The 144179-nt window shown below is 38.3% G+C and overlaps 1 protein-coding gene across 7 annotated transcripts; it reads right to left on the reverse strand.

Moving 5' to 3' along the window:
- Positions 1-33863: 33863 nt before the first annotated feature.
- Positions 33864-92206, reverse strand: LOC104605498 (protein GIGANTEA-like). 7 transcript variants are annotated; one of them, XM_088888858.1, is made up of 15 exons: positions 92067-92206; positions 91338-91900; positions 81093-81164; positions 80860-80914; positions 80614-80756; positions 80177-80451; positions 78492-78550; positions 62082-62322; positions 61850-62003; positions 51194-51409; positions 49495-51048; positions 35588-35656; positions 35249-35467; positions 34361-34453; positions 33864-34263 (listed from the first exon to the last, which is right to left on the reverse strand). In XM_088888858.1, the coding sequence occupies exons 2-15, from the start codon at positions 91422-91424 to the stop codon at positions 33964-33966; spliced, it is 3537 nt and encodes a 1178-aa protein (XP_088744984.1). In that variant the 5' UTR covers positions 91425-91900; positions 92067-92206; the 3' UTR covers positions 33864-33963. The 7 variants fall into 7 exon arrangements, with proteins under 7 accessions (XP_088744984.1, XP_088744985.1, XP_088744988.1 ...); XM_088888859.1 differs by having other exon boundaries at positions 91338-91569; positions 92067-92205; XM_088888862.1 differs by having other exon boundaries at positions 81093-81158; positions 92067-92205.
- Positions 92207-144179: the final 51973 nt, after the last annotated feature.

The raw sequence follows: 144179 nt of genomic DNA on the forward strand, positions 1-144179 counted from the left end.
CAATGCTGTACTCTCTACTTACATGGATCCTGGGAATTAAAACCGTTTTGCAAACATTTTGAAACCATAATATATATATGTATATCCGTATATAACTATATTTTGCAAAACAAATTTTAACGATTGAAATCGGTTGTCGGCAGTCTTAGTTTCCATCAGAGAGAGTGCATCCCCGATCATTACCTTTGTCCAACAAAGGGGCTGATCCTGTCACTATGATCACTCACTTAGATGAATTCTTAGACTATCCCAACATACCCAGGTTTTGACCCCCTCTAAGGATCTCACTGATTGGCATATCAAAGATAGCCCAATCCGACGCGTAGTGCAGTATCATAATCGAGTCTAGGGGTCAGATGTAACTTTCTAGTTTTGCCCATCAATTTCCAAGGTCCAGGGCAATACTGGAAATCTGGTTCGGTTCAGGGTTTCAAGTAAACCTACACTGCATGTGCCTCAGGTCTCACCCTGGCGATTGAGACAAGCCACCCTGGCGACTGGATGGAACTACTCCCAATTCATGAATGAATTTCTTCATCCATATGGTTTCTTTGGCAGCTTCACTTGCGGCAATGTATTCAGCTTCACTTGCAGCAATGTATTCAGCTTCTTTGGCAGCTTCATTGCCATTTTAGGTTAAACCTTTCTGTCCAGTGAGTGCTCACCCATCATATTCGTGAATGCCAAGGTACCGTGAGAGATTCTTCCATTTTCTGGTAAGGCCCCTCCCAGTCTGAGAAATCATCTGAGTTGGTGATCATAATGATAGGATTAGCCCCTTTGTCGGACAAAGTTAATGATCAGGGATTTACTCTCTCTGATGGAAACCTAAACTGCCGGAAGTTGATTTCATCTGTTGAAATTTGTTTTGCAAAATATATTTATATAGAGATATACATATATATTATGGTTTCAAAATATTTGCAAAAATGTTTTAATTCCTAGGATCCATGTGAGTAGAGAGTGCAACACTGTTCCTTGCAGCCAAGGGAGAGGTCCTCTCTTATCGGGCAGTGTTTGATCATTATGGGCTGAGAGGTTAAGTGTAAGACCATTAAGGGTAATACCTGATGGGTTAATCTTGCATTTGCCCATAGTCCTTGGGTTTTCATAAGGTGGCTGGACCCGATGACCATTTAGTGTAAATGTTGGGCCCATTAAAGCCCATAGTGATGGACTCAAGCGTTCACTGTCTCCTATAGTGAATTCGGCCAAGCCTTGTAACAAAGGCTAGGCTGAACCCATGTGGCTGATGTGTTGATCAATTTTTGGGTTCCATGCCGTACAAAGAAAGCCGTTTCGGTAGCAGGTTAAGAGGTTAATTGAGCACATAAACTTAATGGGCCTAAAGCCCAATTCGAACTGAGCTTAAGTTAGTTAATTAAAAGGAGGCAAGATATGATTCATAATCTGATTAGGATTAGCTGAAGGATAAGATAAGTCTTATCCATTCAAGAGTCCAGATCCAAATATTAGATTTGGATTAAGGAACTCTCTCCTAATTGGATTAGGAGGCTGATCCTAAGAAGGAAATAAATAAAGGTGGGTGAATTCCTCAATTATACACAACATAAGAATCTGCAGAGTTCTTCCCTGTTCTTGTCGTCTCTACCTAGTTCGATCTCCACTAGTGGGAGTGATCAAGAATTGTTCTTGATATTGCTTCTTGGCAGAAGAAACAATCTAAAGTCGTGCTCACCAGCCCTCTACTTCATTCTTGCTGAATAATTCGGTTCTTGCTGAAGAGCCATCTTGTTGATCCTGCTTCACTACACACTATGTCATCTTCAGTGGAAGTGGGTCTTGGTTTTCTCCTTGGTCGTGAACACCTTCATTGTGAGTTGCTACTACTTTGTATCAGGTATATCCCTCTCCTCCCTTTTTGTTTCAGATCTGGTCCAGTTTTGGTTCAAGATTAAACCTTGAAAATGCAGTTTTCTAAAATCGTGAATGCAATTCGCAGATGGGAGAGAGAGAAATTTTTGAAATTTTGCCCAACCTTCCATGCAAGGTTCGGCCATCCATATGATGGATCTCTCATCCCTTCAAGAGGAGGAACCTCCTAAGGAAGAGATTCCTCAAAATATCCTCGTTCAGATTGAACGACAAGAGGAAAGATGACCAGAAGCCTACTGAAAAGAAGTTAATCTTGGAACTATTGATGATCCAAAGTTGGTAAAAATTGGGAGCCATTTAATCCCAAAACAGAGACTTGACTTGATAAAATTATTGAAAGAATTTAGGTATGTGTTTGCATAGTCCTACAAAGACATTCCAGGATTGGACACAGATTTGGTGGTACATATGATTCCCATATATCCCAATGCAAAGCCAGTAAAGCAAAAACTCAGGAAGCTCCATCCAAAGTGGTCTTTGAAAATTCAAGAAGAGGTTAAGAAGCAATTTGAAGTGGGATATTTAGAAGTGGTAACCTATCCTGAGTGGTTAGCCAACATTGTACCAGTACATAAAAAGGATGAGAAGGTCAGGATGTGCATGGATTTTCGGGATTTAAATAGAGCTAGCCCCAAGGATGATTTTCCTTTACCAAACATTAACATTCTTGTTGATGACACAATAGGACATGAAATGTTCTCTTTCATGGATGGGTTTTCAGGATATAACTAGATCAAAATGGTAGAGGTGGACAAAGAAAAGACAATTTTCATAACACCATGGGGAACCTTTTGCTACAAGGTCATGCTGTTTGAGCTTAAGAATGATGGGGCAATTTATTAGAGAGAAATGACAACGCTTTTTCATGACATGATACATAAAGAATTGGAGGTATATGTGGATGACATGATTGCTAAGTCCAAAAAGGTAGGGAATCATTTAATGGACCTTAGGAAGCTCTTTAAAAGACTTAGGAATTGCCTCAGGTTAAATCCCAAAAAATGCATATTTGGAGCATCATCAGGTAAGCTATTGGGATTTATCATTAGTCAAAAGGGGATTGAGATTGACCCAGCTAAGGTTAAAAAAATTGCTAAGATGCCTCCTCCTTAAATAGAAAAGGAAGTCAAAAGTTTTTTGAGAAGATTGCAATAGATCCATAGATTCATAGCATAATTTACACCAATATGTGAGCCAATTTTCAAGTTGCTAAGGAAGAATATCTCGGTGAAATGGAATGAAGACTTTCAAGAAGCATTTGACAAAATTAAGGAGTACTTGACCAATCCACTAGTATTAGCTCCCCTAGGCCTGGGGAACCCTTTCTTATGTATTTGTCAATATAGGAAGATTCCCATGGTTGCATAGTGGGGCAACATTGATGAGACAGGTAAAAAGGAAAGAGCCATTTATTACTTAAGTCGGAAATTTTGTGACTATGAGACAAGGTACACTATGCTAGAAAAAACATGTCTAGCACTCATTTGAGTCTGTCAGAAGCTATGCTATTACATGTGAGCTCATTTCTATAATAGACCCCATCAAGTATTTGTTCAAGATACCTACAGTTACTACTTGAGTCTCTTGTTGGATCATGCTCATTTCTGAATATGACATCAAGGCAGTCAAAGCGCAGGACATTATAGATCATTTTGTTAGATAGTTTTTGTATGCCCTTAGCTTCAATCCGATTTGATGTACTTTTGTTATTTAGTGGAAATAAATAAAGTACATGTTTGATTCATGTTGTTTGGTTTAATTCTGTGTAAGACCCTAAAACTGGACACTTATAGAGACTCGTGTTAGTTTTAAACATTCACAGCCGTTGGATAAATCTGGGGAGATTTATCCTGCCAAGGCTGACACTGGTGTGCCACCAAGTGTTCGGATGGCCTGTCTCAGCCACCAGGGTAGGACCCGAGGCACATGTAGTGTGGGATTGCTTAAATCCTTGAACCAGACCAGATTTCCAGTGTTGCCCTGGACCTTGGAGACAGATGGGCAAAACTGGAAAGTTACACCTGACCCCTAGACTTGATTATGACATTTCACTAGGTGTCGGATCGGGCTGTCTTTGATATGCCAATCAGTGAGATCCTTAGATGGGGATCAAAACCAGGGTATGTTGGGACAGTCTGAGAATTCATCTGAGTGGGTGATCATAGTGACAGGATCAGCCCCTTTGTCGGACAAAGGGTAATGATCGGGAATGCACTCTCCCTGATGGAAACCAAACTGCCGGCAGTTGATTTCAATCGTTGGAATTTTGTTTTGCAAAATTAATATATTTATATATATGTACGATTTCAAATTGTTTGCAAATGGTTTTAATTCCCGGGATCCATGTGAGTGGAGAGTGTGGCACTGTTCCTTGCAGCCGAGGGAGAGGTCCTCTCTTGTCGGGCAGTGCTTGATCATTAAGGGCTGAGAGGTTAAGTGTAAGACCATTTGGGGTAGTACCTGATGGGCTAATCTTGCACCTGCCCACAGTCCCTAGGTTTTTATAAGATGGCTTGGCCCAGGGACCACTTAATGTAAGTGTTGGGCCCATAGGGTCCATATGATGGGCTCAGGGGTTTGCTGAGTCTTTCAGTGAATTCGGCTGGGCCTTGTATTAAAGGCTGGGCCGAACCCATGTGGCTGGTGTGTAGATCAATGCTTGGGTCCCACGCCATACAAAGAAGCCCAACTGGGCAGCAGGTTGGAAACTAGTTAGACACTGAACATCTAATGGGCCAAAAGCCCATTTCGAGCTGGGCTGATATGATCACCCATCTATGGGGCGAATCTGAGATTAATGTTAGTAAAATGATTGGGCCTTTAACCTTATCCACTCCAAGAGACCAAATTCAAATTAGATTTGAATCTGGTAACCTCCTGATAAGATCAGGAGTAAACTAACTTAATCTGCAGATAGGATTAAGATAATCCCCTATCCAAATACAGATTTGGATTGGGATAACTCATAATTAGGAGGTTTCTTAATCAAGAGGAAAAGAGGAGAAAAACAAGGGAATTACATCAGAATTCGAACTTGTTTTTTGGTGAAAGAACTCTCCCTGTGAATTGAGATTAGATCTCATTCATACTCTAGAGAAAAAGAAAAAGCAGTTCAGCCTTTTCGCCCTTGGAGTTCTCCTCCTGACGCCACCGCCTACCTTTGCAAGATTCGATCTTTGCAGAAATAGGAAGTCAAGAAACCTGTTCTTGACATCAATTTTGCAAGAAAGACTGAAAAAGACTCAGTGTTTATTGTTTCCAGAGGGTACTTGCGAAGGATCCTGTGTGTAGGACGCACCCTGCTGGTTCTGTTCCATCCACAGCTGTGTCATCTTCAGCAGGAACGGATCTTGGTGCATTCTTTGGGCGTGAACACCAACTTTGGGAGATACTGCTTCTCCGGATCAGGTATAATCCTCCCTTTTATCTTTTGGTACAGATCTGGTTTCATTATGGTTCAAGTAGGATCCTTGAATATTGTATTCTAAATCTAGGGAATATGATTCCCAATTGGGAGAAGGTAGGAAATTTTTGAAATTCGCCCCACCCATTCCGCAACCTTTATGGCGTCCATTAGATGGATCCTACCATTCTTTCACATTTAGCTGATATCCCCATGTTGGAGTATGAGGCAATCCCAATAAATTACCCAGGTGAAACTATTTTGGAAATACAAGTGGGGAAAAGGTGGAAGGCATATTTTGACGGAGCATCAAACCAAAGTGGATGGGGAGTAGGGATAATCCTTGTGGACCCCCAAGGCACTCACTTTCCTTTATCAATCTGTTTGGACTTTTCCAACACCAATAACACATGTGAATGGGAAGCATGCCTAAGAGCAGTTAGAATGGCACTAGACTGGGGCATCGATGAATTGCAAAATTATGGGGACTCTTTTGTTAGACAGTATATGCCCTTAGCTCCAATTAGAATGATGTACACTATGACATTTAACGTAAATGAATAAAGTACATATTTAATTCATGTTATTATGGTGTGTTTCTATGTAATACCCTTAAACTGGATACTTATGAGACTCGTGTTAGTTTAGAATCTTCACAACCATTGGATAGATCTGGGGAGATTTATCCTGCCAAGGCTGACACTGATGTGCCGCCAAGTTGGTTGGGGTGGCTTGTCTCAACTGCTAGGGTGAGACCTGAGGTACATGCAGTGTGGGTTTTCTTGAAATCCTGAACCGGACCAGAATTCCAGTATTGCCTTGGACCTTGGACATAGATAGACAAAACTGGAATGTTACACCTGACCCCTAGTCTCGATTATGATATTGCACTAGGTGTCAGATTGGGATGTCTTTGATATGCCAATCAGTGAGATCCTTAGAGGGGGTCAAAACTTGTGTATATTGGGACAGTCCAAGAATTCATCTGAGTGGGAGATCATAGTGATAGGATCAACCCCTTTGTCAAACAAAGTGAATGATCGGGGATGCACTCTCTCTGATGGAATCCAAAACAGCCGGCAGTCGATTTCAACCGTTGAAAATTGTTTTGCAAAATATATTTATATAGAGATACACACACACACACACACACACACACACACACACACATATATATATATATATATATATATATATGATGGTTTGAAAATGTTTGCAAAATGTTTTAATTCCCGGGATCCATGTGAGTAGAGAGTGCAACACTGTACCTTGCAGCCGAGGGAGAGGTCCTCTCTTGTCGGGCAGTGTTTGATCATTATGGTCTGAGAGGTTAAGTGTAAGACCATTCAAGGTAATAACTAATGGGCTAATCTTACATCTGCCCACAGTCCTTGGGTTTTTATAAGGTGTCTTGACCCAATGACCATTTAGTGTAAATGTTAGGCCTATTAAGAGCCCATGGTGATGGATTCAAGGGTTCATTGTCTTCTACAGTGAATTCGGCCAGGCCTTGTAATAGAGGTTGGGATGAACCCATGTGGCTGATGTATAGATCAGTGTTTAGGTCCCATGCCACACAAGGATAACCAAATAGGTAGCAGTTTGGAGGATAAGTGAGCACATGGACTTAATGGGCCTAAAGTCCAATTCAAATTGGCTTAATGAGATTAATTAAAGAGGGGCGGTTCTGGGATTTAGATCAGTAGATAGGATAAGGGATTATCCCTATCCACCTAGAGAGTCCAGATCCAAATAGAGATTTGGATCAGGAAACTCCTAATTAGATTAGGAGGGTTGATCTTTATCTGCAGATAAGATAAGGGATTATCCTTATCTTTTAAAGAGATTCCAGATCCAAATACAAGATTTGGATTAGGAAACTCCTAATGGGATTAGGAGATGCTCTCTTTAAGGCAATAAATAGAGGAGTCGGGTGAACCTCCAGTTCATCCTTCAGTCTATTGATTCAAGAGAGAAGATAGCATACAATTAGACTACCTCTATCTTCTGCTCTTACCCTCTCCTGCTATTGCTGCCATAACCAGTTCGATTTCCACATGTAGGAGCGATCAAGAAGAGTTCTTGATATTATCTTTTGGGGGAAAAGATAATCAGAAGTCGTGCTCACCTGCCCTCCATCGAGTTCTTGCTGAAGAATTCAGTTCTTGCGGAAGAACCATCCTGCCGATTCTGCTCCACCCTACGTTGTGTCATCTTTAGTGGGAGTAGTCTTTGGTATTCTCCTTGGGCGTGAACACCTTCATTGGGGGTTACAACTACTCCGTATCAGGTATATCCCTTTCCTACCTTTTGGTTTCAGATCTGGTTCGGTTTGGGTTCAAGATTGATCCTTGAAAATGCAGTTTTCTAAAACAGGGAATGTGATTCCTACATGGGAGAGAGAGAAATTTTTGAAATTTCGCCAAACCTACCTACAGGGTTTGGCCATCCATACGATGGATCTCTTATCCCTTCAGTGGTATCAGAGCCAGGTTCAAATCTTGAACCGAAATTGGTCAGATATGAAACTGCGCAAATGGGCAGAAGGCGTTCTACCCGATTTGCGCAGATTATTGATTTTCTGGGAAATCGGTTCCTAGATTAAGGGTGATTGATCTGAAATTAAATCTTTTTAAATCTGATTTATATTTAGAATTGTTCTTTATTTTTATCTTGATTTATGGGTTGTTCATACGGTGGAGATAGAAGTCTTGATTGGCGCAAGAAAATTGTTCACCTGCTGTTCTATTCATTCTTGTCTGTAATTATTTTTTTTTTATTTTTAGACAGAATGTATAGGAATTCTTTTTGATTTAAAATTAATAGAAAGTTAGGGTTTTTTATTTTATTTCATTCAAATCCGAAGCAGATCACGCAAAAGGAGGGAGTTTCACAGATTAGGGTTTGTTTATCTGCGATTTGCAGTTTGAGAAATTGCAAACTGCGAACTAACCTCTGCTTTGCAGGGTAGCAGATCTACGAATAACCCTTCTTCTGATTCTTGAATGTCTTGCATCAGTAATTTAATTTCAGATGAAAATCTTGAATTAAACTGGTTGGACCAAACTAGTTGGACCGAATCTGTGGTTCGATGGGGGCTGTTCTCAGCCCTAATTTTTCACTCTTGGGTCCAGGAGTTGATGGTTAATTGCAAGATGCAATTCATCCCACACCTGTAAAACCCAATTTTAATGTGTAAAAACTGTTTTAGCCCATTAACTGCATAAAAGCTTTTGGGCCAAACTGCTCTTTGCAATTCAGCCCATATACCTAGATAATATTAATCAGTAATATTATGGATAATTATGGGTTTTACAGATATTAATTGATTGGATCAACATGTGATGTATGGATGTGTGATGTGCAATGTTCGTGGGCCATGAGTACTTAGCCCATGCTGATACGATAGTGGCTCTTGCACACACCATGGCTGATTGCACATCATTGCCATGGTGTCCTTAAGATCATTGGATGATCTCCCTATGTGGTGGGCCCCAAACCAGCTTCCTCCCCAAGAGGAACCTTGTGGATCCTTAGCCGTTTAGGGCCCATCTAAATCTAGCTTTATGAAAGTCAGTGGGAGTCACTTTGGTTTGACCTAAATTAAACTAGGGCGTATTTTTCGTTCCCTCCTCTAAAATATGAGTGCATGTAATAGGGAGATTCATATGATGAACTTTCTAAAGGCCTTCCATTATTAGCATGAAGATGGGTCCTTCAGTAATGAGGAAACACACCATAAAATTGGGCTATCCATTTGCTGCTGAATCTGTTGGATTGTTTCATAAGATGATAGGGGCGTCATAGACTGATGTGGGAGGGGCCTATCCTAAAATGGAAGACTCACGGTACCTTGGCGTTCACGAATATGATGGGTGAGCACTCACTGGACAGAAAGGTTTAGCCTAAAATGGCAATGAACCTTGTCTGACAGAGGTCAAAGGGAAAGCTCATAAGATGAGTGGATACGATCCTTCACAGAAAGGTGGTGGGGTTATGTAGCTGAAACAATTGGCTCCATGCACCTTATGTGATATCCCACATTTTCAGAGACATAATTCGTAGTCTCCATCACTGAGATAGGAGGGAAGTCTCAGAGATGAACAAATGGGAATTGAACATAGATTAAAAGCCATATCTATGTAGATAACATGAATCAAACAAGGTTGTGGACTAATATTTGCCATTTATCAGAAATGGCAAACGGACAATTCGCAAAGTTGTTAGATGACAACAAACTCAAAGGCCTAAACTACGTTGACTGGTACTGAAACCTTATGCTAGTCCTGACATCTGAAAAGTTGGACAAAGTAGCTAAAAACCTACTCCAGAACGTCCGGGTGGTAGGGCTTTTGAGGCTCGTTGGAGGGACTACCAAGAATGGGAAGAGAAGAATTCCCTTTCCCGTTGCTACATCATTGCATCCTTAGACAATCTGATATAGCGATAGTTCGATCAGATCGAATTGTCTATGGATATCCTGGACAGTCTGAGGACGATGTACGAAGAGCAAAATCGTTCTACTCGAGAGAAGGTCTTGAAACAGTTCATGACCGCGGAGATGTCCAAGAACCAACAAGTTCATGACCATTGTCTTAAGATGATGGGATACATCAATGAACTTGAGGCTCTTGGATCCGGGCTTGACCATGTCACCAAGGTGGACGCCATCTTAAATTCTTTGCCTCCTTCCTTCAATTAGTTCATCATGAACTATAATATGAATAAGCTAAATGTTGGCATCCAGAAACTTAGCAATTTGTTGCAGAGGGCCGAGGAACTAATCAAGAAGGATGAGCCCATTGCCATGCTTGTTGAAACTGGTAAATTAGGCAAGAAGAATAGGAAAGCAAAGAAAAAGCCTCAGAAGAAAGCTACTAAGTCCAAAAGGCAGAGGAAAGACAAAGCATCAGATGCTTGTCACTTCTGCAAGCAGGCTGACCACTGGAAGAAGAACTGTCCTCAGTACCTGGACTCCAAGAAACTTGGTAATTTCGAATCCTTTGTCATAGAAACCAATTTGTTGGTAACTTCTGCTTCTTGGTGTATTGACTCCGGGGCTTCGACTCATGCATGTAACTCACTGTAGGGGTTCGGGATAAGCAGAAGACTGAGTGACGGAGAAGTGACTCTTTACTTGGGGACTTTTGCAAGTGTTGCAACTACAACTATAGGGATTGTAGAATTAATTTTCAGAGAAGGAATTATTGTACTGAAAGATTGTCTTTATGTACAGAATTTGAGAAGAATTTTGATTATTGTATCAAAATTGTGTGTGGATGGATATTCTGTTCTCTTTAGTAATACAATTACTATCAAAAGAAATAACAAATTCCTCGCATACGAAGAACTTGAGAATGGTCTCTATGTTCTCCATCCTTCTTTGGAAACTAATATAACCGAAACAACGTCGGATGATATCCCCAAGAAAGGAACCCGTGATATAGTTAATCCCACGTGTCTGTGGCTTTACCGACTTGGCCATATTAACATAGATCGTATCACAAGGTTGGTAAAGGATGGCCCTTTGGATTTTCTATCTGTAGAAGATCTTCCAACATGTGAACCTTGCCTTTAGGGTATGATGATGAAATGACCATTTAACAGTAAGCCTGAAAGATGTACAGACACGCTTGACCTTATACATACTGATGTATGTGGTCCCATGAGTGTTAGGACACGTAACCAACACGTTTATTTTATAACATTTACCGATGATTACTCACAGTATGGTTACGTGTACCTAATGAGACACAAGTCTGAATCCTTTGAAAAGTTCAAAGAGTTCAGACAAGAGGTTGAGAAACAGTTAGGGAGAGAAATTAAAACCCTTCGATCAGATTGAGGTGGCGAGTATCTCTCTGACGAATTCAGGGACTACTTAAAGGTCAATGGGATATTATCACAACTAGCTCCTCCTGCTACACCACAGCTAAACGGTGTATCAGAGAGGAGGAACGGAACTTTATTGGATATGGTCCGGTCACTTCTCGTACACTCAGAGTTACCCACATCCTTTGGGTTTACACATTAGAGACTGCGATATACGTGCTGAACCGGGTTCCAACCAAATCAGTTACGAAGACTCCCTATGAGCTTTGGACCGGTAAGAAACCAAGTGTAAGACACTTGAAGATTTGGGGTTGTTTGGCATAAGTTAAAAGAATGAGTGCAGACAAATTGGAATCCAAGACCAGTCGTTTCCTATTCATAGGCTACCCCAAAGGCTCTGTGAGTTACTTATTCTATGACTCAAGAGAATAGAAGGTGTTCTGTAGTTGAAATGCCCATTTCTTGGAAGATGATTGCATTCTAAACAATCATCGTCAAGAAGTTGTTTTTGATGAGGAGTGCTCAGGGGTAGTGGGAGATGTCTCACAAGCTCCAGGTAATGACCAACCTAGAAGATCTACCCTGGTTTTCAGGCCTCCAATTCATTTTGGCTATGACCAGGATAGTTACTTGGTGGAAACCACGACCAGTGAGGAGGATCCCGTAACTTATATGGAAGCTATGTTGGACATAGATTCCTTGAAGTGGGTATATGCCATGAGAGCTGAGATGGACGCAATGGAGACCAATGGAGTCTGAACTCTGGTAGATCCACCCCTTGGGGTAAAAGCAATTGGTTGCAAATGGATCTATAAGAGAAAGAAGGGCCCCGATGGTAAGGTTGAGACCTACAAGGCTCGTCATGTGGCGAAAGGGTACACTCAGAAAGAAGGAATCGATTATGAGGAAACCTTTTCACCGGTGGCCATGCTTAAATCCATTAGGATCCTGCTAGCGCAGCATACCATGATTACGAGATTTGGCAGATGGATGTCAAAATTGTGTTCCTGAATGAAAATCTTAGTGAAGATATCTATATGCAGCAACCACAAGGTTTCATAGCTGCGGGTCAGGAACACATGGTATGTAAATTAAATTGATCCATATATGAACTTAAGCAAGCTTCTAGGAGTTGGAACATCCGGTTTGACTCTATCGTCAAAAGGTTTGACTTTGAGCAAAATTCGGATGAGCCTTGTGTTTATAGGAAATCCAATGGGGATAAACTTACGTTCCTGGTTCTGTATGTAGATGACATTCTACTCATTGGGAATGATGTAGGAATGTTGACTACGGTGAAAGTATGGCTTTCACAGCAATTCTCCATTAAAGATCTTGGAGAAGCCTCCTACATACTGGGTCTTCGGCTTTATAGAGATAGATAGAAGAGGATAATAGGATTATCCCAATCTGCTTACATTGACAAGATAGTCAAGAGATACAACATGGAGAACTCCGAGAAAGGAAATGTTCCTTTCAGGCATAGAGTCACTCTCTCCAAGGGAATGTCTCCCTCAAGACTCCCGAGGAGACTGAGGGCAAGAAGGACGTTCCATATGCCTCAGCCGTAGGGAGCATCATGTATGCCATGCTGTGCACTCGTGACATCTCTCAGGCAGTGAGTGTGATAAGCAGATTCTAGTCAAACCCAGGGTAGGAGCATTGGACCGCTGTGAAAAACATACTAAAGCACCTTCGAAGGACAAAAGAGTTTTGTCTGGTATTCGATGGTAGTTCACTACAGATCCAGGGGTATACTGATGCCGACCATTTTAATTCCCGGGATCCTTGTGAGTAAAGAGTGCAGCACTGTACCTTGCAGCCGAGGAAGAGGTCCTCTCTTGTTGGGTAGTGTTTGATCATTATGGGCTGAGAGGTTAAGTGTAAGACCATTTTGGGTAACACCTGATGGGCTAATCTTGCATCTGTCCACAGTCCTTGGGTTTTTATAAGGTGGCTTGACCCAATGACCATTTTGTGTAAATGTTAGAAGCATTAAGAGTCCATGATGATAGACTCAGAGGTTCACTATCTCCTACAATGAATTCGGCCAGGCCTTGTAACATAGGTTGAGATGAATGCATGTGGCTGATGTGTAGATCAATGTTTGGGTCCCATGCCACACAAGGATATCCAATTGGGTACCAGTTTGGAGGATAAGTGAGCACATGGACTTAATGGGCCTAAAGCCCAATTCGAATTGGCTTAATGAGATTAATTAAAGAGGGGTGGTTCTGGGATTTAGATCAACAGAGAGGATAAGGGATTATCCCTATCCACTCAGAGAGTCTAGATCCAAATAGAGATTTGGATCTATAAACTCCTAATTAGATTAGGGGGGCAGATCTTTATTTGTAGATAAGATAATGGATTATCCTTAACTCTTAAAGAGAGTCCAGATCCAAATACAAGATTTGGATTAGGAAACTTCTATTGGGATTAGGAGATTCTCTCTTTAACGCTATAAATAGAGGAGAAGGGTGAACCTCCAGTTCATCCTTCAATCTACTGATTCAAGAGAGAAGATAGCTTACAGTCGGATTGCCTCTATCTTCTGCTCTTACCCTCTCCTACTATTGCCGCGATAACCAGTTCGATCTCCACCTATAGGAGGGATCAAAAAGAGTTCTTGATATTGTCTTTTGGGAGAAAAGATAATCAGAAGTCATGCTCACCTACCCTCCATTGAGTTCTTGTTGAAGAATTCGGTTCTTGTTGAAGAACGATCCTGCTGATTCTGCTCCATATGTGTGTCATCTTCAGTGGGAGCAGTCTTTGGTATTCTCCTTGGGCGTGAACACCATCGTTGGGGGTTAGTACTACTCCGTATCAAGTATATCCCTCTCCACCTTTTGGTTTCAGATCTGGTTCGGTTTGGGCTCAAGATTGATCCTTGAAAATGCAGTTTTCTAAAATAGGGAATGTGATTCCCACATGGGAGAGAGAGAAATTTTTGAAATTTCACCCAACCTACCTGCAGGGTTCGGCCATCCATATGATGGATCTCTTATCCCTTCATTTTCTTAGTCATTAGTCAAGCCAAGGATGATTGGGAAGTACGAGATAAGCAACTAGCCTTGTATCATAACTGTCTCAAGGAGTTGATAAAAACGTTTAAGTGCATATCCTTCAATTACCTGCCTAGAGAAGACAACCGCTTTGCGGCCTCCCTTGGATCAGCCATGCACTTACCTCCCAACAGGGCGGTAAAACCAATTGATTTAAGTTGGGATAGTGAACCTGCCTACATAAGCAGCATACTAGCAAGCACAATAGAAGATGAAGAGTCAGATGGTAAACTATGGTTTCATGACATCAAAAATTTCTTAAAGCACCAAGCATTTCTAGAAGGGGCAGATCCCAAGGTAAGGAGTACTATAATCAGACTAGTAGGGAATTTCATCATAACAAGAGGGATATTGTACAAAAAGTCCCCAAGATTACCTTGGTTGAGATGTCTAGATGAAGTAGAAGAACAAGCAAAGATGGAGGTACATGGTGGCATATGTGGCCCTCACATGAATGTGGGCATATGTTGGCCAAAAAGTTGCTCCGAATGAAACTTTATTGGATGACAATGGATGAGGATTGTTGTTGACATGTGTAGAAATGTCATGCTTGTCAAGTCTTTGACCGAAAGATAAATGCACCTCCCTTAGAGTGATATTGTTTCACAACACCTTGGCTTTTCTCAATATGGGGAATTGATATGGACGTGAAGGAATGAGAAATCCATCATATGGATGGCCGAACCTTGCAAGAAGGTTGGGCGAAATTTCAAAAATTTCTCTCTATCCTGTGTGAGAATCACATTCCCTATTTTAGAAAAGTACATTTTCAAAATATCAATCTTGAAACCAAACCAGACCATATCTGAAACCAAAAGGGAGGAGAGGGATATACTGATACAGAGTAACAATAACTCCTAACGAAGGTGTACACACCCAAGGAGAGATCCAAAGATTGCTTCCACCGAAGATGACACGATGTGTAGTGAAGCAGAATCAACAGGACAATTCTTCAGCAAGAATCGAATTCTTCAGCAAGAATGTGATGAAAGGCAGGTGAGCACGACTTTAGATTGCCTTTTCAACCAAAAGGCAATATCAAGAACTATTCTTATCACTCCCATGGGTGGAGATCGAACTGGTAAGGCGGCAAGAGCAGGAGAGAAGAAGACAGTGCAGTCAAACTGTGTTGTCTCTCTCTGTAATTCAGCAGTCTATTAGATGATTTGGAGGTTTGCCCTGCTCTTCTATTTATAGGCGTAAAGAGAGGTTCTCCTAACTGGACACATATGAGACTCATGTTAGTTTAGAATCTTCATAGCCGTTGGATAGATCTAGGGAGATTTATCCTACCAAGGCTGACATTGATGTGCCACCAAGTTGGTTGGGGTGGCTTGTCTCAACTGCCAGGGTGAGACCTGAGGTACATGAAGTGTGGGTTTTCATAAAACCCTAAACTGGACCAAAATTCCAGTATTGCCCTGGACCTTGGAGATAGATGGAAAAAATTGGAATGTTACACCTGACCCCTAGACTCGATAATGATACTACACTAGGTGTCGGATTGGGCTGTCTTTGATATAACAATCAGTGAAATCCTTAGAGGGGGTCAAAACCTGGGTATGTTGAGACAGTCCGAGAATTCATCTGAGTGGGTGATCATAGTGACCGGATCAGCCTCTTTGTCGGACAAAGTGAATGATCAGAGATGCACTCTCTCTAATGGAAACCTAAACTGTCGGCAGTCGATTTCAACTATTGAAATTTGTTTTGAAAAATATATTTACATAAAGATATACATATATATATATATATTATGGTTTCAAAATGTTTGCAAAAGGTTTTAATTCCCATGATCCATGTGAGTAGAGTGTGCAACACTGTTTCTTGCAGCCGAGGGAGAGGTTCTCTCTTGTCGGGCAGTGTTTGATCATTATGGGCTGAGAGATTAAGTGTAAGACCATTGAGGGTAATACCTGATGGGCTAATCTTACATCTGCCCATTAAGAGCCCATGGTGATGGACTCAAAGAGTCCAGATCTAAATAATGATTTGGATCAAGAAACTCCTAATTAAATTAGGAAGGCTGATCTTTATCTGTAGATAAGATAAGGGATTATCCTTATCTCTTAAAGAGAGTCCAGATCCAAATAAAAGATTTGGATTAGTAAACTCCTAATGGGATTAAGAGATCCTCTCTTTAAGGCTATAAATAGAAGAGAAGGGCGAACCTCCAAAAACAACAGATAGTTTGTTAAATAGAGAGAGAGACTACACAGTTTGACTGCACTTGTCTTCTACTCCTGTTCTTTTCAACTCTTGCCGCCCTACCTAGTTCGATCTCCACTAGTGGGAGTGATCAAGAATGGTTTTTGATATTGCCTTTTGCTAGAAAAGGCAATCAGAAGTCGTGCTCACCAGCCCTCCATCATATTCTTGCTGAAGAATTCGGTTCTAGCTGAAGAATCGTCCTGCTGGTTCTGCTTCACCTTGCACTGTGTCATCTTCGGTGGAAGCAGTCTTTGGTCTTCTACTTGGGCATGAACACCTTCATTAGGGGTTTACTATTACTCCGTATCAGGTATATCCCTCTACTTGTTAGACAGTTTTTGTATGCCCTTAGCTTCAATCCGATTTGATGTACTTTTGTTATTTAGTGGAAATAAATAAAGTGCATGTTTGATTCATGTTGTTTGGTTTAATTCTGTGTAAGACCCTAAAAGTGGACACTTATAGAGACTCGTGTTAATTTTAAATATTCACAGCCGTTGGATAAATCTAGGGAGATTTATCCTGCCAAGGCTGACACTGGTGTGCCACCAAGTGTTGGGATGGCCTGTCTCAGCCACCAGGGTAGGACCCGAGGCACATGCAGTGTGGGATTGCTTGAATCCTTGAACCGGACCAGATTTCCAGTGTTGCCCTGGACCTTGGAGACAGATGGGCAAAACTGGAAAGTTACACCTGACCCCTAGACTCGATTATGACATTTCACTAGGTGTCGGATCGGGCTGTCTTTGATATACCAATCAGTGAGATCCTTAGATGGGGATCAAAATCTGGGTATGTTGGGACAGTCTGAGAATTCATCTGAGTGGGTGATCATAGTGACAGGATCAGCCCCTTTGTCGGACAAAGGGTAATGATCGGGAATGCACTCTCCCTGATGGAAGCCAAACTGCCGGCAGTTGATTTCAATCGTTGGAATTTTGTTTTGCAAAATTAATATATTTATATATATGTACGGTTTCAAATTGTTTGTAAATGGTTTTAATTCCTGGGATCCATGTGAGTGGAGAGTGCGGCACTGTTCCTTGCAGCCGAGGGAGAGGTCCTCTCTTGTCGGGCAGTGCTTGATCATTAAGGGCTGAGAGGTTAAGTGTAAGACCATTTAGGGTAGTACCTGATGGGCTAATCTTGTACCTGCCCACAGTCCCTGGGTTTTTATAAGATGGCTTGGCCCAGGGACCACTTAATGTAAGTGTTGGGCCCATAGGGTCCATATGATGGGCTCAGGGGTTTGCTGAGTCTTTCAGTGAATTCGGCTGGGCCTTGTATTAAAGGCTGGGCCGAACCCATGTGGCTGGTGTGTAGATCAATGCTTGGGTCCCACGCCATACAAAGAAGCCCAACTGGGCAGCAGATTGGAAACTAGTTAAACACTGAACATCTAATGGGCCAAAAGCCCATTTCGAGCTGGGCTGATATGATCACCCATCTATGGGGCAAATCTGAGATTAATGTTAGTAAAAGGATTGGGCCTTTAACCTTATCCACTCCAGGAGACCAAATTCAAAATAGATTTGAATCTGGTAACCTCCTGATAAGATCAAGAGTAAACTAACTTAATCTACAGATAGGATTAAGATAATCCCCTATCCAAATACAGATTTGGATTGGGATAACTCATAATTAGGAGGTTTCTTAATCAAGAAGAAAAGAGGAGAAAAACAAGGGAATTACATCAGAATTCGAACCAGTTTTTCAGTGAAAGAACTCTCCCTGCGAATTGAGATTAGATCTCATTCATACTCTAGAGAAAAAGAAAAAGCAGTTCAGCCTTTTCGCCCTTGGAGTTCTCCTCCTGACGCCGCCGCCTACCTTTGCAAGATTCGATCTTTGCAGAAATAGGAAGTCAAGAAACATGTTCTTGACATCAGTCTTGCTAGAAAGACTGAAAAAGACTCAGTGTTTATTGTTTCCAGAGGGTACTTGCGAAGGATCCTGTGTATAGGACGCACCCTGCTAGTTCTGTTCCATCCACAACTGTGTCATCTTCAGCAGGAACGGATCTTGGTGCATTCTTTGGGTGTGAACACCAACTTTGGGAGATACTGCTTCTCCGGATCAGGTATAATCCTCCCTTTTATCTTTTGGTACAGATCTGGTTTCATTATGGTTCAAGTAGGATCCTTGAATATTGTATTCTAAATCTAGGGAATATGATTCCCAGTTGGAAGAAGGTAGGAAATTTTTGAAATTCGCCCCACCCATTCCGCAACCATTATGGCATCCATTAGATGGATCCTACCATCCTTTCACTACTCCCTTTTGGTTTCAGATCTGGTCCGGTTTGGTTTCAAGATTGATCTTTGAAAAAGCAGTTTTCTAAAATAGGGAATGCGATTCCTACATGGGAGAGAGAGAAATTTTTGAAATTTCGCCCAACCTTCTTGTATGGTTCGGCCATCCATATGATGGATCTTTCATCCCTTTAGTGGTATCAGAGCCAGGTTCAAATCTTGAACCAAATTAACCCAGATCTGGATCTGCACAAATGGGTAGAAGGTGTTCTACCCAATTTGTGCAATTAACATTTTTTGGGAAATTGGTTCCTAGTTTTTGGGCAAATTGTTATTAATCTGATTAATATTTAGAATTGTTCTATATATTTTTCTTGATTTTTGGGTTGTTCGTATGGTGGAGATCGAATTCTTTAATGGCGCAAGAAAACTGCGCACCTGTTGTTCTATTCATTTTTGGTCTATAATTAATTTTTTTCTTAATTTTTAGACGAAATGTATAGGAATTCAATTTTGATGTAATATTAATAGAAAATTGGTTTTCTATTTTATTTCATTCGAAGATGAAGCTGATTTTGTAGAGGAGAATTTTTCGTAGATATGGGTTCAGCAATCTGCAATTTACAGTTTTGGAAACTGCATACTGCGATCTAATCTTTGTTTTGCAGGGTAGCAGTCCTACGAACAACCCTTCTACTGATTCTTGATTGTCTTGTATCAATTATTTAATTTCAGATCATCATTCTTGAGTTAAATCTTGTATTACAAATCAAACACTAGACCCATTCGAACCAGATTGGACCAAACTGGTTGGACCGAATCTGTGGTTTGAATGGGGCAATTCTTAGCCCAAAAATTTCACATATGGGTCCAAGAGTTGATAATTAATTACAAGGAGGAGGGGCTCTCTCCAACCCCTCTTAGGAGATTATCCTCAAAAAATAGAAAGTCCTAATCAGTTTTGATCTAATCCTATCCTATCTCTTATCTAGTAATCTCAATCTTCTTATCCTTCTAGAATTACATTTGAAATTTAAATCTGATGGGACTCTTTATTCTTGAATTCGACTTGGGCTTCTTCAATAAATTGGGCTGCTACAGGGCTCTTTTGCGAATTAGGCTTCAGCTGTGGGCTGGGCTTCTCTACAAATTTGCTCCGACTTAGGGCCCAATTTTGACCTTGATTTAGATTGAATCTGTCAAAACCCAGAACATGAAAGTTGTGAAGTTCTCCCTTATCTTTCCGGTGCATCTTAAATCATTTCAATCGGAGTCCGGATTTGAGAGTTATTCCCAGATTACTGAATGGTGCCAAAACTGTGCAAAATCGTCCGATTAGCCTTGTTTTCCTCCTGTCGCCTTCTTGCTTGCCCTGAATCGAAATACAAGAGTAATGAGTCCAATTAAGTGCTAATTTAATGTAAAAGAATGAATATTTGGGGATAAAAATATGATACTTTTTATTCTCATCAAATCCCCCCACACTTAAACCTTGCCCGTCCTCGGGCAAGACAAAACTCAAGCAAAAACAAAACAAACTAACTATCCTACCAATTTTTAAACTCAACTCTCCTTCATCTTTTTCCACAAATATTCTAGGTTAAATATTGTGAACTGTTAAATCAACACAAACAAGTCATACACAACTCATTCATCAGTCAATCCAATTTTTGCTACTGCAAACCAGGTAGTAAATCTGGGAAAACCTTTTTATCTTCTCTCTCTTTTTATTTTCTTTCTCTCATTTGAAGAAGTGAGTGCATTTTATGCTCCATCTCACTTTTGGATTACTTGGTCAGTAGGTGCATTTTATGCTCCATCCTACTGGTTGAATTTCTAGCTAGTAGGTGCATTTTATGCTCCATCCTACTATCAGATGACTTGGCTGGTGGGTGCATTTTATGCTCCATCCTACCAATTGTGGCAATGGTGAAGTATTTACTCTATTTACTTAAACCTGAATTTATGACTATCTTAACTGGAAATGGCTTCAGATAAGTCATGTACTCCTTGATCGTACCTCATTACTAGGTTCACAAGAACTTCCCTAGAACATTGTTTCAATTGATTTCAAAAGAGTTGAGGTTTCGTTTTTTTTTTTTTGAAGAGAAAATACAGAAAAACACGACCTAAATCAAATTTTAAAACGCAATCTAAATTCTAACCTAAATTCCCTCCCCCACACTTAAAACTTACATTGTCCCCAATGTGAGGTGAAATGCAGAGAAAGGGCAGAAAAACTAAACTAGAAATGCAAAACAAAAAGAAAAAGGGAAAAACAACTTCCCTATCATGGATCCTCTAACTCTCATGGTCGCAGCTTTCGGTGTGCTCCTCTTTCATTCATCATGGGCGGGTTCAAATTTGGAAGAGGGGCCTGCAAAATAGATGGAAGGAGTTTTGTGTGAGCTGGAGGTAAACTAAGAGTTATAGTTTTAAAAGATTCCAACTCAAAAGTCGAATTTTGCAATTCAGGATTCAACACAAACTCCTTTTCTGCTTGTTGTAATTGATCAGGCCCATTGTTAAGTGCAACTTTCAGTGTGTCTTCATCATCTAGTTCAAAAGTTTGCTGCACTAAAGAGTCAGTAATATCTATAGGAAAAATGGAATGTGCATAGGACGAATCTAACTCTTCATATCCAATTGTACACTCAATTCAAGCTCCTCATTCCTATCTTCTTCTTCAAAAATTTCCTTATTGGAACTCTCAGGTGGATCTTGTTCTTCCTCTTCTTTCTGCTCTTCATCCACTTTCCTTGGTGAAGCAAGCTGTGACTATAATTCCTTCCCACTTTTCAGCACCATTGCACTAGCATTCTCCTTGGGATTGACCGCCGTCTGTGATGGTAATTTTCTAGAGTTTTGTGCCTCCAACTTGCTAATAGAAGTAGCAAGTTGACTGATTTGGTTCCCTAAGTTCTGGATGTTGGCCCTTGTTTCCTGTTGGAATTGTTGAGTGTTAGTCGCTAGAGCCTTAACTATCTCATCTAAAGACATACCTGAACTTGAGAGTTGATTTTGGGCTTGGGTAAGTGCTGGAATTGGAGGTTGTCTGTTGAAAGCTTGAGGCTGGAATCTCTGTGGCCCTCCTTGATTTCCATAGCTCAGATTGGGATGATCCCTCCACCCAGGATTGTAATAGTTAGAATAGGGATCATATTTGCGTTGAGGTTGGCCAGGAAATCCTCCTACGGCATTGACTTATTGCATTGAATCATCTTGCAATGATGGGCACATGTCCATAGGATGCCCAGGAATTGAGTATATGTCACAAACAACAGTCGTTTTTAATTGCCCTGAAGCCAATTAACGAACCAAAGCAGTTAGATTAGAAATTTGACTTTCCATATTAGAATAGCTTACCTCATTAACACGTTTGATAGCTCCATCTGTTCTTGCTCCAAATTGTTGAGAGTTCTCAGCCATGTTGGAGATCAATTGCCAAGCCGCCTTAGGTGTTTTGTCTTCTCATTTTCAGGAATATATTCTAGTTCACCTTTTTGAGAAGAATGAGTCATAAAACAAAAGAGTTTAGCACAAATGGAAGGCACGGAGCTAAGAAATTAAAATAGCTCCCCGGCAACGACACCAAAATTCTAACGGGTTGTCGAAGCCCTCAAAATTAATTTTAGTCCCACCTTACAACAAAATTGTAGTAATAGTGGTACCAGGTCGAATCCCACAGGGAGCCAGTAATTAATTACTCAGCCGAATGTGCAATTTAAAGAGTGGGAAATTCGAATAATTAAATTTCTAAAATAACTATTAACTCAAAATAGCAAATGACAATTAACAAGGAATAATTCAATCTTACCAAACTCTGATCCAAGGGTTCGAATTGAGTTAATTAGTCATCGATCATAGGAAAAAAATCAGCAGTCTTGCAATTCAAGCATTTAACCTTCGGATTTATTAGGATAGCCATAATAAACCTCATGTTTTCCTAATTTAGTTGACCAAACCCAGCATTCGATCAACACTTATCATTGACCGACTGGGCACGATAGCATTCCGTATCAATTAATGATAGCAATAACCTCCGTGAAAACAGTTAAACCAAAATAAAAAAAATTGAGATAGCTACAATTATCAAATCTTGTTCCATTGATTCCCTTTAGGTTAAAACATGCCAATACATTGGTCAAAGGCTGTCACGAACAATTGACCCAAAAAGATATTAACCTAATTGCTACTTGTACCACTATTCGTGACAATTACGGATCATCGAATTATGAATAGCAGTAAGAAGATCAACATTAATTAATTTGTCAGACTAATCAACATTAACTTCCATAAGAACATGCACAAGAATCAACGAATACTTGAATTAAAAGCAAGAAATTAAATTAAACATATAACCTCACGATGACACAATCGAATCAACAATCCCCCTTGAATCAAAAAAGAAAAGCTCAGCCGCTCATAGTTGTCGTCTCCTTCTTGCTTTGCTTCCAAGATGGATGGACTGCTTGCTTACTTGATTGCTTGATTTTTTGATTGATTGATTGATGCCTAATGCTGGTCCCCCCCCCTTTATATAGCTTTAGGAGGAGGGGCTCTCTCCAACTCCTCTTAGGAGATTATCCTCAAAAAATAGAAAGTCCTAATCAGTTTTGATCTAATCCTATCCTATCTCTATCTAGTAATCTCTCTTATCTAGTAATCTCAATCATCTTATCCTTCTAAAATTACACTTAAAATTTAAATCTGATGGGACTCTTTATTCTTGAATTCAAGTTGGGCTTCTTCAATAAATTGGGCTGCTACAAGGCTCTTCTGCGAATTGGGCTTCAGCTATGAGTAGAGAATTCCCGAGATCCATGTGAGTAGAGAATTCAACACTATACCTTGCAGCCGAGGGAGAGGTCCTCTCTTGTCGGGTAGTGTTTAATCATTATGGGCTGAAAGGTTAAGTGTAAGACCATCGAGGGTAATACCTGATGGGATAATCTTGCATCTGCCCACAGTCCTTGGGTTTTTATAAGGTGGCTTGACCCAAAGACCATTTAGTGTAAATGTTAGGCCCATTAAGAGTCCATGGTGATGGACTCAGGGGTTCACTGTCTCCTATAGTGAATTCGGTCAGGCCTTGTGACAGAGGCTGGGCTGAACCCATGTGGTTGATGTGTAGATCAATGTTTGGGTCCCACGCCATACAAGGATAACCAACTGGGCAACAGATTGAGGGGCTAGTGAGCACATAGACTTAATGGGCCTAGAGCCCAATTCGAACTGGCTTAATAAGATTAATTAAAAGAGGGCGGTTCTGGGATTTAGATCCGTAGATTGGATAAGGAATTATCCCTATCCACTCAAATAGTCTAGAGCCAAATAAAGATTTGGATCAGGAAACTCCTAATTTGATTAGGAAGGCTGATCTTTATCTGCAGATAAGATAAGGGATTATCCTTATCTCTTAAAGAGAGTCCATATCCAAATATAAGATTTGGATTAGGAAACTCCTAATGGGATTAGGATAACCTCTCTTTAAGCCTATAAATAGAAGAGCAGGGCAAACCTCCAAATCATCTCACGCCATCTTTGCATGCGATATTAGTCAGAGATCCCAGAGATAGATTGGGTCCAAACACATTATGAGCAATTGGTGTTTTTAGATGAAGCACGACTGAGAGCTATGGCCCATACTAAAGCCTATCAAAGGCGAACAATGTTAGACAATGTATGCCCTTAGCTCCAATCAGAATGATGTACATTATGACATTTAATGTAAATGAATAAAGTACATATTTGATCCATGTTATTATGGTGTGTTTCTGTGTAATACTCTGAAATTGGACACATATGAGACTCGTGTTAGTTTAGAATCTTCACAGTCGTTGTATAGATATGGGGAGATTTATCCTACCAAGACTGATACTGATGTGCCGCCAAGTTGGTTGGGGTGGCTTGTCTCAGCTGCCAGGGTGAGACCTGAGGTATATGCAGTGTGAGTTTTCTTGAAACCCTGAACTAGACCAAAATTCTTGTATTGCCCTGGACCTTGGAGATAGATGGGCAAAATTGGAATGTTACACCTAAGCCCTAGACTCGATTATGATACTACATTAGGTGTCGGATTGGACTGTCTTTGATATGCCAATCAATGAGATCCTTAGAGGGGGTCAAAACCTGGGTATGTTGCAACAGTCCGAGAATTCATCTGAGTGGGTGATCATAGTGACAAAATCAGCCCCTTTGTCGGACAAAGTGAATGATCGGGGATGCACTCTCTCTAATGGAAACCTAAACTGCCGGCAGTCGATTTCAACCGTTAAAATTTATTTTGCAATATATATATATATATATATATATATATATATATATATATTATGGTTCCAAAATGTTTGCAAAAGGTTTTAATTCTCAGGATCCATGTGAGTAGAGAGTGCAACACTGTTCCTTGTAGCCGAGGGAGAGGTCATCTCTTGTCGGGCAGTGTTTGATGATTATGGGTTGAGAGGTTAAGTGTAAGACCATTGAGGGTAATACCTAATGGACTAATCTTGCATCTGCCCACAGTCATTGGGTTTTCATAAGGTGGTTGAACCAAATGACCACTTAGTGTAAATGTTGGGCCCATTAAGAGCCCATGGTGATGGACTCAGGGGTTCACTGTCTCCTAGAGTGAATTCAGCCAGGCCTTATAATAGAGGTTGGGCTGAACCCTTGTGGCTGATGTGTAGATCAATGTTTGGGTCCTATGCCATACAAGGAAAACCAACTAGGCAGTAGATTGAGAGGATAAGTGAGCATATAGACTTAATGGGCCTAAAGCCCATTCGAATTGGCTTAATAAGATTAATTAAATGAGGGCGGTTCTGGGATTTGGATTAGTAGATAGGATAAGGGATTATCCCTATCCACTCAAAGAGTCCAGATGCAAATAAAGATTTGGATTAGGAAACTCCTAATTAGATTAGGAAGGTTGATCTTTATTTGCATATAAGATAAGGGATTATCCTTGTCTCTTAAAGAGAATCCAGATTCAAATAAAAGATTTGGATTAGGAAACTCCTAATGGGATTAGGAGATCCTCTCTTTAAGGGTATAAATAGAAGAGAAGGGCGAACCTCCAAAAACAACAGATAGTCTGCTGAGTACAGAGAGAGAGACTACACAGTTTGACTACACTTGTCTTTTGCTCTTGTTCTTTCCTGCTCTTGCCGCCCTACCTAGTTCGATCTCCACCACTGGGAGTGATCAAGAACGGTTCTTGATATTGCCTTTTGCTAAAAGAAGCAATCTGAAGTCGTGCTCATCAGCCCTCCATCATATTCTTGCTGAAGAATTCAGTTCTTGCTGAAGAATCGCCCTGTTGATTCTGCTTCACCTTGCAACGTGTCATCTTCGGTGGAAGCAGTCTTTGGTCTTCTACTTGGGCGTGAACACCTTCATTGGGGGTTTACTATGACTCCGTATCAGGTATATCCCTCTACTCTCTTTTTGGTTTCAGATCTGGTCCAATTTGGTTTCAAGATTGATCATTGAAAAAGCAGTTTTCTAAAATAGGGAATGCGATTCCCACATGGGAGAGAGAAATTTTTAAAATTTTGCCCAACCTTCTTGCAGGATTCGGCCATTCATATGATGGATCTTTCATCCCTTCAAACGACACGTGCATTCAACAAGAGAGTACGACCCTGAGAGGTACAACTGAGTAAATTAGTGCTCAGAAGAATCAATCCGAATTTGCCAGAGACAAGGGGCAAGTTCACTCCCACCTATGAAGGCCCCTACATTATTAAAAAGAGGTTATATGGAAGAATACTAATACTCAACAAAATGGATGATGAAGATCTCCCAGAGCCAATCAACTTAGATCAAGTGAAAAAGTACTTTGCTTAAGTTGTAATACATTCCATATATCTATTTTTATCAATGAAATGAAGGGAGGCCATCTTTGGTCGTTTTCTGTTACCTTTCCTTTCGTCCAGTATAATAACTCCCTAGTTAGACAGTTGAGCTTTGTGACCTTTTCCTTGGATGTCCCAATATTCGAATACTAGCACTCTTTGAAGGTAATGCAAAATAAATGAAAAAGGGAAGGAGGAATTAAAGGAAGAAGCAAGAAGAGAAAAAAGAAAAGAAAAAGAGGAAGATGAAGAAAAGGAAAAATGATGATGAAGGAAAAGAAAAGAGAGAGAGAGAGAGAGAAAGGGGAAAATTTAAGAAGGTTTTAAGAATTTCGGCCTCCTGATAACCCACGAACCATGTTGTGATAGTAGCCCACCTACCCTTGAGCCTTAGTCGCATTTCGTCCTAGTAGTAAGACCTCCCTAATCAAATATACAAATAGGAACATGGAATCGGATGACAAAGAACGTGTCTCCCCATCCCCTTGTAGCAATGATGGGAGGAGTGTGGGTAGAGAAATAAAAAGTAACCGCACGGCCTAAAAGGGTAGAGTGAAAACCCGAAAGGGTGCTTTGAGTAAAAGCATCGGGTTGTGGCAAGATCAAATTTCGTTGGTCCGAATGAAAACCAGTATTAGCTCCGGTGCGCAACAATTAGGCAACACCTAGGCTCGGTGAAAACTCTGATTAGGGAATTGAGGGCAAAAAAGGGAAAAGAAAAAAAGAAGAAGAAAAAAAAAAAAAGTACAGAAGAAGGGGTCCACCTTATCAGTAGGCTGGGGAATCCTATTGTTAGTAGGTTCTCTCCTTTATTCGTATGAGTGGAAAGTCTTCTCCTTTAGTTCTCTAAAAGACATTACTTCAGTGTTAGATACACCTCTTAATTTCGAGAATTACAACGGGACTAAAGTTAGACCAAGGTTATGTAAGGGCTCATGACTAGACACAGTTAACCTTGACCTCGCTACTCTTCTAAGGTTATGCACCCGCAACATTCTTCCAAAAAAATGACAAATAAAATCCAAAAAATTAAATATCATCATCAAAGATAAAAAATATCAAATTCATAAAAAATTATCAAATAATCAAATAACAAAGTTTCAAAGAATCAAATATCAAATATCAAAATCAAATAATCAAATTCATCAAACATAAAATTTATCAAATCATCAAATAATCAAATATCAAAATCAAGTCATATAATATCAAGTCAAAATCAAATCATTAAATTCATCGAATATCAAAATTTCAAATCATCAAATATCAAAGTCATCAAATTCATCAAATGTCAAATCAAAATCAAATCATCGAATATCAAATATCAAAATCAAATAATCAAATTCATCAAATACAAAAATTACCAAATAATCAAATATCAAGTCAAAATCAAATCATCAAATTCATCAAATCATTAAATAATCAAATATCAAATTCATCAAATACCAAAATCAATTCATCAAGCATCAAAGTCATTAAATTCATCAAATATCAAATCAAAATCAAATCATCAAATATCAAATATCAAAATCAAATAATCAAATTCATCAAATATCAAAATTATTAAATCATCAAATAATCAAATATTAAATATCAAATATGCAAATCAACTCATCAAATTCATCAAATACCAAAATTTTCAAATATCAAATGTCAAATTCATCAAATACTAAATCAAAATCAAAGCATCAAATATCCAAGCCATCAAATTCAAAAGTCAAAATCAAATCATCAAATGCCAAACTTATCAAATATCAAACATAAAAAATCAAAATTATCAAAATTATCCAATTCATCAAGTATCAAAATCAAATATCAAATTTGTCAAATATCAAAATCAAATAATTAGATATCAAAGTTATCAAACTCACCTAAATTATCAAATATCAAAAATCAAAATATCTAATTCATCAAATCATCAAATATCCAAGTTATCAAGTTCGAAATTGTCAAATTTACCAAATATCAAAACTTGAGTTAAATCAAATCATCCAAGTTACCAAAAATCGAATACAAAAATTCATTAGATGACAAAATTCAAAATCAGGTTTTTGAAAGTCACAAGTGTTCAATTCGCCAAATTCAAAATAATCAAATCCAGTCAACCAAGATAAAAATTATCAATGGCTTCGTTTGGAATGTCACCACTTTATTGTTTGTGTGATTGTTGCATTTTCCCACTAAGGCTTGGGAGGTACTACGCCTTCTAAGCAAGGCTATTGCACTATATCAACTTCGACCTTGACCGAAATTCTAGCAACAAAATTTCCTCTTCTAACCTCTTGTCCCTAACAAAAACCTCTAGGTGATTCTTTTTTCTTTGTTGTTCAGTATCTCACTACCTCTAACAAAGAGGGGCAACTGTTAGCATTCGATTTTTGTTTGGTCCCTTCTTTGACCTACCTCTTACATTTTGAACGCCCGGCCGGACCACACCAGTCACATTGAAACATGCCAAAACCCTAAGAAACCAAAATTTAGCCTAAATGCCCATAAATCCATCGTTAAATCTACATGATTCCCTTTCAATGGTCTTGATTATGCCACATCACCCTACTTAATCCCTGATCAAACTCCATCACATGAAACAAAATCCTCAAACAACCAATCACACAAAATTTCAACAATAAACTCCGAGATTTAGCTAACCATCCATCAGAGATTTTGTTTCGACGCGTAACATTATGACACTCCTCGAACCTAAAACCCATGATCTACACATACCTAGCACGATCAAACCCTCACAATAGCCTTATAAGCTCAATCCATACCTACTCACCAAATTATATTCCAAAATTCCCTTGTTTGACTTAACGTCAAGCCTGGATTTTGTTTTGAAGAATCTCATTGATCAAAAGCTCACCTGTCACGGATCTCCATCATCTCAGTCCCATTTGTCCAATCAGAGATCACCACCATGTTTAATGACCTAGAAAGCCCTAGCACATCAAATCTCACGACCAAACACCTCCATTTGACTATTGAAAAAGCAAGTTCCATTCCAAGCCCTCTAAGACCATGGTCTGAACTAAAGACCTACCCACCAAATTTCATCCCAAAATTCCCTCGTTTGACCCTTCATCAAACAAAGATTCTATTTCAGCGAATCTTATTGATCTGAACCTATCAGCCATAGATCTCAATCATCTTAACCCAATTTGTCCGGTCAGACCTCACCACTGTATTCAGAGAACCAAAAAACCCTAGCATGCCGAATTTCATGACCAGATTCATCCGTTTGACTGTTGAACTAGAGAAATACCTTTTTTATGCACCAGATTGAACTGCCACATCAGCTGTCCAACCTAAGATTTTAAGTGAGTGGGGACTGAAATCCATAAGCTCCTTACTTAACCCCATTAAAACACTTGGACCAATGAATTTGAGCCTAATAGGCTTAAAGATCTCAAAATACCAAGCAGGTCCCCACTTAAAACTAAGAAAGGACAAAACCTCATTTAAAAGTTCATCGAATTTATATTTTTTGCCATTGTCAACCGGGGCTGCAACATCTAGCATGCCCCAATCCCTCATTGAATGCACAAAATCCATAAGAAGCCGCCCAAAATCGAAGAAATTTGTTGTACAAAGAAGGAATGATCAACTATAGGCCCTTCTCTCTCAAAATCCTTGCCTATTTCAGTGAAAAAACTCTACTGAATCATAGGCACTATAGCTGAACGAGTTTCAGACCCATCTCTCTCCATTTTCTCTATAAATAGAGTCCTAGCTCGAGCTTGAGATAAGGAAGGACAGTTTTCCAACTTCTATAACACACCCACTCTGCTTGAAATCCCGAAATCCCTGAAGCCAAGCTCAAGCCTCATCCCTTGTTTTCCAACTTAACACCAGAAACACTCGGCTCATCTCCTGCCTTGCTCAAGTTCCGTTTGAAGATTTTTAGTTGCTGGAAAGTTTGTTTCAAGGTTGTATACAAGAGGTAAGTCTCTCATTCCACCATCTCTCTACTTTAGTTTAGTTTTAGATTGCTTAAAGTCCTAAAATATTGGGAAACTTGCATTCCCGGTTTCCTCTAGATTGAAAAAAGAGGTAAAGAGACAAGGGTCTTAGGGAAACTAGTACCTAAAACCCGATAATATCACCTCAAATCAATTTTAGTCGAAGCTGGGAACATTTTTGCTAGATTTCAAGAGCCTTGAACAATCTTGTTAATTGGTGTTTCGCTAGAATTTGAACCTGAACTACTCCCGTCTTGAACTGCTACAACAGCTCGGAGAGAGGGGACGCGCACACACTGGCATCACCCCTTCTTGCAACAGAACGGTGTGGTCTAAGGTCCGAGGAGGGGGTAGACTTTTGGCTCCTCAAAGACCCCTTCAAAGTCCCGCAATACTAACTGGATGCGATAGTCCATGGTGGACTCCGTTGGGGCATGGGTGCCCTGTATCTACAGCAGAAAACAACACCTGACTTTTAACACTTGCTTCTCCATTCCATCCAGCTATCGCTCTCAACTCTGGAGGTCTGTGGCCTTGCAAACGGTGGGTGTTGGCTTAACCTTGGTACTATAGTGAAAGATTGTTGAAGTCCCATGTTATTGGCCCCAAGGTTCGAAGCCACTGGACCCCGAGTACAGCATTCAATCCGTGTAGGGACAACAAAAAGAAATCTGCGGTGATCTCTGCCCCCGCAGTCCGAATGTGGAGTCCATTGCAACGGCCCTGCTTGGCTACCTGGTCCCCATTGGCCCACTTTGAACTTGGTGTCTGATGTTAATGCCACTTTGGCCTTTGTCGCCACCCTCGAGTCCATAAAATTGTTAGAGGATCCGGAGTCCACCAGGATGGTTACTAGGAGAGTCCCTACCGTCCCATGTAGATGCATTAGTCTATGGTGTATCAGTTCCTGAGATAGCATGCAGGAGATTGCTGGGGTAGGGTCCAACTCTTCACCTCTGTCTAGGGTCTATTCTGAGTCGTCCTTTTCCTCCTCTTCCGCATCCCAATTAATCCACAGTAGCTTCTGCACCTTGCACCGATGGCCAGGGGTGTACTGTTCCTCACAATTGTAACATAATCCCCTTTCCTCCTCTTCATTTCTGTAAAGATGAGTCTACGAACCTCTGGGAGTTTCCTTGGTGACGTCCTGTTCGTCGAATGGTTGCCCGTTGGTGAGAAGCAGGGCTGAGGTAGCTCTAGTCTTACTGTTTGACATTGTGCTGCCCATTCTTCTCCAACAGTGCCAGGCGAAAGGCTCGAACCAAGGTTATAGGCTCGAACTTTTCCACCCCTGCCCAAACTTCAGCCTTGAGACCGAAGATGAAACATCCCACAAGGGACTCTTCACTCAATCCCTTTACTCGGCTGGAGATACTCTGAAACTCCATATATTCATGAACATTGGAGGACTGTGAGAGCTACGTAAGTCATCCAACATGGTTGCTACCAAGGGGCCTGTTAACTGGAGCGTCCAAGGCAGCTATGAACTGGTGCCAGGTGGGATCTGGCTGATATTCTTTATACCAACTATACCACTCCATTGCTCGCCCTTCAAACCCCAGGCTAGCCACTGCTACCTAGTTCTCCTCCGACACCTATTGCAAGCGGAAGTACTGCTAGATGAGGAGAAGCCAACCGTCCAGCCCCATGCCTCCAAACGTTGGTAACTCTACCCCACTTTCCAAAACTTCTGAGGAGATATGAAGCCACTTCCTACTTCGGCCGAGCTCTCTGCCCCCTTTCCGAACCCTCTCTGCTTGCGGACTACTAACTGTTAAATTCTTCCTACTGGTCCAATCGGAAGGCGATGTTTCGGAGAACTACAGATGCATCTCCTCATGGAACTTCTCCCGGCTTCCTATGCGATCCTCCATCGCTAGTACCTTGGTTACCCGGGAATTCAATTGCTCTGATACCAAGATGTTGATAACCTCTTCCCATTGCCGAGGAGAGAGTTTCAAGTTTCCCCGAGCTACAGTGAAACAACCATCGAGGGCATGGGCAGAAGCGTGACAGACGAGAATAAAACAATGAATAGCACAAATGATGATGATGCAAAATTCAATATCCCCCATCCCCACTATTCATTATTCAATCATTTATAATCATTGGTGGTCTGAGACCGTTACAATAATGATTAGGTCTATGTATGGTTCCAACGACTTGTACGGCAAATCAGGTGGTTACAGTGGAGTATTCGGTATAGGCTGACGTGGCTAAGGCAGGGAGGCAAATCATCTTTTAGTGATAGAACTAATGAACCTGACGGTAGAAAAAATTCAAGCTGGATGAAGGCTTTCATCGGTTCAACTGTGAAGGTTTTCATCGGTTCAACTGTGAAGGTTTTCATATGGATGAACTGCTGTCCGTAGAATTTAGAACAGAAGAAAAGAAACGTGTCTCATTACAATATTACATGCCATGTCTTCCATGAAAAGCATCTTTATCTGCCTCTTGCCATACTTTTACATTCTTTAGAAGAAGTGACTGAAGAAAAACTATTCAACAAAACCATATGCTTTAATCATTGCCAAGGATTTCCAGTGTCAACAGATGTTGCAAAAGCCAAAAGGTTTTACATATCTGGGTTGGTCTACTTGTTTTTGGAAGACAAATAGGAACTTTAATGCTGTTTAGGCTTGAGAATTGACTGCCTGTTGTTGTTCCTGCCATGATGGTTGAAATATATGTTTGAGACGAGTAAACTCAAGAACTATTACTGAATAATCAACTTCAAGCCAAGCTTACATTCTTAACATAAGCATGTCTTTATCTCTGTCTTCTGAAGATTAACATACCCATACATCAATAAACTGATTTAACACTTGAACCGCTGCTGAGACTAGAAAATAATTTACAAATGCTAGCTGAGAACTTCAACCTCTCTACATTTACATGGCCTAGATGTTAGATCTTCATTGGAACAAGGAGAGTTCTAAAACATACAGGACGATGAGGGATACAAAATTTAAATATAAACAATAGTAAGATAAAAGCCCCCTTCCCCACCGAGTATCAACTGTCACTCGGCATAAACGGTTAGACCAGTAAGAGAACCTTGACTACTTATTAACAAGAGATAAAAGACTATTGTTATTTCTTACGCCTAATCCTTCAAAGCAAGGTTCAAAGCATCGATTATGGTATCTTTGGGGTACTGAACCCCTTTTTTAAGTTTTTGTTTTAAAAAAATCTTTTTTAATAATGAAATAACATAAAAATAAGGCTTGCTGTGAAATTTTGAAAAAAATAAAACTTAAAAACAGATGTGCATGGTTCAAAGTATTGATACACCCCTTCCGGCGTATTGGGGTATATCATTGATACCTTGAACGATGCTTCAAAGTTGCTATATCTACTTCTGTTCCTAAAATTCACTTCAATGAATGTTTCATAAGAAACTACAAAATGGCTATATAATGCTAAAAGATTGACAATTATTTAATACATCTGCCAAGGACAAATTTTGAATGGTCCCTGAAAGTGATATCAAGGGGAAATGGTAAAACCTAATTCTTTGGCAGCAGCACCAAGAAATGTTATGTTCATCCCATTTGAACGCCGGCTCTGAGCTTCCCATTTTAAGCACTTCTCAATGTCATCATGCCAGTTAATTGTGTCTACACTTAGGCATGGATGGTGGGAACTGTGGATTGCTTGTACATCTTCTTGTTTAGAAGTAGAATGAGTTGAACCAATGTGCAATACATCCCAGAGAACTGATGTGCTAAGAGCCCGGACATGTGCACTTGGATGAGAAAGACACCGGATTGTAGCTGGTAGGCGGCACTGCATGCAAGTTTCACATTTATCATTTCAACAAAGGATTAAACCTTGACATGAAACCAAATTAAATTAAAATATTTTAGACTAGGCTTGTATTTACCTTCAACAGGTTTGAGAGGCCATCTGCAATGGCTGAGCCAGATTCCCCCCACCTGACTACAAGCTGAACTGCTCTAGCTGTTGCTTCCAATAGCTGTTCATTTTTATATAGAGGTAATCTCAGAAAACAATTGTGGACATGTAGTCAGTAAGCCATATAACTATAGTATTTTTAATATTTAACTACTGTTATCAAAGGTAATTTTTCCAATTACGCAGAAACTGTAAATACTTATAATGGAAACTCTTCTTCCAATTATATGCAGAAACTGTTGGGAAGAGTAAAGAGATTAGAAAGTTATCTTCATGATTAGAAATTATCAATCAAAATAATAGGTGCCCATAAAAAATGTCAAAATGACAAGACGAAAGAGAGTTTAATGAGCTTGTATGAACTTTGTCCAGCTTATATTGCGCTAATGAACTTAATAGTTGGGGTAAGGCTTGGCTCATTTAACCAAATTTTTAGAAATTTGGTTTATTAATGTCCCATAATAGATCCCAAACTTTGAGGTCCACAAAAGAAAAAAAAAAGAAATTATAATAACAAGCCCGGATCAGGCTCACTTTTCTACACAAGCTTATATAAATTGAGGCTCAGACTAAAATTGGCTCAGGTTTGGTTCATGCAGTCCAAAATCAGATAAGGCTGCCCAGCCCAGCACATTTACAGCTCCAGATATAAATCTAATATTTATGAGATGAGAGATGCCAAGAAATGCTAGTAAGCACTATCAAACAAGAAAAACTAGAGAAAATTTATTTTCCACGGTGAATCAAATCAACAAAAATAGAATATGCAATCATTTGCACCCAAAAGCCACCACATATGGAGTAATGCTTTGAATTCATAACAGAAACAATAGCATCTATTTTCTTGAGATATTACCTCTAGCTGAGGTAAAGTGCATGCTTCTCCATCAACGAGCATTCCGTCTGTGGCACGTAGAAGAAGATCTGAAGCACTTGCCAAAATTACCAGAGACTCTGGGTTATCATGATTCCTTATTAACTCCACAATTAATTTTACAATTCTCTGATTAATTCGCCACATCTTTTGACCTTGTTCATCATCTCTAGCGATCCAAGGCTGCAACTCCCTCTCCGCCTGACAAGAATGCACATCCACTAAAAGTGAATAAACAGATGAAATGGTTGAAAAAAGGGAAATTAATAGGACCAGATTTTGTGACAACTTCAAAATTCTTAAGCTGAACAAAATTTTGACCTGAAGAACAATTGCGGTTGATGCTTTTGCTGGTGAAGCTGATACTACATTGCATAGGGCATCAACTACCTACATACAACAAGAGTAGTGATCAATCATACATACCATGAAACAGCAAAAAACATATAATACATTGTACATTAGATTGAGGGGATTGCACATTGTGAAATGTAACATACTACCACTGGTAGTCTATTCATTGATTCTATTCTCATGAAAATTACAAGAAAATTTTCAACCTTCCTTAACAAATAATTATTTTTCATTATCATAATTTCCATGCTCGATAGTTGTTAAGGTGTCTAGGCAATTCTAGGCAATTCTAGGCAATAGTGGGGCACCTAGGCAATAAGAATTTCATAAAGTTTTATATAAAATTCAGCATGTATATTAATTGAAAATTTAACAAATTTCTTTCTCAAAACAGAGCAATCAACATATCTAGGATAATAGTACTTCAATACTTCCATAAATGATACTGATATAATAAGTATTTAATAGAGCAATTTCATATCAAATTATCAACTAGAGAAGGTTATATTTAATGTAACAGAGAGAGAGTAGAAAAATCCCCCCCCCAAAAAAAAGAAAGTAACTTCTTTATATTTCTACTTTTTTTCCTTTTCTCTTCTCAAAACCTTTGGATCTTTTAAATTTCAATAGTGAAACTTTAAAGAAAAGTATAAGCGATACATTTAATAAGATGGGCGCCTAGGCAGGTACCTAGTCACTAGATGGGTGGCTAATTGCTATAAAAAAGGCGTTTAGGTGAGACACCCGGCCAAGGGCACCTAGTCGCCTATTTGATGCGTAGGCATCTAGGTGATGCTTTGACAACTATACATTGCTCTTAGTTATTGTTGATCAACACTACAAGACTTGGTCATGTGATGTGACCTTTATATTACTCATGACAAAAAAAGATACACTAAAATGCAAACATGAGGTATGAAACAGATGCAAAGATTCTTTTTTTTGTATAAACAAATATAGTAAATTTAAAAAGTTCCATGAAATTTATTATAAACATAAAAGGATTTTATTAAAATGGTAAAAAGAGAATATACAATAAGAGAAAAGTTCCATGAGATTCTACTAGGGATGAGTTGCTAGCTGCTGTACAAGGAATTCAGATTGCAAATCAACTTGGTATGAATGGTCTGATTATAGAGGGATATTCTAAGGTGGTGGTGGGGAGGATGCTGGATCCGGATTTTGTTACTTGGCACCTTAGGGAGCTACTAAAGAAAGTCAAGTGGCTAACAAGGAATGCGACAACTAGAACACAATAGGTGAGCAGGTCGACTAATGCAATGGTAGATTCCTTAGCTAAATAAGGGGCTTCTAGGGAAATTCTTGATTGGGCTGTGTTGTAATTTCCAGTTTTGAGATGTAATTGCATAAGGGTGTGGCTGCACCTCGCGCTCCCATCAGGATGTTTGTATCAATTTCTATCTTTTGATAATAAAATATCTTCTTCAATTATCAAAACAAAAAGAATATACAATAAGAGAACAAGGTGTCATTGAACACCAGAAAAGACAAACACACACATGCACAAGTACAAAGAGCAAATAACCAGACACTTTTGCATACTGTTAGAATTGTTAGAATTAGTTGACAAAGGCATTTTTCTCTTTTACTTGTTATTTTCTCTCTTATATACTTATCTAAGGGCATTTTTGTTATTTGAGCTTTAGTAAAATGTTAATACAAGCTGGGTTGACAGCAAGGAAAGTTGGGTAAGATTTCTCCTTGCTCGTCTTCCCTCTTTTATTCTCCTTCTCTTCTCTTTCTCTCCCTACCTTCTTCCTTTTCTTCTTTTTCTCTCTTTCTTCCACTTTACCTTTCTAAGTTGGAACATGGTATCAGAGCATTGAGGTCAACTCTATTGTTCACGGCACTGTTCACGACTCAAATTTTTGTGCCCTAGGAACAGAGAATATTCTCTATTCTCTGTTGGAAAGGAAAAGGACTCAAGGGACTGATTGCTCCCTTGGAAAAGAGGCTTTAATGCCTCAAGTTGCAGTTTTGTGTGAGTTGGTGGTGCTTTTCTAAAGGCCCTCTATTTGGCAGTTCGATGAGGGCAGCCTTGTGATGTCTCAAGTTGTGAGGTAAGTGCTCCTCAATTTATGGTGATTTTGTGGTGGTTTGTTGTAACATCTTGTGGTAAGTGTGTGATCATTTCCTAGTGTTTCTAAAGTAGAAGGCTGGTGATTCTTGGTGTTCTTCCTAAAGAAAAAGTGTGCTACAGTAAGTGCATACCATCTATTTGACAGTTTGACTAGGTGATACACCAGTGATCTCATATTCATGGCTTCATCAAGTAGTAACACCAAGCCTACAGTAGTTGTGCAATATGATCTCATGACTTCTCAATAAACTATGGTGAAACTTATGGTACTAATTATATACCATGGGCCAAGTCGATTGAAGTATCTCTCATTGCAAGAGGCAAGTTGAAGTACATCAAGGAGGGTCCATTGAAAAGTGAATCAGAAGGGTGCAATGAACGAGTAAAAGAGAATGCTCAAATTATGACATCTCTTTGGAATAGTATGGAGAATCATATTAGTGTGAACCTTATGTTTTTGGACACGGCCAAGGAGATCTGGAGCCATGCCAAGCAATTGTATTCTGGACAAGACTGTCACAAGAATTTACCGGTTATACCAAGACTATTTTTCTCTTCAACAAGGGTATAAAAGTGTTGAAGAATACTATGCTTCTCCTTAAAAAGCTTAAGGAATGAACTTAATGTTTATCAACCCCTATCCACTAATTTGAAGACTCAACAAGAACAAAGAGAACATCTAGATGTGGCAAGGTTTTTATTTAGGTTGAGGTCTGAATTTAAACTAGTGCAGGTCCAAATCGTAGGTAGCTGTGATCTTCCATCCTTGTCCAAGGTTTTCTCCCCCATAAGGAGAGCCTCAAATCCACATAGTGGTCATCGCCCACCTTCAGAGAGATCATCCATAGTGGTTTCAAGAGGAGGTTTCCTTGGTAGAAATATGCATGGTAGAGGTGAAGGTAGTGTAGGGGGTTTTGACTATTCAAGAATGACCTGGATTTACTAACTGAAGGATCATTCAAAATTGTTCTCTATTTTTTTTATACTTTCGTGCTGAGATAAGGAATTGGCTTGGTGTATGCATTAAAGTGTTTCATTCTAGTAATGCCAAAGAATACTTTCATAATAATTTTCAGTCTTATTTTGATTCTCACAGTATTATCAATCCTCCTGTTCACACACTCCTCAGCAGAATGGTGTGTTCGAGAGGAAAAATCAGCATGTGATTGAAACTGCTTGGGCTTGTTGATTCAAATATCGGTCCCTAAAATCTATTGGAGTGACATAGTTCTCACCTCTTGTTTTCTCATAAACCATATGTCCTCTTCAGTCCTAGATGGTGAGTCAACTTTCTCTATCTTGTTTCCTTCTACTTCCCCTTTCTCCCTTCCTCCTCGTGTGTTTGGTTGTGTGTGTTTTGTTCACAAATGGGGTCCAAGCCATGATAAACTTAACTCCAGAGTTATTAAATGTGTTTTCCTTGGTTACTCTCGTACTCAAAAAGGTTCCAAGTGCTATGATCTTGTTCTATGGAAAGCTTTTATTGCTCCAAATGTTACCTTTTTTAGAGAGTTTACCCTATTTCTCTAGACGTGAGCTTGCTCCTTCTATTCCTCTTTCCTCTGACGCTCCTTCTATTCCTCTTTCCTCTTTCCTCTTCTATCATATATTCACATAGTGTACTCTAAACACGATCAACAACCAGAATCGTCACCAACAATTGATCTAGATTTAGCTTCTCACCTGCCACCAGAGTCTTTTCCATTAAAAAATTCACCACTCTAAGATCTTCATCTACCTATTGCTCTTTGTAAGGGTAAGTATGCTTGCACAGATCACCCCCTTTCTCACTTATCTCCTTCACATCAACGGTTCATTTCCCCTCTATCAATTTGTTTCCTACCTTGTTCTCTACAAGAAGCCCTCTCATCTCTTCAATCCAATAATACTTGGGACCTCACTTCCTTACCACTTGGGAAGCAGGTCGTTGGTTGTCGATGGATCTCACCAAGATGGCATTATTGAGTGGTTCAAAGCTTGACTTATTGCTAAGGGATGTACTCATACCTATGAGGTGGACTATTTAGAAATCTTCTCTCTTGTGGCTAAAATAGATTCTATATGAGTGCTCATCTCTTTAGCTGCCCACTTTGATTGGCCCCCATTCAACTTGATGTTAAAAATTAAAATTGCTTTCCTCTATGGTGATCTTCAAGAGGAGGTGTATATGGAGCAACCTCTTGGGGATGTTGTTCAGGGGGAGTTAGGGAAGGTGTGTCAATTGAAGAAGACTAGCTATGGGATGAAACAGTCACCACGAGCAAGGCTTAGTCGTTTTAGTAGTGTGGTGCAAGATTTTGGCTTGAAACAATGTAGTGTAAATCATCTTGTGTTTAGTAGGGACTCTTCATTTAAGAATATCATTTTAGCAGTGTATGTTGATGATATTGTTCTCATTGGCAATGATACACATGGAATTAATGAGTTGAAACAGTTCCTACAACACCACTTTCAATCTAAAGATCTAGGAACCTTGAAGTACTTTTTTGGAACTGAGGTATCTCAATCAAAGTGGGGAATCTCTTGTCCCAACGAAAGTATGTTTTGGATATGTTGGATGAAATTGGGTTGCTAGGATCCAAGCTAGTTGGAACTCCTATGGATCCCAATGTGAAGATGGTTGGTAGTTAGGGGGAGTGATTAGAAGACTTTGCAAGGTATCGAAGACTGGTAGGAAAGCTGATCTATCTTACCATCACTAGGCCTGACATCTCCTTTAATGTTGGAGTCCTTAGTCAATTCATGCAGAATCCAATAACTGCTCATTGGGATGGTGTTATAAGGGTGTTGAAGTATTAAAAGGGTGCTCTTGGTCGAGGGATTTTGAACAAGAAAGGGGGAGAGATGCTTCAACCAAACTACCTCACAGCATTACTCCTAACAACCACACTTTGTTTCTTGCTCTTCTAGGTAATGAAATTTCCACACAAGAAGGTACAATAACTTATAGTAGACTTCATGTCCAATGGAGACCTTGGCAGTGGCCCATTCTACCTGTGAGCTAGTTTGGTTGAAGCATCTTCTTTAGGAGATGAACATCACAATTTGTCAACCCATTAAATTATTTTGTGACAACCAAGCCACAACATATATTGGCTCCAATCCAATGTTTCATGAAAAGACTGAACACATTGAAGTTGATTGCCATTTTGTGAGAGAGAAAGTAATAATTGGAGATATTGTTACTCCCTATGTTAAATCTGAAGACCAATTAGCTGATATTTTTACTAAAAGTGTGGGTCGCTAAAGGATGAATTATATTTTAACAAGCTGGAACTTTATGATATATATGCTCCAACTTGCGGGGGAGTGTAAAATTGTTAGAATTAGTTGACAAGGGCATTCTTCTCTTTTCCTTGTTATTTTTTCTCTCTTATATCTGTTGTAACTTATCTAAGGGCATTGTTGTCATTTGATCTTTAGTAAACTGTTAATACTAGCTGGGTCGATAGTAAGGAGAGTTGGAGAGATTTCTCCTTGCTTGTCTTCCCTCTTTTCTTCCATTTCTTCTTTCTCTCTTTTTCTTCCACTTTACCTTTCTTTATTAAAGTTGGAACATATACAAAAGACACTTATACATCATGTTCTATAAAATCCAAGAGATACTCAAAATCCCTTCCAAAAGGGTTCTTCTCCACATGTTCAAAATCTTGAAAGATCAAAATCCAAACCAAGATGAGAGAGCCAATATTTGTATGGAATAGGTGGAGGGATAAATAAAATATAAGATAGAGAAGAATAATTAGGGAGACTTGTGGGTGGGTATGGACCTAGAGACACATTGGTAAGGCCTTTTTTTATTTTTTATTGATTGGAAATGGAAACTTCATTAATGATTTTTTTAAATAGAAATATCAACCCCTAGTATAGGGTGTTGAATTGCAAAGCTGCCCAAAAAATATTCTCCCTAACTGCCCCCTGTTTTGCTAAAATATCTGCTAGCCCAGTAGCTGATCTTCTTGTCCACTTAAAGTAAGCATCCACCTCCCTTGTTAAACTGTTTATTTCCCTTATCAACTGCCTATGTATCTAGGCTCCCAAACATCCCAATTACATCCATCCAATTACCAATTTAGAATCCCCTTCTATTTCAATTTGGTATAGCCCCAACTGTTTGGCAAATTTTACTCCTTGAAACAAAGCCATGACCTCCGCTCTCAGAGAACCTCCCATTCCTATCAGGCCTGAATATATAGCAATTGTTCTGCCTTCTCCATCTCTGAATACATCCCCTATACCCGAAGGACCTGGATTACCTATAAAGATTCCATCAAAGTTCAGCTTCACCCTTTGTTGTGTTTCCGGAGACCAAACTTCTTCCTCTACTGCCTTGAAAGAAGAAGTACCTGCCATAGCACCTCAATTCCTGTATATGTCTTCAGCTAAGACATCTTTAAACAGATCCAGTGTTTTCAACCAGTGAATAACCTTAACCGTTATACCCTTCTACAATTTCCTCCTTGGATCTATACTCATTCTTACAAATCTTATTGTTCCTTTCCTCCCAAACTGAGCAAAGTATAGCTGCTCTTGTAAGGCCTTTTTTATCAATAACTATAACTACCATTAAGTGTATTAAAACAGGTGAATTACAATTGCACAATTGCAAGGAAATAAAACATCTTTTCTCCAAAAACCCCTATTGACAAGGCCAAATTATGCTGTACCATTAATTCTATGGAATATTTTTTCACACAGAATTTATATTAATGTGTAAAATGGGGATGAGCTCCATGTGCAAAAGGTTACATGGCAGTTAAGTATGAGACTAATGTACGATTGACAGCTCTAATACCAATTGATTTAGGACTGGTATGACACAAAGATGAGTTTAGGAGGATAACTATGGGCTAAGAAGGATTAAAGGATGATTTTTGGACTACCGTCTGCCAAATGGACTATTTGCTGGCATTATCATGGCATCTAGATAATGCCAGCTCCATTAAAAATTTACCTTTGAGGAAGATGGATTCTCCTAGTTGATTTAAGACTTTATCTCAGAATGTTGAAGTGTATGACCGTAAAGGGTATTTTTGTCCTTCGAATATGGCATTATATTTCCCCTGTTAAAAATCACTAAACAGGGAAACTTCTGTAATTTTGTATATTCAAGAGAAAAGGTTAGCAGTCCAGGTCGACAAGGGAGAGGAGTTCATTTCGTATGTTCTTCCTTTAGACCCTTTTTCTTCGTATCTTTTCTTCTTGTTCTCTACTGTTCAAGACATCTTTCCACGCCTTTTTCCCTCTTTTTATTCCCTTTTTCTCTCTTTATTTTGTTATAATATGGTATCAGAGCAGTGAACTTGATTGTCACTGTTCATGCTCCTTTTTTGCACCCTAGGAGTTGAGAACCCCTTTTCAAAACAAACAGCTAAAGGGACTTAAATGGACTGGTCGTCCCTTATAAAAAAGGCTTTAGTACCATAAGTTGGTTGGTTTGAAGTGTTTGTGATGGTGTATAAGTGTATTAAGCTCTACCTTGCCATACCTCTAGATGTGGGTACAGGTATGTGTATTGAGTGCAGCTGGTTTTTGGCAGTTTTTGGTGTATTGTGGCGTGGGAACTTACTTTCCTTTGGTGTGTGGAGGGTTTTGGTACCCTACAAGTGCTTGTGTGATCTGTTTCTTGGGGGTTTAGGGCTGCAAACTACTGTAGTAAGGTACTGTAATAACCCTTCTGAGCTTAAAGTTGCTGTAGGGAGTGTTGGATCTCGTGGTTGGTGCTTGTAGCTATTTTCTTCATTGTTTGGTGTCTTTTCCTACCTTTGGTTGCTTCTAATATAGTAGCTCCAAGTCTGCTGTAGTTGTGCAATCAGACTTCATGAATACACAGTTAACTACGGTTAAACTCAATGATACTAATTGTGTACCATGGACTAAGTTTGTGGAAGTCTCCTTAATTACAAGAGGGAAGTTGATGTTAAGGAAGAGCAACCTGAGAGTGGACCTGAGGGGTATGGTGAATGGGTGCAAGAAAATGCTCAAATTATGACTGCCTTATGGAACGGTAGTGGAAAACGACATAAGTGCTAATCTCATGCTTTTAGACACTACCAATGAAATTTGGCAACATGCCTGGCATCTGTGTTCAGGGCAAGACAATGTGACAAGGATCTACCAACTATATCAGGATTATTTCTCTCTTCTATAGGGTAATAAGAGTGTAGAAGAGTATTATGCTACCTTGAAAAGTTTACGGGAATAGTTAAATGTTTACCAGGCATTCCCTCCTGATCTGAAGGTACAACATGCTCAAAGGGAGCACTTAGATGTTGCCAGGTTCCTTCCAGGATTGAGGTATGAGTTTGAGCCTGTGAGAGCTCAAATTTTGGAAAGCAGTGGTCTTGCTTCCCTTTCTGAGGTGTTTTCTCGCATTTGGAGGGCATGCCAACACCAAAATGATCATTTTACTACTTATAGAAGTCTGGCTTAGTGGCAACCAGAGGTAGTGGTGGTAAAGGTGTTAAGGGAAGAAGTGCAAAGTAGGGGTGTTGCCTGTGGTGTTAGAGGTGGTCGTTGTGGAAGTAGGGAAGGAAGAGGTGGCAGCAGAAATAGTGGTGGTTGTGGCATTGACAGAAAATGCAAACATTGTGACCATGAGGGGTACGCAATTGTTATGACTTGCATGGCCCACCATCTTCCTAGGCCAATCATGTAATAGTCAAGGATGACATTGATATTAATGATCCTACTAATGAGTTTCTTGCAATGGGAATTGGTAAGCATAATGAGTTGGTCTCCATCACTCGTGAGGAATATGAGAGACTTCTTCAGGCTTCTTCCTTGACTTCCAAGCCCACAACTACCCTTGCTAAGTCAGGTACAACTTGTTTAGTTTCCAATTCTAATCATTCACCATGGGTAATTGATTTTGGAGCTTCAAATCATATGATTGGATATTTAGATTTATTTGAGTCCTCTCCACCTTTCATTGCATAGACAATAACCTTAGTTGATGACACTTCTCCTATTAATTGTACTGGTAATGTTTCCCTTAGTTATGATATTAGTATCAACTCTATTTTTTACATTCCTAAGTTTCCCTTTAGTCTTTTGTCAGTAAGTAAACTCACTTGATGGAGATCACTTTGAGACTAAAGAGCCACATAAAATTCGTACTTATTTTAGGCATATTACTTTGATTAATGCAAAGATTAGGTTTAATTGTAAAATTTATTCTTTGTAGGGGGTTATTTGTAATTTTCATATTCAGTAGGGATTTAATTGTAATTTTTAATTTCTAGGTTTCTTATAAATTTACATATCTTAGGGTTCATTATGTTATGTTTTGAAGAATAAAATTTTTTGAACTCTCTTCTTTGATTTGTCTCTCCCTCTCTTCTTTTTGCCCCTGCTTCTTTCTTTTTTCCTCTAACATGTGTTGCATTAGTTTGGTATCAGAGTCTAATTCATGCCTCGACTAGTTGCTCCTTCATCTTCCCAACTCTTGGCTGAACCAGGTAGCATCTCTAAACTGAAATAAAACTAAGTTATTCAACAGTATCAAAGTAGGAGGAAAGGCTCTTCTCAAAATTTTCCTTAGCATTATCAGATCGGAATATTTTGATTCAAGTATTAAACTGGGTAAGAATAAGTTCATGAAATTTTTGTACAATATTTGAAACTTCATCCCAGGATCTCATATGGTAAATCCAAGTGTAATGAGAGAAATCATCAATGAAAATGATGAAATACTTGTAATCCCCCATAGCAGATAAATGATATGACCCCCACACATCAAAATGCACAATATGGAAAGGAGAAACTGATCTTTTATTACTCACTGGAAAAGATTGCCTACAATGTTTTGCAAGTTCACATGACTCACAATGAAGACTCAATAGGGATATTCCCTTAAACATTTCTAGAAAACAAATGACTCAAAGCAGAAAAAGACAAATGACCAAATCTTAAATGACATAACATGACTCTATCAACTGACTTTGATGAAAGACTCCAAAGCTACTCCACTAGGTGGTTCAGGACCTCGATCATAGGTATCCAACAAATATATTAGTAGAAAGGTTTGGACAACCTGTTTTTAATATAATAACTGTGAAAGAAAGAAGAAAAGATTTCAGCTAAGAAAGAGAGAGATAAGAGATAGAAGAGAATGGGAGAAGCTTAGAATTAGGTTTGGTCACCCCTTTCATTAGATTATACACTCATAAATAAAAGAGAGTACAAAGACAAGTATGCCCTTAGTAAGTCGGCTACTTGTGAGAACTTAAAAAACACTCTTAACTTAAAACATAAACTAATGGGCCTAAGGCCCAATAACTCCCTAACTATGCTATGTAAATGAAAACATGTTATATTAGCCCAAAACTCAACAATATTCCATTCGCCTCATGGCCACTCCAAATTGTCGTCTGAGTTTTTAGGACCTAAAAAACACAATGAGTAGGAAAGAAGGTTACGCTGCAATTCATTGATTTAGTTAAGCTACTAACAGATAAAAGGTTAGTATTAAGTTTGGGAACATGAAGGATAGAGGACAAACCAAGGGAGTTAGAGGCTCTAATATTCCCTTTGCTAGAGATGGAAGCAAGAGACCCATCACCAAGGGAAATCTTCTCTCTACCAGAGAGGAGCTGATATGAACATAAAAGGTTAGATATGTTGGTCATATGGTCTGATGCACCTGAATCAATAATCCAAGGAATTCTACAATTACATGAAGCCGTAGCATGGTTTGTAGAAGCATGAGTACCTGAGTGGTCAAATGCGGATGAAGAGGTGTTGCTTGAGGAAGCTACAACAGTAGTCTCCAAATGATTAATTAACCTCCTATATCTCTCAAATTCTGCCTTCACTGCTCCACAACAGATTTTTCTTTGCTTTCTCTATTTCCTCCTTCAGATGTTGTAACAACATTTGCATTCTTGGGCTTTTCAGGCTAACCACTTTTCTTAAAGTTGTTGTTGTTCCGAAACCTTTTTGGGAAAAGATCTGGAGGAATTTTTCAATAAGTATCCTTAGTATGCTTCGGTTTCTTGTAGTACTCACATATCACCTCTCTCTTCTCAGTTGGCCCCTTTGGTTTTATTCCAGCATGTGAGAAATGTTCTGAAGGTGGTCCTTGTACTTGTCGCCTGCTCTCTTCACTGCTCACCATAGAATATGCTTGAGCAAGTGTTACTTCATCCTTGGCCAGAATATTCTGTCTCGTAATATCAAACTCAGGGTTAAGTCTTGTAAGAAACTCAGACACCCTGTTTCTTTCCACCAATTTTCTGAATGTCTCTACATCCTTGGTGCTCTCCCATACGACTATTTCCATAACATCTCTTGCCATAATAACTTCAACACTGAGTAGTAGACAACTACACTCTTCTCCCTCTGTTTCAAATTTTTCACATCATTTTTCAACTTATAGGACCTTACAACATTCAATTTCTGAGAATACGTTTCTATTACACCATCCTAAATCTCCTTGGCTGAAGTCATCATGAGGTTGCATAGAATTGACTAGCCATCCAATCATTGTCCAATTATCCTACATCCATTTCTCATATGTAGGATCAGTCTCTGCCGGTTTCTCCTTACCGCCCATGAGAAACACCAGTTTACCTCTACTACAAACATAAATCTCTATAGATTGTGCCCAAGCCAAATAGTTTGTTCCATCCAATTTGATTGTAGTCACTCTTGTCAAAATGGAATCTACTAGACCAACCTTAGACACCGGGATCTGCTTCATCTCACTTCCAGATTGCAACATTGACCAAACGAAAATCAAAAAACAAGGTTTTCAATCTTTATACACCAAACTGAGGTCAGTTCAACACCTAAAAGTCCCAAAACTAGGCTTTTACTACACTTGACCTCCGGGGAGAAAGAGAGAAGAAGTAGCCACTCCAACCAGAGCTTCCCAAACCTCTTCCAACTGCAACCGCCCACTTCTAGAGATCAAAAGGAACCCTCCAAACCTTGAGCGCCACACCCAAATAGTCTCTTTAACCTACAATTGGAAACTCTCTAGTCGGCTAGGGTTTTGGGCAAAAAATCAGCAGCCCCACTTTCTTGGCAATTTACAACCAGATATTGACTCTCCAAACCCTCTACCAACTAGGCATAAAAGTTCTCTGAATAACTAGCAGCCTATCTCTCCATACACTCTTCTAATCGAAGGGTGTATGAGAAAAGAAAAGAAAAATACAAAAGAGGAGGAAGACCTACTTTGATACCAAGATGTGATTTAGTCCAATAAAAAATAGTAAAATATTTCAGACTATAGTAGAAGAGAAAGAAGAAGATTAGAAAAATTACAAGTCTACCCTTAAGTGGATTCCAACTCATCAACATACTTAATAAAAAGAATTAAAGGCCCATTATAAACAAAACAACAAGGAAGAACTAACAATAAGATGGTAATGGGCTTAGGGCCCATTTGACCCAGCCTCTCTATAGTTTCTTTGGATTGCCAAATCAGTTTGGGAGGTTGTTCCAAAGACATACTCCCAAGTCCCAACCATGGTTTGCAATTTCAATATTTTCCATGTAGAATGGGGAATTTTGGGAGATATGTTGCCAATTTCACTAAGATATTTGAAAAGTCTAAAAAATTAGAGAAGTTTTCTAGAAACATGGAATTAGTCAATAAACCTACAAGGAATCATCAAAAAAAGTATAATTGCACATTTAAGGCTCAAAAAACCATAGTAAATAGTTATATAAATCAAAAAGGACAAAATTAAGAGACTTTAATAGATACCTTTCTCTTTGTCTCCCTTTTAGCCTTTTATCCATCTTCTCTTCATTAAATATGTCATTTACTTGCCATTTTGATTTTTGTCTATTTTGTTACTATATATTTTGATTATATTGACAATCCTCTTTTGTAGCTGTATGCATTTTTCTCTTTCTTTTGAAATATAGTGTTTTAGTAAGTGAACCATATCAAAATAATATGCCAAATTATGCAATCACCAATTCCCCATTGGTTCTTTTAAGAAAATATTTTTAAAAAATTATGATGATTTTAATGAAATATCAGAAAACTTTTAATAACATTATAAAATTTCAAACCTTAAATATATAGTCTATCAATGAAATATGAAATAGTGCCGATATATCAGAAAAATATCTGAGAAATTAGGAAATAAAGATTCTCAGAAAATTTTGTATCTCCATCTAGCAAAATGGGGAGATTTTGGAGAAATTTTTCCAAATATCACCGGTATTATGAACCATGCTCCCAACAAATAAAAAAAAAGTGAAAAATCAAAATAATAGTTAATCCAAGCAAATGGGTATTACAACACATTGCGATGAAGCAAATAAAAATATCAGCAAATTGAATACAAGAAAGGAAATATGAGCATGCTAATTATATGATCTTAGGTGTCCTAGAGAAATAAAATTCAACATGGTACAGTATATGATTAGCTATGTGGCTTGATAATATTCCTTCCCTAACAGGACCTAACACGTATGAAAATAATGTCTGGTATAAAATGCCTTGTCACCAACGCATCATCTAGGTGTCCACCTAGGTGTCGCCCTTAATAAGCATGACTTATAAAAGTTAAAAAAAATAAGAAACCAAATCCAATGACTATCATGGACAAAATGAGCACATCAAAAACAAGAAGATTCTACATGGTTCATTTAGATTTATCCAGATATACAATTGTCAGGGAAAAAGTAATTCGATGTTTATCTTGTTTAACTTGAAATGTTCTAACTTCTCTATCTAGCATGCTAATGTGGAATAACTCGAATAACCTTACTAACTCCACAAGTGATGCTTGAAGATTTAGATCAGTACCTGCCTCCACCCTTGATGGGCAGAAGTGCTTTCAGCACTTGGTTGTGTTTCTGGGGTTGCGATTAATTTGTGCCATAACAGTGAAACAACAGAGAAGCACAACTCTTGTTTCTCTGCAAGTACAGATCTGAGAAGAACTTGTGCACTGCAATTAAATCCTATGTGCCTGTCCATTGTAAGGAAATTGGCCAAATCCAAAGCATCTTTTGAAAAACTTGCTATACTTTTCCCCATGGTATCAATCATACCATCATTTGAAAGTGATTCTTTCTCACATTTTAGGAAGTTATTTGAATGGATTGGATCTTTCTCACTTTCACACTGTTTGGTTGATGAAGATCCAGAGTCATGGTAGTTAGTGTTTCGGCAATTAACTTTTTTTCTACCATTTGTACATACTGAGGCATCTTTCCACACTGGTGCCTGTACTAAGTTTGCTTCTAGTGGCTCTGCCTTGATAACAATTGATGCAACAGCTTTTCCATGAATGTCAATGAGGTTATAAAGTGAGGATGCACGGTTGCAAATCTCATTATCCCACTTGCATCGCATCAGCAGGGAGAGAGCATGCGTGCAGGGCTTTGAACGCCTGAAGAGTTCAGACACATGAGCAGCAACCATGGCTGCAGCAACAATCTCATTTGAACTGTAACTCCAAGAGGTGCCAACAGAAGATGGCTTCAAGGAAAAAAGTGCCTCTAGAATTCGTAATATCCTACGAGTATGATTAATTGCAGCTCCCATGCCATTCCATAAATCATTAGAAGATCCATTCACTTTTTCAGGCTTTACTATGATTGGTGCATCTTTACAGTCTGAACATTTTCCAGTTTTTGAAAGCAAAGGGTACAGCTGAAGCTCACAGGCCAAAGCACAAACAGCAGCAAGAACATAAGAATCAAATGCTGCAACAGGCCCTTGTCTTTTAACTTTTCTAGTTCTCACCTCCCCATTTTTCTCATTTGTTACCTGAAAATCCTCAGTAACTTCATTTGAAGGATAAATATCATCACTTCTTGGTCTCTTGCTCCCACTGGGCTGAGCTTCATGATTGACACACACAGTTAACACAACAAATAGAAGGCGTGAAGCAAGATCAATTGAGGCACATGATTCTAAAAATAATGAATGGACCATTGTTCGGAGTTCAGCCACAGCAAGGTTCTTAGAGGCAGACCCATAATCAAACAAAAATCTTGATTTTCTTATTTGTTCTCTGGAGGATTCAGGAGGAAATGTTCTCCGCAGAATTGCTTCCACTGTAGCAACAAATATCCTCATGAGGCATGCTTCAGATGGACTACCACGAGGGAGATATTCTAGCACTTTAAGCAGTGGTAAATACAGGTTCCATGATAATACAGGAGGTTGCACTGGTGTTGCAACAATGATCTCAGGCAAGTCAACAGCTGAGGAACTTAATGGAATCAATCCATAAGCAGCTTCCCAGATGGTACAAATTCTCCATTCAACCTCAGGGCCATGAGCGCAAAACATAGATGCAATTCCTTGGGCTGTGGCCTCAATAGTGGCTTCTGCTGCAGGCACTTCTATCTGCTTAGGAGACATTTTTACAAGGGTAAAATGACAGTTCCAGCTAACTTACTAACAAAACTTGGCAAATTTGAGCAGACCAACTAGGTAGAAGACATTGAATCTTAAAGTAGTAATCTTACAGTAATAAAAGCAAAACATTTACCTGCTTTCCGTAGCATGAAATATAACTGCCCAGAGGCTCATGTTGAACTTCAACTCCTTCAGTTTGCCTTAGTGGATGTGGAGGAAAGAGCAATGCATGCTGTGAAAGTATGCGGAAGAGTAAAGCTGCTGCTGCATCTGCTGCAATACCTGCTCGCATGGACATTGCAGTCCCAATTGCACGTAAGAAATGCAAATGCATCCAGTTCCTTGGAAGCTGCATGATACACGAATTGATGAATGGATATATATGGAAGAAAAGAAATACAATATGCTAACTTAAAAGGCAAAAACAGTATTACAGAATTTACACAACTCCAGTACTAAAAAGTGTTGTCTGATGTGGGATTGTCTTGATCTAGCATGGAGATATGCGTTGTTACTGTAGAGAGACTGGGCCAAATGGGCCCTAGTACTTGTTTATGTTTTAAGTAGCATCATGTTTACTGTGTAAGTGTTGATGGGCCTTTTTCATTATGGGCCTGTTAACATGTTTTGTGTTTCTTTTAAGTTATTTTAAGTGCTGGCTGCTCACTTAAACCGTTCAATACTGCCATCTTGACGATGTTTAATTGTATAGACCCATCGACAACCAATGACTTGTTTCTTAGGTGTTAAGGAAGTAAGATCCCAAGTATTATTGGACTGAAGAGCATGAAATTCTTCATCCATCACCTTCTTCCAGTTAGAAGATGAGAGGGCTTCTTGTATAGAACACGGTAGGGAAACAAGAGATAGAAGGGAAATGAACCATTGATGTGAAGGAGATAAGTGAGCAAAGGAGACATATCGAGAAGGTGGGTGATTTGTGCAAGCACGTTTACCCTTATGAAGAGCAATAGGAAGATTAAGATCTGAGGGAGGTAGATCTGTTAACGGCAAAGACTCTGGTGGTAGGTCAGAAGCTGGAGTTGGATCAACTGCAAGTGACAATTTTGAAACCGATCACGTTTAGAGTACACTCTTTGAATAGATGGTCGAATAGGCTCCTTCATAATAGGCAAGGGAATAAAGATATCATCGGAATCAAAGGAAAGAGGAATAAAAGGAGAAGGTTCGCGTCCAGAGAAATAGTGCAAACCAAGGAAAGCACATCTGATAGCACTTGTAACCTTTTTGAATACGAGAGTAACCAAGGAAAACACATTTGGTAGCTCTTGAGTCAAGTTTATCATGGCATGGACCCAATTTGTGAACAAAACACACACAACTAAACACATGAGGAGGAAGAGAGAAAGAGGAAGTAGAAGGAAACGAGATAGAGAAAGGTGACTCACCATCTAGGATTGAAAGGGGCATACATTTTATGAGAAAACAAGAGGTGAGAATTGCATCACCCCAATAGATTTTAGGGACTGACATTTGAATCAACAAGGCCCGAGTAGTTTCAATCACATGACAAATCTTTCTCCCAGCCACACCATTCTGTTGAGGAGTGTGTGAATAGGAGAACTAATGTATAATACCATGAGAGTCAAAATAAGATTGAAAACTATTATGAAAATATTCTTGGGCATTATTAGAACGAAACACTTTAATGCATACACCAAACTAATTCCTTATCTCAGCATGAAAAGATAGAAAAAAAAGAAAACAATTCTGAACAACCCTTCATTAGAGATGACACCAACTAGGACCCCAAACATTTGAGTGGACTAAAGCAAAGGACTTAGGACTCTCTTATCATCTCTAGGAACAAAAGACAGTCTATGATGTTTACTTAGCTGAAATGACTCACAATCCAACTGAGCTACAGACGACAAAGTTGGGACTAACTTTTTTAAAACACGCAAAGAAGGATGACCGAGATGCCAATGGCACTGATGTGGTGTAAGAGAGGAATGAAGAGCCTTCTAAGGACCATGGTCATCCGAGTAGTACAAACCAATCGTCTTCCCTGTCTTAAGATCCTGAAAGACACAATATGAAGGACAAAAAGTTACTGAATGATGAAGGGTTTGAGTAAGCTTCCTTATAGACAAGAGACTAAAGGGAAATTTGGGAACATAAAAAACAGTATATAAACTAAGGTCAGAACCAAGAGACACATTACCGATACCAGTAATAGTAGAAGAAAAGCCATTAGCTAAAGCAACAGTCTAGAATGTAGAAGGTGGTGACAAAGATACAAACATATCTAAGGAGCCAGTCATGTGGTCTGAGGCTCCAGAACCAATTACCCAAGGTGAAGGTGTAGAACTAAAAACAAGGCAAGATGTACCTGATCTCACAAGTGTAGTAGTGGTAGAACTGGAAGAAGACTGACGAAACTTTTCATACTCCTCACGTGAGATAGACATTGTGCCTTTATCCTTACCAATATTAGAAGTAGGAGCATTTTCAATCACACTAAGACTCCCAAAATCACCTTCCACTATAAAGATCATAACAAAAGTAGATTGTGTGACCTTCTCGTCCACAATGTGAGCACTCACAAGCTGAACTACAACCTCCTCCATTACAACCACCACCTCTTGCACCACAAACCTCTCTACCACCTCAACGTCCACCCCTGGGCCCATAGTCAAAACCCCTCACACAACCTCCACCTCTACCCTACATATTTCTACCAGTAAAACCTCCCCTGGAAACCACCATGGCTGATCTCTCTGATGGTCGGGGATGATTACTATGTAGATTTGAGGCTCTCCTTATGTGGGAGAAAACCTTAAATAAGGATGGAAGATTACTACTACCTAAGATTTGGGCCCACACCAATTCAAATTCAGACCTCAACCCAGATAAAAACCTTCCACATCGAGATGTCATTTTTCTTTCATTTATAAAAAAAAATCAGTGGATAGGGGTTTATAAACATTAAGCTCATTCCTTAATCTTTTTAGAGATGCATAGTATTCTTTAACACTTTTATCCCTTATTGAAGAGAAAAATAGTCTTGGTATAATTGGTAAATTCTTATGACATTGTCTTGTCCAAAGTATAACTGCTTGGCATGGTCCCAAATCTCCTTGGTTGTATCTAGAAACATATGGTTCACACTAATTTCTCCATATTGTTCCAAAGAGAAGTCATAATTTGGGCTTTTTCTTGTACCCATTCATTGTACCCTTCCGATTCACTTTTCAATTGGCCTTCCTTGATGTGTTAGACAGTGTATGCCCTTAGCTCCAATCAGAATGATGTACATTATGACATTTAATGTAAATGAATAAAGTACATATTTGATTCATATTATCATGGTGTGTTTCTATGTAACACCCTTAAACTAGACACATATGAGACTCGTGTTAGTTTAGAATCTTCACAGCCGTTGGATAGATCTAGGGAGATTTATCTTGCTAAGGCTAACACTGATGTGCCGCCAAGTTGGTTGGGGTGGCTTGTCTCAGCTGCCAGGGTGAGACCTGAGGTACATGCAGCGTGGGTTTTCTTGAAACCCTGAACCGGACCAGAATTACAGTATTGCCCTGAACCTTGGAGATAGATGGGCAAAACTGGAATGTTACACCTGACCCCTAGACTCGATTGTGATACTGCACTAGGTGTCGGATTGGGCTGTCTTTGATATGCCAATCAGTGAGATCCTTAGAGGGGGTCAAAACCTAGGTATGTTGGGACAGTCCGAGAATTCATCTGAGTGGGTCATCATAGTGATAGGATCAGCCCCTTTGTCGGACAAAGTGAATTATTGGGGATGCATGTTAAACAGTTTTGTATGCCCTTGGCTTCAATCTGATTTGATGTACTTTTGACATTTAGTGTAAATAAATAAAGTGCATGTTTGATTCATGTTGTATGGTATGATTCTGTGTAAGACCCTAAAACTGGACATTTAATGAGGCTCGTGTTAGTTTTAAATGTTCACAGCCATTGGATAAGTCTGGGGAGATTTATCCAGCCAAGGCTGATACTGGTGTGCCGCCAAGTGTTGGGATGGCCTGTCTCGGCCACCAAGGTAAGACCCAAGGCACATGCAGTATGGGATTACTCGAATCCTTGAACCGGACCAGATTTCCAATATTGCCTTGAACCTTAGAGACAGATGGGCAAAACTGGAAAGTTACACCTAACCCCTAGACTCGATTGTGATACTTCACTAGGTGTCAGATTGGGTTGTCTTTGATATGCCAATCAGTGAGATCCTTAGTGGGGTCAAAACCTGGGTATGTTGAGACAGTTTGAGAATTCATCTGAGTGGGTGATCATAGTGACAGGATCAGCCCCTTTGTCGGACAGAGGTAATGATCGGGAATGCACTCTCTCTGATGGAAACCAAACTGCCGGCAGTTGATTTCAGTCGTTGGAATTTTGTTTTGCAAAATTTCTATATATATGATATATAGGTATTTTCGTTTTCAAGTTGTTTGCAAATGGTTTTAATTCCCGGGATCCATGTGAGAAAAGAGTGCAGCACTGTTCCTTGCAGCCGAGGGAGAGGTCCTCTCTTGTCGGGCAGTGCTTGATCATTATGGGCTGAGAGGTTAAGTGTAAGGCCATTTAGGATAATACCTGATAGGCTAATCTTGCACCTGCCCACAGTCCTTGGATTTTTATAAGATGGCTTGGCCCAGGGACCACTTAGTGTAAGCGTTGGGCCCATAGGGTCCATGTGATGGGCTCAGGGGTTCACTGGGCTTCTCAGTGAATTCGGATAGGCCTTGTAATAAAGGCTGGGCCGAACCCATGTGGCTGGTGTGTAGATCAATGCTTGGGTCCCACGCCATACAAAGAAGCCCAACTGGGGCAGTAGATTGGAAACCAATTGAGCACTGATTACTTAATGGGCCAAAAGCCCATTTCGAACTGGGCTGATATAATCACCCATTTATGGGGCGGATCTGAGATTAAGGTTAGCAAAAGGATTGGGCCTTTAACCTAATCCACTCCCGGAGATCAAATTCAAATCAGATTTGAATATGGTAATCTCTTGATAAGATCAGAAGTAAGCTAACCTAATCTGCAGATAGGATTAAGATCATCCCCTATCCAGATGCTGATTTGGATTGGGATAACTCCTAATAGGATTAGGAGATTTCTTAATCAAGAAGAGGAGAAATCCTAAGAGGATTAACAAAATTCGAACCTAGGGTTGTTGAGCAAGAAAATCTTCCTGCGAATTGAGATAGGATCTCATACAATCCAGAGAGAAGAGAAGCAGCATTCGCCATCTTCATCTCATGAGTACTCCTCCAGCTGCCGCCATTCTCTGAAAAGATTCGATCTTTGAGAAAAGAAATCAAGAAACTAGTTCTTGATATTAGTTTTGCAGAAGGAACTGAAAAGATTTGGTGCTCAGTGTTTCTAGAGGATTCTTGTGAAGGATTCAGTGTATGGGACGCACTCTGCTGGTACCGTTCTACAGATTGTTGTGTCATCTTCAGTAGGAGCGGTTCTTGGTGTCTTCTTTGGGCGCGAACACCAACTTTGGGAGGTACTGCTTCTCTGGATCAGGTATAATTCCTCCCTTGTCTTTTGGTTCAGATCTGGTTTGATTATGGTTCAAGTAGGATCCTTGAATACTGTATTCTAAATTTAGGGAATATGATTCCCAGTTGGAAGAAGGTAGGAAATTTTTTTTGAAATTCGCCCACCCATTCCGCAACCCTTTTGGCGTCCATACGATGGATCCTACCATTCTTTCAATGCACTCTCTCTGATGGAAACGAAAACTATCGGTAGTCGATTTCAACCGTTGAAATTTGTTTTGCAAAATATATTTATATAGACATATATATATATTATGATTTCAAAATGTTTACAAAAGGTTTTAATTCCCGGGATCCATGTGAGTAGAGAGTGCAGCACTGTACCTTGCAGCCGAGGGAGAGGTCCTCTCTTGTCGGGTAGTGTTTGATCATTATGGGTTGAGAGGTTAAGTGTAAGACCATTGAGGGTAATACCTGATGGGCTAATCTTGCATCTGCCCACAGTCCTTGGGTTTTTATAAGGTGGCTTGACCCAGGGACCATTTAGTGTAAATGTTGGGCCCATTAAGAGCCCATGGTGATGGACTCAGGGGTTCACTGTCTTCTACAGTGAATTCGGTCAGGCCTTGTAACAGAGGCTGGGCTGAACCCATGTGGCTGATGTGTAGATCAATGTTTGGGTCCCACGCCATACAAGGATATCCGACTGGGCAGCAATTTGGAGGGTAAGTGAGCAAATGGACTTAATGGGCCTAAAGCCCAATTCGAACTGGCTTAATGAGATTAATTAAAAGGGGGCAGTTCTGGGATTTAGATCAGTAGATAGGATAAGGGATTGTCCCTATCCACTCAAAGAGTCTAGATCCAAACAAAGATTTGGATCAGGAAACTCCTAATTCGATTAGGAGGGCTGATCTTTATTATCCTTATCTCTTAAAGAGAGTCCAGATCCAAAAAAAAAGATTTGGATTAGGAAACTCCTAATGGGATTAGGAGATGCTCTCTTTAAAGGCTATAAATAGAGGAGCAGGGAGAACCTCCAACATACAATTCTCAGTTCAGAGATTAAAAAGAGAGAATAACCTACAGTTCGACTACTCCTGTCTTCTGCTCTTCCTTGCTCTTGTCGCCATACCAGTTCGATCTCCACCTGTGGGAGCGATCAAGTAGTGTTCTTGATATTACCTTTTGGCAGAAAAGGTAATCAGAAGTCGTGCTCACTAGCCCTCCATCAAATTCTTGCTGAAGAATCAGGTTCTTGCTGAAGAGCCATCCTGCTGATTCTGCTTCATCCTGCACCGTGTCATCTTCGGTGGAAGCAATCTTTGGATCTTTCCTTGGGCGTGAACACCTTCATTGGAGGTTATTGTTACTTCGTGTCAGGTATAACTCTCCACTCCCTTTTGGTTTCAAATCTGGTATGGTTTAGGTTCAAGATTGATCCTTGAAAATGCAGTTTTCTAAAATAGGTAATGTGATTCCCACGTGGGAGAGAGAAATTTTTGAAATTTCGCCCAACCTTCTTCCTGCAAGGTTCGGCCATCCATATGATGGATCTCTCATCCCTTCATGATGTACTTCAACTTGCCTCTTGAACAAGAGATACCTTAACCGACTTGGCCCATGGGATATAATTAGTACCATTAAGTTTCATCGTAGTTAATTGAGAAGTCATGAGATCTGATTGCACAACTACCGTAGGTTTAGTTTACAACTTGTTGAAGCCATGAGTATGAGAAGAAATCACTAGTATGCACCTATGATAGCACAATTTTTCTTTGGGAAAAACACCAAGAATCACTACCCTTTTACTTTAAAAAAACTAGGGGAACAACACACACTTACCACAAGATGTTATCACACAACAAACCACCACAAAATCACCACACATTGAGGAGAACTTACCTCACAACTCGAGACATCACAAGGCACCCTCTTCAAACAGCCAAATAGAGGGTCTCTAGAAAAGCACTACCAACTCACACAACACTACAACTTGAGGCATTAAAACCTCTTTTCCAAGGGGGCGGTCAGTCCTCTTGAGTCCTTTTCCTTTCCAACGAAGAATAGGGAATATTCTCTATTCCTATAGCACAAAAAAATGGGACGAGAACAGTGCCGTGAACAGTACCAATCGCCCTCAAAGTTTTGATACCATGCCCAACTCTCTGTACTGTCAACTCAACTTGTATTAACATTTTACTGAGTGCTGAGATGATAACAATGCCCTGAGATAAGTTACAGCAGATATATGAGAGAAAAATAACAAGGAAAAGACATTAATTCCCATGTCAACTAATTCTAATAGTCTGATTTGCCCAATTCAGCGTAATGGACTGTATCGGTACTTTGAACCTTGCCTACACTAGGCATTAAGTGGAACTCCAAAATCAAGGTTCAAAGTACCAACACAATACACTCGTATTGAGTGTATCATGTCGCATCTTTGGGTAACTGAAATACTAAATAGAAGGAGTTAGGACATCTAGGCACTTATAGAGGTAATGCCCCTTCCGGAGATGTCCTGACTCAATTCTTGAGCTATAATTATTTTTCTAAGTATTTTGTCCATTTGAAATGTCCAATATGCAATTTTTGCATATCGAGTGTATTGATAGTTTAAACCATGCCAAAAATGTAATCCACTACCTTGCATAACCTCTTGATTCATTACAACTCCCACAATAGATCCGCACTTCTCAATTTGTAACTTGTACCCATTGAACAGATGTTGGGATACTGCCCAACACAGGCTTCCCTTTGAGGGTGAAGCTACCTCCTGAATTGGATTAGACAAGGGAAAGGGATGAGAGAGAGAACAAAGAATTTGGGGGAGGATATTTTATTATCTTCCCCAATTCAGAATACAGCCATCTCTTTTTATATTGCTCTTCTGCTTGTAATAATCATATGACCTTATTATAGCTAACTAGCGACTTGCTTCTTGATTGGTTACATGTAACTTTAGTTGCCAACAGCTTCTTGATTAGTTGTGCAGTAGCCAACTGTTTCTTGATTAGTTGTGCTTAGCTGTCTCAGTAGCTGAGCTGGCTTCTTCCTCTTCTTTTCTAGAATATACCTTCAGCCTGCATTCTGGGTCCCTAACAATGGATTTCCTCCTATTGCTCAAAATGTTCAAGGTTTCGTTTTCAGATATAAGTACAAAGAAAGATCCTATACCTTTGGAACATCAGATGACTTCAATCAAGCCAGCCTGCTGAAATTCATTTTTCTACATCACCAAGCTCAGGACAACCATCAGAAAACCTTCCTACCTAACATCTGCAGAGAAACAATTCCCACTCCAGCACTCCCACCAGAGAAACAATGACAAAGATAAAAGGTCCAACTACATGCACTAATGCTACACCCTGCTCGTTGACTCCCCATTCCAAAGCAACTCCGTTCATAAAACTATTAAACTCATACTATTGTTACTCTTCTAACATTGGAAAACCATTCATCATTTAAGCTAATGCATATTTGTAAGACTTAAATTCCATATCTTCTCAACTGCCAAAGGTCTAGTAATAATGCAATGCCATAGACAGTGCACAGCAACAAGTGAAGAATTTGAGGTTGGTGGTGAAGCTCTTTCAGAGGATGGATATCAAACCTTAGGATAAACTTTCCAAAAGTTGCATATAAAGGGTTAATGTGGGGGAGGATAAACTAAGCTCAAAGGTTGGTGGTGAAACTCTATTAGCCAATGGCCTATGAATGGGTCTTCCTTTAAGGGCAATCCAAGGGAGAGAAGCTTTTGGAATTCTGTTTTGAAGAAAGTGCGGAAGCAATTGACAACTTGGACAAGGGATGGTAAAATAACCCTAATAAAATCCACTGGTGTAAATCTTCCAATTTAGTGCCTTTCAATCTTAGAATCCCATGGAAGATAGCAAAGGAGATAGAACATAAAATGAGTGATTTCTTATGGGAACCGGGAGAAGGAAAAAAGAACCATTTGTTAAGATGGGAGGCAGTATGTAGGAGTAAAACCATGGTGGACTAGGGATTGAGGAATTGGGTATAAAGAACTCATCACTCTTGGGTAAGTGTCTGTTGGGGTTGCCTTTGGAAAATGAAAGATTGTGTAGCAAAGTGGTGTCAAGCATTCATGGGATGTTTGTAAATGGATGGGATGCAAGTTTATCACACTGGGTATCCTGACCTCTCCTTGGAAGGCTATACATGGTATTCTTCCAGAGTTTCTAAAACCTTATCAGGTAATAAAATTCACTTTTAGGAAGATATATGGGTAACTCTTCTCTCTCCCCTCTCTGTTTTCTATCTCCGCCTTCAAAAAAGAACCTATTTCAAAATTTGTGGCTTCTATTTCACCTTCCTCACTAGGGGTTTTGACTAGGATCTAGAGTTTCAAGGGGGGTTGAGGAATGGGGAAATTACCAATGCAGTTGACCTGTTCAAGATGAAGTTTTCTTTATTTTCATCTGTGAGATGATTTGTGGAGAAAATGGGGACAGGTGGCTGCATCCTCCAAGAAGAAACCAAAAGTCCATAAATAATGGACACTCCCAGAGGAGGGATTCATTAGGTTGAACTTTGATGGGAGCAGTGTAGGAAATCCAGGTCCCTTGAGTATGTGAGGTGTATTTAAAAACATGGAAGGACATATCATTGCTATGTTTACAGGACCCATTGGCTTTGGGAACTCCATAAAAGTTGAGCTTTATGCTGTACTTCGTGGACTGCAGTGGGCAAAGGAAATGAATCTCACTAATTTAGTGATAGAAGGTGATTCCAAGGTTGTAACAGGGTGGCTGAAAAATAGCGAGGGTACACAGAAATGAACTTAAACAGATTAAATGGCTGGAAAGGAGCATGAATATAAAGATATAATGGGTACAAAAATCTGATAATGGGATGGATGATAATCTAGCTAAGCAAGGGGTTAGCAGAAACCAATTATATTCGACCTGATTGTAAATTGTTTGCTTATGTAGTGATAGGGTAGTAATTGCTACCCTGTAATACCCTTGATAACTTTTAATAAAATGTTTCAGTTATTTATCCAAACAAGTGCAATGCCTTAAATGGAAATAAAACAGTCCAATCTAGAAGAAAAATATCACCACAATAAGAGTTGTGGTCATTAAATATCAACACTTGCATTCCCATCACAGGCATGAAATAACGGAATGAGGAATTGGAAAGAGGAAAAAACACAAAAGATTGCAAATTCCATATGGAACACATGATTAGCATTGCATTTCGGAAAATTAGATGATTGTGAGCTTTCAAGTCCAACTTACCCTCATTCCACCAGATGCATAATCTTCAGCTGCCCTAAGAAGCTCAACAAGTTGTACAGAAGCATCCAGTGCATCTGGAGCCCATGATGGAGGTGCTTCCAGAAGTCCAACCAGAAGTCTTTGAGTGGCACTTGGAGTAGCAATTGCATAATATCTAACAACCAAAACAGCAGCCTTCAGAAATATTACCAACAAAATTCAGTGAAAGAATAACAAAGGTCTAAATATCTACCTATGAAACAAACGTGCATAGGGCTCAAGAGCTGGCAATCCAGCCACTAGGTGCTCATCAAGAGGTGTTGTTGGAGGAGGAAGCAACAGTGCAGGTACAGCAGCTGCTGTCAGAGTTGCAGTCTCATAGCGAGCAACTTCATCATCACAAACACTTAGAATAACAGCAGCACCATTGGCAACAGCCCATCTTGGAGTTGATGGAATAAGTTGAGGATGCTTTCCAGATCCACGACTACATGCTAAAATACAAATATAAGTTTCTATCAATGATACTTGGTTTGAAGAAAATATACATGCTTTTTGAACAGTGGTTTGAAGCAAATATATCCTAACAAAGTTTGCAGTCATTTTTATGTCAAATACAAAATGTGTTCTCCATATTGATTTATTGGAGAAGCTTATAAGGAACAGCCTCTTCATTTTGTTGCTCAGGAGGAGTGTTCAGTTATGTTACATGATGAAAGAAGTTTATGGCTAGAGGTCTCCAATGTGTGTGATTTTGAAAACTTTAGTAATGTTGTTTTTACTCTGGATTTATGGAGATGCCAATAAGAATAATGAATACTAAGTTTTTAATGTAATTCTAAACTTGGACAGATTCTTTAAGTTGTTAAGTAGATGACACTTTAATCATTGGGAGTGCGGGTAAGGGTATTAAAGACCTCAAGACCTTCCTGTACATGACTGACTATACTTGTCAAGCTGCCAATAATTTTCAAATGGTTCGTGTTACAAAAATATTTTCAAGGTTGAAAGAGGATCTGGTTGGGTATGGTCCAACAAACAAATTCAAAAAACTCTACAAGAAAAAGGGGAGGAAAAAGAAATATGGGAACAAAATTCAAGGTTCCGATCAAGGAGACCAGTCAAGAGGCCGGGTTCAAAGGTGATGGATAGGGGGGTCTCTTTTGGTTGGAGTTCCTAAGAAAAGGGTGGGGCTTTCCATTGGGTCAAAGGGTATTAATAAGGATGGTGGAGGTTTGGAAGAAAAAAAATCTGATGAGGCTTTTCCAATCACCAGGGGAGAAAAGGGAGGAGGTCTTGTGGAGATCGAGAGTTTAGCTACAACAGATGTCAATGTTGGCAAGAGTTTAGCATTGTTCTTTATGGGTGGTAAGGGGTTTGCTAAACATGCATTTGAAGCTTTCAAAAGGAGTAAGGAGGAGAGGCTAAAGGAGTTCATAGTAGATGAAGGAGGAGAGGCATGGAATGAGGATGGACGGTTGGGAAGAAACTTTTGGAATGGAAGATTAAATGTTGGGGAGCTGGCATTGGGCTTCTTCAACGAGGTTTGGGGTTTTGGATCAAGAGTTTCAAGTTTTGATGTAAGATCTTTGGAGAGTGTGTTTCTCTATTCAATTTTCTTTCTTTTGTTTTTGTTATAACTGTATTGTGTTGCTAAGTGTTGTCTCAACACCTACTGCCATCTGTATTCAGTTTTTATTTTAATGAAATTTTCTTTTTACCCGTAAAAAATAACTTTCTTCAGCTGACAGACTTTCTTTCCAGCATCCATTTCACAAAATCCAAGAGGCAATTCCATATATACCTCCTCCTACAGATCACCATTTTAGAAAAGCATTCTTAACACCCATCTGAAGCAATGGCCATGAGAAAATTGCAGCAAGTGACAACAATACTCTAATGGTGTTTAATAAAGTTCAGATCTGTATACCTGTTGGTTTCAGATTAACCAGAGAAGAAAAGATAAAGAAGAGAGAAAGAGAAAAGAGAGGGAAGAAAGAAGAATGAAGAGAGAAGTCTGGTTCGAACAAGAGAGAAAAATCAAATCTCTCCATTCGGCCAGGATGTATTTAGCTTTCTATTTTATAGAGCAAAATGACTCTTGTGCCCCTACTTAAGTATGGGACACATCACCTAACTCAACATTACACTTCATATTAAACATAAACAAAAAGACTAATCTGCCCCTATATAATCGACACTAGCAATCCCCCGCAAGCTAGAGAGTATATATCATATAATCCTAGCTTGTTACATATTTAGCCTACTCTCGCCCAACTCAACCCTTTGGTGAATAGATCTGCCCATTGGCTTCCTGTGTTAATATATTTTGTACTTATTACTCCACTAAGAACCTTCTCTCTCACAAAGTGACAATCAACTTCTATGTGTTTTGTTGTCTTATGAAAGTCTTATGGTGTGTGCTTCAATTCCTATTTGGTTTTGGTGAGATGCAAATCTCACGGTTGTGTTCCTAATCAACCATGTACCATGACAAGGCCCAAACAGATAAAATAAAGAAATAACTACCATATTGTTTCTCTACACTCCCTCTCAAGTTGGGAATAGGTATTGGTCATTCCCAACTTGCATAAATATATCTCTAACTTGACCCTTGTAAATTGTAATTGTTTTGGTGAAGATATCAGCAAGTTGCATATCAGAGGCAATATACGGAAGGCAAACTTCTTGGGAGGCAACTCTTTTCCTAATAAAATGTCAATCCACCTCAATATGTTTGGTTCTATCATGTTGTATGGGATTATGGGCAATATTAATAGCAGTCAGGTCATCACAATACAGCACTAGTGGCCTTTCTATTCAACCTCTAACTCCTCAAGTAGTGATCTCAGCTATAACACTTCAGCCACCCCATTAGCCATAGATCTGTACTCTGCTTCAGCACTAGAGTGGGCAACAACATTTTGTTTTTTACTTTTCCAAGAGACCAGATTGCCTCCAACAAGAGCACAGTACCCTTAGGTAGATCTATCACCCACACAGCCAGCCCAATCTGCATCAATGTACACTTCTATCTTCATATGACCATTATTCTTGAAGAGTATACCTTTGTTTGGACACCTCTTCAAGTAGGCAAGTATCCTTTCAACTGAAAGAAGATGGGATGTTCTGGGAGACTGTGTATACTGACTGACTACACTGACAACATAAGAAATATCCAGTCGTGTTAGGCAAAGGTAGAAAAGCTTTCCAACCAGTCTTTGATACATGGCTTTATCTTTGTTGTAAGAGTTGTTTATTTTGTTATTTTATAGTTGTTGATAACATGCTGTCAGCCTAAGATGCTGTCAGCTAGTGTCTTTTATTTTCTTCTTATTTGTTTTGTTAGTAGGGAGTGGCTAGGGGCATAATTGTATTTTTCTCTTATTCTTTATATTAAGTAAATATAAATGATAAGTTGGGAACCGGCCAGCTACAGTTTTTGGTTCCCAATAGAATCTCTCACTCCCTTCTCTTCTCCTCTCTCTTCTCTTTTCTCTCGTTTCTCTCTATCCAGGAAAAATTACATGGTATCAGAGCAAGGTTCTGACAATAATGAATCTCTTTTCTTTTTCTCTTGATCTCTTGGACGTGTGGAGGACAAAGAAACCTAATCGGACTGATCAGGCCACTTGCCGCTGCTTTCTTTGGGGTCCCCCTTGGTCGTAACACCAAGGAAGCCCTAGTAGAAGAAGGGTGATGCTGTAAACACCTTTCTTCTCCTTGTTCGATGCAGTGAGAATTAGTTTCTGGGTTTGCACCTTCGAACAGATGCTGGACAGGGGTATGTATTCCTCTTTTTTCTCTGTGGCCAATGCAGGTGTTTGACAGGAGTATTTTTTTTTATTTTTTTATTACAGACGAGTATGTGCTGTAGTTGAACTGAACTGATTTCTGGGCTGTAGTTCTAATGTTCTGGCTGAACCATTACTGAACTGATTACTGGTTGCTGTAGTGGAATTAGACTAATATCTGGACTGATTTCAGTAGTGTTTTCTTCTCATTCCAGAAGTAGAATTCTTGGGGGTTTAGCATTCTGATTGTGTGGGATCAGGTCTGGTACACTTGTGATTCTGTTTTTTGTAGTGTAGACCTTCTCCCCCAATGGCAAACTATGATCCAGCATCATTTGGAGTTACACCAATCCGTAGCACAGCTGGTATGGGTGGTGAAGTGGTGTTTCCCATGCCAATTACCCCTCTAAATGGCCTCAACTACCTGGAGAGGGCTAAAAGTCTGAAACTCTATGTAATAGCAAGGGGAAAAGTTGGTTACATAAATGGAAGAGTGAAAGAACCCAAGTGTGAGACAGCTGAATATGATAGGTGGGACCAAGAAAACAGTATGGCGATGTCTTGGCTCCTTGCAGCCATGGAACCCAATGTGAAGAAGAACTTTATGTGGGCAGAGACTGCTAGTGAGATTTGGGAACAGGCCAAAACCACCTATTCTGAGCAAAGGGATTATGCCAAGATTTACTAGTTGCAAGCTGAATCCTCAACCTATAAACAGGGGAACCGTAGTTTGTCTGCCTATTATTCAGCCCTTACTTCGGTGTGGAAGGAATTGGATTACTATCAGACTATAGAATGGAAACATTATGATGATGCTAAGGCCTATAAGAAGTTATTTTCTCAGCAGCGTGTTTTTGCATTCTTGTTGGGACTCAACCCTGCTTACGAACCCTTGAGAGTTAAGATCTTAGGAAGTAAAGAGTTGCCTTTGGTTCAAGAGGTGTATGCTCTAGTTCAATCTGAGGAAAGTAGGCGGAATGTGATGATTTCAATTGAGGGAGAGCAACAAGTAGCATTGACTGCAATGGGTAATAACAACATGGGCAAGAAAAGTGACTCCAAGAAGGCTGATGATAAAGATAAGTTGTTTTGAACCCACTGTCGGTGCTCGAGACATACTCGTGACACATGTTGGGAGATTCACGGGAAGCCCAAGTGGGCAGTGAAGAACCAAGAACAGGATAAAGTGCAAGGTCAGAAGAAGCCGAATACAACACATAATGCAGCACATGTAGCAACCCAGGATACTCAGTTTGCTGGTACTACGCGGGACCACTTGATTGGTTTTGACCCCAAGGAAGATATCATGAATTCCTTCAGAGATCACTTGGAGTCATATGGTAGGGCTTTGCGGCAAATGGATAATTCAGTTACTGGTACTCCTACTTCATTTGCGTCTACATCAGGTAATGCGGCCTCTGCATTCCATGCCACCACTACCACTGACTCCCCTTGGATCATTGACTTAGGGGCCTCTAACTACATGACCGGTAAGCCAAACTTGTTTCAGACTTATAACCTTTTGTCAGGAAGGGATAAAGTGAGGCTTGCAGATGGATCATTCTCCTCCATTGCAGGCCAAGGATCAATATCCCTTCTCCATGGCCTTAACCTAAATTGTGTATTGCATGTGCCTCAACTTCCTATAAATTTGCTTTCAATCAATAGTATTACAAACTCTTTAAACTATAGTGTAACCTTTTTTCCTGGCTCATGTGTTTTTCAGGATCTAACTTCTGGGAGGACGATTGGTAGAGGGAGCCTAATGGATGGTCTCTACATTCTCGACAACAAAGCTGGTCTCTCGGTGTCGTCCTCGGAATCATATATTCAGTCAAATAAGAGTCAAATTTTTCTTGGCATAGTTGGTTAGGTCATGTTTCATTTGAAATAGTAAAGTCTTTGTTTCCAGTTTTATTTAAGTCATGTTCAATGTCGAATTTCCAGTGTCAAACGTGTCAGTTGAGCAATGTAGAACAACTTTTCATTCAAGTAATAAAAGATCCAATTTTCCTTTTCATATTGTGTATTCTGATGTATGGAGGCCTACTACTATAATCTCTGAGGGAGGATATAAGTACTTTATCACGTTGATCGATGACTTCTCCCGCTATACATGGTAATTCCCATGCATAGCAAAGATGAAGTTCCAAAGATTGTGAAAGACTTCCAGAGGATGGTGTTTACACAGTTCCGTGTTGAAACATAGATCTTTCAATCAAATAATGCAAAGGAATACTTTCATGGTGAGATCAATGAGTTTTTTGCCTCTCATGGATTTATTCATAGGAGTTCTTGCGCAAGAACACCACAACAAAATGGTATTGCAGAAAGAAAGAACAGACACCGCCTTGAGGTAGCTCGAGGGATGATGTTACACATGAATGTTCCAGAAAGGTTTTGATTGGACGCTAAACTTCCAGTTGCTTATGTCATCAACCCGCATGCCCTCTAGAGTGATGAATTACATGGCCCCTCATCAGTTGTTGTTCCCTCAGTTTCCTTTATTTTTCATTCCCATAAGAGTATTTGGTTGTCATGCCTTTGTCCATGATTTGTCTCTGTCTCGTGGTAAGTTAGACCCTCAGTCGATTCCTTGTATCTTTCTGGGGTATCCCTCCTCTCAAAAAGGGTATCGGTGCTTTGATCTCGTTAGTCATAAGTCTTTTGTCTCTATGGATGTGTCTTTTTTTGAGTCTGAACCGTTCTTCCCCGCTTCTCCTCAGGGAGAGAGTAGTGTGGAAGAGGAGAAGCAGGTTCAAGTTTGCCAAGTCTCTCTTCTATTCCGAACCTTGCTCCCTTTCGTGTCTTCCAACGTATACGCCATAGAGATCAGCAATGTGATAGAGATGTGGATCTACCAAACATTGAGCAACCGACACCGACAGACTCACAGTAGGTAAGTCCAAACCCTATTGCACCTATTGATACCCCTACACCCACTGTGGATGACCTTGACATACCTATTGCTCAAAGAAAGGGAGTCCGATCATGCACTACCAAACACCCCATTACCCAGTACGTCTCCTATTATCACATTTCCCTCTCATACCGAGCCTTCCTATCTGTAGTTGATTGCATCCCTGTACCCAGAAATGTTGCAGAGACCTTAAAATACCCTGAATGGACAAATGCTATGAAGGAGGAGAATAATGCCCTCCATAAAAATCAAACTTGGGAATTGGTGGACCTTCCAACGGGGAATTGGTGGATCTTCCAAGGCACATCTAAACCTGTCAAACCATGCCCTTAGGGACTGTTTCAAACCATATAAAGCCTTCTTAAGTCAGTAGACTTCTTTTCATTATCTTCATCATAGAAACCAGGGGCAACTGCATATATACTTCTTGGAGATCACCATTCAAAACAGCATTCTTAACATCCATCTGGAACAACAGCCATGAGAAGTTTGCAGCAAGTGACAACAACACTCTGAATTCATTTTGGCAACTAGTGCAAAGGTATCTAATAATCAATACCATAAGTCTATGTATCCCTTATCAACCAGTCAGGCTTTGTATCTGTTAGTCAGTTAGAGAAGGATATTTTAGTCTTTTCCCTTTATGTATTGTGTTGGTTGTATGTCTCCTCACATGCAGGGGCATTTTAGTCTTTTGTATCTTATTTTTTCAAATGCCAAGTATATGGTCAACTGGGTTAGATGAAGAGACTAACCAGTTCAACACTTTCTCCCCTTCTTCTTCTTCTTTCTTCTCTCTCTCCTCTTCTCTGTTCAGTTGAACACTTTCATTGGTATCAGAGCGCCAGTATTAGAAGCTAACTACAACCTTCTGTCTTCTCCTTCTTTATTTTCTTGTTTTTTTTCTGGGCTTGAGAAATCTGGATTAGAGAAGAAACCCAGGTCTCTGCGGCAACATCTAGAAGTTCGTGACAATAGGGTTTTTGTTTCTATGGCAATACCTAAGGTTTCACGACAGTAAGGGTTTTGCGGCAAATTTTTTATGGTGTGAGAAATCTGGGTTACAGAACTGTGAAGTAACCTAGATTTCTGGTTCTGGTGACAGTAGCCAATTACAGCAGTTCAAATGAACAAGAAATCCAAGGTTTTGTTTGTGTGTAGACTGCTGTCACTATATGTGACAGCTGTGGTGGTCGAGTAGGTGTAGTGGTTGTGGTTTGACCCTCTAATGAGCAGTTTCAAGAGGGATTCTAAATCTTCCTGTGCACAAATCAATGGTGTTCAAAGTGGCCGAATGCATGCTAGGGCAAGCTAGTGGTGACTTTAAGTGCGTTGGTGTGGAAGTAGAAGAACAGTAGTGTAGTAGCTGAAAATTTTTTTTGTGACCTACTTCGTAGAGTGATATGGCATCGGTGGGTGATTCAAGTGGTGACCAGAAATCAAGTGTGATGATATCCCCTGATTTTTTAAGTGTACAAATGACATCCATCAAACTCAACAGTGAAAACTATGTTCCGTGGGCCAAGTCGGTGGAAGTGTTTCTGAAGGCCAAGAAGAAAGTGAAACATGTACGGGAGGAGAAACCGAGTGTTGAATCCCCGGGTTTTAGTGATTGGGAGCAAGAGGATGCTTAGATCATGACATGGTTATGGAACAGTATGGAGCAAAAAATCAATGTTAACTTCATGTTTTTAGATACAGCGAGGGATATATGGGAACATGCCAAGAAACTCTATACGGAACAAGACAACACTACAAGGGTTTATCAGCTTTATCAAGAATACTTAAGTTTGCAGTAGGGAAATCAAACTCTTGAAGAATATTATGCCAACATGAAAAATCTTCGGAATGAACTTAACGTCCATCATCCCTTAACCTCGGACGTTAAAATTCAGCAACAACAAAGGGAACAACTCGATGTTGCACGGCTCTTGATGGGACTGAAAGCAGAGTATGAACCGGTCAGGGCACAGATATTGGAAGGATCTGCTCTCCTGACTCTCGAAGAAGTGTTTGCCCGTCTCCGTAGGATATCTCTTAGCCCCTCATAGAGTAACATAACTTCCAAAAGATCAACATTGGTTAGTACTCGAGGTAGTTCTTATGGGCAGAGAGGAGGTGGCTGTATAGTTAAGGGGGGTCGTGGTAATCCTATGGGTGGTCGTACCAGTGGAGGAGGTCGTGATTCAGGGGGAGGCTGTGACAAAGGAAGGGGGAGCACAACAAGGAAGTGCACACATTGTTGAAGAGGACACAGTTAATTTTTGTTATGATTTACATGGCCCACCATCCACATGAGCTAATCATGCAGCTGTTGGTGGTAGTGAAGTCAATGATACTCAACCAGTTGATCCAGTATCTTCTACAGTCACAACTACTTCAAGGAGGGAGATGATGAGTATTCCCAGAGAGGAGTATGAGAGATTTCTTCAGGCCACTGCACACCAGAACATGGTGCTCATTCAGGTATAGCTTGCCTAGCATCCAAACCTTCACCCTAGATAATTGACTCCGGAGCCTCTGATCACATGACTGGGACTCCAAATGTGTTTTCCTCCCTTTCTCCAATCTCTTCATCAAATAATGTTACCCTTGCTAATGGATCTACTTCCCCCATCTACGATATTGGTAATGTTACCACTGCATCTCTACCTTTGTCTTCTGTCTTATATGTTCCCAAGTTTCCTTTTAATCTTATGTCTGCTAGCAAACTAACCAAATCTCTCAGTTGTTCGATCACATTTTACCCTTCCTCTTGTGTTTTTTAGGATCTAATGACGGGGAAGAAGATTGGTGGAGGGCATGAAGTTGGTGAATTGTTTTATCTTGACAGCGGAGGCTCTACAGTTGTGCTTCAAACCTCCTTGACTCCTCTTCAGTGGCATTGTAGACTCGGCCATCCATCTCTTAATGCTCTCAAGCTTCTTGTTCCATCATTGAGTAGTCTGTCATCTTTGCAGTGTGAGTCGTGTCAGTATAGAAAACACCACCGGGTTTCCTTCAGTCCTAGAGTTGATAGTTGTATGTTAAATCCTTTTGAGTTAGTTCATTTGGATGTTTGGGGTCCAATTAGAATTGAATCATACAATGGTTACAGATATTTTATAATTGTTGTTGATGACTATTCCAGAATGACATGGCTTTATTTAATAAAAGAAAGAAGTGAATTATTTTCCATTTTCTAAAAGTTTCATGCTGAAGTGCGTACACGATTTGGTGTTAAACTTAAAATTCTTCGTTCTAACAATGGTATAGAGTATTTTCTTTCTTCCTTTCAGCAATACTTGGAACAACATGGTATAATTCATCAGACCGCTTGTGCCCACACTCCTCAGCAAAATGGGGTAGCTGAGAGAAAGAATAGACATCTACTTGAAACAGCTCGGTCTCTTCTTCATCATATGAATGTTCCTAAACGATTCTGGAGTTGCAGTCCTTACTGCTTGTTTTCTCATTAATCACATGCCCACATTCGTTCTTGATGGTCGTTCTCCGTTCTCTATCTTGTTTCTTCTTTGTCTCCACTTTCCCTTGACACCCAGAATCTTTGGGTGTGTGTGCTTTGTTCAGAATCTTGATCTTGGTCTAGACAATTTGGATGCTCGCTCCATTAAATATATCTTCCTTGGCTACTCTAGGACCCAGAAAGGGTATAAATGCTACAATCCTATTACCCGGAAATCCTTTGTTTGTCCTGATGTTACATTTTTTGAATCAGTGCCTTACTTCTCTGGTTCTGATACATATCCTTTGTCTACGGAGGTTCCTCTTCCTCTTCCGGTTGACGATTCCATTCCGGTGGTTCCTCTTGTGCCTAGGTCTCCCCCGGTCCCATTACAGGAGCATCTTGACCGACCACCAATTCGTCAAGTGTATACTCATCGACAAAAGCCAAAACCTCCATCACCTACTCCGGCAGCAGATCCAACCTCTTCCACACCCGACTTGGCTTCTGATCTTGACCTTCCTATTGCATTGCGGAAAGGTAAACGTAGTTGCACACTTCACCCCATATCCAATTATGTTTCTGTATCTCACCTTTCTGCTTTCCATCGTCAGTTTATTAGTTTGTTGTCCTCTGTATCCATTCCTAAGGATGTTCAGGAGGCTCTTACATCGCCAGGGTGGCAGAAGGCCATGAAAGAGGAACTCTTTGTTCTTCATCACAATCAGACATGGGAACTCATCGCTCTCCCCCCAGGTAAGCATGTTGTTGGTTGTAAATGGGTGTGTGCTGTTAAGTATTTATCGGATGGAAGAGTGGAACGCTTGAAAGCCCGTTTAGTTGCAAAAGGGTATTCTCAACTTTATGGTGTAGACTATGTTGAAACCTTCTCTCCAATTGCAAAGATTGGCTCCGTCCGTGTGTTAATTTCCCTAGCTGTCATGCATGATTGGCCTCTATTTCAGCTTGATATTAAAAATGCCTTTCTTCATGGCGATCTTCTAGAGGAGGTGTACATGGAGCAACCACCGGAATTTGTTGCTCAGGGGGAGGATGGTAAGGTGTGTAAGCTCAAGAAGGCAATTTATGGGCTTAAACAGTCTCCCCGTGCTTGGTATGGAAAATTTAGTGAGGTGGTGAAGGAGTTTGGAATGTGATAATGTCAAGTTGATCATTCAGTATTTAGCTATGACTATGTGGCTGGGAAGATCTTGCTAGTAGTTTATGTGGATGACATAGTCATAACTGGCAGTGATAAAGTTGGGATTGACAGATTGAAGACCTTCCTACAAGATCACTTTCAGACAAAAGATGTTGGGAAGTTGAAGTATTTCCTAGGTATAGAAGTTGCTAGACAAAGCAGGGCACAAACCTCTGTCAGCGGAAATATGTACTTGATTTGTTGGAAGAAATAGGGCTACTAGGTGCTAAACTAACTGAAACCCCCATGGAGCTGAATGTGAAGTTGGGAAGTGACACAAGTGAATTGTTTGATAATCCTGGAAGGTATAGAAGGCTAGTGGGAAAACTAAATTATCTAACTATCACTAGGCCTAGTATCTCATTTGCTATCAGTATGGTAAGTCAGTTTATGCAGAGTCCTTGGGTACCTCACTGGGATGTAGTTCTTAGGATTGTGTGGTATTTGAAAGGGGCTCCAAGTCGTGGGTTACTGTATAAGCCAAGGGGTAATCTTGAAATAGTTGGATACACTGACGCAGACTGGGTTGGATTTGTATCAGACAGAAGATCCACCACAGTTTATTGCACCTTTCTCGGAGGAAATCTTGTGACTTGGAAGAGCAAGAAGCAGACGGTGGTAGTAAGAAGCAGTGCAGAAGCAGAATACAGGGCCATGGCACACACTACATGTGAACTAGTGTGGTTGAAGAATCTATTGCAGGAAATCGGGTTCTCAGTAAGCAAAACCATGAAGCTATATTGTGACAATCAGGCTGCAATTCAAATCTCATCCAACCCAGTTTTCCATGAGAGAACTAAATACATAGAGGTAGATTGTCACTTTGTAAGGGAAAAGGTTATCAATGGTGTGATAAAGATAGAGCATGTGAGAACAAGTGATCAATGGGTAGAGATATGTTCACAAAAGAGTTGAGTTCAGGGAGTGTTAGAGTTAGTTAGAGAAGGGTATTTTAGTCTTTTCCCTTTATGTATTGTGTTGGTTGTATGTCTCCTCACATGCAGGGGCATTTCAGTCTTTTGTATCTTATTTTTTCAAATGCTAAGTATATGGTCAACTAGGTTAGACGAAGAGACTAACTAGTTCGACACTTTCTCCTCCTCCTCCTCCTCCTCCTCCTCCTCCTTTCTCTCTCTTCTCTTCTCTGTTCGGCTGAACACTTTTAGTATCTTTCAGTTGAGCCATCTGCATTGTACTTCTTAGTAAATATCCATCTGCACCCAACTAGTTTCTTCCCTCTTGGTTGATCTACTAGCTCCCAAGTATCATTTTTGATAAGTGCACCCATCTCTACCTTCCTTACTCCTTTCCATGGGTACAGCAGCAATGGACACCAAAAAGGACTTGTATGATGGTGAGAGGTGGTCATAAGAAAGAAATTGAGAGATGCAATGGGCACTTGATGAGGTGCAACGACGTTTCCCTTTGTGTACTGCAATAAGAAGGCCAAGATCATCTATGGGTGGTTAAGGTTCAATGGTGGTGGTAAGCATATCTTCTATAGCAGTTGTGGGTACAAAGGATGTAATACCTAAATTTGGAGCCTCAGAAGTGACTGGAAGTGGCTTGGACTGCTCATCATTGGAACCAACTTGTTTCCACCATCGTATGTGAAACACCCTCAACTCTTTGCACTTCTGACAGCCCCCCTCACTACTCTCCCCCTCAGTGACAGGAATAGGCAAAGGCACTTCTTGAGCAAAAACACCCTACTCACCACTCCCCCTGAGAAGAAATCCTAGAACAATAAGGGACATCTTCAAAGAAAGTAACATCCATAGACACAAATTGAGTCCTAGTGACAGAATCATAACAACAATACCCCTTTTGATTTTGTGCATACCCAAAAAAATACACTTGGCTGCCTTAGGATGAAATTTGGAACTGTGAAGTCCAAGGATTTGAACAAAACAAGTGCATCCAAAGGTCTTAAGGGGAATGGTGAATTGGTCCTTATCGGGGTACAATAGGTTAAAAGGAGCTTTCATGTCTAAAACCCATGAAGGAACTCTGTTAATAAGATTAAGAGTAGTTTGGATGGCATCCCCCGAAAAATGAATAGAAACATTAGAATTCAGCACGATGCTCTCAGTTACTCCATTCTGCTAGGGTGTATGAAGACAAGAACTCTGATGAATAACCCCATACTCAAGGAAATATGAGGCCAAGGGTTTTGCAAAATACTCCCTGACATTATCAGATCTAAGATTTTTTATTCTGATTCCAAATTGGGTCAGAACCATATGGTGGAATGCATGGATCAAAATGGGTATCTAATATCGAGAACACATAAGAGAAACCCAAGAAAAATGAGAGTAATCATCCACAAATAGAAGGAAATATCTATACCCACCCATTGCAATAATGTGATATGGTCCCCAAACATCGGTATGCGTAAATTCAAAAGAAACAATGCTTTTATTACTCAAGGAATAAGTTGATCTACAATGCTTTGCAAGTTCACAACTCTCACACCTCAAACTAGACACGTGGACAAACTCAAACAAAGTAGGAAAAAGACTCTTTAAAGACCCAAAAGACAAATGACCCAACTGATTATGCCAAAGCATAATCTGACTCACAAACTGAGACACAAAAGGCTTTCCAACCTCTTTCCTCTTCCTAGGTGGATGCTCAAGCAAGTAAATTCCATTCTCCTCATGGCCAGTCCCAATCACCTTCCTTATCGCCAAATCCTAAAAGACACAATGATTAGGGAAGAAGGTTACTGAGCAATTCTGGTTTTTAGTAATGCTACTCACTGAAATCAAGTTAGTGCTAAGTTTGGGGACATGAAGGGCAAAAGACAGATGGAATCAGACACTCTGATATCTCCCTTTCTAGAAATAGGTACAAGGGAGTCATCAGCACTAGAAACCTTGTCTCTACCTGAAAATAACGAGTAGGAAGAAAATACAGAAGATAAACTAGTCATGTTGTTAGAAGTTCCCGAATCAATAATCCACAGGGGGGTAGAGTTACCTAGGGCTGAAGCATGATAGGCAGTAGCTCTTGTACCTAAGTGAGCAAAAGCTAAGGTGGGAGTAGTAGTAGTAGCTGATTCAAATGACTCGGCTGATCCTAAGGCTCCAACTTCACACTCTAATTGAGTTAAGGCAGCTTTGACTACAACTAAGGCATCTAGGGATGTAGATTTTGTAGTAGAGGAAGATGCACCATCAGAAGTAACAACTGCATTGGCACTACCCTTCTTATTCCTAAGTTTTGCTAGGATAAGATGGGGATACAGCTTCCAACAGGTGTCCCTAGTGTGCTTTGGCTTCTTACAATAATCACAAACCATCCCCCTCGTCTTCCCTCTTTATTTCTTTCTCCTTATTACCAATAGGCTACGGTTTCACTATGTACTAGTGAATAGGCCTGAGACAAAGTGACACCATCCCTAGTAAGTAACTGCTGCCTCACAATGTCATATTCTGAATCCAGTCCAATAAGGAATTAAAACACTCTATTTGTTTCAACAAGCTTCCTATATGTTGTTGCATCCTTTTGGCTTTCCCATTCAATGGTCTCCAAGTGATCAATCTCATGCCACAGAGATTTCAGAGTGGAGAAATATACAAATACAGGTTTCTCCCCCTGTTTAAGGTTATTCACCTCATTTTTCAACTCATAGGCCCTAGCAACATTCAGGGGTTGTGAGTAGGTTTCCTTCATATTCTTCCAAATTTCCTTAGCAATTTTCACCCATAAGTAATTTCTACTGATGTGAGGCTGCATAGAGTTGCACAGCCAAGTCACCACTAGATAGTTTTGTGTCTCCAGTTACATATCCCAGTTTCCCCTTCCTCCTATGGCCATCATGGCCGATTGGGCCCATTCTATGTAATTTGTCCCATCAAACTTAACAGTAGTGATCTGAAAAGTGTTGTCTGACATGCTTCCAGACCCCATAGATACTTCCCCAAATGATTTTGGTTCCTTCCCAACTGCCTCCATGCTAACCACACCACCAAGATTCACAGATATTCAAAAAGAGGCTGAAAAAGAGTCTGTATAGCAGTTCAGCCCAACAAAAAACAGTTTTGGAATGCCTAGAACCCTAGAGCTGATCTGTTCTCAGTAGGTTATATCAATCCAGCACAAAGAAACAGTTCTGAAATACCCAGAACCCTAAACCAGATATGTTTTCAGTAAGGTCTGCCCCTACCTCTAGAGATTGTCAAGGGAAAATTTCTGCAGCACTTAAAAAACTGATATTTTTCATAACAAGATCCTAGAGATAATCAAGAAAGTTAAGCCGCACCTTCTTTTTCATTAAAAACTGGAACCAGCCCTAGAAATAACCAAAGAAAAAACAACCACCTTCCAGGAGAGCCCAATCTCCTTCTTCTAGCTGCTGATCTCAAAAAAGAATAATTTCCAGATCTTGGGCAGCACAAACTCCTCCAACAAACCTCTAAGAATCAGGTAAATCTGACTGAAAAATCCAGCCCTAGTCTATCTTCATGTAGCCAGCTGGAACAAGACTACATGAGAACCCTAGCAGGCCTTACACCTTGCTCTGATACCAAGAAGGCTGATGATGTTGATCACCTTCGCCCTGTACTCAGGTTCAACTTTCTGCAAGAAAACACAGAAAGAAAGGGAAAAAACAGAAGAGAGGAGAGGAAGAGAAGAAGATTGAAAAGAAGGGAGCAGTTCTCTCTATTCTGCCACCCAGATTTTATATTTATATGTTTCTATCATAAAGTAAATTACAAAGACTGCTATACCCCTGCTGACTAAGACACTACTTAACAGAATATAATAGTAACTAATGTAGGGCCAACTAACAGGCCCATGACAAGGTCCAAACAGATAAAATAAAAAAATACCTAGTATACTGTTTCTCTACAGTATTCTATTTGTAGAATATTCAAGTGTACACCAGTTAAATCTCCTAAATGCTTTTAAAATGAAGGACCTAGGACCATTGATTTATTTTCTTAGATTAAAGGTACATAGTTCACTTCATACATATAGAAATACACCTTAATATTGTCAAGCTTGCTCACCTTAGGTGAGAAGCACTTTGATACTCCCATGGACCATTGGTTTATGTATACGGTATACCTCATCTTATAAATATAGAAATATGCTTACATCAAGGTCCCAAAAGGCTACTGATAAAACTACTTGCATATGAAATCTAGGACGTCATAAAGTGCTAACAATTTGAATATTATACCCTTGAATGGTAGTGCAAATAAAAATAATGCTAGAGAAATAATAAGGTACAATAGCATAATTAAGTGTAATCTAAAATGTAACAAGGACATGAATCATATTAGTTCACTGACCAGTAGTAGGTGGTTTAAGTTCTCCACCAGCTGAATATTTACCCATGACCCCACCACACCTATTAATGAACAAAAGATTGATGAGATTGACAAGTAAGAGTACTTACCATCAAACTATCTATTACTTGAATCCATTATTAGAGAATCACAAAGGAAGAGAAAGAAAAAAATATAAGAAATGAAAAAGTTAATAGCCAAAAGAATTTCTTGTTGAGCACATATTTCTAACTTTAACTAGTTAAGTATAATTTAAAATCTTAGCAATACTTTGAAAAGGGGTTTGTTCACGTTCTTGAGTTTCAAAAGTAGCTCTTGTATCTGCAGGCATGAGGACACTACGAGTTGTATGGAATTTGAAGTATAGCATAAGGTTGTGATTTTCAATTTATGCTATATCCACCTCATCATTGTTTTGTTTCCCCTTTCCATGTTTCTCTTATCCTTTTATTCTATGTACTTATTATTCAAAATAATGATTTAATTATTAACAGAAAATGGATTGTTTGAAGTCATACTGTAAATTAAATATTAACAATCAAAAAAAAATGTAGACTAAACATTGCAATTCACTCATTACATACCAACAACAAACAAACAAAAGGAAAACAAAGAGTAGTAAACATGGTTGGAATCTGAAAATAAAGAACTTGGATTAATTCATGATGGAAGACCTGCTCATCAACAAACAAAGTCATGATGGAAGACCCAAAGGCGTTGCTTATGCAATAAGGGATACTGATTAAAAGTATGAAAGTCAAGAAAATTCACATACAGAATTTGGTACACCGTACACCATTGGTGTTATACAGAGCCCTGATTATACCGATTCACTCTCTTAGTCTAGCTCAATGAATGAAGTCCAGATGTTTCCTTGATTCCTTTATCTATCCCAATGGAATCTAGATATGTTTCACAAGACTCCTTTACAGCTCAAGAAACCACCAATTGAGAGAATATACACCCATGGCAAGATTACAGGCCAAGTTATAACTTCTCCAGCTTGAGGGTAGTGTTAGAAACATAAGTGTGTACAATAGTGGCAGAGTAGTTCTGTCCATCTACCCTAAAAGGGCATTATGGTCTTTTGATATGTTAGTACCTACTATAAATAAGAACTGGACACATGTGGGGATAAGATTTTTGGACCCACCATTCTCTCTTCTCTTTCCTTTCCTCTTCTGTTCTACACTCTTTTTACCTTTGTTAAAGCTGACTACAGGTTAGATTACACATATGCTGCTGACCCTAGCCATAAAGGCTCTTTAAAGGTTTAAATTTCTGAGAAAAAACCAATCAAAAGAAAATTGATGTGCATTCTCATACCAAGTTGCAATATGATACTGTAAACAAACAAGAAAAGAAGAGTAGAAAAGAGAGGAAAGGAAGGAGAGAAGATTGAGAAAGAAACCAAAACTGCTAGGGCTGGCTGACCGTTCAATTACTCATATGTGATTTAAACTATAACACTATCATGCACCTATTAAACTATCCCCGAAACAAACATATAAATAAAGTTAAGTGTTCTAACCAAAGATCAAGCATTCAAAATATTCTAAAGGTGAAATATTTAACAAGCATTACAGTCCTACAAGCAGTGTTTGATGACCTTTCAAGCAAAATACAGCCATACCACATTAAAATAAAAACAAATGGAGAAAAGGAGAAAGAAAAAAAGGTCCACTTACCAACGAAAATAATCACTTCTAATACCCAAAGGTGCAGCAAGCAATATATCAGCAATCCAGGGAGACAATGGCCGTGAAGGTTTTTTCTCTTGCTTTGACAGAGCTGAATGACAGGATTCCCCCTCTGTAGAGTTACTTGTTGTAGCATGACTGCCACTGCTGCTTCTATCAGCTTCATTATTCTGGTGTTCAGCCTTGTAAATTGGACGATTGTAGTGAGTTAATACCCGTAAAATTTCTCCACATGCCAGAGCCCATTGCTCAGAATATTCATTCTGTAAATTAAAATGTGTAAGATGTTATGCCTCTTTAGCGAACTCTATTTTTTACTCAGAAAGAACAAAGATTCAACAATAGAAGTGATAGGAATAAAATGCAAAGAATAATATCAAAGCTTGATAAGTACTGCAAAATTATATTTTTTGGTTGTTCCATACCTCACTGCTTGGGCAGACTAAACAAATGAAAGAACTAAATGGAGGACTGCTCTTATCATACACCAATGTACCATCAATTACGCATGATATAATTGGAAGAAGAACAGCATGCCCATGTTCTGGATGATGAAGGACAAACATTGCTGGAGATATAAGCAAATGTGACTGGTTAGTGTACTGCTTCAAACAATAATTGGAAAGTAAAATATTTAGGTACAATTATCTTCTGAAATAATATTCCAATACCCAATACTTCATCAAAAAGTCGCTTGTCTTTTGATGGATAGCGACTCCGGATAAGCTGTAACGGGAAAAAGGAAAAGGAAAAAATGATATAAGTAACAACTTATGCTACGAAAAATTTGCCAAATAACTTTTTTTTTTTACATATTCATTTTTGTAGTCATTATGATTAAGGTAATTGGTAAATTATTGAGTAGCTAAAGCTAAGTGAAAGATGGAAAAAAATTACAGCATACCTCACCAATATCATCAGGAAACCTTTCTGAAGTGAACTGACCAAAATATTCAACATAGGCATTTATCTGAGCCTAAATGAAAAGTACAAGTTTGTCAATAATAACAGAAACATGGATAATAAGGAGGAATTAGGAAAAAGTACTTAACTCTATACAAAATATTGGAAGCTTAGCAAATACTTAAAAAAAAATAAAAAGGATCATTTTCATCAAAGTAAAAGTGAGAAGAAAAGTCAACAATTGATGTCAATTCAAAGTTCTAATATGAGATTTCAATTGACAGTATGATAAAATTACAGGTTGTAGTGAAAATGGGCCGAATGGGCCTTGTGTTCTTTATTTCTTTTAAGTAGTATTTAAAAGTTATGTTTCCTAGTTATGGGCCTTCTTTTATTTTCTTTAATTATTTCTTTAGTGCTGGCTGCCCCATTAAGGGCATCCAAGTAATTGTACTCAGACTTAGAATTATTAATAAAAGTGATAAAAGGGGGCTAGAGAGAGAGGTTCAAATTCTTCTTTTCTCTCTTCCCTTCTTTTCTTCTTCCACAACCTATTGCTGAAACTTCTTTCTTCTTCTTTCCCTTTCTCTCTTTTCTTCTTTTTTTGCATTATCTGAATTACTGTAAGTGTAATTTTCAACTTGGTATCAAAGTAGGTTCTCACTTTCGACTTTTTTCTCCTTTCTTTACCCATACATAGTGTGTATGGAGAACTGATCGGTTGATCAATCAACTACTTATGCAACCGAGTTGGGAAGGGTTTTGGAGAGTTTTGTGGAGGTTTTTCATCCTTAGTTGAAGCCCAGGGCAGGTTCTTGGAGATTTTTCCCGAAAACCCTAGATAACTGGAGGAACCTTGTTATAGGTCGTAGAGACAATTTGAACTAGGTGCTTTGGGATCAGAGGTAAGCCTTTTGATTTCTATTAGGGGCGGTTTGGTTGGATTGAATTCTGGAATCTCTGGAAGGTGCGGTTGAGTTTCTCCCTTTTTCACATCCCGCAAGACCCTATGAAACCCTAATTTTGGGGGGTTGAAAGGTTGTTCTTTACTTAGAACAGTAAATCTAGCCTAGTAAAGCCCTAATTTGATTTTCGTTTGCATCCATTTGCTCAATGGAGCAAACTGGAGGAGAGACCAAATATTCCATAGATTCTGGGTTTGGACATCGGGGGGTCAGTGGAGAATCTCTTTGGGGCTGTGACTACTGTGAAGCTAGATGGGACCAATTATTTAGCTTGGTCTCAATATATTAAGATACATGTGCATAGTAGAGGAAAATTGGGTTATATTACCAAGAGCAAGAAGAAATTGGAGGAGGATGATCATACCTATGAAAGATGGATGCAGGAAAATTACACAGTAGTGGGTTGGTTAGTGAATTCTATGCAACCACACATTAGTTAACATTACTTGTGAATGGAACCTGCAAAAGAAGTGTGGGATAGTGTCACAGAGACCTATTCCCAAAAGCTTAATGTTGTTCTGGCTTACAAATTGAAGCATGATGTGAATAATCTTAGACAGGGGGAGAAGCCCTTAGCAGTCTACTTCTCTATGCTGAAATCTTTTTAGCAAGAGATTGATCTGATGGAGACTATTGTTTGGGGTTGCACAAAGGATGCAAAAACATATAGGAGGTTGGTGGTGAGAAATCGGGTCTTTGAGTTCCTCACCAGACTCAACTCAGAGTATGATATTGTGAGGCAGAATGTTTTAGCAAAGAATGAGGTGACTTTGTCTCAAGCATACGCTATGGTGAGCAGTGAGGAGAGCAGAAGACAGGTTCAGTCTGTTGAGCCGCAGGTTGATCACTATGCTAATGCTAGGATGAAGCCGAAGGTTAGCACTGGGAAGAAAAATGTTATCTGTGAATACTGCAAGAAGCCTAAACACACTAAAGACACATGTTGGAAGCTGTATCCAGGGCTCGTTTCTGCCAGATTCAATAAAAAAATGGTGGAAAAAGGGTTGAAAGTGGAAAAGGTGGAAATGCAAATGTAGCCACCTCTTCACAAGGTGAACAAGGACAAGGTGGAGAGAAGTTTGTGGGAGAACAACTTGCAGCTGCTAAGGCTGAATATGAGAAGTATGGCCGAATCATCAGTCACTTGGAGTCCACTGCTACAGCTCCTTCAGAGATTATTCCTTCCTCTTTATATGCTCACTCAAGCATTTGTGCCACTACACATCATGCTTCTATCTCAGGTACTCATAAAATCCCTTGGATAATTGGTTCTGATGCTTCTAACAATATGACCAGTGTTTTACAGTTATTCACTTCTTACCAACTTCTTTCTGGTCGAGATAAGATATCCCTTGTTGATGGCTTCCTAGCCCCTATCATGGGAAAGGGAGACATTAAGACCTTTAATGCCCTGACCTTATCATCTATTTTTCATGTACCTAAACTTAATACCAATTTCCTTTTAGTTAGTAATTTGACTAAATCCTTGAATTGCAGTGTAACCTTTTTTTTCCTTTATATTGTGTTTTTCAGGACATGGAATCTCAGAAAGTGATAGAGAGTGGCCATGAGGCGAATGGGATCTATCTGTTAGACATGCCTGAGTAGAGCCAAGTACAACCTAAGAGAACCGCATTTGTTTCAGAGTTCACTAGCCGTATTATGTTATGTCATAGTCGTTTGGGTCATTTGTCCTTTTCTTCATTGAGTCAGTTGCTTCCAGAGTTATTTAAAGGAATTAGTCTATCGAGTCTTCATTGTAAGTCTTGTGAGTTCTCAAAGCATTGTAAAAGCACTTATCCTTCAAGTAATAAAAGATCAACTATTCCTTTTAATATTGTTCACTCTGATGTGTGGGGGCCTTACCATTTACCATGCATGGGTGGATATAAATATTTCATCCTATTTTCTGATGATTTTTCACGATATACTTGGATTTACCTTATGCGCTCTCGAGCTGAAGTGCCTAAACTTATGCAACAGTTCCATGAACACATACTCACTCAGTGTAATACCTGCGTCAAAATATTCCAATCAAACAATGATAAGGAATATTTTGAGAAGGACCTTACCTCCTATCTTGAGAAGTTTGGGGTTATTCATTAGAGTTCTTGTGCCCGCACTCCACAACAAAATGGAGAAGAGATGAAAAACAGACACATTGTGGAAGTTCCAAGGAGCATTCTTTTTGCTACCCATGTTCTTGTGGAGTTTTAGGGCGATGCAGTTTTAACATCTACCTACCCTATTAACTGCATGCCTTCTTGAGTCTTGGGATTAAAATCTCTTTTTGGAGTCCTCTTTCATGATGTTGACATTTTCTCTATTCCTCTGAGGGTTTTTGGTTGCACTTGTTATGTCAACATTCCCAATTCCAAAAGACACAAGTTTGACCCCAAGGCTCAGAAGTGTATCTTCCTTGGTTATGCCTCCACACAAAAAGGGGAAGTGTAGTGAGAATGGGCCGAATGGGCCTTAGTGTTCTTTATTTCTTTTGAGCAGTATTTAAAAGTTGTTTCTTAGTTATGGGCCTTACGAGCCTTCTTTTATTTTCTTTAATTATTTATTTGGTGTTGGTCGCCCCATTAAGGGCATCCAAGTAACTGTACTCAAACTTAGAATTATTAATAAAAGTGATGAAATGGGGCTAGAGAGAGAGGTTCGAATTCTTCTTTTCTCTCTTCCCTTCTTTTCTTCTTCCACAACATATTGTTGAAACTTCTTTCTTCTTCTTTCTCTTTCTCTCTTTTCTTCTTTTCTTGCATTATCTGAATTACTGTAAGTGTAATTTTCAACTCAGGTATTTTACATGTTTGTAAGATACTTAAAGAATAGAGATCATTACATTAAAGACAAATTAGTATGGCTTCCTTGTAAAGATTCGCATAATCATATTGACCATACCGAAGTGTATTTTTGGATATCTTAGACCCAATTAGAAGTGGAAGGAGACTCCAAGCTGGTAATAGGGTGGATGCAAAATGGAAACCTGGGAGTGTGGTCTCTTAGACAGCCGCTAAGAGAGATTATTAGCTTAGAAAGGGAGATTGGGGTGCACTTTAATTGGGTAAGGTCAGCAAATGGAATGGCTGACACTTTAGCTAAGCAAGGAGTTACTAGGGAGGCTTTGTTTTGGGCCTGTTTGTAAGTTTTTTATTTTCTTTTTCCATCCTTTTTGTGGGTGGTAAGCCTGTAATCTTTTTAATTATCTAATGAAAGTTACCATTTCCTATCAAAAAAAATTATCTTAGACCCAATTAATATTATTTTGCACTATTACAAAGATGGACTAGTAAAGATATTCAACACCTTGAAGAAGAGTTTTAACTTCCACTTCTACGGAAGTCAAGGTATTAGAAAGATCAACATGATAAGAATCTCATTCATTTATTCAAATACTCAAACACTAAAATGTTGTAGCTGGTCTAGAACTAGGGCTGTCAATGGGTCATTTCTGCCTGACTGCCCAAACCAAACCGATTATGTCAATTCTGGTTCCATGATTTTGTCCCAATTAATAAATTGGTCGGTTCTGGTTCTTGCCTGTTCCAAAATGGTTATTCTATTAAATATACAGGTTTTCCTAATTTTCTCATAACTTGTATCATATTTTATATTTGAAATGATAAATTTGATAGATAATATTAGTTAAAAATGTTTAATTTATTTTTTTGATAAATGAAAAATGTTTAATTTATTAACATATAAATAATTTAGTATTTTACTATCATTTTTGTTAAGGTTATATTATCAAAATTTAAGTTTTAAGTTATTATTTAAATAAATAAATATAGTTTTCAGTATAATCGGGTCTATTGGATCAGACCCGATTATTAACCAAGATGGTTCTGGGTCTGTGATGTTGTTCCAATTAATAATCAGTTTGGGACTAGGATCACCCAGACCCGACCTGTTGACAGCCCTATCTAGAACTTACCACTACAGTTCCATGAAGATTGTATATAATTGAATACTATTGAACAACGGTTAAAAACAATCACAACAACCGATGGAACATTCAATTACTATTGAGAGGCACTCCAAAGAATTACCATCTGAATTTTAGGTGATGCCAAAATAAGCTTTCTGTTCAAGATGAGGACATGAAACCGTTAAGTTGTGGAAGACTTGTAAAGTGTGGAATCGAATCCTGAATTTTATGATACACAACCTCATCACTTTACTTTCAGCCTCAATTTTCTATATCAAAACTTGTCAAATTGCCTTTTGGAATCATTGGAAAGATCATTCATGAACAGAGTGTTGGCCATTCAAGAACAACATGTTCACAAAGAGAAAGTATCTGAGATGAGGATGCTCAGATGGATGAATGGCAAGACTAAAAAGGAAAAAATTAGAAACAAGTGCTTTAGGAAAGATTTGTGAGCAGTCCTAATTGGTGACAAGGAAAAGTCATCTAAGATGGTCTTGTCGTGTGCATAGATGAAAAATGACTGCAGCGATGAGGAATTACTTGGTGCAAATGGAAGGATCTAAAAGGGCACGGGGAAGACCAAAGAAAATGAAGGTTGAAATGATAGGAAATAATCTAAGGACTCAAATTGACAAAAAAAAGTACAAGATGTTAATAAAATCATTCTTTCTGATAGATCATAGATAAAGGAATTTTATTAAAGCAAAAAAAAAAAAGTTATATGAAATGTATAGATAAAAGGATAGAGGCAAGGGAAAGTTAACCCTTAGCTCCAAAGCTGAAGAAGAGTCTCATACACTGATATACAAAAAAAGTCCAAACATAGACACTTGGAATAAGAGAGAAACCAGATTCCCAAATCAAATGATGCCCCACTAAGCTCAATAGCCACCCCATGCCAACTATCCAATTTGAGGCATCTTCCATACGCTGGGACCTTAGCTAAGTAATTACCAGGAACCTGACCTCAAACCTTACAAGCTCCCTCTCGCTCATCCCTTAGTTGTGGTTCGTTGCTTTCTGTCTCTCCCCTCTTTTTCCTTTCCCTTTAACAACAAACTTTTCAAATTTCTTCCCAAGGGATATAGACACTAAAGCTTTAACATTTTCTTCCCATCCATTAGCAACAATTTTGCTCAAACAATCACTTGTCCATGATGGGAAGTTTGATCCTGGTTTTTCCCTATCTTCTAGAATTTGAAGTATTCATTTTCTCTAGAATCTTATAATACTATCTACTTGAACCTCCTTCCATTTTCATTGATATCAGTAATAGAACTGTTGGAGACCAAGATATAGCCTAAGAACATTATCTATCACTTCCTTTCAGATCTAGATTAGGCCAGTCATAACCCACACTTAAGCACCCATCTTCACTCTTCACACCCCTGTGTTTAGTTTACACCAACACATCCCTAGCATTTCTTAGATCCTTCTAGGAATGGTCATTTATGACCTAGCCAAGGACCAGACCTGGACATACAATATCAAGCCCGTAGTGCAGGCCAGTCTGGGCCCAGACAGGCCTAAAATCTGTTATTGCCTGTAAAAACCTGGCCCAGGCCCAGCTCATGATCATCCCTAGACCCTTCCCCCAATAACTTCTCTTTTTCATTTATAACAGAGGACAGGTGCTTAAATGGGTTTGAGACCTAGGAGTCCATCACATGTTGAAGCTCTTAGCTCCAGAAAAATAGATATTTCCAAAGGTGTCAAAGCGATTGGATTCTCAAAAAAATTAAAGCCAGTGTCTTTTAAGCTTTGATTCATCTCTTAATATTCCTTGAGAATTCATTTAAGTTTTCAGCACCCACATGTTTCATGGAGTGGTCCCTCTCTAAAAGACACATATCCTTCTCCTAATCAACCTTATAAATCTTTATTCATTCAAATCTGCTTCTCCAGTCAAACCTGATTTTCCTCTTTTGTCTTAAAAACCAGAAGTTGAAGGTTTCTTCTACCCCAGACCTACTCCAAACCCTTACCCATTGAACAAAACTCCATCAAAGGCCCCTTCTATTTCTTTTCCATAGTGAAATAACTACAGATATGCCAAGTGTAATATACTTCATATTCCTTCCCTTATAGCATTGAGGCCTTTTGAGGAACACAATGAACAATGTCCTTGACGTTAAATCTTGATGCCCGTTTTTAGCTATTCATGGTAGGCTCATACAAAGATATCCTCTGCTTCAACTGATACCCTCTTCAGATTCCAAATAATTAACAAGTTAGCCTTTTAATATTGGGTAGGCAAACCAAGATAGTTGCCTACATCTGGTTGTTACAGCTATTGGTGAGGCCATTGAAGCCATGATTGAGGGGAAATTAGTCAAGGTTATGAGAGCATTAAGTGGGGTGGGAGGAAGTAATGTTGTGGCTACAAAACACAGGAGTTCCACTAGAAATGGTATCCATTTTGCAGTAGAGACTATGTGGGGGAGGGTGGGGAGGAAGAAGAATAGGTTAACTAAGAAGAGAATATAAGGAAGTTAGAGTCAAAGGATGAAGGATGTTGCAACTATGGAGACAGTGAGGAGAAGAGTAGAGAGGTTGAAGAGTTGAAGGGACTAAAGATGACGTGAGGCTCACCAGATCAACAAGTCTCTCCTACTCAAGTAGGTGGTGGACCAAGATGTAGCATGGCCAATTCTTTAGGTCCAAGGGCTATTAATTCCATGCAATCCATATTCAATAAGTAATCAACATTCTTCTCCGTGAATATTGTTTGTCTAGGGTTGATGAGAAGGGTAGGGCTTAAACTGAAGTGGTTATCCAGGACAAGTGGTGGTAATCAAGGCGGGGAATGCAAAGAGGAAGGCTTTTTAGCATAAAATCCTGGTATAGTGGTTTGAAGACATTGGCAGAACCCATAGAGGTTAAACCATATGTAGAAAAGATCAAGCAATGTTGATGCAAACCAAAGGTGAAAGATTAGTTTTCCTTGTTTATTTTATTTTATTTTTTCATCAAAAATTAAAGCTTTGGATATCTCGGATGACAAATGCAACACCTTCAATGGTCACAAGCTTTTTCTGGTGTACAATTAGGATTCACACTAGTTTTTCTATTTTGTGAGTGAGAATCTTTAAAATTCCTCTCAATTTTTGGTGTAAATCCACATTCATAGAAACTGGAAACACCCTAGGAGGGTTCATCAAAATCAATGAAGTTAATACAAGTTTAAGGCAATGAATTCTTTGTGTCCTTATCTAGGAATATCTTTGGCTAAGATCCCAAAAACTGAGTAAGCTCCAATGAGTGTGTAAAATGACTATCTTCCATAGAAAGCTGTTGGAAGATGTGTATTTAGGAGTCTATGGGTATACCAGGTATTTTACATGTAACATGATCATGTTATAGCATACCCAAAGTTGTAAGGGCAATATTGTAAGTTTGTAACTTTCATACTTATTTCATTATGGAATCAAAGTGTTTGAGAGGGTCGGATCTCTCTAACAAAACCTTCTCTTCTCTTCCTTCTTTCTTCTCTTCTTCTTCTCTCCGAAAACTCAAATAACAATAAAGCAAACTTTCTATTCATCATAGATGGTTAAGAAATTTAAGAGTACAACCATGTCATGTTAAGCCAGAACCATGGCCAATTCTTCTTTTAGGTATGGACTGTAGAGGTTCTTATATGTATTTGTGCATTTCTTGTGACCATGTAAATCCCTCTTTAAGCCACACTTGTCTCTGGTATTCTTTTAGAGGTAATTCTTAACAAGATACTGTAAATACAGGAAAAATGTGAATAAGGCCTTTGAGACAAAACAAGGGCATATAGGTATAAATCTCATTCAACTGGGCAATCAGTGACACCAATAGATGTGTAAAACCCAAGGTTAGAATTAGACAGAATGAAAATCCTGTTTATATGTAGAAAGGAGGGGGCTAATTTGGGATTGCAATGGCCCAATCGGGGTGGCAGATGCATCAATGGTAGAGGTTAAAACTGCCTTGTTTGACCTCAGAATTGTTTGCCAGCTGGGCCTAGAGCTTATGGGGGTAGAAGGGAACTCAGCCAACACAATCAACAAGATTGGTCTACCACATGGAGGACCTTGGAGAATGGACCATTTACTTGCTGAAGCTAGGGATCTGGCGTCCAATGTTATCATTTACTTTTGGTGGATTCCCAAACAAATTAACAGTATTGCTAATAATTTGGCTAAAACAGGGGCGTATAGAGACAATCTGTATAGTTTAAATTGTATGCTTCTAAATTCTTGCTGTTTTTATTTTTTATCAGTGAAAATGATTTGTATTAATGGATTAAAAAGGTAACTAATACAACACGATGGGAAAGTTATTCCTTTTGCTCAAACCCCGTAAAAAACCAGTCCAGAACAACTGTTATCTTGTTACACCCTGTTTATCCAGAGAGTCAGCAAGCCCATTCAACTCCTGACTGACTTAAACTCAGCCCCTAAATTCTTGCTGTTTGGAAGGCTCTTTTTTCAGTTTTTTTGTATATTCCTTCTTTGGTGTGTAAATTCCCTGTTCTATATTCCTTATTTTATAGTCACTTTCTATCAAAAAAGAAATCCTGTTTATATTTGAATTCTACCTTGTCCAAAACAAGGTTATTGTTATGTACAGGAAACATGCTGCTAAGGCCCTTTAGGTCAAATAAGAGCCAATAGGTACAAATGTTGCATAACTGGGCAATTGCTTATAATAGGCACTGGTAGATAATGGAAAACCAAGGTTCTAAATTTGAAATATTGAAATTCCTGCTTCAGCTTTCAAAAATAACTCTTGCTCCCATTTCAATGATAATCCTCACATTCATATATAACAAAGAGAAAAAAAAAAGAAACTTAGTTTGAACAAATTTTGGATGCAGATAAATTGAAAGAAACAAGGAAATATATTTTTATCAATAATATAAATTGTATTCAATCAGGAGAAAACTCCCTGCTACCCAAAAGACTGATAGAAATAAGGAAATATTTACCCCACCATTCATAATCCTAAAAAAACAGTTAAAAAATGATAATTCACAAATAGGTCAGGAAGATAGACTAAGCACTTCTCAGACTACTAAACATATAGTCCTATCATTCAAGTATATCTTATAAAAACACTTGTCCAAGTTGAGCACTCCGGTTCAACCAGAATGTTCTTTCCTACCATATGCTAGAAATATTGTTATCATGTATTCCATGTAACCTATTTCATTTGTTCCAAACTTCGTATTTAACCAATCGAAGCTACAATAAATATGACAGAAAAACAGAATACTTGATAAAAGCTACAACAGGTATGAGAGAAAAAGAGAGCATCCGACACATGCTAAGAGAATAACATTAATAATTAATAAAACTCATGCAGTTTAATGTACCTGCCGCTGCTGAACATCTTGTGGTGGAGGCCAAAACAACGAGGAGAATTGGAGACCATCGATCCACCTTTCACTTGAACTAGCCATGTGATTCACTTCCAATTTAACCAATCTACGCGTATCCAGCCAATAATAAGAAATCCGTATTTTGGAACTCAAAGCAGAGCATCACACCACCAGTCCACCTCTCCGACAGAATTATCTACAACGGAGTATGGATCTAAATTCGAGACTACAGAAGAACAACTCCTGCTAATTAGTCCTTCCACAAATCCACATTTCTTGTCTCCATTGTGTTCATAACTTCCATCACCACAAAAAGAATCAAATTACACCTCAAAAAAATTCAACCCATTTAAAATTATCAAGACAGGTAATTCCCTCTCGAATCTCTGCAGAATCAAAAGCCGCCGAGAAACCAAAATCACTGGAACATACAAAAAATCAACGAAATATAAAATAATGAAAAAATGATTTCCATCACCGGGTTCCCATCTCCACTTCAAAAGCCCGCAAGAAGCAGTCACATTTTTCCTTCAACAATCCAAAAGACTCCCCTTCAACTAGAACCAATCAAACTCTTACTAAGAAAAACACAGAAAAAGAATAACGGAAGAATATTTCGACTAACATCACTCGAACCAGAACAAAAAAATCAAAAATCCCAAGATATTTCCGTCAAAAAAATCCCACCAAAAAAAACAATCTAAAAACACAGAAACGGCTTACATGCTTTTGGTTCTGAGAACGTATGGAAGAATTCTAAGCTCTGCTCTCCGTTGCTCTGCTTTCGCTTTCTATCTCTTCTTCTCTCTCTGAGCTTCTGGTAACGAAAAAAAATGATTCTTTTTTCAGAGAATTATGGAATGAGAGAGGAAAATCTTTTCGCGACTTCTAAGTAACCCAAGCTGGCACATTCGGCCAATGCATCGCTGCCTACGTGGCGTTGATATTTTCATCGACCTCCAATGATGTACATGGCTTCAGATCTCACATATCATCCACATGCATGTCTTTTCCCATGCATACATGACCAACATCCATCCACATACAGCATAAAATAACGAAAAAAAATTCGGGTGAGAAACTGTCCACCAATTCGAGTGATTGATGAAAGGACGATAATAACCTTGTCATGTTTTACGCAATAAAATAGTGAGATATTATGATGCCTCTGAATAGTAAACTAGTTTTCTGCTGAGATATTTTTGGGGGACTCTACGGTGAATCAGGGGCCACCAAAGTGGAAACGTGAATGCGATCATTCCGGTAATTAGATACGGTACTGGAGGGTTGTTTAGTAATATGCATTCTGACAGTGTTTCAAGAGCCGATGTAAACCTTTTTTACTTTTTTGGAATTTTACCAAATACAGCTTTATAATGTTCCAGGGTTCTCGGTTCATGTGACACTAAACGGACACCAAATGGACCGAGCATATTCGGATCTGGGTTCAACCCAATCAGGCGATCCTGTCAGGTCCGAAACTAAAATAATTTTTAGGCCATTGATGATTGAACACATTAATTTATTAATGGTGCATCGCTCCCGTAAAGGACAGCAGATATTTACAATTACAGACAAGAGTGTTAATCTAATGACTTGGATTTAGTTAAGGTGTCCTGCAATATTTTATATTCATTAATATAATTAGGGTAATTTGATTTCAAAGTCACCGCAGAATTATTAATGTGATCGTATAGTTCGGGTCGGTGTGGGTCGGTGTGGGTCAGTGTCAAGGGAAGAGCGGGGCGGGGGAAGAATTTCAATTCAGAGGAGGATGTTTATAGGGGACGTGGGGGAATTAATAAAAGAGGTGAAGTGGACTGCCAATAATTTCTCTCTTTTATATGGTCAATTTATATATTTTCTTTTTTAATTTTGGAAATAGCTCTTAATCATTCATCATCAACATATTTTACTTCTTATTTATGTTTGTTAAAATTTCATTTTTGCATTTTGTTTTATGTTTATAACTGTTTTTAATTCGAGTAAATAATATTTAAGCTAAAATTCATTTCTTCCATTGCTAACTTATATATTTACTTCTTTATTACAAATATAATATTTGCTTTAGACTTTCATATGGATTCTATGTTTTTGAATTTTTCTTGTTTTATGTTCATAACCTTTTTTTACCTAGATAAACCAATCTCTTACTTAATTTATATGTCCTAATATATTATCAATATAAAATGATTTTTTAACTTTTAAATGAACATTTTTCATCATATACAACTTCTTTATTGAAACCAAATAACTTGTAAGTATGAGTACCGGATAAAAAAGAGTTTGACAGCTTTGTCAATTTTGTATAGTGTTTGATGATTTTTATTTCACTAGTAAATATGTGCACATGGCAATTTTAGATAACAGTAACAATTTCAATATCCTTATCATAATTCATTAAAAAAGATATAACACAAAGTATAATGTTCTAGTGGATTAAAATTTTATATTTCATTTTCATTGCTTTTTATTTATCATATTTGTTTTTGTTTGATACGATAAATATATAATATTAGACATGTGCACAATTATAGACAATTTTATGTGTTTTCTATAATTTTTTATCTCTATCTATTTTTTGACTTTTTATTATATAATTATGACACCATATGTTATCTATTTGACTTGAAAGAAAAAGTGACCCCATTTTTGGGCAACTTTAAATTTTCTTTTCCATTTCCATGATTAATTCTAAAAATAATGCTTGTTTATCAAAAATATATTTATTTAATATGTTAAATTTATAACATCTTAAATATGTATTTTGTAATTTTTGTATTTTTATATATTTTTTAATTTTTATTATTTAATTATTAAATCATTGAATGACCAATTTTACCCAAAAGATTAGATTGTTATTGTGCAAGTCAAGTAGGTTGAGTCAAGTTTAAGCTCAACCCAAGCCCAACCCTACCTCTGATGTGTCCAACTTGGGCCCAGCTCACACTAAATTTGATAAATTATTTGGGTTGGGTTGAGACTTGGGTTTGTCAATTAGCCTCATGGCAAAATTTGAGATAAATGTATTCTATATATGCATATATGTATGCAAATATCTATCTATATATGTATATGTTAGGCTTAAGCCCAACATGAAAAACAGAAAATGCCCAAACATTGGAGTTTAGGCCTAAGTTTAGCTTGGGAGTCGAAAATCCAAACCAGCCTATCTAAAATTACAAGTTGGGTAGGTTCGGACTGAAGTTAAACCCAATCAATTTGCATCCCTCTAGACCATTAACCACAAATTAGATGCAAAAGCAGTTTTCCTTTCAAGTTAGTTTACTTTTTTTATTTCTAACATTAATAAAAATATCTCTATTTATCACCTACATTTTTGTTTAATATAATAAATACATAATATTAGGGATACACCCAAATGTTTTTTGCAAAATTTCTATATTTTTAATAGTTTTTGTGTCTCTATCTTTTCAGAATGTTTATTATTTAACTATGACATCAGAGGTTGACCCATTTGACCTAAAAGGTTGAACTATCAACCCACCACTTGAATAAAAAAAAATTGTTTCATTTTGGATCTATTTCAAATAATGTATTTCATTTCCATCACTAATAAAAATATTTCTTGTTTATTGATTAATATGATAAATATATAATTGAAGGGATGAGAAATCCATCATATGGATAGCCGAACCCTACAGGTAGGTAGGGCAAAATTTCAAAAATTTTTCTCTCCCATGTGAGAATCACATTCCAGTTTTAGAAAATCTGCATTTTCAATGATCAATTTTGAACCTAAACCGAACCAGATCTAAAACCAAAAGGTAAGAGAGGGATATAACTGATACGGAGTAGAAGTAACTCCCAACGAAGGTGTTCACACCCAAAGAAAGCTCCAAAGACTGCTCCCACTAAAGATGACACAGCATAGGGTGGAGCAGAATCAGCAGGTGGTTCTTCACAAGAACCGAATCCTTCAGCAAGAATTCGATGGAGGGTATGTGAGCACGACTTCAAATCAGTTTTTCTCCAAAAACTAATATCAAGAACCCTTCCTGATCGCTCCTACAGTGGAGAACGAACTGGCAATGGCGACAGTAGAAGGAGGGCGCAAGAGCAAAAGATGGTGCAGTCTTACTGTTGCTATATTCTCTCTTTCTGTGATCTGAGATCTAATTGAATTGTTGTGTCTGGATGTCCGCCCTCCTCCTCCTTTTATAACCTTAAAGAGAGCTCATAATCTCATTAGGAGTTTCCTAATCCAAATCCTTATTTGGATCTGAACTCTCTTTAAGAGATAAGGATAATCCCTTATCTTATTTGCAGATCTAGATCAACCCTCCTAAGCTTATTAGGAGTTTCCAAATCTAAATCTGTATTTGGATCTAGACTCTCTGAGTGGATAAGGATAATCCATTATCCTATCTGCTGATCCAAATCCCAGATTCGCCCCTCTTTAATTAATCTAATTAAACCAGTTCGAATTGGGCTTTAGGCCCATTAAGTTCATGTGCTCACAAGCTTCCAAATTACTACCTAGTTGGGTTTCCTTGTATGGTGTGGGACCCAAACATTGATCTACACATCAGTCACATGGGTTCAGCCTAGCCTCTGTCACAAAGCCAGGCCGAATTCACTGTTATGGATAGTGAACCCCTGAGCCCATCACCATGGGCTCTTAATGGGCCCAACACTTACACTAAGTGGTCCCTGGGTCAATCCACCTTATAAAAACCCAGGGACTGTGGGCAGATGCAAGATTATCCCACCAGGTATTACCCTCAATGGTCTTACACTTAACCTCTCAGCTCATAATGATCAAACACTGCCCGACAAGAGAGGACCTCTCCCTCAGCTGCAAGGAACAGTGTTGCACTCTCTACTCACATGGATCCCGGGAATTAAAACCTTTTGCAAACATTTTGAAACCGTAATATATATATATATATATATATATATATATATATATAAATATATATTATAAATATATTTAATATATTTTGCAAAAAACAAATTTCAACGATTGAAAATGGTTGTTGACAGCTTTGGTTTCCATAAGAGAGAGTGCATCCCCAATCATTATCTTTGTCCGACAAAGGGGCTGATCCTGTCACTATGATCACCCACTCAGATGAATTCTTGGACTGTCCCAACATACCCAGGTTTTGACCCCCTCTAAGGATCTCACTGATTGGCATATCAAAGACAGCCCAGTCCGACACCTAGTGCAGTATCATATCAAAGACAACCCACTCAGATGAACAGTTGAAGCCTTGTTGAGAAGATATAGGGTGCATCACCGAATTGCCACTGCTTATCATCCCCAGACTAACGGGCAAGCTGAAATTTCCAATAGAGAGGTAAAGTCCATCTTGGAAAAGACGGTGAATCCATGAAGGAAGGATTGGAACCTACGTCTAGATGATGCTCTCTGGGCATATCGGACAGCTTATAAGACCCCAATAGGTATGTCCCCTTACAGGTTAATTTTTGGCAAATCTTGCCACTTGCCGGTGGAAATTGAACATAGGGCCAATTGGGCAATCAAGCAATGCAACATGAATATGGAAGAAGCAGGGAAGGAAAGGAAGCTCCAGTTGCAAGAGCTGGAAGAGTTGAGGTTAGAGGCATATGGGAATTCAAGAATCTACAAAGAAAAGACCAAATCGTTCCATGACAATGCACTCTTAAGAAAACAAATTAAAATTGGACAAAAGGTCTTATTGTATAATTCTCGACTTCAACTCATGCTAGGTAAGCTACGTTCCAGGTGGATGGGTCCGTTTACTGTGACTAATGTTTTTCCCTATGGTGCAGTAGAGATCAAAAGTCTCGACACAGGTAAGATCTTCAAGGTGAATGGACATCGATTGAAGTTGTTCCACGAGGATGCAAATGTCCCCTCTACGGTTGACATCCCGTTGGACATTCCTCGGTATTCATTGGATTAAAGGAGCAAAAAGAGGACGTCGAGCATAACGATGTTAAACAATTGCGCTTCTGGGAGGCAACCCATTATGTTTAGTTAATTTTGTTATTTTGTTTGGTTTTGATTTTTGTGTTTAGTAGGAACCTCAAAAAAAAAAAAAAAAAGCGAACAGGGAAGTACCCCCAAATCCTTCTACTTTATGCATAATCACATACATTGGGGACAATGTATAACTTAAGTGTAGGGGGATTAGGGAAATCTGATGGAAATTTGGGATACCTTACCATCTTGAAATTTCTACTCCCGGAAACTTATCCTTGAACGATTTCAACTTATCAGGAATCATGTGCTTAGGCTGAATAGATAAGATAGGATGCAAGCATGACTAACTGAATCTTTCTTGGCTGCATATGGTACCTCATGATTTTAATCGATCAATAGGCAAGATGCATAAGGGTTTGATTGATTTTCACATAATTATCTGTCAAACATGGGTTGATTATTCTAGAACTTGCTGTGTTAGGCATATAGAGACCACGATCAATGAATTCATGGATCAGGCAGTGAAACCCTGTGATTCTTGTGAAAAAAAAAGGGGAGTTTGAAAATAAAATCGTGACTAATGTGAGATGGAGCATAAAATGCACTCACATCTAGAAATGAAAGCAAGTGTGAGATGGAGCATAAAATGCACTCACATCTTGAAAAGAAGGCAAGGGTGAGATGGAGCATAAAATGCACTCACCCTAGAACCCCAACCCCATTCTCACCTTCAGATCCTAGGAATTCACACTAAGTGGTGGAGATGTGATACATAGTAAGCTTATGGCAATAAGCACACCTTGTTTTGATTCAAAGAAAAGTAATTGCATCTGGCCGAATTGGTTTGTTAAAAGCAATGAGCACCCGTGCAGTCCAAGGAGTTTCAGCCCTGAAAGGCTTGTCTCCTGGACTATCGATTTAACTTGGGACCATGAGAATGGTGATTTGCGATCACTCTTGGACAAGAAAAAGGGGAGAAAGAGATGAAAAGGGAAAGGTTTCCAAGTCTGAACTAAATCATGAAATGAACCAGGCCTCATGTAGAGAAAAAGAAAGATTGAAAATCAATAGTTAGTCTCTCTTGTGTTACTTGAGTTTTGCCTTGCCCGAGGACGGGCAAAGTTTAAGTGTGGGGGGATTTGATGAGACGAAAAAGAACCCTATTTCTATCCTCTAATATTCACTCTTTTATATTTATTTAGCACTTAAATGGACTCATTACTCTTGTATTTCGATTCAGGGCAATAAAGAAGGCAATTGGAAGGAAACAGGCCAATTCGGGTGATTTTGCACAGTTTCGGCAACAGTCAGTGATCTGGGCCTAACTCACAATTCCGGACTCCGAATTGGACAATTCAAGAAGTATTAAAAAGATGAAAGGAAGGCCCACAACTTTTGTGTTCTGGGTTTTGATAGATTCAGCCCGCATCGAGTATGAAAATGAGCCCAAAGTTGGAGCAAGTTCATAGCCAGGCCCATTTCACAACTTAAGCCCAACTCGCAGAAGTACCTTGAAGCAGCCCAAGTTTTAAAGCAGCCCAACTCGAATTCAAGAGTTAAGAGTCCGAATTTCGAATGTAATCTCCAAGGATAGAGTCTTATTAGATCTAAAGTCTTGAATGTAATCCTAGAGAGATAAGAAGATTGAGATTAGATCAATAGATAAGAGATAGGATAGGATTAGTTCAAAGAAGATCAAGACTCCCTAAAGATAAGATGATCTCCTAGGAGTTGGAAAATAGCCCTCTCCTTTGGCTCTATAAAGAGGGGGGCAAACCAGCTCTAGCATCACTCACTCTCAGATCCAAGAGATCATCAAGAAGACCAAGAAGCTCAAGAAGGTAGTTCGGCTATGGAGAAGAAAAGCATGGAAATTGCGTAGATCATGAGCAGCTAAGCTTCTTTTTCTGGTTCAAGGGGGGAGGTTCGATTGTGTCATTGTGAGGTTCTGTAGTTAATTTACTTTCTTGTTTTTTAATTCAAGTATTCATTGATTCTTGTGCATATTTTTATTGGATGTTGATGTTAATTAGTTTGACAAACTGAATTAATGTTGATTTTCCTATTGCTAACCATGATTTCGGTGATCCGTAATTGTCACGAATAATGGTACAAGTAGCAATTAGGTTGATATCTTTTTGGGTCAATTGTTCGTGACAGCCTTTGACCAATGTTTTAACATGGTTCAACCTAAAGGAATCGATGGAACAAAATTCAGTAATTGCAGCTATCTCAATTATTGTTATTTTGGTTTAACTGTTTTCACAAATCTTAATGCTATCATTGTTTAACATGGAACGCTATCGTACCCAGTTGAGTGGTGATAAGTGTTGATCGAATGCTGGGTTTGGTAAACTGAATTAGGAAAATACAAGGTTTATTATGGCTATCCTAATAAATCTAAGGTTAAATGCTTGAATTGCAAGAATGCTGAAATGCACCTAGGATCGATGGCCAACCGATTCAACCCGAACCCTTGAACCAGAATTTGGTAAGACTGATTTTCTCTTGTTTGTTTAGTTCGTTATTCTTTTAATTTTAGTTATTAAATTTTCCCACACAATTACTTTATCCATTCGGCTAAGAGATTACTGATTTGCTCCCTGTGGGATTCGACCTAGTACCACTTTTACTACAAATATTTTATTGTGGGACTAGTACTAATTTTGAGGGCTTCGACAAACTCGTCAGGCATCTACCCACTTCAAGGAATCTATGTCCAACATAGCTTCCGTATAAGTCACGAGATCCTCCTCACTTGTCGTAGCTTCCACCAGGTAACTATCCTGGTCATAGCTAAAACAGACTGGAGGCTTAGAAACCCAAGTAGATCTTCTAGGTTGGTTACTACCTAGAAGTTGTGGGATACCTCCCACCACCCCTGAGCTCTCTTCATCAAGAACAACTTCCTGACGATGATTGTTCAGGATATAATCATCCTCCAAGAAATGGACATTTCATCTACAGAACACCTTTTGTTCTCATGGGTCATAGAATATGTAACCCACAAAGCCCTTGGGGTAGCCTAAGAATAGGCAACGACTAGTCTTGGATTCCAATTTGTCCGCACTCGTTCTTTTAACATGTGTCGGACAACCTCAAATTTTCAAGTGTCTCACACTTGGTTTCTTTCTGGTCCAAAGCTCATAGGGAGTCTTCGGAACTGATTTGGTTGGAACCCGGTTCAGCACGTATATCGCAGTCTCCAATGCGAAACCCCAAAAGGATGTGGGTAACTCTAAGTGCACGAGAAGTGACCAGACCATATCCAATAAGGTCCTATTCCTCCTCTCTGAAACACAGTTTAGTTGTGATGTAGCAGGAGGATCTAAGTGTGATACTATCCCGTTGACTTTTAAGTAGTCCCTGAATTCGTCAGAGAGATACTCGCCACCTTGATCCGATTGAAGGGTCTTAATTTCTCTCCTTAACTGCTTCTCGACCTCTTGTCTGAACTCTTTGAACTTTTCAAATGATTCAGACTTGTGTCTCATTAGGTACACGTAACCATACCGAGAATAATCATCGATGAATGTAATAAAATACATGTGCTGGTTACGAGTCCTAACACTCATGGGACCACATACATCAATATGTATAAGGTCAAGCATGCTTGTACATCTTTCAGGCTTACCGTTAAATGGTTATTTTGTCATCTTACCCTGAAGACAAGGTTCACAGGTGGGAAGATCTTCTACAGTTAGAAAATCCATAGGACCATCCTTTACCAAACTTGTGATACGATCTATATTAATATGGCCAAATCGGTAATGCCACAGGCACGTGGGATTAATTGTATCACAGATTCTTTTCTTGGGGTTATCAACCGACGTAGTTTTGGCTATGTTAATTTCTAGAGAATGATGAACATAGAGACCATTCTCAAGTTCTCCGTATGCGATGAATTTGTTATTTCTTTTAATAGTAATCGCATTACCAAAAAGAATAGAATATCCATCCGCACACAATTTTGAAACAGAAATCAAATTTCTTCTCGAATTCTATACATAAAGACAATTTTTCAGTACAATTGATCATTCTCTGAAAAATAACTCTACGGTTCCTATAGTCGTAGATGCAACACTTGCAGAAGTCCCCAAGTAAAGAGTTACTTCTCTGTCACTCAGTCTTCTGCTTATCTTGAACCCCTACAGTAAGTTACACGCATGAGTCGAATTCCCGGAGTCAATACACCAGGAAGCAGAAGTTACCAACAGATTGGTTTCTATGACACATGATTTGAAATTACCTTTCTTGGATTCCAGGTATTGAGGATAGTTCCTCTTCTAATGGTCGGTCTGTTTCAGAAATGACAAGCATCTGATGCTCTGTCCTACTTCTGCCTCTTGGACTTGACAGCCTTTTTCTGGGGCTTTCTCTTAGCCTTCCTCTTCTTCTTGCCCAACTTGCTAGCTTCAATAAGCATAGCAAGAGGCTCATCCTTCTTTATCAATTCTTCGGCCCTCTAAACATATTGCTGAGTTCCTGAATGCTGACATTCAGCTTGTTCATGTTATAGTTCATGATGAACAGATTGAAGAAAGGAGGCAGGGAATTCAGGATGGTGTCTACCTTTGTGACATGGTCAAGCCCGGATCCAAGACAAGTTCATTAATATAGCCCATCATCCGAAAACAATGGTCATGAACCTGCTGGTTCTTAGACATCTGTGCGGTCATGAACTGTTTGAAGACCTTTTGGCGAGTAGAACGGTTCTGCTCTTCATACATTATCTTTAGACTGTCTAGTATGTCCTTGGCCAGCTCGATTTGATCGAACTGCCTCTGTATCGGATTGTCTAGGGTGGCAATGATGTAACATCGGGCCAGGAAATTTTTCTCTTCCCATTCTTGGTAGTCCCTCCTTTGGGCCTCAGAAGCCCTATCACCCGGACGCTTCGGGGCAGGATTCTTTGGTACTTTGTCCAATTTTTTAGACGTTAGGACCAGCATAAGATTACGATACCAGTCACCATAGTTTGGGCCCTTAAGTTTGTTGTCGTCCAACAGCTTAGCGAATTGACCGTTTGCCATTTCTGATAAAAAGCAAACATCAATCCACAACCTAATTTGATTCATGTTATCTACATAGATATGACTTTTAATCTATGTTCCATTCACATAGGATGCATGGAGCCAATTGTTTCAGCTGCATAACCCCACCACCTTTCTGTGAATGATCATATCCACTCATCGTATGAACTTTCTCTTTGTGGTTTTGAACACATGTTTTATATTATTAAAATGTTGGTCAGATTTAATTAGTATAATTTATTTGTGAGAAGTAAAAATACTTCAAATAAAGTATCTAAAGAGATGAATGAGAATTAACACAACTAACATTTTAATTAGAGGGAATTGAATGATGTGGAAAGTAACTGTTGTAAGTAATGTGGTCAGGCTATGTTTGGGGGTCTCTCTGAAAGACGAAGGAAAACAAAGTGCAAGAGGTAGGTTTGGAGGCTAAGGTAAATGGAAGTGATAACGCAATATAATAAAATGATTAAATGATGATTTCATTATGAGATGGACCCTCATTTATAAGGAGGGATCCCGAGGTCCTGAAAGGAAGGAGCCAAAAGTGTTTTATTCCCATTAGGAAAGAGAATATCGGATTTGATGTTGGTTATTAAGGAGCACTGCTAGGGTTTTGCCACGTGTCTTATGAGATCCCTCAAGGACTAGCTTTCCTTTCGTCTGAGAATTCTCATAATCCGCATGTGCTATGTCCTTTCATGGTCCATTTAACCAACGTGGCACTGGTGACATAATTCATTAGCGAGCGCACTTTTATTAGACTCACGTGACGCTTTATCACACATAACTTAAAGGCGCATGTGTAACTGATATTTATTCTTGGCCTACGGTAACCCTGAGGTTCTGTAGTGGTCTCGAGTTCATTGCGAGACTGCGCGCATCCATAGTTCATCGCGGAACTAAGCACATCCGAGGTTTATCGCAAAACCGCGCACATCCAAAGTTCATCACAGGTTCATATTAGCCAAAGTTTATCCTAACTTGTGTTGAGTACGAGTTTGTGGATGTGTGATGAGTCGTATTCTCATTGCAGATGTTTGATGAGTTATAAGCTCGTCACAGGTGACTAATGAGTTATAAACCCATCGCAGGCATCCACGTGATATCAATTTGGTATATTCTATACTTCGATAGTCTGAGTAATCACTATGTACCTACAATTGTAATTTAAATTGATATATTTTTTTGTTTACATGGTTAGACAGGGACCAAATTCGTAAGTATGGATATTTTGGTCAAGAAAAATCTACAAAGCTCATATATTTAATGTACCTTGAATTTAGGATTTAATGAGAGAGAATGGGGGCTAATACCTTCAACATAAGAATTAATGAGTGGAAATAGAATGAATTTAATAAAACTAGTAGTTCAATTTACATTTTTTGCTATCATAATAAAAGGGGACCAAATTGAAAAATATGAACATTTGAGTCAAAATAAAGTCCATAATCTAGACCTCATTCACACTTTTTACATAGTATAGATAGAAATATATATAGATTTATCTTCATTTTTTATTTAAAGGAAAATCGTAGCTATCATTTTTGGTTTATAGATGAGTAGATCCCATCAAATTAAAAAAAAAGCCATTTAAATAAAGAAAATTTACAATCATACATTTGTACACCTCTAGAATCATGTATATTAAGTGTTCCTTAGGGAGAGCTTAAACACAGGAGTTTCTTACTTTTCAAGATGGGCCCCACATAGGCAGCATATAAGCTATATTTGGTGAAAATCAGGAGAGCCCAAATCAGTTGTCACTAAGTGTTCATTTGGAAGGTCTGTACTAAGTGTTCATTTGAAAGGTCTGTGCTCTGTATTTTTCAGACTCTTTGAATAGCTTATCTAGAGCGCTTCAAAACAGCTCTACCAGTGGTTAAATCTTCAGCTCAGCTCAGTTCTCCTCACCGGTTAAATTTTCATTCTAACATGTTGCTTTGCTAAAGCAACGACAAGACCTCCCCAGTGAGGTCTTTTAAGCACCATTGAAGCTGAAAACATAACAACAAAAGTGAAAGCACTATCATTGTCCACGTTCGTTTCTCTATTGATTTGACTTTGGAATTGGAAATCATATTGGGTGTCTTGCATTTGTTGCAAAGATTATTGGTAATTCACGGGAGGTTGAGCTACATGGACCACCGTGTTCAGTTACTGATGTGAGATGTGAAAAGGAATCAGTGGCGGTCTCTCACTTAGTGGGACTACTGCTTTAGATAAAAAAAAAAGATCTGCTTGAGTTTTAATTGATTGTAACAAACATGGCTCTACAACAATGGTACATACGCCTAAGGAATAGAAACAAAAGTAGAGGAGGAAATTAACAAGACTCCATTTGAGAAGAGTGCAAACAGAAATGTGTTTGGTGCAAATAGTCAAATACAAATAAGATTCGGTGGACTTTTCATGATTCCATGGGTGGCGAATCATCCATCATGTTGTGATTCGAATACTTCTTCAGACCATTCAATCAATAGAACGATGGGTGGTCTGTACAAAGGACAAGGCGACCCAAGAGCATAATGATGATGCACACCAGAGGTGACATGGTAGTGTAATGATACACAACATTGTGCATTGCCTAGTGATGATTCACTTGATGTTTGTTGATGATATCCTTTTATTTGGAGCAGCACAAGGTTCAAAAATATTGATACACCCCAATATGGTGAGTTCATCTTATTTTTTAATTTCTTTTAAAAATTTATAAAACTGTATTATTTTATATATTCTATTTATTAAAAATAATATTTCTCAAAACTCCTTTTAAATAAATGTATTAAGAGTTAAAACCCATACTTCGAAATTTTGAACCTTGGAATAGCAAACTAAGCAAAGAAGTGGAGTTGGAGGCTTTTAAGTAAACCATTAACCTATGCCATATAAATAGTGGTCAACTCAACTTCCAAACTATCATAAATCTTTAATTATTTTTAGCAATAATGTCTATGAGAAACATTTTTCTACTATGATTAGAAATAAACGGACCAATAGTAAAAATGAGAAGCTATTCTTTCATTGCAGACAAAATTAAAAATCATGGGTACTTCCCTCTTCTGTCTTTGATATATTAGGAGTTTGGTTCTACTATTTGTAATTTTTTTCTGGGGGCTTGACCCTACTTATCATCATGTTTGCATTGAAGTGAGCTGGTTTTACTCTTCATAAAGAAAATCGAGGTTTGGGCATTCACTTTTAGTGGTGTCAATGGACTAGTTATGGGTCGGACCCCATCCAAATTAAAATCAATTTAGATGAATTGGACGGATCAATAAGACATATTGAATTGGATCAATCCAAATTTAATTGTTCAAAGTATTTATTAGATTGCACTTTATCCATCTATAATGGATTTAGTCAGATTAAATTGATATCTGATCCATTGATAGAAGATAAGAATACAAGTGTCAATGGACCAGGTTTGATGTGGAACCAATTTGAACAGATTGGATGGTCCAACTTTGAATTGGACTGGTCCAAAATGATTCAAATTATTCATTGAATTGGACTGGACCTGATCCATTTGTCATGGAGTCATATTGGACAAAATCTGGTCCAATTGACACCCCTAAATCACTTGGTCAAACAAAATAATGTTGCTTTGGTGACTAATTTTGGGAGGTCAATCCTAAGACAGACTGCTCTATGTGGGGCATGATCCTATTCCGTCCCTAGGGATATTCTCAAGAAGGGGGCCTGTTTCCTCATAGGAGATGGGGCAAATAGTGATGTGTGGATTAATGATCCTTGTGTGTCTGGTTGCATGGTTTCCAGATAGACCCCAGCCCTGTGATTGTTAATACACTTATGCACCTAGCATGCAAGCCAAAGGCATTTTCTCCTATTCTCTATTAGTAGTGGTATTTGGGGCATGTGTAAACTTTGACAATGGTTTGATTTGGTAAAATTCACATCTGCGCCCCACACAGAATACATCAAAAAACCCCCACAGCCACTTCCAGCTGTGTATTGGAAACGTCTCCCAATAACAAGTATCCGAGATGTTCCCAACGCATGTTGAGATGTATTGTGAGGCACTTTTGAGGCATGCTGGGTGGGGCGCAGATGCGAACTTGATTTGGTAGCTATCAATTCCATCGTGATTTTTTTTATAAACATGCCATCATCAAAATTAGTGCTACACTCCAAAAGCTAAGTATGTATTTGGTACCGTTTATGTTTATTGAATAAATGTTTGTACTTTATTTATTGGTAAAACTGAGAAATGCAATAATTGCACATGTTTATGACAATTGGGCGCCACTAGGCGCCACTTCAGCGTAGCAGTGAATAAACGCTTGGCCGTTTGTGGAAGGTTCAAAAAATAACTTCTACAAATGGCTGGCATGCACATAAACCAAAGTTCACTTTTTACATTTTCGATGAATTCAGAAGAGCAAGAGAGAGAAAATGCTGAGATGGTGCCCATGTGGCACCATCAATAAATGTTTACTGAATAAACGTAAACATTACCAAACATCAACAAAGCCATCACAAAAATTTAATTAGCTCTCAGAGTGTAACACTAATTCGGATGGTGTTTGGCATTGATGTAGCTTTTCGAAAAAATGATGCCAGTTCAGCATTGGAGATGCGTTTAACAAAAAAACGCCTAAAAAGTTATTTGGTTGAGCCGATTATCTAATAAATGGCTCTCTCAAAAATTGTGTGAACTGTTTATTTAAAAAACACCAATTTTGACGTTTTCATTTTCAAGACTGATTTTTCACTGTTTGGCTTATATAGCGCCTAATGGCTTCTAGTGGCACCTATTGGCGCTGAGGTGTAAAAAAATCGTACAAAACATTTAAAGCAGATTTTGTCTCGCTTTTCAAGACAAAGAGGATGTTTGAAACCGTGGTCGTTTTTCAAAAAAACGGTGCCACATCGGATCCACATAGGCATTTCAACAAACGCCCATATATATGAACGTTTGGTTCATGCGTTAATTGAAAAATCAGGCATGCCTCATAAATTGGGACCCCACCGATGCATGAAACATCAAATTTGGCGTTTCATGCATCGGTAAACCATTGCCCCCAATGGTTGACTGATGCATATGCAATGCTTACTTGTCAGTACATACATGAAAAATGGTGATGAAAATCACCTTACCAAACAGCATAGTGTTGCTCACTGACTACGTAGCAGAAGCGTTTTTTTTTTTTTTTGTGAAAAACGGGTCTTAGAAACATGAGCATTTTTTCTTAAAAACAGGTCCCAAAAAACACCCACACTTCCAAACACCATCAAAATCGTACAAAACATTTATCTTATAAACTCCATCGATACCAAACAATCTCTCCGTTGACACTCTCTATTGGACTTTTAACCCTAAGAAGTTGCTTATCCACGAAATCAGTGTTTCAAGAATTGGCTCTCACATGAATTGGCATTCTTTCTTTTCATGAATCATGATGGAATTGAAGGTAAAATTAACTGTAATAATCACTTGGTATCCCTCCATATTAGTGGACCTCAAGTGCATCTTCTTTGACTTGATGACTTATTGGTTTTTCTTTAAGTTATTAAATACGTTGTGAGCTACTATATTAATATTTTATTTGATGTTGTGCTTGTTAAGGGCGCAAATGCATTACTGAAGTAAATTTGGTAAATATGTTTTTGTAAGAGTATGTTTCTGCACTGAAACTTAAAGTAAATATATTTTCTCAGCTGCTATTTCCTTCATAATGGAAGTAAACTTTCCACTTATATCTGTTATCAAACAACCTTTAATAAAGCACTGAACACGATTTTTTTTGGATAAATTTTTTAAATTACCCTTATGGTTTAGCTAATTGATCAAGTGTATCTCTACTGTTTAAAAATTGACAAATGCTATTCTTACTGTTTTTGACAATTGACTAGCTCTACCCTTACTGTTTGCATCCGTTAATGTTCTGTTAACTTTGTATCATATATTCTTTTTAAAACCCAATTTTATCCCTCCCATCTTCTTTTCAACAGCAAACCGAACTGGTTCGGTCTTTAACTTGCCGCTGAGTTAACCCCCTCCATCTTCGGCTCCTCTTACCCATAAAATATTGATTGAAGAATTCAGACTTCAGAGGTGTAAAATCAATGAAAAGCAAAAAAAGAAAATAAGGAGGAGGAAGCGGAGGAGCAGCATCGGAGAGACAATGACGATCAATCTTGGTGCGGTTGGATGACTGTGAGATGAAAACATAATTTTGAGTATTGAAGAACTTTAGTTCCCAGTCTTATTGGCGGACAAAATACGGAAAGCCATTGCGGAAGTAGAGTCCTTCAAACTTCATCGCTCAGAATTGGGGAAACAAGTTGGTTGTCTCTCCCAAATTATTCGCTCTACCCTCCACCTCGCCAACTCCACTCCTTCCCTTTGGTTCCCAATCTTACCGACGGATAGAGTAAGAAAAGTTGTAGAGGAAGAAGAATCCTTCAAACTTGATTGCTCAGAAGTGGAGAAACAGGTTGGTTGTCTCTCCCAAATGCTTCGTTCTACCCTCCGCCTTGCCAACTCCACTCCTTCCCTCTACGAGCGTCCTGTCTATCGCATCGTCACCGATGTTGCAAGCATAGCGGCATCCTTCGAAGAGTCGTCACCATCAAAAGCGCCACTGATTTCCACAAGCTATTCAATCTCCTCGATGCTTCCATCAACGATTTGAAATGGCTCCTCAACAGCTCTTCTGCAAGCTTTTCAATCTCCTCTCCAACGATAATGATTGCAATAGGAAAAGTATCATCAAGGAAGGTGGGGTTCCCCCTCTATTGAAGCTCCTAAAGGAAGGGTTTTCTCTTGATGCCCAAATTGCAGTCACCACTACTCTTTTAACTTGGCTATCTCTTAGAGATTCTCAACTGACTATCTCTCAGATTCTCAAATCTGCAAGGAACCCAAATCTAAGATCTGAGAGATATTTAGATCTGAGATCCAAGCATCATCTATCGTTCCAACAGTTACAACAATTTTGGTAGTTTCGATGAAAATAATGAGAAGGAGAGAGAGATCCAAGTAATCTCAGATCTCATATCTCAGATCTAGGCATCATCGGTCGTTACAGCAATTTCGACGGTTTTGGTAGTTTTGACAAAAAAATGAGGAGAGAGAGATCTGAGTAATCTTAGATCTCCTCTAGGCATTATCTGCCATTCCAACAGTTTCAGCGGTTCTGGTAGTTTCGACGAAAAAATGAGGATAGAGAGATCCAAGTAATGGAGGGTAAAATGGTCTTTTTATCATCTCCATTAATGCACGTTAATGATTAAGAAGAATTAGTCAGTTGTCAGAAATAGTAGGGGTAGTGTCAGTCAATTTTCAAACAGTAGGGGTACACTTAGTCAATTAACTAAACCATAAGGGTAGTTTAAGAAACTTACCCTTTTTTCTATTTCAAGCTTTACAAATCATCCTCAACTACATATAGCTTGAATATTGTATCATTTCAAGTGGACTTCATTCCATGTTGCGAATATATGGTGTAAGATGATGTTAAAGGCATGCATAGAGGTATCAATTGCATTGGATTTGGTCCAACACGATCCAGTCCAATGTGAGCCTATTTACAAATGGACTGGACCCAATCCAATTCAAATCTAATACAAACCAAATCCAATCCAGTCCATTAAAATGTAAATGGACTAAATTGGATCCAATCTAAACTGAATGAAATATCAAAAATTATATAAAAAAACAAAACATATAAAATTTACAAAAATATATTAATATGAAGAAAATCTGAAAATTACAAAAATATACCCTTTGTCATTGAAAAAGTACTTTTGTAAAAGTTCCTTCAAAAAAGTACTTTCATAAAAGTGCTTTTGTAGAAGCACTTTCGCATAAGTGCTTTTGCAAAAGTACTTTCGTAGAAGTGTTTTTATAAAAGTGCTTATATAAAAATAGTTTCGTAAAAGTACTTTTATAAAAGTATTTTTGTAGAGTGCTTTTATAAAAGTACTTCCATAAAAGTTCTTTTGTAAAAGTTTTTCATAAAAGTGCTTTCGTGTAAAAGTACTTTTATAAAATTGCCTTTGTAAAAATACTTTTATTAAAGTGCTTTCGTAAAAGTGCTTTTATAAAAGTGCTTCCGTAAAAGTGCTTTTGTAAAAGCACTTTTTATAAAATTACTTTTATAAAAATGCTTTCATAAAAGTACTTTCATAAAAGTGATTTTATGTTGGCTTCAATTCTGATTGGTTTCAAATTGGACAAGGGTTTGGCTTCATGATCGGATTATTGGAAATTTGGTTTAGGTTCAATTCAGACCAATAAGAATATGGGTCAATTTATTTTGGATTGGCTCAATCCAATAATTATAACGACTGTCGAAATCCAATTTGATAAGATTTGGATTGGATTGGATACAATCAAAAACGGTCAATTGACACCCCTAATCACGGGTGCATTTCCACAAACACGAATATTGTTAGGTTGTGTTTGGTTTGAAGGAAAAAAGTAAGGAAAGGAAAGAAAAGGTAAGGAAACCTTTACAAACCTTTCCCTTCCTTTCCCTACCTTTTCCTTCAAACCAAACACATTCTTAATGGCAATAGAGGCTTCCAAGTCTAAGGCTATGTTTGGTTTAAAGGAAAAGGTAAGGGAAAGGAAGGGAACATAGCCTAACGGAATCTTAGAGAACACTTTAAATATCAAAATAAACTGATAGGGTGAGAATGGAAAACCTTAGTGAATCCTCCTAGAAAGTTTGAAAGATTTTAATGGACTCCTATTGATAAGATGACAAATGGTGGAACTAGAGATGCATATAATTAGCAGTGGCAGTTGGGCAGGTTGGGTTGGGTTTGGTTTGGGTTGAGCTTCAACCCAACCCATCTAACCCGCCAACCCATTAATGACCGAGTTATATAAAATTAAATGGGTTGGATTCAACTCAAACCCGCTTTAACTCAATCCAACCTGCCCAAACCCATTAATTTTATATGTATGTACTTGAAAAACAAACTAAATAGATTGCATGCATGTTATTTTTACACAAGTGGCAAAGCCATTTGACAATGTTCGGATTTCGGGTTTGATCGAACCCCTAACCCACCAACCCATTAATGACCAAGTTATATAAAATTAAATGGGTTGGGTTCAAGTCAAACCCGCTTTAACTCAATCCAACCCGCCCAAGCCCATTAATTTTATATGTATGTACTTAAAAAACAAACTAAATAGTAGTTGTTATTTACACATGTGGTGAAGGTTCTCATCACATTACATGCATGTTATTTTTACACAAGTGGCAAAGCCATTTGACTATGTTCGGATTTTGGGTTTGATCGAACCCCTTGGTTTCAAATCAGTCAGACCAATTTGAACTATCTAATTGGATTATCTTCGAGCTAATCACATCAAGGGTGATTGAACCATTTAGATCTGGATTAGTCTAGTCGGACCGGAACGGTTCTGTCAATGGTGGATTGACTTGGACCGACCCATATCAGGTTTGTGCACAAGTTTGGGATCGAACCAACTGACCCGAAGCGAGTCAAGAGAAGTAAATCAGACCGATCCATATTCGGGTCGGGCTGTGCAAATATTGGCCGGATTGGATGGTCCAAATCGGGCAAAGCAAGCGGGTGATGAACCATCCTGTCCGGTCCCGTTTTGGATTCAGATCGACTTGTATTGGGTCAAGTCAGTTCAGACCGACTGACTGACCCAAATGAATCGGACCGAGGTGATTAGGTTTGTTCATATTTAGACCAAGTTTGGGATTGAACTGGCTGACCCGAAGCAGGTCAAGAGATGTAAATCAGACTAGTCCAGATTTGGGTCGGGTTGTGCGAATATTGGTCAGATCGGACAGTCCAAACCGGGCAAAGCAAGTGGGTGATGAACCATCATGTCTGGTCCCATTTTGGATTCGGATCGACCTGTATTGGGTTGGGTCGGTTCAGACTGACTGCCCGACCCAAACGAATCGAACCAAGGTGATCGGATTTGTTCATATTTAGACCAAGTTGAGTTGGTCTAGACTTGGGTCATGTTGATTCTGATTTATGTCAAATTAGGTGAAGTGTGCTGATTCAAGACAAAACTAAATTTAGTCAATAATTAATAGAAAATTAATGCATTAATTATAAATTATTTCATTTAAATGAAGAAAAGAAAAAAAGGCTAAGGAATTAATACTTATATTTGTAGTGGTTAACCCACTGGCTATCCACAACCCAACCCATGTAAATGGGCGGGGTTGGGCAATCAACCCATTTCCAACCCGCTAAGTAAATGGGCGGGTTGGGTGGGTTTAGCGGGTTAGGTGAAAAATTGCTACCCCTACATATAATTGAATGAGTAAGCAAAATTGATGAGACAAACTAGTCGCATAACATGTCTCTACTAGTAAATTAAGAAAACAATAAGCACATCAAATTTCATATGAATTTTGCAACAACCCAAAGAGATTATCAAAATTACCAAATCTTATATCTCTTTTGGAAAAATCAACAGGTCGTACTTCAAATCCAATCTTCTCTCCTCAATTATGTCTTCATCTTAAGCATAACACTGACTGTATCATCTTTACAGTTGCACAGGCAAAATTACCCAATCTTATTTCTCTTTTGGCCTTATTATTCTAACTACTCAATTGGAGTGCTTACAAGTTGCAGGTGGAAGGAAAAATTTGAAATTAGTAGAAGAAGTAGAACTTTTTGCAGTCTATCAAGGAATATCTTATGCTCACCAACTGGGAAAATCTAATCCTATAATTTGCTCAGACTCTTAAATGGTGATCAATGCACTTGAACATCGATCTTCTCTACATTGGACTACTCTTGGACTGTTTTTATCAACTACCAACCTGTTTCATAACTTTAACTCTATAAAGCTTGTATATATTAACAGAAAATATAATGTTCTTGCACATGAGCTAGCAAAATGGTGTAAACATAATTCACTGGAACATATTTTGCTTTGTAATATATTTTCTATTAAGCCTAATGAAAATTCAACCTAAATTTTTTTCCTTCTTTTTTTGTATTAAGCCTAAAGAATTTAAAGTTAGCATAGAATGCTTTTGGTTTGATCAACTCATTTTGATATTAAAATCCGTTAGTTAACTAGGAGAGATGGATCAACAACTCCACACTAGTTCATGGCAATTCCACTAACAATATCATGGAAAATATGTTGCTATGCGGGTTTAATCATGCCCTTCTTATCTTATTGAAGGGATGTCGATTGACCATCTCAAGTACTGGGTCATAAGCCTAATTGAGTATGAAAGAATTGTATTTCTAGTATGAATGTAAAGAAACTCAAATTGGATTTATTTTATATGATAGAAAATCAAATTACATGAGTTGAGCAAGCCTTTTTATTTTCTTTTTCTAGTAATACATAGTTCACACTGGTCAGAGGTGGGATGGGGTGAATAGGGCTCATGCAAAGCCCACTGACCATACCATCAAAAACATGTGATATGAATATTTGATCCTATGGCTGTGTTTGGTTGCAATGCAAATAAATTTCCATTGATGCAAAACCATGGCAATGCAAATGATTTGAGTGTAAATTCTGACCTATTTTCATTTCAAAGTTTAGCTTATTTTGTTTGATTGCAGTATAAATAAAGTAAATTAAGACATAAAGCATAATAAAGTAAAATAAAAAACAAAGTTAAACAAGAAATTGCATTTTTACATTTTCACTCCCATCCATTTATACTAGTGCTTATTTCACTGCAACCAAACATAACCTATAATTTCTTATTTTGGGCCACGAGATTCCTTGCAAACAAACACTCTACACACATCATAAAAGCATGACAATCCAACCATCCCCATTATTTTATTATATATGTATATAAAATATTACTAATGTGCAGCGGGATGTTATGTGAATAAAGTTTTTACTTACAACATATCTAAGTCATTGGCAGTGGAATTTTGCTAATTGGGATACCTTGTGGGTTGTAGCATTGTACTTTCTATTTACATACATAAAAGAAACATGTCTATACTTTAACAAAGGAGAACTGATCCTAGACAAAAATCATTGGCAGGACTAGGGTAGGAGAGTCTTCTGTTGTAGAGCTTGAACCACCTATTGAGCATCTGAGTATATACAAACTTCTTGAAAGTTCTATTGAGATATTTCTGATATCGCCTGCTAAATATTTCTGTCATCAGCCTAATTGAGTCCAACATAATTGTGCTTGTGTGAATTTAAAGAAACTCAAATTGAATTTACTTTATTTGATAGAAAAACTAAATTAAATGAGTAGTGTGAGCCAAGACCAATCTACACATTTGTATTAGGGTTAAATACTCAAAGCACACCTATGGTTTAGTAAACATACAGTAACTTACCCTACTATTTGAAAAATTACTTTAAAATTACTGATGTAATCGTTTCTAGTCACGTACCAATTTTTGTGATGTATAAATTTTTTTGGCTAAGTACCTCGTTATTTGACCTAGTGGTGAAGTTCCTTGGTGATGAGCTACTTGGTGGCGAACTCCCAGGTGGAGAACTGCCTGGTAGCGAGCTCCCTGGTGGAGAGCTACCCAAGGGAGAGCTATGTCGAGCTGCCCGAGCTATGTCGAGCTCCTTGATGGCGAACTGCCTGGGGGAGAGCTATGCCGAGCTCCCTGATGGTGAACTACCTTGGTGGACTCGTCATTTGACCTGCTCCTAGGCGGCCTGCAACTCAGAGGATGGTGGAGCTCCCTGGTGCAACGCAAGCCGACTGCCCTCTGCATGAGGTGATCTCTTCTCCTTTGTAGGCGGCGGGACCTGAGGGACCTGCGAGAACTGAATCAGAGAACCCGGGAGTGTTTACCCGGCGGGGACTCTTCGATGCCTAAGTTAGCATTCTGATTAGAGAGAGCTTGGAGAGAAATGAGAGAGCTAGAGAGCAGGGGTTACCATCCATTTTTTATCCTCTCTTTGGCTTTGGGGGTCGGAGTCCTTATATAGTGGTGTCCTCGCGGGTTAGGTGGGTGAAAAGCCTTTAAACGGTAAGACTCGTCACATCCCATCAGAACCGGGGTACGGTGGTGAACTCCTCAAGGTTGTCAGGTTGGCGCTTGTGTCAGGCGGCTAGGTCGGCGCCTGGGCCAGGTTGTCAGGTCGGCGCCTGTGTCAGTCGATGGGTCAGTGTCTGGGCCAGGTTGTCAGGCAGGAGATCTTCCTGTGATACGCCAAACTACTCTTTTGTACCGAGCTACCCTACAAGTGGTAAGTTGCCTGGGGGAGCTATGCCGAGCTGCTTGGCTCCTTGGTGGCGATCTCTTTGGGGCTGCCTAGCTCCTTGGCAAGCTCTTTGGTGAGCTACCGAGCTCGTGGGGTATGCATGCTGTTATAGTCCATCGGTGGGCGTCTTATGGGTTGCCAGGTCGGGTTGGTCGGATCATGTGCCTGGCTGATCCACATCGACTAGGTCGGCCAGGTCACGCAGGCTGCGCCGGGCAGCGCGCAGGCCGCGTCAGGCCGCGCCAGGCAGTGTGTAGGCCGCATGCAGGCAGCGCGCAGGATGTGTGCAAGCCGTGTGTTGGCCGCGCGCCAGGTAGCACGCTGGCCGCGTGCAGGCTGCGCGCCAGGCCGGCCAGGCCGGTGCCCCGATGGGACACCAACTTGGTAAGTTGTTGCCTAGGTGTCGCCTAGTTGTCATGAGGTGCCATGTGTCACAATTTCACTAGAGGGCCAAATCCGCCCTCATCATTTGCCCCCCACTCCCGAGCTGAGAGTAACTCAGCGAAGGGAGTAGATTTCTTCTTTTGGCCCATAAGTCAATGAGCTAGTAAGTGCTGATCCAATTCCTTAGGCTTTGGAAGCTGCTTGTATGTGGCGAGCTGCCTGTAAGGTGAGGAGGTCTCCGCCAGTTCAGTAGTGTAGCCCTTAATCTCTGGGGGCAACTTATAGTTCACTTTTGCTGATTTTACTCATGCCGAGGAAGCGACTGGGTATTTAGCAATAGTGTGGCCCGTAGGCTTTGGGAGCGACTCGTAGTCCACTCTTCTTGACTTTGCCAATGCCGAAGAGGCGACTGGGTCTTAAGCAGTAATGTGGCCCGTAGGCTTTGGGAGCGACTCGTAGTCCACTCTTCTTGACTTTGCCCATGCCGAAGAGGCGACTGGGTCTTAAGCAGTAATGTGGCTCGTAGGCTTTGGGAGCAACTCATAGTCCACTCTTCTTTGACTTTGGTTGTGCCGAAGAGGCGATTGGGTCTTAAGTAGTAATGTGGCCCGTAGGCTTTGCTTGTGAGGTGCCGAGACGACCAGGTGCCGAGCGACCTGAGGTGTCGGGCTGACCAGGTGCAGAGCTACCTGTGAGGTGCCGGACTGACCAGGTGCTGAGCTGGCTACGAGGTGCCGATCTACCAGTGAGGTGTCAGGCTGACCAGGCGCCGAGCTACCTGCAAGGTGCCGAGATGACCAGGTGGGTGCCTTAGAGCTATGATTGCGCTGCATCAGCTTCGTAATGCTGGTCACCCACTCCTACAAGAAGCTACTAGGAGCTCGACCTTCGGGGGCAGCACTACTAACTTTAGGTCGCCAGCTCACACGGGAGCCTTAGAAGGCTCGACCAGTAAGGGCGCCCATGTAGTCTGTTGGCCGCCAAATCCCGCGGAAGCCACGAAGAGCTCATCTTTGTAGGGGGGACCTTGCGAAGAGGAATGATGAGGCTTTAACTAAATTGAAAGCAAACTTAGTTTGTTAGCTACCTGCGTAGTCTTTGAGTTCATAAAAAATGTAAACTATAAAGCAAGAGCCTCAATTTCTAAAAAGTGAGGACTTAGCTTTCTGGGGGAAGAGGACTTATCTTTTGTAAGATGAGAACTTAGCTTTTGTAGGATGAGAACTTATCTTTTTGTAGCGTGTTCCCACAGACGGCGCCAATTGATGTAACCATTTCTGGTCACGTACCAATAATTTTTGTGATGTATAAATTTTTTTGGCTAAGTACCTCATTATTTGACCTGGTGGTGAAGTGCCTTGGTGATGAGCTACTTGGTGGCGAACTACCCGGTGGAGAACTACCTGGTGGCGAGCTCCCTGGTGGAGAGCTGCCCGGGGGAGAGCTATGCCAAGCTGCCCGAGCTATGCCGAGCTCCCTGATGGTGAGCTACCTTGGTGGACTCGTCATTTGACCTGCTCCTAGGCGGCCTGCAACTCAGAGGATGGTGGAGCTCCCTGGTGCAACGCAACCTGACTGCCCTCTGCATGAGGTGATCTCTTCTCCTTTGTAAGCGGCGGGAGCTGAGGGACCTGCGAGAACTGAATTAGATGACCCGGGGGTGTTTACCTGGCAGGGACTCTCCGATGCCTAAGTTAGCATTCTGATTACAGAGAGCTTGGAGAGAAATGAGAGAGCTAGAGAGCAGGGGTTACCATCCTTTTTTTATCCTCTCTTTGGCTTTGGGGGTCGGAGTCCTTATATAGTGGTGTCCTCGCGGGTTAGGTGGGTGAAAAGCCTTCAAACGGTAAGACTCGTCACATCTCGTCAGAACCGGGTACGGTGGTGAACTCCTCGAGGTTGTCAAGCTGTCGCTTGTGTCAGGCGGCCAGGTCGGCGCCTGGGCCAGGTTGTCAGGTCGGCGCCTGTGTCAGTCGGCGGGTTGGTGTCTGGGCCAGGTTGTCAGGCAGGAGATCTTCCTGCGATACGCCAAACTAATCTTTTGTACCGAGCTACCCTACAAGTGGCGAGCTGCCCGGGGGAGCTATGCCGAGCTCCTTGGGCTATGCCGAGCTGCTTGTGGCGAGCTTTGTCGAGCTACCTGGCTCCTTGGTGACGAGCTCTTTGGGGCTGCCTAGCTCCTTTGTGAGCTCTTTGGTGAGCTACCGAGCTCCTTGGCGAGCTCCTTGATGAGCTACCGAGCTCGTGGTGCATGGCGTTATAGACCATCGGTGGGCGTCTTATGCGTTGCCAGGTCGGCCAGGTCGGGTCAGTCGGATCATGTGCCGGGCTGATCCAGGTCGGCTAGGTTGGCCAGGTCGGATCATGTGCCAGGTTGATCCAGGTCGGCTAGGTCGCACAGGTCGCACCAGGCAGCACGCAGGACGCGTGCAGGCCGCGTGTAGGCCGTGCACCAGGCAGCACGCCAGGCCGGTGCCCCGGTGGGACACCAACTTGGTAAGTTGTTGCCTAGGTGTCTCCTAGTTGTCACGAGGTGCCACGTGTCGCAATTTCACTAGAGGGCCAAATCTTCCCTCATCAAGTACCCTTAAATTGTCTAACAAGAGATATGTGAAGGATAAAAGCAAAATGTAAAATTTGCCCTCCAGGCCTCCATTATTTTTCAAATTTTCAAATAAACTCTACCCTCCCTCCATGCAAACACCCGCAACAACAGGCAAACTCCGGTGATTTCTCAGTGGTCGTGGGATTACAAACTATTGGATTTTAATCTCATAAGAGATTAAATCAAATGTGTTTGATTGGTCAATTACATGAGAAATTGCACCTGTACACTTGTTTGGAAAATTAGCTTTTCTCTTTTTGGAACTTGTCCCACATTGGAAAATTATAAGCTTTGTTTTCAGTATTTTAATAGGAGCTAATGTACACTCCTTAGAAATAGTAGAGGAGAGTATGGAGGTTTGATACCACGCAATGCACGCACTCGCGGGGCACGCGAAGGATGGCTTTGGTTTTGGTGCGATGCTAACCGTTGATCACTGTTGATGAGATCAATGGTCACAATTCGATCGGGTATGATCAAGAGGCACAATTCAAAGTTAACAGTCATAATGTTTGAAATTGTGACTATTCTAGGTGCCTTCTCCGAACCAACACTTATCTTTTCTTCATACCTCTTCATAAACTATTTAAGGAGCATGAATTAGACTTCTCAAACCCACATTTTCGAAATTCACTTTCTCACTTTCTCTCTCTCTGTCTGGTCTACTACAGTCTCACAGAAGATTTATTCTGAGACACTTCAACTTTTCTAGTTGCAGATTCTCGCCCAAGGCTCTGTTGTATCCAGGGAACGGATTTGCGTGTAGCCCAACAGCAAACTCAATGAAACTGAGTGGGAGCAAATAACGTTCTAAAGACAGTGTCTTCAGACACACCTCAGAGCTTCTCCTCCAAAGTTTCAATAACCCCATTTTCCAATAATTTTAGAACATTATTCTGCAATGGAGGCAGAGGCAAGCATGACTTCGATCAAGATGATGAACCGAGATCTTGTTCGAGTAGACCACTTCGACGGAGTAAACTTTAGCCGATGGCAAGACAAGATGATCTTCTTTCTAACCACACTAAAACCGTACTATCTCCTGGACGCGAATCTACAATCACTTCCTAAACCCACCGACAAAGACTCAGAAAAATTGAAGAAGGAAAGAGAAAAATGAGAAGAGGATTCACTTCTATGTCGAGGACACATTGAATGCCTTATCAGATCGGCTCTACAACTTCTACAAGGAACTTACATCCCCAAAAGAAATCTGGAAGGCTCTAGAATTCAAATACAAGGTGCAAGAAGTAGGTACAAATAAGTATCTTATCGCAGAATTCTTTGACTTCACCATAAACCCATACTGGAGCAAGTTCATGAACTACAAGTGATAGTCAACAAAATTCAATCCATTGATATCATCATTCCTTTATCTTTCCAAATGGGAGCAATTATTGCCAAACTACTACCCTTTTGGAAGGATTACAGGAAAAAGTTTCTGCATAAAGATGAACTTACCTTGGAGCAAATTCAGTAACACCTTCGTATTGAAGAAGAGTCTCGAATTAGAGACAGTAGGGATAAGACCCTAGCCGGTATGCTGAACTCTAAGGTAAATTTTGTGGAAAATTGAGTCTGTCGATATCAAAAAAGTGGAAGCAAGTCCACAAACATGGTGAAAGACAATCTAGTAGCCATGATTACTGAAATAAATATGGCAGAATCGTCTTCTTGATGGTGGTTTGATTCAGGCGCTACAGTCCATGTTTGCAAGGACAAGACTTTGTTCAAGACATATGAAGAAGTGACTTATGGCCAGGAGGTATAGATGGGAAACCAAATATGTGCCAAAGTTGCTAGAAAAGGTAGCATGGAATTGAACTTCACCTCCGGAAAGATACTAACTCTCCTGAATGTTCTTCTTGTTCTTGACATTAAAAAGAACTTGGTCTTAGTAAACCTTGTCTGTAAGAGGGGATTCAAAGTTGTTTTTGAATCCGGCAAACTAATCCTATCTAAGAATGAGATGTTTGTTGGAAAGGGATACAGTTGTAATGGTATCCAAATTAAGTATTAATGAAGGAAAAGTTTATGCTTATATTGTTGATTCTTTCTCTTTATAGCATGATAGATTAACACACTTGAATTTTAAATCCATAAAGAACATGAACAAACTTGGTATAATTGCTTACAGTAATGAATCAACTAAAACATGTCAGATATGTGTAAAATCTAAAATGGCTAAGAAACTTTTCCCTAGTGTTGAAAGAAATTGTCAATTGTATATTAACCAGAAGAGGTAAGAGATACTTCATAACATTTATAGATGACTTTTCTAGGTACACCTATGTTTACCTTATGAGAACTAAGGATGAAGCCTTTGACCTGTTTAAATTGTACAAGACTAAAGTTGAAAATCAACTAGAAAAGAAAATTAAAATCCTTAGAAGTGATAGGTGTGCTGAATAATTTAAAAATGAGTTTAATTATTTTTGTGAAGAATTTGGAATAATACATCAGTGTTCTGCTCCCTATACCCCTCAACAGAATGGTCTTGCCGAAAGGAAAAATACAACACTTATAGAAATGATAAAATGTATGTTGTTAAAAGTCAATGCACCCTTAAACCTGTGGGGAGAAGTACTCCTAACAGCCTTCCATTTACATAACAGAATTGTTTTTACAGCTAATAACAAATGCCCATATGAATTATGCATAGGAAGAAAACATAATTTAGCATATCTAAAAATGTAGGGGTGCTTAGCATATTATAGAATTCTAGATCCTAAAAAAAACAAGTTAAGACTCAAAGCTAAGAGAAGTATGTTTGTTGGATATGTAGAACATAGAAAGGCATATAGGCTTCTAGACTTATAGTCCAACATAATAATTGAAACTAGAGATGTTGAATTCTTTGAAAATAAACTGTGTTCTGAATATACAGAAAATGAATCAACAGAAAATGGCAGAAAACCTGAAAGAGAAACTTAGATCTCAATACCTGTTGATAATAATGAGACTAAAAGAAGAAATGACACAACTGTAACATCCACAATAAAACCTAGAAGAAGTCAAAGACAAAGAATAGAGAAACACTTAGGTTTAGATTTTATCTCTACTCAATCAATTGTATTTTTTGTTCTGACTGATAAAGATAAAATTTTAAATAACATACCCATTGTCCTTAACATTGAAAATGATCCAAAAACCTACACTAAGGCCATGATCTCTAGAGATGCTGCCTTTTGGAAGGAAGATATAAATGATGAAATGGATTCAATAATGTCAAATAACACATGGGTACTAGTAGACCAGCCTCTAGGATCAAAACCAATCAAATGTAAATGGATGTTTAGAAGAAAATACAATACTAATGGAACTGTACAAATTTTTAAGATTAGATTACTAGCCAAAGGATTTAGTCAAAAGGAAGAGATTGATTACTTTGACACCTATGCACCAGAAAGATTTAGTCAAAAGGAAGAGATTAATAATACATGGGTACTCATAGCATTAGCATCCATTAATCACTTATCTATTCATCAAATAGATGTTAAAACTATTTTCTTAAATGGTGATTTAAATGAAGAGGTTTATATGGAACAACCAGAAAGATTTGTTCTTCCTATAAATGAGAAGAAAGTCTGTAAACTAGTTAAATCACTATATGGATTAAAACAATCACCTAAACAGTGGCATGAGAAATTTGATTCTTGCATTCTAGCTTTTGGTTTTAAATATAATAGTGCTGATAGATGCATTTACTCAAAATTCCTTGAAAATTATGGAGTAAATGTATGTCTTTATGTTGATGATATGCTTATTGTGTGTACAAATATGGTTGGCATAAATGAAACTAAAAACTACTTATCCTCTGTCTTCAAGATGAAAAATTTAGGAAAAGTAGATACTATCTTGGGAATAAAAGTTAAAAAGCATAGTAGGGGATATGCATTAAGCTAATCACATTATATTGAGAAAGTACTTGAATAATTTAAGCACTTAGGGTTTAAAGAATATAGCACGCCATATGATTCTAGTATAAGGCTACTAGAAAATACCGGTAGAGCAATTGTACAACTTGAGTATGCTAGTGTAGTAGGAAGCTTGATGTATGGTGCAGAGCACTAGAAGGCAATTGGGAGAGTTCTTGGGTATCTCAAGAGAACATTGGAACTTGGCTTGTTTTACTATGATTATCCAGGTGTACTAGAAGTGTACACTAATGCAAGTTGGATTACCAGTAATGGAGATAACAAGTCCACATCTGAATGGATTTTCGTCCTTGGTGGGGGTGCGATCTCTTGGGAATCCAAGAGACAAACTTGTATATTTCACTCGATCATGGAATCCGAATTCCTAGCCTTGGTGGCTGCTAAAAAAGAGGTTGAATGGATTAGGAATTATTATTGGATATAAAACTTTGGCCTAATCCTATGCCTCCAATTTTCATTTACTGTGATAGTGAGGCAACTCTGTTAAGAGCCCATAATGGTACCCATAATGGTAAGTCTAAACATATAAGTCTGAGACATGAATTTGTTGGGCAACTGATTCAAGATGGAATCATCACTATAACATATGTGAGGTCAAATAAAAACTTGGCTGATCCTCTTACCAAGGGCTTGGCCAGAGAATTGGTAAAAACGACAACCAAAGAGATGAGATTAAAACCCTTTATTTAGTTACCTGTAATGGTAATCTGACCTGAACTGAAAAACAATCAGTATTGGGTTTAATGGGTAACAACAAGTTACATCAATGTGACTGTTAGCACGACATTGAGAAATTTTCCATCACAACATAAACAGTGTTGTCCGTTATGATGAGAGGTTGAGTCAAAATCTTAATGAAGTTCTGAAATGTGTCAAATAACGGAACACATAGTGAAACTTCACCTATGTGAACATAGAAGTGGTGTCGCTTCTCATGAGTGTTTGGATTTGCTCTCGGGATTATTAATGAAACTAGGAAAGAAGCACATGGCCATAATAGTGCTGAGCAAAACTTGAAACTCTTGCAGAGACTACATTTTTGTGTATATGGGTGTCTCTAGTCTATCTTGAGAGTAATTGGTTTAAGGTCTTACCACCAGTAACTTTGACAAGGCTCTGAGATATCTATACTAACAAAAGGTTTAAGTTGATAAAGACCTTTGGTTTTGGTGCGATGCTGATCGTTGATCACCATTGATGAGATCAACGATCACAATTCGATCGGGTGTATCAAGAGGCACAATTCAAAGTTAATAATCATTAGCTGTTAACTACCTTTTAAACAGTCATAATGTTTAAAATTGTAACAGTTCAAGGTGTCTTCTCTAAACCAGCACCTACCTTTTCTTCATACCTCTTCATAAACTATTTAAGGAGCATGAACCAAACTTCTCAAACACACATTTTCGAAATTCACTTTCTCTCTCTCTCGGTTCGGTCTACTACAGTCTCATAGAAGGTTTCTTCAGAAACACTTCAACTTTGCTGGTTGCAGATTCTCGCCAAAGGCTCTATTGTATCCTGGGAACGGATTTGCCTGTAACCCAACAGTAAATTCAGTGCAACTGAGTGGGCACAAATAATGTTCTAAAGACAGTGTATCCTCCAAAGTTTCAGTGACCCCATTTTCCAACACAAACTCCACGTGTCAATGGAGTTGTAGGAAACGGGGGAGTTGAAGCAGAAAGAGGGTAAAACTAGGGAGGAAGAGAATTTTCTTCAAACTTCCCCTCAAATCCTTGGACTTGGACGACTTCTAAAATTTCTACGTTTTGGGAGGCGTTTTTCTTTATCTCTCTTACTGTGAGCTCTTTTGTAGACGATGATTACAAAGACTGTTTTTTCCAATGGTTTTGTTCATGGAACAGAGAACGCTAAGCAAACTTGAAACATCACGTCTTCGTGCAAAACCTTGAGAACCCAGATGGGAAATTGGTTTTTCTGAAAAGGGTCCTGCTTGTTCAAAGATTGGTCATAATGGGTTTCCGTTAGAACCATCGAGAAATGGCAATTCAGGTGCTCAAGAACTGACTTTAAGCTTCCTGTGCAAAAATTCTAAAATGAAATTTCAAAAGAAAAAGATTTTTTGGAAGAATTTGTTGAATTCTTTGGAGAAAGGGAGTTACAAGGGAAAGGAAGTGGTTCGAAGAACCAGAATGAAGAGGGGGAAATGGGTAGACAAGGATTTTCTGAAGTTGAATGGGGCTAAGGGAGCAGGGTTGAGGCGAGAGTTCGAGGAAGAGGAAATCGACAGAGCCAAGAAGGAAAAGAAAACAAAGATTGAGGTCCTTAATCTCTCTTTAGATTTGCCGAATGTCTATCCCTTAACACTTCGAACCCATCTCAGAAAGTTGACCCTCCTGTTCATCTGAAGCCGATGAGGAGCACTTATTCAATGGTGCCGTCATGCTCCGATGATTATACGACAACATCAACTCCCCGCTTTCTGTTTGTCTTTAAATCCAGCCTGATGTTTATGTTTGTTATTGGAGGCTTTACAAAGCTAGAGATGTCCCAACCGTTTGAAATGCCTCTTTAGATCAATTGGTGATTCAATATAGTTTTACTGTACACTAACTCAGCGGTGATTGTAGAGAAATGATTTTGTTTATGCTAAAGGCTATATCCTATTTTGTGGCTTTTGTCAGTGGTTGAAGAAGCTTCATTTTTTTTCTCCCTGATAAAAGAGTACGAATTGCAATCTGGGTATCTTACTATCTCTGCTAGGATGCTCTCTCATCTCCGGTCAATAGTAACGAGATTCTTCAAGAGGCCTTACTTTGTTCCAACCTGAATAGGATGGAACCTTCTTCCGTGTTAATTTATTTTAAGTTTTTTTTTTTATTGGTTGTATTGCCGTTTGGATTTTGTTTTGAAATTTTGAAGAAAAATTATGGACAAAATTGATCTTAAAAAGGTAATTGTGAAATAAAAAAATATATATTTAAATCACGTGACATCACATGTGAAAGATTGTTAGTATATATTAAAATAAAGCGGTCAAGAAATTTTCTCCTTTTTTTTGAATTTTTTATTTATTTTTATTCCATGTCATTTTTTTAAGAACTAATGAGATGCTCTCCTTCCCCAACAATCTCTTCTCTTAAAATTTATCTTAAACTACCTCCCCCACTTTCTCCTAAATCATCTCCAATTCCTAACTATCTCCTAACTTATATCTAAAGAAAGTTTAAATTAAAAATTTTTAAATTATTTAAATATTTTAACAAATTATATAATAACTTTAAAATATTTATTAAAAACACAAAAAATAATTATAATAGATTTAATAATATTCATGATATTAATAATTTTTTATTTCTACAAAATTCATCACGAAATTATATACTAACAATATAAATTATGATTTCAAGATTATTCAAATTAAATGTTATTCAAATAATAAAAATTTAACATTAAAAAATAAAATATTATTTCAATAACTAAATATCTTAAATTCAAAAAATGATATTTTTAAATATCTTATATATTATTTAAATATTTAAATAACTAAATATTTTAAATAACAAAATATTTAACATAATTATATTTTAAATATTTAAAATAACAAAACTATGCAATAAACTAAAAAATCATAACATAATATTCAAATTAATAATAATTTAATGTTTTTACAAAATTCTTCACGAAATTATGTACTAACAGTATAAATTATGGTTTCCAGATTATTCAAATTAAATGTTATTCAAATAATAGAAATTTAACAATAAAAAATAAATATCTAATACTACATATCTTAAATAACTAAATATCTTAAATAATAAAATACTACAAATAGCTAAATAATTACATAGAAAAATATCTAATTATTTAAATATTTCAATAACTAAATATCTTAAATTCAAATGAGTATTTTTAAATAACTAAATATTTTAAATAACAAAATAATGAAACTATGCAATAAAATAAAATAAAAAATCTTAAGATAAAAAAAAATCATTACATAATATTCAAATTAATATATATATATATATATATATATATTAAAACAAAGTGGTCAAGAAATTTTCACTTTTTTTTGAATTTTTTTATTTTTTTATTCCATGCCATTTTTTAAAGAACCAATGAGATGCTCTCCTTCCCCAACAATCTCTTCTTCTAAACTTTATCCTAAACTACCTCCCCCACTTTCTTCTAAATCATCTCCAATTCCTTTTTATCTCCTAACTTATCACTAATCTACTAGAGAATTTCTCTCCAAATTATCTCAAATTCCTATTTATCCTCTTTGCCACCTTTATCTATCTAAAGGAAGTTTAAATTAAAAATTATTTAAATATTTTAACAAATTATATAATAAGTTTAAAATATTTATCAAAAACACAAAAAATAATTATAATAGATTTAATAATATTCATATTATTAATAGTTTTATATTTCTACAAAATTCATCACAAAATTATATACTAACAATATAAATTATGATTTTCCAAATTATTCAAATTAAATGTTATTAAAATAATAGAAATTTAACATTAAAAATAAATATTATTTCAATATTTCAATAACTAAATATCTTAAATAATAAAATACTAAAAATAGCTAAATAATTACATAGAAAAATATTTAATTACTTAAATATTTCAATAACTAAATATCTTAAATTCAAACAATGAGTATTTTTAAATATTTTATATATTATTTAAATATTTAAATTACTAAATATTTTAAATAATGAAGTATTTAACATAACTATATTTTAAATAGTTAAAATAATGAAATTATGCAATAAAATAAAAAATCATAACATAATATTCAAATTAATAATAATTTAATATTTTTACAAAATTCATGGTTAGGTCATTCAATTTTGGTCAATTTACAAATGGCCAAAGTGAAACTGATCCAACTTGGTCGAATTGGAAAATTTTTTAACCAAAGCCAACCTAAAATACTAGAAAATCGACCAACTCAGGCCGAGTTAATTAGGTTGGTCGGTTTCATTAGTTTGATAAATAAACCTAACTGAAATTAATTATTGTTATTTTTGTATTATAAAAATTTTATTAAAAGTAGTATATAAAATATGAATAATTATTAATTATTTAAAAAGTAAAAAATATAAAACAATTGTATACTCCTATGTGTTTTTATTAGGGTCATTTATTAGAACACACTTTTAGGGATGACAATTTTCCCTATCCCTAACGGGGATCCGACTTCCCCGACTTGATGGGGCTGGGGATGGGGATTGTTTTGGCGAGACGAGGGCGGGGATGGAGATGGGATTAATAGGAATCCCCAGTCGAGGTCGAGGTCGGGGTCGGGGATGGGGATTGAGGTCCCTTCCCCGCCCTGACCTCGATTATATATATATATATAAATGATATTTATATTAAATATACTATTATATATATATATATATATCAAAAACATATTTAAATCATTATTTATAATTTAAAATTTTATTTATTTTAAATAAATTTATTTAAAAAATACTATTATTTGAAAACATTTTGGGGATTCGGGTCCCCATGGGGAACCCATCCCCGTCAGGGATCGGGGATGGGGTTAATTTCAGAATCGAGGTCAGGGACAAGGAATAGGATCCCTGCCCCGTTGCCATTCTTACACACCTTATAATTTTACATATTTACTTAAACCTACCTTATAGTTTTCATTTTACTTAAACATCCCATATATTTTACAACTTATTTACTTAATCAACCTTTCATTAAGCAGTGTTTGTTTTGCCATTAGGCCCATGATTTTTTATTCCAAAAATACCCTTAACACTTTTTTTGTATAAAAAATGACCAAATATAGCCAATAAAGTGGTTGTCCGTGTCTTATTAAGGGTAAAATGGTACTTTTATTTTTATTTTCTTTTGATTAAATTTATTTAAATGAACATTATGATCAATACTATCATTTTCTATTATCATCTAATAAAAGATTGATTAAATCCATTACAAATTATAATGGGTGTTTTATTAAAATACTAATTATAGGGTAGATTTTAGTAAATCCATAAAACTATAAAGAATATTTTATTATATGACTCTTTTTATTATTTAACTTTCTTTTAATAAATCCCGTACATCACATGGTCCCTAAAGTAGGAGAGGATTCCATAAAATTTAATGATACTTTTAAATAATTTTCCAAACAATAAGTTATTATTTATTTGATAAACCATAGGGATATTTAAGTATTTGAACCGTTGACGAGTGACAGAGGACAAGAGGTAGACCCAATGCTCCTATCATGGGTATCAGACGATGGTGGTGCGTGGGCCCCGCAAATTGCCATTATTGCCATATTTTAGAAAGAGTGCTGCCCCGAAAATCCTCGCCATTTGCCATCCGACACGTGGGATTATTCATTAGGGCAGGTGGCCCGTTGGCCCCACCTAGATATTTTTGGGAGATGAAGAATTTTGGAATTCTGTATCGTGTGTATCTGTCTCCGAAGAATTTTTAGCCTCATTATACTGGTGAGATGTTAAATCCATCGATGTGACGTTTAACATCGACCATGGATCGATGTTAAATCCACGCAGGCTGTAATTTCAGAGAGGCACGCAACCAAGTCACGAAGCCCATCGATGTGACGTTTCGTCCAATAAGAAAAGAGGTCCGGATATGCCATATGGGCCGAATCGACCGATCAATCATGCTGACGGACACGTGGCAAACCACTTTTCAGGAAAAATATATCTTCGTAGTTCGTACCTAGGTTTTGATACGTTATCGTACATCCATCACTGTTAGGGATTTTTCAACTGCACTCCCCTTAGAATTCTGGATTTGACTAATAGTTGGTACATGTTATAACCAATGGAACATTACATGCCGATTTGCTATGGGTTTAACGAGGCCTACAATAAACCATTGTTCAACTTAACTCCGACTCAGATCGAAACCAAATCCAACCCATTACTAATATTTGATTTAATTGTTTATGTTAAATATAACATTATTTATTAGATTAGAATATCTATTTATTAGATCAAATTAAATATTATCTAAAATTTCTATCAGTTCTCTCTTATTCAGTTATTTATTGTAAATGTAAAATGAGCAATTATTTATATTACTACTGCACTATCTATTATATATTAATAATAAATTTAAATAACTACTCAATAAAAATTCAAGGTAACTGTAATATAATTAACAATATTGTACCATGTATTTAATTAATTAATTAATTGTAATTACTTAATTTATTTAGTTTGACCATTTCACAAATTTACTTAAATAAAGATATGTTATTTAATTAATTAATAAATTTAAATAATACACTTCTTAAAATTTACTTAATGATTTAATTAACAATTACTAATTTTATCGTGCATCGCACAGGGGCCTGTTATAGTTGCCTTATATAGTGCAACAATGACTCCCAAAGAAATACCAAGGTTTTAAAAGTTGACCAGAAACAGAACCGCTTTGACCATCGGTTTCCGAGTTAGTAGTTCGATTGTCTGGGTCAAATGGTTTCAAGCAATTTGATCTATTTAACCTATTAGGGATAAAAAGGATGATAGAGCCACTTACTTCTCTCTTTTCTCATATAAAAGTAATGAGACATTTTATTGAACCGTGAACCACTACGTAGGACGAATGGTCTAATGGGTCGACTGCTTGATCCAATGGTTTTTTTGACTAATTCAATGTTTTCTTTTTTCAAAAAAGAAGTCCACTTGAAAACCAGACCTATTGATATGACCGTTTCTTGGGTTAAATGGTTCAACCATCCGGTTCGGCTTGGTTTTCAAAACAATGAGAAAAACATAGGTATGATGCCCTAAAGAAAATAACTTGTGCTTCTCTCTTTGATGGTGGATGCAAAAGCCACATCGTCCATCCTTCTCATTAAAATGTAGTTGGTGTGACTTTATTATCCACCACCAATGTTTTTGAACCGTTGTTGATTCAGACGGTCGGACCATTTGGCCTGGAAACCGTTTGGACAACCAGTTCCATTTCACCCCTAACTTGTTATTGGGTCAAAACTTGTTGATTTTGTCAGAAAACTGTTGACTCGGGCGATCGAACCATCGAATTGTTTGACCCAGCCAGCGGTTCGCAATATAAAGTTGCATTGAGAACTCAGATGATTCAGATTTGAGGTCCAGTCTGAGACACGAACTCAGATCTGGGATCTAGCACAAAGAGAAGAAGAATAAGACTTTCTTCTACAGGTGTTTTAGAGAAATCGATCTCAAATTTGAGATCCAAGAACTCATATCTCAGATATGAGATTCGAGAACTCAAATCTCAGATCTGTATTTGTTGTCGCTACCTCGCCGTCACTATCGCCGCTATCATTGCCGGTGAGCATCCAATCATCCTCATTCTCTTCTTCTTCCCTCATTCTCTTCTTCTTCCCTCCTTCTCTCCTTCTTTCTTCTTCTTTCTTTTTTTTCTTTCTCAGACAATAGTTCTCCTTTCTCCTTCTGCTTTTTGGCTTTCTCAGCCAACATGTCTTATTTGGTTTGCATATTAGGGCAAATGTTTATAATATGCAAACTGTCCGAATCGTCTGACTTGGACGATTGAACTGCTGACTCAGGTAGCTAGAACGGTTCCAATTCCAGGTCGGTTTTTAAAACCTTGTCCACCACTAGGGGTGAGCAAGAAAAACTGAAAACTAAACTGAACCGAAAAACTAACTGAAACCAAATAAAAAATCTGGTTAACTGAACCAATCAGTTCGGTATTTTTAAAAACCGAAGATACTGGTTCAGTTTTGGTTAACCAATATAGAAAACCAACAATTAACCGAACCGACCAGTATATATACATTTCTATATAATTTATGTATATTTATATTATATATATATTATATTTTCTATATATTATAAATTAATAGATATGCATTATATATAAATATATATTTATAGATTTTTTATAATATACATTGTAAATATAAAAAAATAAAAAAATCATGAATCGAACTGATGGTTAACCATTTAGATTCGGTTCAGTTTTGATTATCAGTTTTCTAGAAACTGATAATTTTAAAAAATAGGCACATAGTTCGATTAACTGAAATGTGAGTACTTCTATACACTACTAAGACGAGCATTGATAGAAGGTTGGGTTAGTTGCCATTTGATGGCCGTGTTATTTTATTCAATTGAAAGTAATGCCCAACGTCAACCATCAAGTGTGTTATATCCTTGACCACTACAATCTCTCAACGCTAATGGCTGATGTGGGGTATTATTATTGGTTAAACGGCCCCTAAAGTGATTAGGCCAGGTTGGTTTGATTTTGGGCCTATAAGGCTTAGTTTGATTCATAGTTGGGATCGGAATTAGAATGGTCTATTTCCCATCCACTTATTTGGTTTAGATAATAATCAAAATTAGAATTGGAATCAGTTGGAATGGGATTCTCATCTCCGATAGAGGGGGAGGAAAATGGCCATTCCCTCAAATAGGGAATGTCATTCCACTAGAAATGGAAGCCAGATTATGATTCCACCCATTCCAAACGATTAGAACATTCTGATTTCGATTCTAGACCCATACGACCCAAATGGACCCTAACTATGAACATTCTGATTTCGATTCTAGACCCATATGACCCAAATGGACCCTAACTATTATCTATGATACTTGTACTAGTTTAAGAGCACTAGGGGTACACCACGTGTATCAGGTGGGTTAGGCTGGGTTTTAGCTCAACCCAAGCCCAATCTTAAGAATTGGACCTAAAGCCCGAGTTTGTCCTAGGCATGAGGTCAAGCCCAAACTATCCAACCCAAGCTCAATCCAAACTAAAATTTGATATACATGTATGTGTATATGTATATATGCATGTATGCATGTATGCATATATATAGTTTATTAAAAAAATTATGCATATATGCATGTAGGGGTGGCTACCAGCTTGAGCTCGAGCCTCGTACTACTTTGGTAAGCTGAGCTTGAATAGCTAACTATTCAGCTATACTTGGCTCAAATCCACCCCTATATGCATGTATGCATACAAACGTGTGCCAAATATATACAAATATACATGTACATATTGAGTCAGGCTCGCTCGGGTTAGAATAAGGTCAAACTAAGTTTAAGCTACCTAAAGGCTAGGCATAAGGCAACTTGAAAAATTAAAAAACCTAAAATTTTGAACCCAAGCCCAGCCTGTGGACCAAAAATCCAATCCCAACACTTATAAAATTGCGGGCTAAGTCAGTTTGGGCTCGAATTGAGCCTCCCAATAGGTATTTAGTTAATTTATATGACTTGCACAACTAGGCTCAAACCCAAAATTTCCATAACAGGATGGGCAAAAACTGATCACCCCTACCATGAACACAACCTCAAGTGTAGCTAATCCAGACTGATCTAAAGGGGGAATGAGCTCCTAATTTAAGACTTTTTTTTTTCAATGGGAATTGTTGTCTGTATTTGTATGAGCACTTATCTTTTGGCGTGTAACAACGATCTCATGATAGAGCTATGTGTTCATCACTTATTGGTTACAACGTGTAGACAATAATAATAACGATTCATATAAATTAAATTAGACACATTGATAAGCTTAATATAAAGTGATAAAAGGGCGAAATGGGCTTTGCCAATTAAGGCTATCAATGGGTTGGGCAGACCCAAGTTACCCAACAGTATCAGACTGAACCGATCCTATTATATAGGATTTAATTTGGTAGGGATTCGTTTTGGTTGTTTCCATTTGATCATATATGCTGCATTTTGAATATTTGTTATACATTAAATCAAAATTTCAATTAATCGTGTTAAAAAGACGTAATATGGTTTATTTACCTTTTATTACTGGTTCATATTTCAAAAGGTGTACTTTACCATTAAAGACTTTAAAAACATTAAAGATTCAATTGTGATGTGTCACTTTATTGCTAGTTCAAGTTCTTGGCTTTACGTTGTAGTCCATGCATCATAGATATTGTTTTAATATTATCATATTATGGTGTTCAAATGTGTGGATTTATGCAATGATCAAAATATTGATATGTCCCTATTATTTATTTATTTATTTATTTTCATTTTAGGGTCTCTTTGGTTTATAGTCAGAGTCAAAATCAAAATTCTCTGGAATCAGAATTGGAATGGTCCACTCCTATAATCTGTTTAATTCAGACAGGAATGAAAATGAGAACGAAAATTAAAATCAGTAGGAATGGGATTTCATTCTCAAAGGAGGGGTAGGGAATGACCATTCCCTCAAATGGGGAATGCCATTCCAGCAGGAATGGGAATGTAATTCTGATTCCGCCCAACCAAACAGTTAGAATCGAAATAACCCATTCCGTTTCCTATTCCAGACCCTTATTCCCATGAACCAAACGGGGCCTAATAAATATTAAAAGAAGGCCTTCTATCATCCCAAAGTAAAACCCCCAACCATGTGTATACACGTGTATCCATATGTCTCTAGGATATACATACGATATATTCTTGCATTTAGGGGTACACTGTGTATTTTGTTTGTGAAAACAAAAGCAACTACTACATTAGCAAAATAATATAATTTTGTTGATGTAATAGTTGATTTGTTTTCAAAACCAAAACCTCACATGGCAAACGATCCAAGTATCAATATGATATTCCTTGTATCGAATGTATCGTATCAGTATTTTTGGACCTGAAGACACGTAGATATATCTATATATAAATCGTTTTGGGGTTTTAAAATTTTTGGGGTGATAGAAGGCATCCATCTAATGCTTATAAAATTAAAAAGAACAAAAGAAAAAAAAAAGGATTATTGGCCATTGGCCTTATCGATATAATTAGTGCTTGTTATCAAAAGCATACCTATCAATTATGATCGTTTCTTATCAAATTAGACCCAATAGCCTGATTAATAATTGGATTCCTTATTGGTTGGAAACTTGTTTTGAACATTCATTTCACTCCGGATCTCCTGCACATAAGAAACTATTCCCGTGTATCCAAAACATCATCTCCCGATGACAAGGGAGATGATCATGACTAATTAATTTGTAAAGATCCGAGTTCCATTTATTTATGGATCTGGATCTATAATAACAGACCATATGGTCTGGTTTGGAATTGTTTCTCTGCACAGTATAATTATTATATCATTGACCAATTAATAATCTCCGTTGATCTTATTAAGTACCAACCCATTTACAACACTATTTTCAGCGGTTCAGTGGAGCACTCTTTTTTTGGATTGGAGAGGGGAAAAGTTGGTCAATAAGATTTTAGTTCTTATTGACCAAAAATCTTATGTTCTTTTTTCAGTTTTATGTGGGGATCATGGAAAGTTTATTTTCCTGAATATCACTTATCCAGGAAAGTGATCCCATCTCTTAGGTGGATAAATAATTTTCTCATATAGGGGAAAAGTTGCCAACACTTGAATGGAACAATAATGCCTCTTTTAATAGTGGATTTCTATGGCTAAAATGGTCATTGCCTTATTTACCTGAGAAATAAAAGAACATGGATAAATGCACTTACCTGGATATAACTTAACAAAAAATGAATGAGGCCAAAGAATAGCTTAATAGGCTATGACCTGCAAAAAAAAAAAAAAAAAAAAATTGAAATGACAAACACATAAAGGCCATTTTCGGATGCCTGAATTCAGATTGGTGGTTCATCTCATTAATTTACGGCTTATCATCATATTTCTAATGATCAATTGGGTGGAAACATTGTAGTAGGTTGTTTGGTAGAAGTCATTACAAATTGAAACCACATTATAGTTTTGTAGGTCCGGTTCATCCAAAATGTCTACGAGGTGGTTTAGTTACATATAGGAAAGCTACAAAAAATGAGAGAAGAGATAGATTCGTATAAACAATTGAGCTAATCCAGGCCAAAGCCTTATCCTATTATCCCATTCCCTTTTTTTCACCCAAGTACATGCAACTGGCCAGGTGGGTTATTTTATCATCTCAATGGAGAAATTTTGTTTAGATAAATGTGATGTGGCTTTCACCCCATGCAGCCGGGGTGCTATACACCAGTCGGGATCAGGTAGGCACATATGATAACTACATTGAGTAAGTATTTAGAAAATTTTTGGACACTAGTTCCCTAAAATACCCTCATTTTGCCCTTGAAAAAGATTAAAAATAACTTTTTGATATAATTATCAGAATATTTATTAAATGCTCCTTTTGAACATGTTTACAATGATGTATGTGTTAGATTCAGACCAGTATCAATCTGGACCAGGTAGACACACATGGTGAGCACATTCAGTAACTGAGTAATTAAGTATTTAGAATTTTTTTTGACATCTTGAGTAAGCATTAGAGCTTGAATCTGCTGCTCGCCATGCAATGTGCAACTTACTATGTAATCAATCATGAATGAGCATGTTAGTGTTCCGTATACATGAATGTGGGTCTTCATGTTTATAGAACATTAGTGTTTTCACGGGCAATGGGTCATATAACCCATTACAAACTATGTGGTGAGTAGCAGATCCCAAGTGAATCAATATGTTATTAGGGCAGGGTACATGTATGGTTCCATTGCATTCATAACATGAAGAGGCTGTGAATCCATGCCCCCTAAAGGGCGGAATATGAGTGGCCACCTCAATGTATTGGTGCATCCAGATAGGAAGATGTGCATAGATGCACCCATAGACATGATTTTTATAGGTTTTAAAGCTCTAGGATGACAAATGGCATCCCTCTAATGTAGAGAGTTGTTAATGGGTTGGATCAACCCTATAAATGGATTATAATGGTTTTGGTCTATGATTTTCTCCTGATTAATAATTGAATTGGGTCTGGTTATTGCATGTTCCAAATTGGTCCAGACTTGGAACCGATTATTTTATTAAGTATATAATATTTTCTTAATTTTCTTATATTTTTTATCATATTTTATGCTTAAAATGATAAATTTAATGGATAATAAATAAGATATTATTAGTTAAAAATGTTTAATTTATTAACATATAAATAATTTAGTATTTTTCTATCATTTTTACTAAGGCTCAGTTTGGAAGGAATACAAATGCAAATTTGTAGAGTGAGCCTAATGTTATATCATCAAATTTTAATTTTAAGTTATTATTTAAATAAACAAATATAATTTTTAGTATAATCAGGTCTATTAGATCCAGACCTAATAGACCCAACTATTAACTTGGACAATTTTAAGTCTATGATTTTGTCCTGATTAATAATTGGTTTGGACTGATTTTACTTAGACCTGACCCGTCAATAGCCTTATTATAATGCCAATAAAATAAATAAAATACAAAAAATAAAATTTTATTGATAATATTGATACACAGTTACGCAACTTTGGCTATTGAATTTATTAATCACCCCACACAGCTGCATGCCCAGCATGCACATTTTAGCATGCATTAAAAACATTTCCCGTGAGTATCATGAAGAGATGTTTCCTAGTACATGGTTGGAAATTTGGAATATGCTGTGGGGCACGAGAGGGATGCCCTCTGTGAGGTGCCCATGCAATCTTGACGATGATGACATCGGAATCCACAGATGTGAAGTTAGAGAGAGAGTTATAAGCTAGACCTCATCAATGATGAAGAGATCTACAAAGGCCAGGATCTATTTTGTTCAAAATGAACCTGGCATACAACCAATACTATTTCAGCTTTTCAATGAATTGAGACAATGAGATATGCTTCTCAGTCGCATTCCATCCTGTGTTGAAAACATTTCTTCATAAATAAATATAAATATGGAACAGATGTAGGATCAAGACATGCTGTGAGAATTTGTGTGAGGCGCACTCTGTCAAGAGCAGATCTGGATTGCTTTTCAATGCTTCAAAATGTCAAAATGGATGCATTTGGGGGAGGTAATTCCATGTAAATGGAGAATGAAAAGTGATGCACCAAATAAAGAAACTGGCCAGAGGAGATGAATGTCAGCCAGGAACTCACTATATATTAAAATAAAAGAGAACAAAACAAATGCTGGGTTGTCGGTGCCACTAGCCATCTTAGGGGTTACTTTTGCTTTGCCCAACTTGGTTTATTTGACTTGTTTATAGGTAACTTAAACCCTAAACATTGCTTAAACAATGCAAAATTGTTTGTGGCCATACACGTCGCAATCCTGCGTTACTGATTGACACGCCACATCCTCGGTGGGCCATAGCCTATCGACCATTATCTTTCGCTTTCATGCCATCAAAGAGCAAAAGTTTGGACGGTTTAAGGAAAGCACGCTGATTAGCTCTTTGGGAAGAAGGGGTTTGTTGAAAAAATGGGGCCGAAGTCTAATTTACACGAATCACCAATAACATGGTCCATAAAAGCTGGGCTAGTTTTGTTCACAAAGAGGTATTTGGGGTCTAAAAATAGAGTTCATGAAGGGATTCACATCTGTGCTCCATAGAGTGCGCCCTAAAAATGCCTTACATACACATTTCAGCAAGGTTTTTAAAACTGATTCGGAAATCGAATTGGTCAGGTGTGTAATTTTCGGGTCGAACCCTTGATCATTGAACGGTTTAAATGGTTCAATCGTCCGGGTTAATGGTTTATTGACTAAATCAATGTTTTTTTTATAAATATCTGGTTTTAGGAAAAACGGAATTAGTCACCTGACCGGTTCTCAATTTTTCTAATTCAACCATTCGGTCCGATCCGGTCCGGTTTTAAAAGCCATACATTTTAGGGTGTATTGGAATATGCTGTGAGATGTTTTTGGAGTGCCACCTGTGGGGTGAAAATGTGAATTCAAAAAGAAACAGGCACTATGCGTTACATCAATGATGACACCATTGACTTCAGTTAATGCAAACACAGCTTTACAGCCTTGCATTGGAAACTTTTCTCTACTTGTATGGAGTTTGCATTGACCGAATCCGGTTTCCAGTGATATAGATCATTTATGAAACTTCTTGAGAACAAAACTTTTGCTCTTCTTCCGTTGGTATAACGGGATTTCAAGATTCAGTTTGATTTGGAAAAGATTTCCCATCAAACCAATAAATTATAATTTGAGAAGTTTTTGAACCAAATTAAATGATTTGGCCTGATTATAATACGATTTGGGCCATTATATTGAAATAAAATTCTTCTCTACCAAAAAACAATCACAATAAAAATAGCAATGGGCAGATGCACAAAAAGGAATTCTTCACACAGGCGCTTTACATGTACATCCACCGTACATTGAAAATATCTCTCATGAATAATAAGTTACAAGTATGGAAGATATTCCTAATACATGGTAGGATGTGCGTGTGAGGCATGTGTGAAGTGTCCTGTTTGACGAGCAGATCAAGTTTGGAACAAACATACACAAAACTGTGGTCGCCGTTGAATTAGTGATAGGATCTGTTCCTCACAAATGGGCGCTTCAAAGGCACATCCACCGTGCATTAAGAACATCTCCCGTGAATAATAATTAATAAGTATGGGAGATATTTCGAATGCATGAATAGTATGTGCGTGTGAGGCGCCAGGAGTCGGGAGCAGATCCCGCGGTCTCGTTGAATTGCGGGGTACTGTCAGTGGACGTGTCTATCCAATGAGCAATGAACACAGACCGAAACGTAGAAATAAAATTTGTTTTATTCGGATACAGACCGACGAAATGCTGACTACGTGAAGGCTGAAGCAGCCAAATGTTGCCTTGAGTTCTGGTTAGACGAGTGAGGTGACTCCATACGCATGGTACAGAGCTCAAGAATCAACACACTGACTCCTGTCCTTGTGCTTGAATCAAAAGAATTGGGGAAAATGACCAATCAGCTCAGATTAGAATTTTATAATTGCATAGTATATGGGGAATGCATCGAATTGATGCTAAATTTACGGACAGGATGTGATTTATAAGGGAGAAAGGGATAATAATAGGGGGCCTAGAATTCAGAATTCTGCATGGGATGTATCCGTACTTTTACGAAAGAATTGGGATGCCGATTGATAAGTAGTGGCATCAAAATAATTATCTCGTCATGCTACTGTTCATGGGCCCTGATGGGCCGGTCTATTCTAAGTAGGGCTTGATATAACTTTAAATTTATAGGTTTGATTTTGAGCTTAAAAACTGGGTCGGATATTTTTAAAAAAGTTTCGCCTGAGTTCAAGTCGAACTTAATTATATATTATATAATAAAAAATATATGAAAAATCTTTTTTCAAATTTTTAAATGGGCTTCGAGCTTTATATGAGGGTTGGGTTCAGGCTCAAGTCCTAGGCCTGATGCTTATTTTGGACTCGGATTCGAATTTGAATGTATTTTGTTAATATAGAGACAAAGCCTGACCCGAACCCGACCTGTGAATAGGTCAGTTGGGTCATTTATTAAGATACCCCTCCTATTCTATCATATTAACTAAAACACCCCTAGTGGTTTATGTATAAATACCCTTATAATTTGCGCCCATTTTAAGGGGAGGTTGGCAAGTCTTTTTGTATGTTTTCTTTTTGGGCTTTTCAAAGTTTGGAAGACCAAAATTTAGGGCCCATTTGGTGTGTGTTTTCATGCGGTCTTTCAGCTGTTTACAAATTGGGAAGACCGATTTTTGGTCTATTCCAGTTTGGCTTGCGGAAGATCTAGTTGCCAAAAGATGGAACGCCAAAAGGACGCGAGAAACCTATTTCAGGCTGATTTCGGAAAGCTTCAAATGAAGCTTCTTGCAACTTTCACATTTTAATCTTGTGCGGAAAGACGTGCATATGCCAAACGTGCTTTGGACTACTCAGCTCTTCATGCAAAAACTCAATGTGTCTTTTGCATGTCAGAACTACCAAAAGATCTTCCCAAAAAGGCACGCCAAACGAGCCCTTAGTCTTTCTCTATTTGGCAATGAAAGACAATAAATTATAAAGACCTAAGCCCTAAAAAACTCAAAACCCCAAAATGGCCAAAGGAAGCTCCCAATAAAACTGTCTTTCACACCTAAAATCTTTCATTTAATAGTTCTGTAGACTATGACAGATTAAGATCCCTACGAAACAGTGTGGAACTTACCCTCTGTTTGGTTTAAAGGAAAAATTAGGGAAAGGCAGGGAAACCTATATAAAGTTTATATTCCCTCCTTTCCCTACCTTTTCCTTCACATCACACATAACAAGATTAGACCCCAAAAGCTCATCGTAAAAGATCTTCCTAAATACTTGCCAAGCGGTACCTTATTTAATGCTTTTTACTTTTAAGAAAGTGTATTTAATGCTTTTGGCCATTTAAGAAGCAGACCTGTTTATGGGCCGAACTTCAACCCTGGCTTTACATTATTTTGGACTTGGGCATCAGATCTAACCCATTCAAATTTTGACAAAAATTAAGCCGGAACCTGGCCCATGAGCAAGTGTACTAAAACTTTATAGTAGGCCCATCTTGGCCCACCCCATGATGAGTGTTTGACCCGGCAAACATCTCATGGCCAGCCTGAACTCTTTAAGCCCCTACAAAAGGCTCCTAGGTAAAAGAGTAGTTGTTTAGGCCGGTGAAGATTCTTTTGGTCATAACGGCCGCTGTACACTAGTCCGAGACAAAGACCAATTGAATAAGGACCATAATGGAACTCTGAGGCCGGTGAAGATTCTTTGACGGTGCCATTTCTCCAGTTCGAGCGGCTGCTGGTTGTATCATTAGGGACCATCATAGAACCTTGATCTATGCCCGAGTTATACCTCTTTGTGCATGTTCTGCTTTGAAATCTGAGACCCGTGCTCTGCTTGAAAGTCATCGGTTTGCATATTTACACTCTTTCACAATTGCAAGAGTATATTTACACTCTTTCACAATTGCAAGAATATTCTGAATTACCATCCTGATTTCTTAGTAGTGTTTTCATCGAGATCGACAAATAAGACAGTTCATTCCTTAGCTCATTTTGGTTTGACTTATATCTCTTCTTGTACCTGGTCATCTGTTCTAGTGTTTTTGAAAAAAATTGTAAAAGAAGAATCTACTGAATATATATAATGAAAGTTAGGCTATTGGGCATTTTCCTCAAAAAAAAAAAAAAAGACCAATTGATAATACGAGTTTTTAGCATAGCCCAGTGGCCAGTACATATGAGTCTAAGCCAAATTGAAGTATGAGGGGTAGGGTGGGCGCGGGAGAAGAGTTTTACAATGAATATGTCACAGTGATTAAGTCGCCATGTTCTTGATCAATGGTCAACACATTCTTCTTTTTCTTCCATCTCAACCATATATCTTAACTTTAGGACTGTCAATGGGTTGGGTGTCTATAGAATTAGGTTCGAACTAATTATTAATTGAGATAAAAATTATAGACCTAGAAACCATCCGGGTCTAAACTCGATTATACTGAAAACTATATTTGTATAATAATAAATTAAGCATTTGTAACTAATATTATCTTGTTTATTATTTATCAAATTTATTATTTTCAATATAAAATATAATATAATTTAAAAGAAAATATTATATATTTAATGAAATAATCAGTTCCAAGTCTAAATCAGTTCAGGGCATGGAAAGAAATGAAACCAACCAAATATATATATATATACACACACACACACAAGCAGAGACCCGTGCGATGCACGGAAAAATCTGAAAGATTTAATAATTTTATTTTTTATTTAATATTGATTTATAAAAAATAATTATTGTTAATTGAATATGAACAAATATTTTTTAATAAATTTAGTTTTATTAATAAATATCTTAGCGGGGACCCGTGTGATGCACGAGATTTATTAAGCAAAAGATAAATAAAAGAAATGGTCATTTACTAAAATACCTTTATAGTTTCATGGATTTACTAAAAATTTACCCTATAGTTAGCATTTTACTAAAACACCACTTATAATTTGCAACGGATTTAATCAATTTTCCATTAGATGATAGTGGAAAATGACAGTATTGACCCTAATGTTCACTTAAATAAATTTAATCAAAAGAAAATAAAACTAAAAATACCATTTTACCCTTAATAAGACACGATCAACCACTGTATTGGCTATATTTGACCAATTTTGTTTTTTTGTATAAAAAAATGTTAAGGGTATTTTTGGAGTAAAAAATCATGGGCCTAATGGCAAAACAAGCATTCCTTAATGAAAGGTTGATTAAGTAAATAAATTGTAAAATATATGGGATATTTTAGTAAAATGAAAACTATAAGGTAGGTTTAAGTAAATATGTAAAACTATAAGGTGTGTTATAGTAAATGACTCTAATATAAACACATAAGAGTATACAATTGTTTTATATTTTCAACTTTTTAAATAATTAATAATTATTCATATTCTATATACTAATTTTAATAAATTTTTTATAATACAAAAATAACAATAATTAATTTCAGTTAGGTTTATTCATCAAACTTATGAAACCGACCAATCTGATCAACTCGACCCGAGTTGGTCGGTTTTCTAGTATTTTATGTTAGCTTTGGTTCAAAAAATTCCCAATTTGACCAAGTTGGATTAGTTTCACTTTGGCTATTTGTAAATCGGCAAAAATCGGACGACCTAACCATGATATATTAATATTTTATATTTTAAATGTAATTTTTAATATGAAAAAGTGAGAAATTTCCCATAATTGATGTGAGTGAGGTGGTTAGGCTATGTACGAGAATCTCCTTGAAGGATAAAAGAAAACCAAGTGCAGGAGGTAGGCTAAAGGCTATAGGGCAAATGAAGTGATAGAATGATTATTTCGTTATGAATCGGACCCCTATTTATAGGGAGAAATCCCAAGGTCCTGGAAAGAAGGAGCTAAAAGTGTTTGGTTCCCATTAGGAAAGGGAATATTAAATTTGGTGTCAGTTGTTAAGGAACACTATTAAGGTTTCGGCATGTGTCTTATGAGATATCTCAAGGACGAACTTTCCTATTGTCTGAGAATTCTCATAATACACGTGTGCTACTTCCTTTCGTGACCCTTTTAAAAATACGTGGTATGGGTGATGTCACTATTTAGCTTGTGCACCCTCATTAGGCTCACAAGGTGTCCCGTCAAGTGCGTTATTTAATGACGCACGGGTTTCTATTATTTGTTTTTTATCTGCGGTGAGTCTGCGCTCATCGCGATTATGTGATGACTTTAATCTCATCGCAAGTCCGCATTGGTCCGGAGCCCATCGTGGTTCTGCGGTGGATTTAAACTCATCGCAAGTCCGCATGGGTCCAAAGTTCATCGCAACCTATTTTGGTTATGAGTTCATCATAGATGTGTGATGAGTTATGGACTCATTATAGGCATTCGTATAGTATTAATTTGACACCTCCTCTGTTTTGATGGATTAAGTGACTACAATGTACCTACAATTGCACTGTAATTTTTAAAATTAAATTTAATTTTTAAGTCAAATCTTTTGAATTGATTGACCTTTTATGAAAACCGACCCAAACCAATACAACTTGAGTGGGTCGGTTTTCACAAAAAGTCAATCGGCTTCAAATGACCAATTCCCCAACTTGACCATGTCAATTTGTTGGCCAAATAACCTATGACCGGTCTGAACCAACTCATGAACACTCATGATTTTAGCTAAATTAATAGTTTTATCTCCAATAAATAACAATAGTTTAATCTCCAAAAATTATTAAAAATTTATAGCGAAAACACACAATTATTGAAAATATATTGATAATGAAAAAAATACAATAATTACAATAATTAAAAAAATACAATGAGTACTAAAAATATATTAACTTAGTCAATAAATAGTATAATCTCAAATAATAGTTTAATCTCTAATAAATATTAATTAATCAATAAGTTATAACAAAAATACAATAAGTACTATAAATTAAATTTTAAAAAATCAATAATAGTAGTTTAATCTCCAATAATTATTGAAAGTCTTA

This window comes from Nelumbo nucifera, chromosome 1, assembly GCF_055504915.1.
Source record: "Nelumbo nucifera cultivar China Antique chromosome 1, China Antique-T2T, whole genome shotgun sequence".
Classification (NCBI taxonomy): Eukaryota; Viridiplantae; Streptophyta; class Magnoliopsida; order Proteales; family Nelumbonaceae; genus Nelumbo; species Nelumbo nucifera.

Bases quoted from the DNA above. Each gene is read 5' to 3' on its own strand.
- LOC104605498 (XM_088888842.1), bottom strand. From the start codon at position 91,424: ATGGCTAGTTCAAGTGAAAGGTGGATCGATGGTCTCCAATTCTCCTCG. The intron at 81,165-91,337 runs GTACATTAAACT...CTTTTCATTTAG, and splicing joins AAGATGTTCAGCAGCGGCAG to GCTCAGATAAATGCCTATGT. The intron at 80,757-80,859 runs GTATTGGAATAT...TTATATCTCCAG, and splicing joins ACTTTTTGATGAAGTATTGG to CAATGTTTGTCCTTCATCAT.